The sequence below is a fragment of the Anabas testudineus genome, chromosome 5 (assembly GCF_900324465.2).
Source record: "Anabas testudineus chromosome 5, fAnaTes1.2, whole genome shotgun sequence".
NCBI lineage: Eukaryota > Metazoa > Chordata > Actinopteri > Anabantiformes > Anabantidae > Anabas > Anabas testudineus.
In genome coordinates, this window is record NC_046614.1 from 1,932,652 (window position 1) to 2,076,830 (window position 144,179).

A 144,179-nucleotide genomic window follows, 5' to 3' on the forward strand; every position below is an offset into this window, starting at 1 on the left:
TTGTTAGTAACTAAGCTATGCAATAATCAAAAGTTATGGAAGATACTTTAAACCTTTAAAGAAAAAATTCACCATGTGTCATGCTGGGATGATGTAGTAAAACCATAATGTATTTATATCACAGGGATGTGATATAAATACATTATGGTTTTACTGGTGCTTTGTTAATCATGTGATTAACAAAGCACCAGATGCTCTTTCACTTCCCTGAACAACAGAGCATCTGGAGAAACACGGGTAGTGTACTAATGTCATCAACATAGAAAAAGTCAGCCAGAGCTGAACCTCTGTCTTTTTCCATCTGGTTAACTTTTTGTTACCAAACTAAACTTGTTCAGTGTGAAAACTATAGACCTATTCCTGCAAACTCATAGCTTCATAGTTCACCTGACTTTGTATAGTTTTGGCCATTACTCTTTCCGTTAGATAATTATTTATCTCAACTCATTAAAATAAGACACAAAAGAAGTTTAAGATCTACAGTTTTATCTGCAACATGAATCCAATATTTGATATAGTTTAAATCAATACAGCATCTAACTGGTCTACTGTAATTGAACCCAGCTCCTGCTGCAGCTCAAACTGTTCACTGTACTAAGAAACAGGCCAAATCACTTGACCAAACAACAGTAGCTGATTTCCGGTTGCATAAAACCTGTGGATACCTGTCACTTTTAACCTCATTCCCTATTTTTGTTGCATCTCTCCACACATAGTCTCCTACAACAAACTTGAAAGGAAAGATTCACCTTTCCTAAATCCTATTTTGAGAAACTGTCTCCATGTGCCTATAAATGTGAGGGAATAGCGGAACAAACTGCACATGTAGAAGAAAACTGAATTTTTATCTCCATTTGGAACATTATCTAAACCAGACGTTTCCAACCCTAGTCCTCAAGAACCCCTTGCCCTGCTTGTTCAGACAATGGAACATACCAATTAAATTTGTGTTCCCTTACTCCACCCTCAATTTTTGTCCCTTCATTCACGAGATGGTATCTTCCAGTTCCAGATCCAGGTAATCAGCAGTGATTAGGGCAGGGATAGAAAACAAGCAGGGCGGAAATATCCAAATAGCCCCGTTACCTTTGTATCTAGATATATATATATATATATATATATTTTCTTTTACACTTTTTGAGATCATAGGAAAAATATCAAATACAAATAACTAAAGACAATGCAGAAATGATAGTTTGTTTTTCATTTTATTTGTAAATGCAGCTTGGATAGAACAAAGAAAAAATATATAATATATTCATATGTATTGAAAAGTTATGTACACATTTAGGGTTTACACTAGAAACCTTTACAACCACTGATGTGTTTTAACATACGATATCAGAACAGTCTCTGTTTGTTTCCTGGCTGCAGCAATGCACACTCCTGCATATTTACACACATTCATAGGATGCGATAAAACACCTGTGTTCACACAAGCATTAAAAATTCATAAACTGAATGAAAGGAATGATGTCCAATGTTGCATGCTCTACATACAAGTTACACGTGGACGGCACTGTCACCACTCCCCATCACAGTGGGGCATGGTACTTGTAGCAAACAATGTTTGAGAACAACTACTAGAGCAATAGAAAATGTGTTGTGGCCTCAAAAATGGGATGCTCTGACTACATTTCCCAGAAGCTTATCCTCCTTGTAGTACAGCACCGTGGTCCATGTTCACTGATGTCCCCTCAATGTAAAGTAACTGGCAGCAGTGATCAAAGGCTGTGGGGATGTCTCCAGTAACAGGTAGAGCAGCAGTTGAGTGTGTCAACAAGTTGTTGGCAAAATAACAGTTCAGCCAAACAAGTGGACAATGACACTAAAAGAAACGAGACATTCAGCTCAGTTGCTGTCATATTATGACATGATCTTAATAATGGTCACTTAACACCTGAAACTGAAAAGTCTGATTTGCAAATATCAGGTACAGTAAGGCCAAAACAGATCTGATAAAAACAGAGCAAGACCAGCAAATATGTACATATGATAGCTTAATAAAATAGCACACGTAACACTGATCAGAAGACCGACCGACAATCACTGTGCGCTTCAACTCTCGCTCTGTCATTCAACTCCTTCCTCCATCTCACGTCGTGTACAAAACAGCTGTAAAATGTGAGGGGAGTCCTGGTAGACTGAGATTTTCTATCTAATGAAGTCGGAAGTTCACATCCATGTAGCACAACAGTTGACAACACAAGGTGAACGACATTTGTATTATACATCCTTTGTTGTCAATGAACTGTGTTTCAAGGCAGCAAGAAAAATCCAACTGAGCTGTCAGAGAAAACTTGCAGGTCCCCAGGAAGAGTAACTACTCTGACAGTAGCTAATGGGAATCCCAATGAACTTCAGTCAGACTTCCTGATCGTTGCATAAAATGAGGAATGTCCAATACGCTGGCAGCTTTCAGGAAGCTAGAAGGCATTCGTTTATATCCATGTCTGCATCAGAGTGATCCAAGCGTTTGCAGTATTCCCAGTGATCCCCTGGATTTTTGAAAGGCGTCAGTTGGCAGAGTGAACTGTCCGGCTGCTTCGGGGAAAGCGGTGGACTTTGATGTGTTTTGACAAGTGGTCGCTGCGGGCAAACTTCTTCTCGCATACGGGACACTGGTAGGGCTTGACCCCTGAGTGGGACCTCCGGTGTCGAGAAAGCTCATCCGACCGCGAAAATCTGGGTAAAGGATAAGGAAGAGATGTGTCTTGTTAAGGACTTTTACTTGACTTAGCACTTGACAGACAGCAGCAATGATAAATAATGTTAATTATTCGAAAGCTAATGTACAAACTGTTGTTCACGAGCAACCTTTATGATCTGATGCTAACATTTATCTTGTGTGCTAAGGATATTTCACTGCACTGAACTTCACATGCCTGTGGTGCATGATGCAATCAGAGACACACACCTTGATCTTTTCGCCACCCTCACACTGTCATTTGAAATTCTTCAGTTCTGGCAGCATCCCTGTTTTTTCCCAACATGTACACAAAGCCTGTGGTTTCTGGTTTCTCACCAAGCCCCACCGATTTAACAGCATAATTATGTCTCATGAGCAAGAATGCGTTACATGTTGATGCTACGACTTGCTTGCCTGTAACTCATTTGGACAAGCAAAACATTGCAGTGGAATTAGCATGCAAGGCAAACGCTACTTGGCTGGAGCCACATAGATGACAGCTCCATGTGGCTCCAGCTCCGGGGCGTCTTCCCATCAGCCTAGTTCTCTGAAACTGAGTGTCCCCAGCCACATTCTGCATCGCAGATGTTGCTCTGCTAACCTGACAAGATGATGAATCGATACCATCGCAGCCTGTAATCACGCAGCAACTTTATGGAGCTGCAGTGCAAACTTATTGTGCTCTTTGTCAGATATACATGGAATGAGGCTATGAAGTGCTGCAGTAGAGATCATGCTGCAGACATGATCAAGTTACATCCAACATCAGACAGGAGTTTTTGCAGGGAGACCATAGACCCCATACTTCCTAGTTCTTTAACTGGTGATTAACCACAATGCTGAATGGTATTGAGATGTCATGAGCACCAGCACAAATACCACAGGATCTATTACTCTATATTTACCATATATTGTAATTGTCGGCATCATCAGCACATGTATGAAATTTCATACAAGAAAATAAAAAAGGCTAATGCCCTAACCAGATGTTTCAAATCATCTTTGGCACTTCTTCTTTTTTCTACTAAACTGTGTGCTTCCAAATCTAATTCACAAACTGTTGTACGCAGTTTGTATAGATGTTCTTATTCGGTACACAGCAGTAATAGTATGACTGCTGCTCAGAAGTTTGATGTTCCAACATGTGGTTCGGATCTGTCGCTGTGAGAGATGACAAAAACGATCAGATTGATGTTTTTATCCACTGCATAATTTAAAGGCTGCTTTCTTTCTCTTATAGTAATTTGTTTTCATTTCATGTTAGCTCATCTATTGCATTTACTCTATTTACATTTCTCCAGTTTAAAAAAAGGACACTACAAATTGTTTTTCATTGGAAATCACTGTTGGATGGGGTTGGCAGATCCGTAGAAGCCGACTTAGATTAAAAACAGAGACCACTCCTGAAACTGAAGGACAGCTGTGCACTGCATCCAGCATGAGTTGTAAGAGTAAAAAGTATGCAAGTGTGAGGTTAAACATTCCTCGTGTGTGTAGGCACGTTACTCCCAGAAGCCAGGTTTGATGATAATGTTAAAAATATGCAGCAGAGTAATCAGATATAATAGTTCAGTGAAAGGCTCTGTGCTAGTTTTTTTCGCAGAGGTGTGAACAAACCAAATTGGATTTCCTTAAAACAGATCTGGGCCACATTCACATGTGGCGCTTGATCTAATTCATATCCACTCTGATGATGTGACCGCCTTTACATCAAGATTTATGTGGTTTTTGAGGAAAGCTTTTTGAAGAGCTGGATATGTGTCACTTGCAAACATGAATGTGAACCATCAACATAAAAAGATCAGATGTGACTTAAAAAAAATAGGAATTGAGCACTGAGGCCTGTCATGTGACCATAATGACAGAGCGCACAAGAGATGCAGTTTGCATGGCATTAGCTGAGGATCATGCCCTCGAAAATCTCTTTATTTATTATTAATTATCCTCAACAGGATAACAGCAAATATAATTCTGTAGCTACAGCTGTCACACCATTTCAGTTCATAAAAAAACATCTTATACTTAACTGAGTTAAATAAGTGTAACATGTTTCAGGTATTGTCGGTATTGAAGCATTTGATATTCTACATCTCTGTTCAGAGGTCGTCTCTTTCCCAATATCCTCACATCTGCAACAGGAATTATACAACAGCACCTAAAACCAACTGAGCAGAATGGTCATGTTTCTTTAGGTTTTTGGTCATCTGCAGAGGGGCCCTGGGTCAATGTGTCTGGTTTTAAGACCTTAATTATTTAGTTCATATTGTGATGCACCCATGGTGCACATTCCAAAATGGTCATTAGAGGCCCCACAGCATGTTTTTATCCAGGGCCACTTAGAGGTTAGATTCAGCCACATCTGTTTTAAGTCAATAATAGTTCATTTTCAAAATTTACGAGTCTTCATGCCATATTCTGAAAACACTAAATAAATCACAGTTAAAGTCCCTTCATTCACGAAACTCTGTGTGCTGTAACACTTTGTAGCTGAGACTGGACTGACAGTGTTATACATTTGAAAGTACAGTTCTGAAATCAGTTCATCTTTCCATCTAGCCATTCCCTCCCTCTTCCTCCCAGCCTAAGTGAGGAACCTTGACTGATCCCTCTGTTCCCTTTCATGCAGCGTGGCAGCCTGGACGTTCCTAGCCCACAGTCATGGTTACTATTCAACACTTTGTCTTTGTTCACTCCACTTCCTTGCTGCAGCTCCCTTCAAACGATTGTGTGCAAAACTGAAACAGGCCTCTTTCAACACCCCCATCCCACCAAAATGGAAGGGTTTTTTTTTCTAAATCTCAGTTACTCCCTGCTCCTCACTCCAGTCATTTACTTCTCTCAGACTTTTACAAACCTTTTTTCCTCGAGCCCCCTCATTTATCCTGGCACACACAGTGTGTTACAAACACACAGACACACACACACACTCATTTCCATCCAAACTAGATCCTGCCTTTGTGTACAGACAAGAGCTCTTTGTTATTTGGAACACAGCCTGGATTACCACTGCACACATTTCTGCAGCTCCCCTCATGTTTTAGGACACACTTGTGCATCATTATAAATATATTACATGACCGGTGGCAGGTTGCCAGGTTGGTATTATAGTCAAACGGATCAGTGCAAAATTCTTAAGGGACAATATTAATTGCATGGTTTTCAGAACATGAAAGTTAGAACCATTTTCAACTGCTGAATCTTTTAATAGATTTGTGTCATCTTCATCTTCAGTCCACTATTTGCAGCTGACTAATAACTATGGCGACTGAATGCTTCTGAAGCTCTCCATGGGGGACATATTAATGTAGCCACCAATATTCCTCTTCATTGGGTTTCTTTGGTGAAAACAGTTAAATGGTTTGTTAAATATACTTCACTCAGTTATAATAAGTGATATTATAACTTATTATTATATAAGTCATGCCGTGTATGCTACTGGGGGTGGGGGTCATGCCAAGACACTGCCACTCTGACCAGTTATACCATGTTGTTCAGTGGTGTAAAGCATTAGCACAGGTATAGAGCATATCCACCTCTGGGCAGAGAAATCTTCTATTATTCATCTATTCATTGTTTCATTAGAAAACCGAATATTGAAAAAAAACAAAAAGAAAAGCAGCTTGTATTCTGCTGACGCATAAGTGACCTTCACAGGTCTTAGGGTGCTTTCACACCTACAGTTCATTTAAATCGAACTCAAGTTCGTTTTCCTTCTTGCTGCCGTTCGTTTTGTCTGGTGTGAACACGGCAATTGTATTCGGGTGTGCACCAAAACAACCGCACTGAGACCCCCAAAAAGAGGTGGTCTCAATCCAAATCACTTAGTAAACTCTGGTGCGGTCCTCTTGGTGAGAACGTGTACTGAACCAAAACGGGACCAAACGCTATAATTCACATAATTTGAGGACTTTGGGTAGTGTGTAGATTTTCCTTTCTTTTGTTTTGTTCACCAAAAACATGCTGTCCGATTAATCACAGACAAATGTGGAGACATGAGGATCTGAAGTGCCTCATAGACACCAGGTCTGATGACTCTGCACGTGATGTAACGTAATAAACAATAATGGGCAGGATGTGACAACACTCATTGTGAAATCATCTCTCCCCTCTATCACAAACGTATAGTAGTCCACAACACGTCACCTTCTTCCTGTATTTACTTTTTCCAAACCAAGAGAAAAACGCTGCAAGGTTACAAACTCACACTGATTCGGACCAAAGCAAACGCAAGGTGTGAAAGCAACCTTAAGGTCATACATAGTTAACTTGCCGCGGGTTTGAGTCACAGCCTGTTTTTCAGGTCGTAAGCACTGTCATGGTATGTAAAACAAGTGTTTTTTGTTTGTTTGTTGTTGTTTTTATTTTGAAAAATGAATGAATGAATGATATACCGATTCAGCAAATATACCATATACCTACCTAAAAATACTGCACTACTAAAAAGAGCTACACAGATGTATCAGTGCAAGCCTGTGAGTCTGGGGAGAAGCGCTGCCTTAAAGACCAAATTTAGGGATCAAATAACTTCTCTCAGGATGTTACATAACTCACAGGCACATGGCTTACCCAACAAATCTGAAGTGTGTGTAGTTAAAACTATTTGATAGCGATCACACTGATGACAGGAGAAGCAGTTTCAAAAGGAGCAGACGAAAGTAACATTAAATGACGACGTCGCCTTTGGATTCAGGGCACACAAAGCAGCTTAAGACCCACTTGTTGGTTTGTTTATCTTTTAGTATTTTCCAGATGTTCCCATGTTTTCTGTCTCTAATGTTCTGGATCTGTGTTATGGGCTAAGAAGCTGGGAGTGTGTGCTGTTATTCTTCCCGCAAAAGCTGGAGGTGAGTCTAGTCTAGGGCTAAGGTAACAGCTTTGTTTCCACTGGCCCACAGACCTACTGCAGCCTGTGTGCTGGCACATTAGACAATTCATTCCACATTTCTTTTGGTATATTTATTTTTTTAGTTTTCCCTCTTTAAGAGCTGGAAAACACAAGTCCAATTCATGTCAGTTCAGGTCTGGTCATGTCAGGTTACCAGTCTGTTGTAGGCAGTGTAATTGTCTTTGCTGCTGTCTGCTGGGGCAGCAGCATCAGATCCAGAGACAACAACAAACTGATCCATTTGACATTGACAGTGAGACAGTGGAGAGCTCTGCTCCAACCAAGCCAAACCAGCTCGTGACAGATTCATTAATTCATTACACTGTAATATGTGCACTTCCACATTCCTCTGTATTGCACAATCATCTCAACATACACCTGCACACAATGCTTAATAGTTTTTCTGTTGATTGAACTATGTGCAACTTGTTTTCTGTCTAGTTGTGTTAGATGTGTTTACATGTGTTTTTATTTTCCTGCGTTATTCCTGTTATTATCTGTGTGTGTATGTCTGTTTCTCTCTAACCTCTCTAAGGTCTAAACAGACCTACAGTAATTATCACAGCTAAAGATGTTGGGATGTTAGTCATTCAAATTCATTCTAACAAATGAAGTGCTTATTCTCACACTGCAGATGAGTCAGTCTCGCTGGCTGAGCCGATGTCCTCAGGAACACAGTCAGTTCAACTCAACACACTTTACTTTAATGAGCAAAGAAATTGCCTCACTGATGAAGGCATCTGAGTTCTGTCTCTGCTTTCCTCCATTGCACACAGCAGGCCTCAAATTAGATCTTACAGCTTTTTATACTTGGCATACACAAATACATACACACTTACACACACACACTCATACTGCCCAAGCAATTGCACAGCTGTCGAGTGTCAACAGGAGGTGCCCGTGTGACTCCAGCCCACATGCTCAGTCCTAGATTTAGTTTACATTCACAAAAAAAGACACCCCCCATCTACTCTTGAACATCGCAGACAACTCACTGCCTGACAAGAAGTGAGATTGTGCAAGCGAGTTTATATTACCTCCAACTCACATCATTACAATTAACACTTGGGAGACTGAGTGACAGCCATTAAGAGCTCTTCAGCTCCAGGGCTCACAAAAGGAAACACAAAGGTTGTTTGTGCTTAGATTTTCTATCAGGGATCCTTGAATAACGTGTCTAAGACACAGCATATTGCTGGCCTTCCATAAACAGAAAGCAGTAAAGCTTTGCTTGAATGGTAATAAACCCCATTACAAATAATGACACTGATGTTGTCAAGCTGCATCTCTCTTTTTTTTAGTCCAATGGAGCTTTGGTAGAATATGGGAGGTGTCTGCCAGTGCTGAGTGAGCACCCTCAAAATGACAAGTCAGTTTAAATGCCAATTCAACTTGCTTGAGGCCAGAAAGAAACATGATGCCATGTACAGCATATAGACATGTCCCACTGACATAATTACTGTTGTCAGGTGAATGTTTGATGCTATAAAAAAGAGGACTGCATATTTAAAAGAGACACATTTATTAAGACACTTCACATTTCCCTCCTGAATACCCACCTCCATCCACAGCCCTGCCAGTTGCAGGCAAAAGGCTTTTCCCCTGTGTGCCTCCTGAGGTGGGCCTTCAGATGGCTGCTCTTGGTGTACATCTTGGTGCAGCCAGGAAAAGTGCATTTGTGCATTTTGATAAGATCTGCCACTGGATTCTTCTGGAACTTTTGACCTCCAACAAGAATCCCTGATCCCTGGCTGGCAGAGGTTTCCCCAAGCCCAAGAGGCTTGGCCGCAATGGGCACAGGAGCAATTCGTACAAACTTGGAAGAGATGTTAAGGCTGGGGGAGGGCAGGATGTGGGGCACCAAGGCAAAGGTCTGACCTTGGATGTTTACCAGTAGCTGTGCAATTTTAATGTCTGAGGGTGGGGGAGTTTGTTGGGGTGAGACTGCTGGGGTGAGAGGCACTACTGCGGGCTCCCGTTTGATCTGAACAGGCTGAATCTGTAGGATGACTGGCATTCCACTGCTGTTAGTGCCACTGTCTGCTGATGAAGGTTTGTTGATTGATGTCTTCTTGGCCCCTGTGGGTTTAACTGATGTAGCTTTGGTCTCACTGCAGGCGGCAGTGGCCAAGCCAGCAGTGCTGGCAGTGGGGACAGTTTGGTCTGAGTACTTGGTCTCTGGCTGTGTCTTAGGCTCAGACGATGCCTCCCTGCACCACTCCAGTCCAACTTCTAGACCAAGAGCTTCCTCCAGTTCCACTCCCAACCCCAGGCAATCTGCTTGAATCTCTTGCTTCATCGTCACCACCTCCATATTCTCTTCCAGAAATTCTTCAATCTCTTCCAGGGTGGGCTGGAAAGAATCGCCAAGTTTTTCCGTCTCTTCATTGGACCAGGCAAGGAAATCGAAATTTTCCTCCTTTACAGGCTCACGTTTGGAAGTCTCATCTCTCCGTGAGTCCCAGAGAAAGGTGGATGATTGTGTAGGTGCTGCAGAACCGGCTGGGTCCCTGGAGACACATCCTAAAGAGGCCTGGGACAGCAGGTGGTCCAGGATGCTGTCCTGGCTCTCAGCACTGGAGGTGCTGCTGTAGCTGGAGCTCAGCACCTGGGAGTCTGGGCTGGAGCAGGAACGAGGGCTGGACGACTCGCTCAGGTCATCCTCTGAAAACGGTGATGGCATTACCTGGTACGAACCCAGGTCTGTCACCATGTCAGACAACTGGTAGGCTTGTGAAGAGCCACTGTAGGGACAAAATGTTTCCTCACTCACTGCAGAATTATCTACCATCCCTGGCTAGTGCCAAACCACTGTCTCTTGTTGAACTCAGACTCTGTGTTTAGAGTAAACTGTAAGAGAATTATTCCTTATGCGGCTGGGAAAGTCAAGCCAAACAAACCCAGGTCACCAAGGCCACACTTCCCACTAGGGTGAGATAGTGAAACACCTGGCGTTCTCTCTCAGACTCGTGTCGGGGAAACAATCTTGCAATCCAAGGTCTTCAGCCAGGACACAGTATATCTAAATAGAAATAAACAGAGACAGTAAGTAGTCTGTTCATCTTAATCCCACACGTGCCTATCATTAGGTGATTCTGCATGCATGGTGAGGTGTCATATCCTCTAATTCATCTGTCAGCATTTACTGTATCAGATGCTAGTCACAGTGTGTGGATGCAAATTTTAAATGCTGCAGCAGCATTTCATACTATCACGTTAACAGCTGAATGCAGCATTTAAAAGCAGCCAAATCACAATATAAGTTTCTATTTCATAAGATCACAAGCACAATATATGCAAAAAACACAACTGAGGGTTCATTCTTGACCTTAACAACAGTAGTTTGACAAAAATGTCACCCATTTCCTGATAGAACAACAACATATAGATAAAATAAATCTAGCAAGTGGACCTTGAGTAAAGCTTACTTTTGTTTGCTGTGTCTTCTTGTTTTCTTTCCTGTTAATTATCTTATGGCCACTCAAATCTGTTCAGGTTGGACCAAGTGCAAGGACAGAAAAGCTAAATAAAGCTCATTTTCTCACCTCAACATACGGTGTTATATTGACTGCAAAACGTATTAAATGTTCACTGAATCGTGTAGGTTAATATGGCAACCAGCACTAGTGAAAGCTTCCTGTCTATAGTTTCTGGCCCTGTATCCTCCACCAATGCACATGCTAAGCTCAAATGCATGTTTTTAACTGTCTGGTAAGTGTAAGGAGTGGACACATTTGGATACAAAAATATACACACATCATGTCACACACTAACTGATGAGCCATGATTTTGGAAAGAAAGATTCCAAGAAACAGGTATAATTTTTTAAATGGAAATAATATTGACGTTATTTTCCTCTCTATACGTCATTCCCTAAAAAAGAAACCATGGTAATTAATTAAAATACTGAATTATAAAATGTGGTATTGTTTGTCATTGTTGTGGCATCACTATAAATCATATTTTTAGACTGATTAAAGATATTATGCCTGTAGTGCAACTAATTCTTTTATCTCAGGGTATTATTGTGATTTTAACATAGTCCCCTCACTTTAGTGTATTTTCTTATGTGGTCATATATATATATATATATATATGTGTGTGTGTGTGTACATTTGGATTCAAATATGTACAGACACAATCTCATTAGCTAGTCATACTACTTTGCTGCATAATATCACCAGAACCATCATTATTTTTATAATTTTTCTTATTAAACACACCAATTATATAGTCACTGATTTTTCCCAACAATCAATAATCAATAATCCTAGAAACTAAACTAAACTAAGACTTTCAAACTTACAGTTTGAAGCATCTTTATAACACATATCAATTGGATATGACTATGATATTACTAGAAGCTGAATGAATGACATAAATGAAATTAAATATCATGTCTGTGATGCATTATTTTATCCTGTGATATTACTGCTATTTTTACGCACCTACATGGTCATATTCATATATTTACTTCATGGTACTGGTGATATCTAATGAGCAGTGATTTTATTTCATGACTTACTTTTTATGTATTATTTTAGTTCCTGTAATTCTTTAGGAGCTATTTGATGGTTGTTAATGCATCTTCTAACTTAAATAGGCTACAGCTGCTTCCTGTGTGTTAACCAGGATGACAGTATGATCATATCCTGCTTTAGGCTTCATAGCTTATTTTCCTGGAACACAGAGCGTTGGTCAGGACCTCCAATCCCCCCGCACTCCCACCCCCTCCCACCTCTATCTGCCCTCCCTTTCCATGGGCCCCTGCGAGGTCTGACTGACCGCAAGTAAACCCAGTCAAAAAAAAGAGACACTGTCACAAATATTATCAGAACCCGCCGCTAGGGGCAGCGCAGCACTGCTGTGAGCCCAAGGCTTGTCTGAGCAGAGACAGAGACAGAGGCAGAGACAGAGACAGAGACAGAGACAGAGACAGAGACAGAGGCAGAGACAGAGACAGAGACAGAGACAGAGAGACAGAGGCAGAGACAGAGACAGAGACAGAGGCAGAGACAGAGACAGAGACAGAGACAGAGACAGAGGCAGAGGCAGAGACAGAGACAGAGACAGAGACAGAGGCAGAGACAGAGGCAGAGACAGAGACAGAGACAGAGGCAGAGACAGAGACAGAGACAGAGGCAGAGACAGAGGCAGAGACAGAGACAGAGGCAGAGGCAGAGACAGAGACAGAGACAGAGGCAGAGACAGAGGCAGAGACAGAGACAGAGACAGAGACAGAGACAGAGGCAGAGACAGAGACAGAGGCAGAGACAGAGACAGAGACAGAGACAGAGGCAGAGGCAGAGACAGAGACAGAGGCAGAGGCAGAGACAGAGGCAGAGGCAGAGACAGAGGCAGAGGCAGAGGCAGAGACAGAGGCAGAGACAGAGACAGAGACAGAGACAGAGACAGAGAGACAGAGGCAGAGACAGAGACAGAGACAGAGGCAGAGACAGAGACAGAGACAGAGACAGAGACAGAGGCAGAGGCAGAGACAGAGACAGAGAGACAGAGACAGAGGCAGAGACAGAGGCAGAGACAGAGACAGAGACAGAGACAGAGGCAGAGACAGAGACAGAGACAGAGGCAGAGACAGAGACAGAGGCAGAGACAGAGACAGGGACAGAGACAGAGGCAGAGGCAGGGACAGGGACAGAGACAGAGGCAGGGACAGAGACAGAGACAGAGGCAGAGGCAGAGGCAGAGGCAGAGACAGAGGCAGAGACAGAGACAGGGACAGAGACAGAGACAGAGACAGAGACAGGGGCAGAGACAGAGGCAGAGACAGGGGCAGAGACAGAGGCAGAGACAGAGACAGAGACAGAGACAGAGGCAGAGACAGAGACAGAGACAGAGACAGAGACAGAGACAGAGACAGAGGCAGAGACAGAGACAGAGGCAGAGACAGAGACAGAGACAGAGACAGAGACAGAGGCAGAGACAGAGGCAGAGGCAGAGACAGAGGCAGAGACAGAGACAGAGACAGAGACAGAGACAGAGACAGAGACAGAGACAGGGGCAGAGACAGAGACAGAGACAGAGACAGAGACAGAGACAGGGGCAGAGACAGAGACAGAGGCAGAGACAGAGACAGAGACAGAGACAGAGACAGAGGCAGAGACAGAGGCAGAGGCAGAGACAGAGGCAGAGGCAGAGACAGAGGCAGAGACAGAGGCAGAGACAGAGACAGAGACAGAGACAGAGACAGAGACAGGGGCAGAGACAGAGACAGAGACAGAGGCAGAGACAGAGACAGAGACAGAGGCAGAGACAGAGACAGAGACAGAGACAGAGACAGAGACAGGGGCAGAGACAGAGACAGAGACAGAGACAGAGACAGAGACAGAGACAGAGACAGGGGCAGAGACAGAGGCAGAGGCAGAGACAGAGACAGAGACAGAGGCAGAGACAGAGGCAGAGGCAGAGACAGAGGCAGAGACAGAGACAGAGACAGAGACAGAGGCAGAGACAGAGACAGAGGCAGAGACAGAGGCAGAGACAGAGACAGAGACAGAGACAGAGAGACAGAGGCAGAGACAGAGACAGAGGCAGAGACAGAGGCAGAGACAGAGACAGAGGCAGAGACAGAGGCAGAGACAGAGGCAGAGACAGAGACAGAGGCAGAGGCAGAGGCAGAGACAGAGACAGAGACAGAGACAGAGGCAGAGACAGAGACAGAGGCAGAGACAGAGACAGAGGCAGAGACAGAGACAGAGGCAGAGGCAGAGACAGAGACAGAGACAGAGGCAGAGACAGAGGCAGAGACAGAGACAGAGACAGAGGCAGAGACAGAGACAGAGACAGAGACAGAGACAGAGGCAGAGACAGAGACAGAGACAGAGGCAGAGGCAGAGACAGAGACAGAGACAGAGGCAGAGACAGAGACAGAGGCAGAGGCAGAGAGACAGAGACAGAGACAGAGGCAGAGACAGAGACAGAGACAGAGACAGAGACAGAGACAGAGACAGAGGCAGAGACAGAGACAGAGACAGAGGCAGAGACAGAGACAGAGACAGAGGCAGAGGCAGAGGCAGAGACAGAGACAGAGACAGAGACAGAGACAGAGGCAGAGAGACAGAGACAGAGACAGAGGCAGAGACAGAGACAGAGACAGAGACAGAGACAGAGACAGGGGCAGAGGGAGCGCAGGCTGGTGCCTCATCGTCGCCTTGGACGCCCTCTGCGGGCACAGTTGTATCCACTGCACGTGTTTATGAAGTGTGCACATTTGGAGCCTGACGTTTCCAATCACTGCTACAACTCAACAACAGTTCACATTTCCACATGCATACTATTAAAACCTTCAACTGTTCCGCACAGTCATGTTGTGCAGACAGCGTGGATCCAAGAACTCATAAATCCCATCACATGTGCAGTTCATGTCGAAATCCATTCATTTAGATGTGTGTAGACGCGGACAGCTCAGTGGGAGCTTGTACCCGTCCACACTGTGCGGCTGTGCCGAGCCTCCCTGTGCGTCCTTCGTGCGGCGCTGGACGCGCGTCTCCGCTCTCAACGTAAACATGTTTTCGTGCAGCCTGCAGCATATGGCACCGAGCACAGCCATGCGCAGCCCGCAGCCCTGAATCAGCGACAAAACAAGCTCCACACTCACCTTTTATTCAAATGAATATATCCCCAATGCAAACGGCGCGGAGAGGACCGCTTCTATCCGTTACGCAGCATTTGCCCTTGAGAGTCGCCATCCAGCAGCAACAGCAGCACCGAGTCTGGACCGAGCGCTCTCCGAGTTGTACTATTATGGCCGTCACATGATTTCCAGTGTGCGCTGCTAGTGAGGAACGAGAGGCTGCGGCCGAAGGCTCGTCCCCGCTCGGGAGGCTCATTGGTCGGTCGCGGAAGACGGAGGCGGGCTCTCCCATCTGTCAGTCACGGGTTCCGCTGCGTGGAACAACATGTGGGAGGAAGCGGAGCCGTAACGTGTTGTCATGATAAATAGCAAAGCGCAGTGGGTGGGAGGCTGAAGGATGCAGCAGAGGACGAAGCACCTGACGTGTTTTCATGAACACCTGTTAATGAATTCCAGATCCCAGTAGGCCTGCGTGAGGTCGGATTCATGGATGACAAGGCCACAGTGATATGTTTGGAGCCATCTTTGCCAAGTCCCCCTTGAAGTTGCTGTCCTCAGTTGGACACATGGTTAAATCTTTTTTTTAATTCATGAAAATAAAATAAAACTCTTTCCATTTATTTATTTTTCATCTTAATTTCTGTGCACACTTTAGACCATCAAGCACAGTAGTAAACATCTGGACTGTTAAAGTGTTCTCTTTATTAAAATGATGGTTTCCTGCATTATTGGATAAAAATCCACTGCCGATGTGTTATGCTAGTAGCAGCTAACGTAACTATCACAAAAATGGACGAGCTGTCTACTGGGGTCTGCTAAGTGTACTTCATTCAAACTCTTCACCCTGAGCATGACTCAGGTGACATCACTTAAACAGTGACCCAAACATCTGGATCCACAGCAGATGTCCTCGTGCAGTCTTCGTGGTCTCTACATTTTTCATCCTTTGAACATTGCTTGTCACTTTGTTAGTTTTTTGAAATGTCTTAACTTCCTGGTTTAATGGCACCTGACTGCTTTTTTGCCTTTGTCCTTGGCTTGTCCCCGTGGGTGTAATTAGGGTCATGGTGTGCACATTTATTTGGCACGGGTTTTATGCCCCTTCAGATGCAACATTCCCTGTTTGTCACCAGGCTTGGAACTAGCTTTGCCACCCTGGCTGGTGCAGACTCAGTGGCTGGAGCCTTTGGTCAGCATGGAGGTTCAGTGTCTCGTCCAGGAACAAACCACTAACCCTAGAGTTGCTGAGTGACAACTCTACCAACTGCCACCCCAAGGGCACCTGACTACTACTCAGTAAAGTGGATAGAAGGGTGTTTTGAATTTGAAAATTCCCTGCACATGTGGTTTAAGAGTGTTCTACATAACCATACCAATAAAGCTGTGTGCCTAAATGTTGATGCTACTGGCTCAGCATGATAAAGCATCATGTGATGCTTTCAGATGCGTGGCAGAGGTAGGCGTAGGTTGCTGTGGGTCAGAGGCACGCTGCTGACCAGCAACTGGTCGCAGAGCAGCTTCAACACTTCCTCACACAAAGAGAAACTCACTCAACTATGTGGGCGAACTGGTCGAGCTTGGCAGGGGAGCGCTACAAAAACATCAGGTCGGTCTTTAACGTGCTGTTTGTTTAAGCAGTCACTCCAAGATTCTGAAAGACACACAATTACAAGGAGAGCGAGAGAGAGCGAGTGTGTGTTATTCTGAGAATGGCAGCTGCAATTAGGTGTATCCGCATAATTGGCTACGAGGCCACATTTCCACATTTTATCGCCCGGAGGAAGGAGCTGAAAATAGTCTGAGGCGGCATCGTTTAAAAAAAAAATTCTGTCTGCTCATTGTGTTTGTGATTACATGGAAAGTCTGTCTGTTCCGATGGGCCTTTGTTCTTCCTTTCCCGCTGAGAAAAAGAGAGTGCTGACTGGTGACAGGGTTAAATAAACACTTACAGTACCAACAGCTGTTGAAAGACTTGACTTACTGTACATACAGTAGGAACACATGGACATTCTGAAAGGGATGAAAGTAGTTTTTACAGTGCAGGGCAAGTCTTTAGAGAACAGTAGTGTTACACTGGATGAGTAGAGCCGCCATAGTTACTGATTACTTTGCTGATTCAGATTTTACACACAACACTTATGTGATGATGCATCATTACTGTATATTAAAATACCCAATTGCAATACAAAATAGTTAAACATAGCTCTATTTCTCATCAACATTAAAATGCTACTTATATTCATTATTATGTCTCCCTGTGTCTTTTGCAGATCTTAATAGACATCTGCTCGTTATTTTACACGTGCCTAATTTAAAGGTCTCCTAACCACTTTTTGGACATTTCAGTCTGTTAGAAGTGCTCCTTTTTCCACATTCTGCTGTTTAATCTGATCGTGTCCCAGAACGGTCCGTTCAGAATCCTTCACCCTTCTGACGTCAAGAAGAATTCACTTGATACAAGCCTCGGTCCACTCCCCGCCCCAGACAAACATGGCCCGATTACCACCATTGTGCTCACTAACTGCGATAGCATCAACATGGCACAGCTACCGTTCTCAACAAAAAAGTGCTCAGTTGTTGGATGTTTCAACCCACACAGAAGTCTTTCCATTTACTGTCGGAGCAAGACAGGTTAGGTTAGGTTAGGTTACTTTTATTGTACAAGACAGATGCTAGAAAGACAGTATGTCTGTGGGCACCAATTAACCCTTGACTGGCCTGGAAATGACTGCTGAGGTTGAAGAAGGATCAATTCCGACAGTCCGTGATCCACTCTTCTCCCCTGCAACACTACATCAAGTACATTTTCCTTTTTACATTATTAGGTGTGTGTCTGGCAAAATATAAACATACAACTGACGCTATATTCGGTAGAAAGCCTTGCACAGTTCTAACCAGACAGACATGTAAAAATACAGAACCTACTTAGAGCCGAGCTAATGTTACTTTCTACTACTTATAATTGTGTTATTATGAACAAAAATAGAGACAAAACAGAGTGGAGAAAGTAGCATTAGCCACATCCTTTGTCCCATAATACGGCTAGCTACATTTACCTACCGTTCTTAAACGTCCAGTTCTATCGAAATGTTTGTAAGTCTTTGCAAACATTATTTACAGACCCCAGGTGCAAGTTGGTTATAGCCCCGGTGAAGTGATGCACCCATCATGCCTAGTGTCTACGCTACAAACCTGTGGGGGCAGTGCTATGATCTGGGGTTGCTGCATGGTCAGGTCCAGGTTCAGTCACGTTAGGTGTACAAAGAATGAGGTCAGCTGACTACCTGAATATACTGAATGAACAATCAATGGATTTATTCCTGCCTCATTGCTCGGGCATATTCCAAAATGACAATGCCAGGATTAATCAGGCTCAAATTGTGAAAGAGTGGTTTAGGGAGCAGGATGCATCATTTTCACACATGGATTGGCCACCACAGAGTTCAGACCTTTACCCCATTGAGAATCTTTGGGATGTGCTGGAAAATACTTTATGCAGCAGTTTGACTCTCCCATCATCAATACAAGATCTTGGTGAAAAATCTATTAAAATTAAAGGCAGTGTATGCCAGCTCATAGAAGCAATGTGCATTTTAGGGGGGTGGCACGATGGTGTAGTGGTTAGCACTGTCACCTCACAGTAAGGTGTTCATGGTTTGAATCAGCAGGTTGACATGGTTAGGTTAATTGGTGTGAAAGGTTATCTCTCTCTGTATGTCTGCCCAGCAATGGCACGTCACAGTTAATTTATATGCATTAAACTTTGGTTTGGTTTGGTTTGCATATTTGGTCCCATTGATTGAAACAGGACTTCTCAAATCCCACCAAAAAACTATTGACTTTGTCTTCCCTCACTCCAACATCATCTGAGATGGTATATCCCAGCTTCTGACCGACTGATGCAGGTAATCAGCAGTGGCAGGGCAGTGATGTCACATGAGTCAGCCACATTTTTTTTTTAATATTTTAGTGCCTATAATAAGTGGATGTGATCAGGTCTACTGTGGTGTGAAACAGCCAGAGCAGTGTGTCTCACTGACCCCACTTATCCTTTTAATCCAGCCATCAAACAGCTGGAGCCAAAAGCCATGAGACTGGTCCAGCAGGCTGTGTCTGGCCCACAGATTACAGGCTCAGTATGGACAAAGGGAAATGCTACTGATTCGAGGTTTAGTCGCTTGCCTTCCTGTCTGTCTGCTCATGGGATGGTTTTAGGTAGTCCTGCTCCCTGTCTCACTCAAGAAATGTGTGGGTCTTTGGACATACTAATGTGGCACAGAGTGTGATTTAATTTAATGATGTTCACTGCCAGGATCAAATATCTGTTGTAAACTGCAAACACTGGGCATTTACTCATAGGCCAAAGATTTGTTTCTGAACAGATGACAGAGAGGAAGGGTGTTCAGAGAGCCAGTACCTGCTACACATACCAGTTGTTCTGAAATTACTGTCTACACAATTCACATACTGAGGTGGAAACCGTGACAAAAACTCCAGTAAGACTGAACTTCCACCACCACCAACATGCTGCCACCTGCACCCTCTTCCTCCATATTACCAGCAGCTCACTGAGGTGTAGCTGTCTGTCAGTGTCAGCTCTGGGGAGTTTTCAGGGAAAGCACAAGCGTGTAGGTCATCCGTGTTTCCAAAGTGCTCATAATCCAGTGGCCTTTAGTGTTCCGGGCTGTTGGTCATTTAACTCAATCAAACTCAAAAACTGAGGACAAACCGAGCTGATTTGTAGTAGTTACACCCAGTTGGAGCTAATGACGCTTAACAACTACACAGATGAGCCGGTGAGTCAACACGAACCACAGCACGGTCCTGGAAGTGACACCTAAAAACACGTCCTGACAAACCACAGAAGAAGGCAATTAGTATATAACTAATATAACTAGCTGCAACTGCTAGTCTGACATGGATTTACATAGAGTGGATTAGCTGTGTGTTTAGTATAACTCATTAAAAGTGGTGTGCACCTGTCAGCTCCAGATTAAATGAGAAAGTAACACTTTCACAAACCCTCATCATGTCTGTCACAACAACCGGGTGCTTTCACTTTCATTGTCCTGCTGTAGTACTAGTACATGCTGGCCCACTGTCATATTTTACTGAGGCACTTCAACACCAGGGAGTTATTGTAATGGTAGTAGTAACACCTGCGCTTTTCCTATAGTGGAAATCAAAACGTCTTCTGTGAAAAGAGACAAGTGTGAAGTAGGGCTGCTAACAGTACAGAAACTAATTAAAAGGTTCAACTGCAAGCATGAAATATCTGATGTAGTCAAGTATAAGTATAATAAGTGCCACAGTCATGGAGGGCTAACATGCTTGTGTGTTAAACTACGTGTATGTCACTAAGCATGCAGATCAAACTGTCATGAATATGACACCTAAAATATAAAAATGTCCTTGGTCTGTATAGGTCAGAACCCAGTGAATGCTTACATGTTAACCCTTGTGTTATCTATGTGTGGAAGCCACAAGTTGCCTTATATGACACGCACGCCATCTACTGGTTCAGAAATGTAAAAATGGTAAATGGTCTGCACTTATATAGCACTTTTCTACCTAGCTGGTACTCAAAGCACTTTACACTGCTTCTCATTCACCCATTCACACACCGATGGCTGACCTGACTCACCGGGGGCAACTAGGGGTTCAGTATCTTGCCCAAGGACACTTTGGCAAGTGACATGGCAGCCAGGAATCGAACCACCATTCCTGCGATTGGCAGTCAACTGCTCTACCTATTGAGCCACAGCCACCCCCAAATGTGCTGTGTAAAAACAACCGACCCTTTAACCCGAAGACAAACATATCCCTGTAAGATATGTGGAGGAAGAGCATCACGTTCAAGGGTTTATGGGAAATATGGTTTAAATGTAAAAAATCCCCAGCAGTAACACTGCTGACCAGATTAGTCGTATGTGATAGTCGTATTACTCAAGTTTAAAATGATCTTGATTAAAGTGTAAACTTCAATCAAACTTTATAATGGATTCATTATGTTTACATTGTTTTATTGGCATATGTACATGAACTCTTTTAACAGAGCTGAAACAAACAAGACTCTGTGAATTCAATCATTAGTATACATTTTTCTACAAACACTGCTTAATATCACAACAATCATTAATCTCATCATGATCCTTATATAGTTATAGTTCATGTGCTCCCAGTGAAACACTGTCTCAGATAAGTAAAACTAAGTGAAATGAAGATCTCCACACCAAGTGTTCTGATTGTGCTTTGATTCTTTAATTCATCTCTGTATTCTGGCTCTGCCATTCTGTAAACCCACAGCTAAACAATAAATAATAAGAAGAAGCAGACACAATTTTTACAAGAAGGTAGTAACTCATGACAGTATATAAACACGTAAACAGGCATGTTTTCAACATAAACTGACTGTTGCTGTAAAAAAACAGTAAGAAATCAAAATAACAACAATAAAAAAAGCAGATGAACTGCTGGAGGAGATGTGTGCGGTGTGATGTGTCTGTAAGGCAACTGGAGCGTAGACGGCACAGTGTGTGTGTGCGTGTGTGTAAATGGCACCATGGAATAGACACTTGGTGTTAAGAGAAGGACAAGGAGCCTCTGGTGTCTGACATGAGAATGTTCTCAGGTTTGATTTGGGTAAAAACTGCACTTATAGACAGAAACAAAATAGAAATAATCTCCAGAATAAAGAACGCTCCCGCCTCTTCTCAAGGTGAATTGGTGCATATCTAAAATCACCCACATGCTCAAACATGATGTCCTCAAAAGCTTCTCAGCGATCCTGGGAATAGGTGAGACTACCATCTGATGGACTCATATCAGGGTGTGTGTGGATGTAAACTGTGGACATTAAGGGAATGGCAGAGAGGTGAACTGTCACCTCTGTGGTGCTCACTCCAAGTCCTGAAGGTTGATTGTGCTTCCTGTGAACTGGGAGTTGTCCGAGCCGTTGTCGTCCTCGGCCATAACTGAAGGTTCCTGTGAAAACACAGTCACATTAACAGTAACCAGGAGTGATCACATTAATTAACTTGTATAAAACAAATGGACTGTTCACTTGTTTGTGCTTTTTTTTTTGTTTTTATCTACACTTCACTTTAACATTGTGGAACTTCTGCTTCCCATTACAGCTGCTGACATAAATAAGAGGCATCAGAAATGTCACCTGTAAAATGTTGACAGGCAGGTCGACAGTGAGCTGAGAGTGGGAGCTGGAGGCTTGAGAGCTCAGCTGAAAGGCCAGGTCACCATCACTGGCTGGGTCATCCTGCACGCACAACACAATTTAATGAGTCAAGTGAAGCTGATGTTGTTGCTTCAGTGTTGCTGGTTTTCATTTAGAACATGCTCATCTCATCTCAACTCAGGTTCAACTATCATTTTAATGGGAATACATCAAATCTACATGCAGACTAGTGGTCTCACCTGCAGCAGTTGAATCTGGACATACTGGGTGACAGGATCACGCAGAGCCAGGCCCCCGCTAGCTGATGTGGCTCCTTCGCCATAGCGAGCACCAGAGGGAGCCAGAGGTGCTGGATTGGTGGCTGCCTTTGCTCCTTTACTTTTCCTCTGGCCCAGTCCTGAACTCCCTGGATTGGGGAAATTCAACATCACTCCATAATTTGATCTCTAGTCTTTGTCTGGTCTGAATGAAGAGCATTAAATCACTGTGTGTGTGTGTGTGTGTGTGTGTGTGTTTTACCAGAGGAGGCTGATGGGCCTCTTTGCTTCTTCTTCTTGGCTAGCTGGATGGCTCTGTAGTCTGTCCTGGCTGAGCCTCCACTCTCCTGACACACAGAACCATACACATTACTAATATTTTTAAAAATCTGTCCATTATTTTGTCAATAAAAATATATATATATATATCTATACGGCATTGGTGCACTGGGGGGCCTCTACTGATACATCGAGCTCCTCCTCCCTCCTCTCTTCTCCTATCCTCTCATCTATCCATTCAAATGCTACATTTCATGTCATTAACTTTTCTCTCTCCCGTAGTTGTGTTTCCTCCTCTCCGTTTCCCTCTCTCTGTTCTCCATTGCAGCCATCCTCGGGCTCAGAGCTGTGTATCTCCAGAGTGTAGTTACAAGTCCTATTGACCTGTCCAGTGTGTTTTGCTGTTTGTTGTTTTTTGTAGCCTGCTGTTCTTTTCTCTCTCCTCTTTCCACTCACCCAAATAAAGCCGAGGCAGATGGCCACCCACCTCGAGTCTGGATCCTCTCCACTATCTCCTAGAGCTGCTTGACAGGGGTTGTTGGGTTTTCTATATTGTTCTGTATTTGTTATATTTTATAAGGTCCTAAACCTTAAACACTGTCAAGTGCCTTGAGATGACTTCTGTTGTGATTTGGCTATTTATATTAGTACTAACTGCACTGAAGCTGGTAATGGCAGAAATTTGTACCATGTCCATGTAAAAATCCTGCAGAAGTTATAAATATTTCAGTTCACTCAATAATCTCATTAAACTGACCAGGAAGCTGCTCGGCGACACAGCGCTGAGTTCCGGGTCTTTCTGAGGACTGAAGCTGGTGCTGGGACTGGGGAAAACGAAATGGGTGAGGACCTTCCCCCCTTCTTGAGGCCCGAGCACCTCCACACAGCCCAGCAGAGGGCCTGCTCCAGCCGTTCCCCCCACCTCCACCACCTTAGAGGGTGAGACCAGCAGCTCAGTCACAGGAGCCACAGGAAGTGTGGTTGTGGGCTCCACACTCAGGGAGCTGGAGGAGCTGAGTGGGTGCTGTAGAGTGAGGTCCGCAGAGGCACCAGAACCCTGCATGGTGAGAGCTGTGAGTGTTCCTAGGGCCTCAGGGGTAACCGTCTGCACATCATCCAGGTTGAGGGTGCCCTGTGGGGGTAGGACGTCACCTACTGTTCCCTCCAGATTGTGATGGGGGCCCATGTCAGCACTGGCTGCTAAGATAAGAGGGTCCACAGCCTTGGCCAACGTGGTGCTACTGCCAGTACCGAGTGTGGTGGCAACTGAGGCGGGGTCAATGGTGAGGATGCCTGAGCTGACCAGGGAGAGGTCCACGGTGAAGGTGCCGTTAGAGCTGCTACCCCCAACAGGAATTCCCACTCCAATTCCAGCAGTGGGTGCAGCCCCTCCAGGAACAGCAGAGAAAAGAGAAGTGAGGTCCAAGCTGGTCAGCTGGTCGCCTGTGGTGATGCCCGACCCAGCAACCATTGTGGGCGTGGAGCTGATGAGTTCACTGCTCGGGGTCAGGGCGGGTGTAGTCTCCATCTGGCTCAAAACATCTGGGAAGGAGGAAAAGAAGTGTGGAATTTACAGGACAGTAAACCTTGCATTGAGATAACTTCTGTTGGGAATTGGCGCTATACAACTAAAACTGAATTGAATTTAATTAAACATTTCAATCAAACAGGAAGAACACATCAACAACTGAACACACAAACAGTGGTTGTTTTTATTTTTTCTTCCGAATGTAAAAATTACTGAGCTACTTTCAAGCTCGTCTCTTCTCCTCTAATAAAAGGAGGACTGAGCGGTCAGTCCAAATGTTCATGATCCAGCAGCGACAGCTACTAACCAGGACTGAGGTGATGGTGTTTGAGCATGTGGCTCTTAAGGCTGCTGCGGGAAGAAAAGTGCTTTGAGCAGTTGGTCACAGGACAGCGGGTCCTCAGGGTGCTGGCGTCCTGCTTATGTTTCTTGGAGTGGATGTAGAGACTGCTGCGTGCTGAGAACTTGGCGTTACAGCCTGAAGAAAAAGACCCAGGACACAAATGTCACCAGATCATATTACCAGAGTAGTGGTGAATTTGTGACATTTTGTTTCTGGTACCTGCACCTACCTTCAGCGTGGCACTGGAAGGGCTTGGTGCCCAGATGTGTGATACTGTGACCTTTAAGGTGCTCTGCCCGGGTGAAGGACTTCCCACAACCCTCTTCTGTACAGACAAAGCGACGGTCATCATCATGTTTCCTGATACACACAAAGAAGAGGAGTGTGGTCAGTGAGACATTCTTATACAACTGGTGGACAAACAGATATGACCATGGCTGACTTACCGTTTGTGTCGGAGCAACTTAGACATGCTGGTGAAGGACCAGCCACAGCCCTCTGAGTCACACACAAATGGCCTCTCACCTTGAAACAGGAAATTATTAGTTTACCTCCCAGTAAACAGGATTCAACAGATTAGCTGTTAACACATGAATTTTGGGCCACAAAATTGTCCCAGTCATAAGCACATGACCCTCTGTAGCAGGATTCACACATGGTTCACTACAGACTTTTAACAATAATGTTTTGGAAATCTGCGACATGACATCTTTCACCTGTAATGGGTGAACACTTAGCATCACTAAAAGCATCATGTGTTGAAGGACTACATATCGGCCTCAAACGTTTCTGTATTCTAAATGTTTAATACTATACAACAAAGGAGTTCAATTAGCCTCCTCATGTGTTCACTGAACTGTACCTTTAGGCCCACATAAAGAACACCAAAGCCACTCAAGCCTAGCAACTGCTTACCAGTGTGACTCCTCATGTGGATCTTGAGGCGACAGGCTTTGTCATATGTCTTATCGCAGCCGGGGTAGGTGCATGTGAAGTGGCCCGTTTCTCTGAAGTGAGTGCGATTGTGGGAGAAGAGGGCACTGAAGGTGATGAAGGTTTTCTCACAGCCTGTTGGGAGAGAACAGTAGACTGAACACACAAATACTGACAACAAATACTTGGCTATGTAATATATGGTTTATTAGCCTCAGATGTGCTTCTCATACATTCGAGTCAAAACAATAACCCTCCAGATACCTGTTTTTACAGCACTTAGATGATGACAATCTGTTAAAAATGCCAAAAAATTGTGTGTTTGTGTTACCTGGGAATTCACACTTGTGGGGTCTCTGCGGCTCAAAGTGGACTCTCTGGTGATTAGTGAGTCGTGTAGCGCTGCGAAATCTCTCGCTGCAGATCTCGCAGACGAATGAATTATCCTGCTCATGGACTCTGACGTGAGCCTTAAGGTTGTAGACTGTGGTGAAGCGCCGCCCGCAGCCTTCAAACTGGCAGATGTGTGGCCGCTGCTTGTCATGGGACTGAAGATGCCGCTTCAGCTTGTAAGAGGTGGCAAAAGCCCAGCCACAGCCTTCCACTGTGCACTGGTAGGGACGTGGGTCCTCTGCGTGGTTCAGCAGATGAACCTTGAGTTTCTGGCGTGTGTGGAAAGTACTAGAGCAGCCAGGTTCTGGGCAGGTGAAAGAGGCCACAGTCTCTTTCTTAGACCTGATGAGGGGTACAGACTGGAGGTCCTCATTCTCACAGTCTGCCACAGTGGCTTTGGGCGAGACAGTGACCAAATCAGCCTCTGTTACGGCACACAGCGCCCCTACCTCCTGCTTAATAATGGGACAGGATTCCAGGGAAGTGCCCAGCTCTGACAATGAGCAGTCATCCACCAGGCCCAGCTCTGAGTCACTGACAGACAAACCAGGTCTGGGTTCTTCCTGCTGGCTGGTGCTGGATACTGCAAGCGTGCTGATCTTTCCAATGGATTTAGTCCCGCTGTCATAGTTGAGAAGAACAATGTCCTCATGGTCTTTCATACCCAGATGTTCCTTCAAGCTCACCATGTCGTCCTCTTTGTGTACATATCCCTCTGGCGGGGCAGCGAGAGTCAGTATTCCGTTTTCGATGGTCACTATGATGCTTTGGTTGTTTATCGTGATAGTTCCGGAAAAGGTTTCACTGGAAGGCGGACCTGTGGAGGCCGTGCCCGCGTTAGCACTGTCCTGCAGACCCGACGGGTCCGAAAGAAAACCCGAGGTGTCCATGGCTTCCACGACACCAGAGGTCCCTGAAATCAAGACACTGCTCTCGTCAGTGCGAGACTGCGAAGAAAACTCCCCGACCAGTTTAGCCTCGTCGTTTTCTGTACAAATCTGCCCACAAATCTTCTCGCCATATTTGTTTGTCAGAACAACATCTTCGACCGTGTGGTGGGACACCGTGTGCTCGGCACCGACCACGGCAGGATGCTCGCTCAGTGGCCTGAAATCATGCTCCGTCTTTTTCCCGCAGTTCACGTTGTCACAGTGAACAACATGACTGCAGTGTCTCACCTCCATGGAGCCACAGGGACCGACGCCAGCTCCAGAGCACTCTGCTGCTTGTTTACCTCTTATTTTATGGCCGTCCTCAGGTGCTGTATCCGCCGCTGCTCTGGTCGCCTCCCCGCTGCCATTCTCCTGAACAGCATTCAAAACAACGTAGAGATCCTGAAGGCTTTTGTCCGCCCTGGCCGCCGTGCTGAAGCTCCCCGGCGCTGCAGGGCTCGGGCTCGGGCTCGGGCTCTGTGTCTGGCTGTGGCTGGCTACTGGAGGCTGCTTGAAGGCGCCGTCCTCACGCTGCTGCCGTAAAACTGGAAACGGTAACGTCGGCTGCCGCTGCGGTATCGGTTCCTCTTCCCCTTCGAACAGAGGCAGCGTCATTTGCAGCGCACCAGCCCCGCTTTCCACCCCATACTTCCAGGCAGTCCTGAGAGACTGCGGAGGACCGAGCAGGGCGCTGAGCTCATGCTCTTTGTCAGTGTCCACGTTATGAAGTCCAACACTCGGCCTAACGTTTCCACCGGGAACATCAGTCTCATCGGTTGCTTGTAGCTTGCTAACAGACAAACACGTCCCGCTGCCATTTTCCGCCAGTAGGCGAAACGACGATGTCCTCGGCCTGGTGGTGTTGTTGTTGTTGTCACTTTGTGGTTCAGACGAATCCAGTTGTCCTTCCACTCCATTTTCGGTGCAAATAAAACGGGGTATCGACCCTGTCGCCGATCGAAGTGGCGACGAAATGGTTCTGTGTAGGGCGCCATGTTGAGAATGAATGTTTTGGGCATCAGAAAGCCCCTGGATTTCCATCTTGGTATCCCTGTAGCAGCGACTCCGAGAAGCCCCGCCCTGGGAGGTGGAGACGCGCGGAGAGCCGAGGCGTTCAGGGGCAGCACGGAGAGCGCGGCTCCACCGGTCACCGTGCGTCCGGACTTTTTTACTTTATTAATCCCAGAAATTGTTTTAATTTAGTTTGACACGTTCAGAGTATGAAAGCCCATTACTGCCACTAGAAAGAAAGGAAAAACAAAGAACAAACAGAAAACTAAGTTAGTTTGAGTCTAAAGTAGGACATGAAAATGTCCCTAGTCATAATTAACAATCTAAATTATGATTTAGTAAGTCATAATTGCCAGATCTTAAAATATGTCTTTATTTCGTGAAGTCAAACCTACAAAGTCAAAACGAAGACTTTTTCTTTCCCAATTTTGACTAGTACTGCTCTTAGTTTACATCATGACAAACTTTTCTTCATCGTTTTTCTTATAGTGGAGAAAAGTGGCTTCATAAAATATCAAACATCATAAAATAGTAAATATAGGCACAGATAAAATTATAGTAAAAATTATGAATAAATTAATAGATTTTTCAGTTCACCATTTAACATTTGTATCACACCATTTGTATTATTTGAATGAAATATTAATAATACAATGTTTTGTAAGAGAGGTTAAGTCTTGTAATTGGATCATACACAGATCTAGAAAAGGGGCACCCAAAGGCAGCAAAGTTGTGCTTTAGTCAAACTGTGAAATGGGTTTTATAGCAGTGGATCCAAGTGGGATTAGTTGAATTATGATCTATTGATACCCACTGTATGTGTGAAATATTACCCTCATAAGATTTTAACTTGAATTTCAATGTGAAGCCAAAACTATATTCATATCGTTAGAATTCAACATTTCCCAGGCAGGCCCAGCCAGTGGTTTTAATACTGTTTCCACTGAGTGGCAGTGTAGTACTATAAAACATAAAACATGTCCTCCCTAAGAAACATCACTCATTATGTGCGTGATTGAACCAATGATAAAAAAACACGCCGCTACTTTGATTTTAATTACTTTAATTATTCTACAGACCAACTTTAGAGGACACTTCTGATATGATCTGGGTTACAGTAAAAATAAAGCCAACAAACAAAGGCTAAATATAAATTAGGTTACCTGAAATTTTAATAAAAAAAATGAAAAGCCAGTCTTTGCCCAGGTTATCATCCCTTCAATGAAAAACAAACAAACAAACAAAAAATTCTAGACACATACTAGAGATGGACCTTGAATAATACTCTTTATTTGCCTCCACAGCGAAATATAGGCTACTGTAAAAAAAACAGTGAAAAACTGAAGTTCTAATCAATCACACAAATGGAGACAAAAATAACAGAGCATCAGATAGGAAGAAAATGTAAGGAAGACTGCTCACAAAATTCTGTACATCACTTTAAATGTATTTACATTTGTCCTACATTGACCAAGTCCATATAGAACACACTAGACTGTGGAGAAATAGTAAACATACTGTATATTGATTGTAGGTGTAATTAACTAGTAATGTTCACACTGTATCGAAAGCTTAACATGCTTCATACAAAAATAGCCAATAGGTTATGTTTGTGACTTTTAGTTTTTGTTGACTTGTTGACCATAACACATGCATGCATGTTTTAAACACTGTGTGATACAAATTTACACCTACTATTCTCATATCTCTATATGTTTTGGACTATTATGCTGGCAGTTCCTTGTAAGAGTACTGTACACAATAACAGTAGAAATAGAAAGAATGCTCCTGCACAGTACACAAGTCAACACATGTAGGAATGTGGAAGTCATATTCTGGTCTGAATAAAGATACTGAACAAGTACAATCATTGGCAGCATATCAGCCAAATAAGCATGCAAAATAACATAGATCTCCTGTGTTGTCATATAAAAATAGAGTGTTCCCTCGCGCATACTTGTAGGATTATGACAGAAATAAGGCCACATATCCATTTTCTTTCTGATACAATATAACACATGTTTAGTAATCCAGGCCGATCCAGATGAATCAGTCCTTTATAGTTATTGTTAGCCTAAAACCTGTTCAGCTCTCTCTCTCCACATATATCTCTCTCTCTCTCTCTCTCTCTCTCTCTCTCTCTCTCTCTCTCTCTCTCTCTATATATATATATATATATATATATATATATAGATAGATAGATAGATAGATAGATAGCGTGCTATATATATTTAATTTTGTTTTGCTGTCAACTTGAACCAGGCCTCTTAAGTCATTTGCTAAGCCTACAACAAGTATCAAAGGTCAGCGACACAAAGTTTGAATCAAAATGCACAGTATTTTTTAGGAGTGCATGTAAGAAAAAAAAGAAGAAAAAAAACTGTTGTAGCAAAATCACATATTGCTCATTTATATGCAACATAGGCAGAACATATAAAATCAGAAGTACACAGTGGAGCTTAGAAGTTTGTGGACCCTTTGGGATTTTCTCTATTTTTGCATAAATATGACCCTAAAACATAAAGTCCTTAAACACTACACTTTTTATTGTGCATAAGCATTTGTGTGCCTCCAGGTATGCTGTGGCACCATATAGCAACATTAGCTAAAATTTTTTGGTAACAGTTCTTCAACCCAAAACATCAGCTTGGAGAGATTTTAGCCCATTCCTCCCTAAAAACCAGCTTCAGATCAGGAATGCGGGTTGACTTCCTGCATGAACTTCCTGCTTCAGACTGCTTCCGTAGCATTTCTATAGCATTAAGGGCAGGACTTTGAGTCAGTCATTCCAACACATTACATTTCATCTGGGTAACAACGGAGTTGAAAGTCTGTGAATATTCAGAATCATTCAAGCTCTTTGATATTGAAAGCCCAGATTTCTCTTGTGTAAATACTGCACGACCTCCCAGACTCATATATGATTATCATTCCATTGACTGAAACACTAACAACCAAGCCAGCCACAACAAACAAGCAAAGAAGAAACAAAAAGACTGTATCATTGTTCGAAGTGAGAAGACTATAGGAATTTGGAGTTATGACTTTGTCACAGAGCCCACTGAACTTCTTCGAGTTCTACCAGAGCTCTGATTTACCTATACACACTACAACTCTAAAATGGCTTTCTCAGATTTACGCACTCCAGAGGCCGGTCTGGTTTAAGTTGAAATTATTGCTAGAGAAGATTGGATAATTTAACAAATTTATGACTTGTGTGAGTCTGATCAAGTTGTAGATCTTATTTATGCAGAAATAGGAAACAATTCCAAAAAGTTCACCAACTTTCAAGCATCATTGTAAGTTTAACATTCACTGCAAATCAGCATGTTTATACCGTAGCTGTTGACAGTCAGAATATATCAGAATTATAGCAGAATTGATGAGGGAAAAGTGTGCATACATTACCAAAAGTAGTCAGTAGCACAACACAACTCCCTGACACAACACTACGCATATACCCACCCTCACTTTACCTTACTATCTTACTTTTCCTTCTTTCTGGTAAAAGAAGAAGGAAAAGTAGAGGTGAGCATGACATTTTCACACATTCTCTGCTACATATGAACTATTACTGAGTGTAAAATGCACACTGACCAGCTCTCTTGTTTTTAAACAGTTGCATTCACCAGACAGCTTTGAGAAGCAGAGGCACCCACCCTCATGAAAGATTCATCCCAAATGACAGCCTCAGCTCACAGAGTTACAATTTAGAGGGAGTGGAGGGGGACGGCAGAGTGCACAGACATGTTCAGCTTTGCAACCGGGGCTGAAATAATCAGCACCGCCTGATATTGTTAAAATGTAGGGTGCCTGGAGGAAGTGGAGGTTCTGGAGTGGAGGATATTTCAGTCTGTTCTCCATCTCGAGCCAATTTCATGGCTTTATATATTTCCTGCTTTCAGGAGGTGCTTGCAAGAGCCTCGCTTCATTCCCAAGTGGGATTAGTTTAGAGCCAGCACTCTGTCTCTGAATGTCGACCTTGAAATGTAGAGCATTCACCACCCCTTTAGATAGCAACATATTTGAATTTCATGTTGAGCATAGAGTAATACACAGCATACATTTTGATAAAGCAATAAAAAAGAACTGGTGTCCACTGGCGCTCCGATGTCACAGGATTTATTTTCTCTCTCTCTCAAGCCTTTAATATGCCCTGAGAATAAACAAACAAGGAAAGGACATCACTCTTCACTGCTGTCTTTCTTTACAGCTGATAGAAATCTAATTACTGCTACTTCAGGATTTATTACTATATTACAGCAGATGCTGAACAAGAACAGTGTCAGAGAAACTGACTGATGTCGGGCAGATGGAACCAAAGACTTGAAATCAGCAGGTGAAACGAGGATGTAAATAAAACATCTGCAGCGGCTTTTGTCTCTCATTTAAAATGTTAGAACTGATGAAGTGCCAAAGTCCATTTGAAACCTTTGATTTAAATGCAGTTTGTGTGCCATTGCAGAGTTGAGCGATGCACCTGCAGACGCTGTTCAGTGACAGGGGCTGACACAAGCCAGAACCAGAAACATAAGTGCATTTTTCTACACTTCTAATCCAGATTTAGAGGAATGCTCACCATTAACACTGTGAATTAAAAGTATTTTCTTCTTGTAGGTGTCCCTTTAAGTTTACTGTGAAAACAAGCCTGACCCCGAACCATGCAACACTCAGGTACACACACACAGACACAAACATAGATCCTCCTTTGCTTAGAATATTGCAGACTACAGTGCTGCTCTGCTCTGTGCCTTCATTTTCAGGCGTGCATGTTGGGGGCAGGAGCAGTGGTTGTAGTAGTGGACACTGAGGGGGAGTCGGAGGTGGCTGGCACAGGAGGGCGGGGCTCAATCCCCCGACTCTTCATAAAAGACAGCAGCTGGTCAGGGATCTCTGCCAGGACGTCTTTGGCCAGACGGGCCATGCTCAGCACCTGGTTCCCTGAGCGATCGATGTAGTCTCGGAAAGGAACAAACTGGACGAGAAAAGGAACAATGGATGATGAAGTTTGGGATTTGTGAAGATGTGTGCATAGTAACAACAGTTGCTGCTGGAGTAAAAACGAGTAGAACAGCAAACAGTGAATTTGTGCAATTTTGATCAAAAAGAACTAACTATAGCATTACTGCATTGTGTTGTGTACCTCCACCACCCAAATAGTAGTTTATATTTAGCTGTGCAGACTCACGTTCTAAAGACATTTGTGGGGCTGAAGTGAGGAAATTCCCCCCAGGCTTTTCTGAGATACAGCTGTGATGAGAAATGATAAATGGTCTGCACTTATATAGCGTTTTTCTACCTAGCTGGTACTCTGCGCCTCATTCATCCAGTCACACGCTCAAGCACTCACACACTCATCGGGGGCAACTTGGGGTTCAGTATCTTGCCCAAGGACACTTTGTCCAAGTGACATTTCCTTATGGTTTTCTGATGAAAGCTTCTCCAATTTTCTATAGAAACTTAGTAATTTACAGCGAGTCAGTGTCATCAGCAAATATCCCAATTTTGCCACTGTTGCCTCATTCAGTATATTTACAAGTTACTTTGAGAAATCAGGTTAAATGGGAAGCCTGTCTATATGGACATAGTATGGCCCAACATGCTTTGTGCACAGATCCACATGTAGCCCCCTGTAAACCTCATCAGTGTGGGCATTGTTGTTAAGGCACTTTACATGATTCACACATACATTTTAGTCCTGCGGTTTGTGAGCCCATCATCAGCTGCATGGACTAAGCAGAGCACAAACCTTGAGACACTGAGACCAGCTGAAATTAGTAGCTGTAGTTGAACTTGAGCTATTATAACATTTTGAAAATAGAATAAAAATAGAAAGTGGTAAAGTGCTGACATTTTCTGAAAAATCGTCTTCACTTTTTTCTTTTGATTCTGTCTTGTAACTTTTTATAATGTAATATGCTGCTGCAGCACCTTCAAACTGTGAGGGGGCAGACTAGAGCATGATCATCTATGACCAACAACAGAATTTCTTCCAGGTGAACTTGCTGACATCACTATTGGTGACTGTTGTGGAGAGTGAAAGGTGTTGCTGAGTTTGTTTGATATTGCCCCACTGGTTATACTGGGGATTGTATCTTGTGTACATGTAGCTTTAATTTCTTGTTAACATTTCATGTTATATAAGTGACCACCAGTAAGGATATCCTCAGGCTAAAAATAGAAAAATGGGCAAGGGATATTGAGGGAGACCTTTAATTATTTGTGAAAGGACATGGGCTTGAGCCCTCAGAGACACCCGTTTTGAATGTGCCTGATTTCATGCAATGAGACAAGATATCTTGTTCAAAGTTTAGATAATGCCCAATTTCCACCTACAGTCCCGGGGCTGGTACACAGTCTGTCGGAAGACCAGAACATTCAGTTTTTCAAAGAGCCTACATTTGCTACTGTCACCGTCTGAGTTGCTGATGTTAGATTTTTCTTGACTGTGTAAGTATAATACCTATTATTAACACACAGTAAGTGAATGCACATACGGATTTGATTTTATGTAGCCAACAGCTTAATTTTCCTGGGAGGAGAATAATGCATATTGTGGATTTTAACTCAGTGCTGACAGGTCACATCATGCACAGTCCCCAATACTCAAAATGTTGTACTGTCTGCAGTCTTGTATCCTGCACATGCAAAAAAAAGCCAATTAGGATTCTGGTCACGTGTATACAAAATCAGTGTCACCCAGGAGAAGTCTACCAGGGGAAATCAGGTTTCTCTAATCCCCTATCCTGATTATGGTCACCAGGTTTCCAAAGAAATCAGTTTACTCCAGGAAGCCAATGTGTCTCAAATGCATGTAAATGCAGTGATTCTAATCCTACATATAATATACTCAGGGTAGAAATTGAACAGAAATCTACTCCATGCAGATATTTGCACATCACAGTGATAAACATCCCATCTGTCAGTCATGAAGTTGCACAGCAGTGTGGGTGTAGGTTAGAATATACTGCACCTGGACAATGTCTCTCTCAGCAAGTCGTCCCCTGGAGGACACTCTGACTTCATCTCCATCTAGCTCCTCCATAGCTGCAGACAACAAGTACAACATTTATTGTTAGACAGAGGTATAATATACTGTAGAGTTTAGAAGTTCTGTGTTATCATGTTAGAGAGGCTCCTTTTGTTGTTTCCAGCATTTCTGACTTTTATGTTGGTTATGTAAAGTAATCTTGGGCGGGTCAGCTAGTGTGCTTCATTAGTCGATTTTCTATATTCACAACTGTTTATGGAAATAGGAAGTTTTTATCATTAATGGAAATCACTATAAATTAGCGCAGAAAGTGTCGCTGACTGGAGAGTTCAACCTAACTCACTTCCTGTGTAAAAGACATAAATGGCACACAAGTAAAACTTGCCATTAAGTGTGCCAACTTAATTATTGTTGTTCCTCTTTTTCCAGTACTCTAAAGAAGTCAGAATGTCTCTAATTTCCGTTCATTTGCACAGTAACGTGCACGTGTGAGAAACGCGTCTGTGATGCGTTGTCATGTGATAAGCTCTGAACTTAACTAAGGATGTTAAAAATATACTGTCAGCTTAGTAAGGCATTATAGATAAAGACAGGTGTATAAGTCACAGTGATGAGTTTGAGAACTGGCTGCAATAATGCATCAAATAAATGGTTCTGCCACGTGTAGTAGCAGCATCAGCATATCTCCAGGATATCTCCATAATCCAGAGTAGACAGCATTTTGAATTGTTTTAGTTTTGCAGGACATGCTACTGTCTTGCCTAATTCCTGTATTTCCAGAATTGCAGAATGTCTTCTCAGTGCTGAGTCTCTGGATAGGAATGGGAACAGCAGTACTCATCTTTTTTTAGTTTAAAACAATATTTAGATTAAATGGGAAAGTCAGCAGGTCATCAAACATGGACTGTGATGTGATGGATAATTGTGAGTTTATGTGGGTTTAGCAGGATAGCTTCAGTTTCATTCCCTTACTCTGCTTATCAGCTGAGTATAATTCATGGAGACATCTTTTAGATTCTCTGCTTTGCTAGATAACTAGTCAACGTTAAGGAGGTCTCCAATCATAAGTAACTCAGTCAATGCATTAGTGGGTCTAGAAATTGTATTAAGTGGTCTTTGAATAAGTGATCAGAAGTTGTGGGAGGTGACCAAAGGAGCAAACATTACAAATCATCATTTACATCCTCAAAATGATGCTGTCATTATGACCGGAGGCAAATGCAGACGCAACTGATGACGAGCTAGGACACAGTCCTCAGAGACTCAGGGAACAACAAGTTCACACCAAAGACAGTTTGGTGGTACTTCTAAATGACTGAAGACACAATAAATTAGTTGATGAACCAACCTCATTAGTGCTTTTATAGGCCACATGAAATAAGGTAAGGTAAAGTCTTCAAGGAAAACAACCAGTGGCATTCTCTAGAGGAACTGTTTCTATATATGAATTTAAAGGAAAGGATGTTGAGGGAGGGATGTTTCGACATGGCAAACGACATGTGGCAGATGGTCAGGAGCAGCAGGCAAATAAGGATAAAACAGAGGGAAGAAAGAAAATGACGGTCTGTATAAGCTAGGAGATGGTCAAACAGAGGAAACAGAGAGTCAAGGACAGGATGAACAGAGACATGAAAAATAACAGAAATGAATTCAGGCAGAAGTAGCAGTGGAGGAGGGTTCAGGTGTGTGGGTAAACCTTGGCATGTAGAGGAAAGCCCACAGAGACACAGGCGCTGATAGAAAACCTTCTGTTGCCCTAAATAACACATGACAAGTGTCTATGGACTCAAATATGCCTCGCTGGAGGAGTTTCACGCTCAAACACAGACACGTGTGAACAGTACATATTTTGGAGAGGATATGGAATGATGTGAGAGGATCCTCTCAAAGGAAAACCTTTGATCATTTCTAAACAGCCTGTAATGGCCACATCAGCAGTGATAGTTCAGTGATAAGAGCATCAGTACCCATTGTGTAATCTACTGTCTCCACATCTCCATAAACCATGTTGTTCTGTTCTTTTGATTCTCTCCTTCACTGACCCCTCTGCGCTGCAAGGGTCACAGAAGCCCATTAGAGTTCTCAGATCATTCAGATCTTAGATCGACATAAAACTTATCAAGGGATTCCCTTAATGGGAGATGTTGATGAGTAGTCAGTAATGGGTTGTTCAACTACAGCTGGAAGACAAAAATGTATATTAGCACATTTATCCACCCATCTGCAAACAAAAAGTCATTTGTTGTGAAAATGATACCTAACATACTTATTACATACTTACATGCATACTTAAACATACATCTAACCAGTTCATCTTTAAATGGAAGTGGATGCTTGTGCCAAAAGAAATTCTCTCAAGGTCGTCCTTAAATATCACACTCACGAGAATGTGAATCCATACAGAAGACGAATGTCCAAACAACCTACAGCCAACATGGAGGCATACAAACAAAATACCTCAGGTAAGCTGTACATCCCACAGATGAACGAGGCCATTTATGTTAAATTGGTAACAACATATTGAACATTTTGAAACCCTTTTTTCAAATATATCCTGAAATACATGTGATGTGTAAGGAGAAAGCAGATGAGCTTGAGGGAACAGAAAGAATAACAAATGCAAGAGGGGATGAAAAGAGTGAGAATAGAAAGGGTTATTATACATTTTGAGTTCAAAAGGCTGATCCCCACAGCGCGGTTCAAACCGAGGGTCAGTGATGTGTGGAGGTCTACTCAGCTCAGAGGAGTGCTGGATTTATCCTCTTCTGCGAGCTTTTGAAATGTCACTGAGTGTTAATCAGGTACACATTAAAATTATTTGAATGTTGATTAACAGATTCTGCTAAATGGTTTGTCAAGCCCAGACAGGCACTGATGGAAAATGGTTTGTCAATGGCGTGTGTGTGAATCTTTGATAAGCATTGACTGTATGTACATTACAGGGTGAATTCTACCCCACAAGTAGAGAAACACTAGCTGTTTGGCAGAAATAGACTTTGATTTGTAAAGAGAGGTGTAAAGTCGGGCCAGTAGGTTCCTGCAGTGCAGTTCCATTATCTCCACTCTAACTTCTCTCTGTCACATACGTTGATCCTTGGCTCCAGCCCTAGCCCTGCAGAGTGAATAATATGTCCCAGTGAGGGCTGTCCATTTGTTCAGCTACAATAATTTACCACTGTACCTTTTGGTATCTGGTAATTTAATTCCAATCATTTAACCATCAGCAAGTGGGTGCATGATAATGACTTTTTTATACACTGCCCATCCAAGAAAAGTCACCACCTTGATTTAACTAAGCAAATAGGTAAGAGCCACCCATTGGATAATTACTGCATGGATGATTATTGTTAAGCCGGTAATAAGCTATTTAACTCTAACTGATGCAGTGAGTAGCTTCTCATTTCTTAAAAAAACATCCTGGTTGCTGAAAAGATGTTAATCTGTTTCAGAAGGGTCAAATTATTGAAGTGAATCAATAAAGAAAACATCTAATGAGATTGATAAAACTACTTAAACTGGGTTAAAGCGGTCGGACCCTCCCATCATAAATACAGGATCTTGGCGAAAAATGAGTGTAACTCTGGATGGGAATAAATGTTGAGACACTGCAGATGCTTATCGAAACGATGCCACAGTAAATGCATGCTGTAATCAAAGCTAATGGTGGTCCAATGAAAGAGCGTGTGACTTTTTTTGGACGGGATGTGTACATTCCTCTTTAGAGCAGACTGAGCGTTACAAATCAACACACAGATCACACTGTCCTACTGGGAGGATCAAAAGATGGATTCATCAGCTGCTCATTTAAAAAGCCATGTCTCTGAAACATAGTTGTGAGTATAGCCTGCAGCTGCTAATCTGAAATGGAACATGACATTTAGCAGGATGATGTCCAGTGTTCAGACATATGATTCTATGATCTCTTTTTCTTCCAAAGGTTGAACCAAGTGACTAAATGTAGTGTCCCAATCTGATAAAGTGAGCATCACAAAAGATGACTAGACTGAAGTTTATCTGTCTGTCCAGACTAGTTCCTTTCTATTTCTGTCCATTACTGGTCAGTGAAATGAAAACACACTGATCCATTGTTTAAACTTTTTTACAGTAGGGTTTTAGGGCTGTCACTGGAAACAGAGACAGCAAAACTATCATGGCTAACAAAACCACTGAATACAAGTAGAAATGAAAACAAAATGCAATTTCATTCAACAATGTGAAAGTAAAAAATAGCATCATTTTATTAAAGACATGAAGTTTGTGAAAATGTCTGAGGAGAGAAATTCCTGTGTTGGTGGTCGAAAGGAGAGGTCTGAAAACACCAGTAATGTCACCTGGGTCTTTGGGGGGATGTAAAGGAAAAAGTCCCAGGACTCTTGGAATCAGTGCAAATGTGAATGTTGGCAAATATTTAATCACTTTATTAGTATTTTGTTTTCAAGACTGTGGAGCTGTGCAGAGACATCCAAAACTAGTTTAACTACATCTGCCAAACCTCTTAACTTTGTGTGGCAGCTCATTATGACCCTGCAGTGTGATTTAAAGCAGTTTAATTTCAAGTTAAATGTCACAGGACGTGTTTAACACTACCATCTGAGAATCAGTATTCTTTTCACATCACAGTTTCTTCTCCATCTGACAATGTTGTGTGCAGGAAAGGAGAAATACAGCAGATCTATTAGAGCAGTTTAGATGGTTTCAGAACAGTAGTTTAAATAACAAACACTGAAGATTAGTGTGTGAGAGGACACACCACTGTATTTGTTCTCCGGCAACAGGAGGAAGTCAGACGTCCTCTTTGAAAGGCAAAGACTTTCTCGTCTCCATGGCAACTGATTTACTAAATAGGTCTAAGTGTCTGATAGACACAGCGTGTGCACATGTGAAAAGTCTTCATAATACTTGTGGATTACTAAATGTAGGATCACTAAAGCAGTAGCAGTCAATGAATGGTTTTCAATTTCAATTTCATGGTTTAAAACAACTTTTCTTTATCCATATTCCTCATTTCCACAGTTCTGAACCGTTTGAGGTTGTGTAACATGACCTCTCCCACCATGTTGAGGTGAACCCCTGAACTTTTCACTCATCAAAATAGACACATTTGGTTGTGTGGGAAGTTTTCATGTACCAAAAAAACCAAACAAAAAGAAAACGGTCACGGCATATAGGCCGGAGGTCATCTGATAAAAAAGATGCGTTTGTGAAGAGGAGGCGATACTTAAAATGGGATTTCACATCTGAGAAGGCACCACTCATTCTTGACCAAATTTACTTCAAGTCAATTCAATTCAATTTTATTTGTTTAGTGCCAAATCACAACAGAAGTCATCTTAAGGCATTTTACAGTGTAAGGTTCAGGACCTAGTTGACATTTTCTGTCTGTGCGTGGCGTACCACAGGTCCCTGCTAAATTATTAAACAGTGTGGCTGACTAATACTACAGCCAAGTAATGGGAGATAAATACAGGATTTACCAGAGTGGGCCATAAGAGCCGTGAGAGGCATTACATGTTATATTACAAGTATTTTCACAACGACAGTCAGGAAATGGTTGCTCAACTAAACATCTGGTGACATCTCTGAAATGTTTCTGTCAGCTGTAAAGTGACCGATACACCACACAGACCGACAAACACTTACCATCAAACTCAGCGGGGCCCACTCCTACTATGATGATAGACATGGGCAGGGCAGCTGCCTGTGGAGAAAACACAGGACTGGCATAAGCTGGACCTGAAAATATATAATGTTCATAACATGCTTGAATGTACAGTGTACTTTCTGTCTGGGTTCATCTCAGGGTAGGGAATCACTCCTAACTAGCCAACAATTCTCAGAGTGGGCCAATTTCACTCCTACTTTTAGGACTAGAAGGTAGAGCAATTTATCAACATTAGACTTAGGAAATCACTCCTGCATCCACCAAAATGTAGGAGAGCTCCTGAGGCGTCTTAACTGGTTAAGAGTTGTCAGGAGTGCAACCAGCACATTCTGTGCGAGAAGAGCTGTTTCTAACATTTAATGACACAGCTCGTTAAACGACACTGTTTAGGCTGAAATAGAATGGAGTTTTTGTGCAGTATTGCTCCATCACGATAAAAGGACACATGCGGTTCTCATAGAAACCACGGCCATTGCAACTTGTCAATTGTACTTTTGTCAACGTGACTGCACTGAATCCAAACCTCCAAAATACACAGAGAAAGGATTTGTGAAGTAGTAGCATGTCCATCAGATAAGGGTTTACAAACAAACAACAATACTGCTCCAAGATTCAGAATTTCAGGTCAGTGTCATTTTATTGAAATAGTTTTATGTGGACAAAACACTAATTGTAATACACATTCCATGTGGTTATGTTCTGTTTGCAGTATTGTGTCTACTCACATTGACCACAGCCTCTTTGGTCTGAGCCATGTCTGAGATGACGCCATCTGTGATCATCAGCAGCACAAAGTACTGGGAGCCATCAGTTATTTCTGCAGCACATCTGAGATCATCACACACACACACACCCACACACACACACACACCCACACACACACACACACACACACACACACACACACACACACACACATTTTTAAATGATCTGTGTGGAGACATAAAGTTGAGAATAACACCATATGTCTAATGTGATGGTTTAACAGAATGGGCTCAGGTTGATTGTTCGTTTGATGGATTTTGAGTATTCTGAAGGAACAACTGATGCCAGTCCCGCAAGGATGTGTTTTTATTTTGTAGGAATTAACCAGCATGTGTATTAAGTTCTTTAAAAAAAAGTGTGTGCACTTGAAGAATTACATTGTTTTTTCTGGACTTGTAACAGTGGATCTGAATCGGGTAGTTTTATGCAACTGATGCAATTCAAAGTGATGACTGCTAGTTATGTGATTTCACTCTGAATCACATCTCCACACAATTTGTTCAGCAATTCCACAAGAATGAAGAGAAATAAAATGGTAATTTTACAATAAAATGATTACTGGGCCATCAGATAACAGCTATCATTTCTATGTGACACACTGTGAAAAACAGCGCTGTATAATGGAGTGCTTTTGTTCTCTACTGGCTTGTGTATGTGTGTGTTGCAGGTAATGCTAGGATCCCAGCAGGGAGGAGGAAGACCTGCTGTCTGACTCACTGTTTGATTGGCTCACACTCTCAGTCTGGCCTAAGGCTGAGAACAGGCAAAATGGCAAACCGTCTATCTGTCTGTCTAACTGTCTTCCTGTCTGCTGGATTCCTCTCAGCCTCTCCTCCTGCTTGTCTCTACATTCACCCTTCCTGTTTTCTCCATCTATTTTCCTGCCTCACCTTCCATCTCCCCTGCTGGCTCTCGCTCTGTCTCTGCAGAATAATAGGAAAGTGTACCAACAAGTGAAACAGTAGAACGAGGAAACAAATTCTGCTGTGACAGATTTGTCTCAAACTAAAAGTCTGCAGAAGCTCATTTTCCCTGTCACTTACATTTTCTCGTGCTTGTGATGCAAATGCAAATAAGGAAAATATGAATATTTGTAACAAATGACCTTTATACCCAGATTTATCTAAAGATCTATATAAAATCAATAATCTGATGTTTTGTCAGTTCCGTTCTGATGCCTCTGCCTCAGTTAGATTCAGTTAGATTCAGTTAGATTCAGGCCAGGTAATTGACTGCCAAGTGCAAAAAACTTGACTTTAAAATTTCTTTGTTTCTTTGATGTGCAACACGCCTTGTATTTGTTGCATTTGGTTGAGTCTTAGCAGATAATATGTCGTTTACATCCATATTTACCCAGGTAAAATCCTGCTGTGGCTGTTGAATTTGCCACAGATACGCCAAACCTACTTGTACTCCTGGACAAAAGTTGGTCTAGATCTGACCAACTTCCACTGTTGTTTTCTGTGCTTGTATTGGTGACATAAAGAACTCAAATGTTCTCATACACATTTTTGCTCAAGCAAAGGTTTGTTTTTTACAACCTTCTTTATCGTCTAACATCTCAGAGCATGCAGCTGCCAGAGATTGGTGAAAACATAATGATGCGTGAAATTCCCAGAAGGTCTTTTACAGGATCTGCACAAAATTTGCACAAAAGACTATTAAGTAAATATTTCTTGTTCTAATAAGTTAGTGGGAACTACGTGAGTAGCTGCACGTGGTCATGTGTATTTCTGTACATATGGTTTATACCATGCATCTTCTTCCTCCTCCTCCTCCTACTCTCCTCTTGTCTTTAGCAGTACTGTAAACCTCCCACATGGATGACAACAACAAAGTAGAGGCAGATGAAGAGGCAGAGGAGGATGAGGAGGAGGAGGATGAGCACAAGGAAGAGATGACACAGTATGAAAAAGTGCCTGATGAAGAGGAGGAAGCAGAGAAGACTGGGGAGTTTAATTAAGAAAAAAGAAATAAAGAAAGAAGAGAAAGAACCAGAATAAGAATAAGAACAGCAGCGAGAGCAGATGGGAGACAACAAGAAATGGGACAATGAGAAAGTTAAGAAGACTGTGGGGGAGGACGTGCGGTATAATTGGTGGAGGTATGGAGGCAGAAAGTCAAAAAGAAAAAACAAGAGAACAGTAGCGTATCTGATAATCACAAAGCAAAAAATATCTGGAGACATGAACAAAACAAAAAAGGAAAGAGCGCGAGGGCAGGGAGTGAGGAAATCACCTTTTATGTTTTCTCTCCATCTGAGCGACGGCAGTGTATTTTGAAGCTCTTGAGCCCACAGCTGAACAACATAGCACTGCTACACTTCATTCGATTACGCAACCACGATCACACTCAACTGGGACAGGATATCATGGCTTCTCATGGGGGCTAAAAATACAATAGCAGGTAATAACCAGCCAAAAACCTATTAAAAGCTTAACACCGGCTCTACTCCAGAAAAACTAAAGTTTTATTGGTGACATTTAATTTGCTTTTAAAAAGAGCTTGTAGGATGATATGTGCAGCGGGAAAATGAGCTTTCATACCTCTTATTGTGGGAACATAGTTGTTAAGAAAATAGCAATCAGAAAACAATAAAATGCACTGTGATGATTTAAATATTTTATGAGGCAACTGTCTATAGGAGGAAAAAGTTAAGCGTCACTTGTCGTTTACATTGATTGTGAACATACAGTCATTATGTCAGTAGAAGACGGAATTAGGATACAGTTCTGTTCCCCACAAAAACATATTTATGTTATGGTTTCATTAAACTTGATGGTGACACTGAGGTGCTCTATGAGGACCAACCTGAATGCCTTGATATTTGGTAGCAGCAATGTTTGTGATGGTCTGTGCTGGCAGGCATTAATGAGAAGTCATCTGTGCACCATTAACAGCTCAGTGTTTTTCATATGCTTTATATGCAGGGCTATTTGTATCTGCATCTGTTCATCAGGTGACAGGTCAGAGTAAGACATTTACACCCCTGAGGCTTAACCAGAGGAGAAGAACTTTTATGAGTACTCTCCAGCACAAAACTACCATCTATTAAACCTGCATTATACTTATTAGACACAGAGACACAGACAGGGCTATACACATCCTGTCTTGAAATGACCCCAAGGTCTAAGTCAGTCCTGAGACCATTGTGTCCTCTCATTAATGCATGGGCAGTATGAGCCGACTGCCTGTAATGGTCTCACTAAGCCAGTTATTATGAGCTTTGCAACTCTAGGGAAACCTTGCTGAAAAAGTAAATAGGCCTCACATAGAAAAGGGATGTGAGTGTGTATGTGTGTGTAACCGAAATGCATGTCATGGTAACAAGATGGTACATTTCAGCTAGCTTACTCTCACTTACTCTCTCATTCCCTCACTTAATGAATGCAACGCACATTTTAAACTGTGAAAATGCTTTTATGCTGATATACTGACGATCTTGCTTCTTGCCTCTGACATGTTCTGTTTGTACTGATGATATGCACACATAAACAGCAGGCTTCCTATGGCTGAACTTGAAATACATGCACATGCATATGGAAATTTGCACAAATGGGAATTTGCAGATTGATGTATGAGGGATATCATTTATATGTATATGAATATATATACAAACCTGTATTAGTGTCTCTATAGAGTGCACTCTATAGACTCTCTTAAAACACTGTATTATGTGACATTTGATCATATGTACAATTACAACAGGATAGATAGAACATTGGCCCTGAAGGTTGCAACAAACGTTACTGTTGAGGTGAAGAAAGAGCCGTGTTACCAATAACAGAAGGTGCAGTGTGCCATAAATCACAAAATGGCACAAAGCTTCCAGACTAAAGTCTGCCAAAGAACATTGGCAGAACACTGTTTGGTCAAATAAACTAAAATAAATTACTTTGGATCACATGGACTCCAGCATGTCTGGCCAAGACTACCTCAGCAACTGCACAGTGCTGACTGTGAAACGTGGAGGTGGGACTGTGCTCACATGTGGCCGCAAGTGCAAAACGTCTCAAAAAATATGCACATCTGTAATACTGAATAAAAGGATGACTCCCAGTGCCAAGAAGCTGAGAAGAAGATACATGATCCCACAGAAGAATGGTCCCTCCAAAAATGAAGAAACAATCAATCCTGGACAGTGTGTGTGTGTGTGTGTGTGTGTGTGTGTGTGTGTGTGTGTGTGTGTGTGTGTGTGTGTGTGTGTGTGTGTGTGTGTGTGTGTGTGTGTGTGACTGTCTGTTTCTCACCGGGCCACCTGGTTGATGACAGGAGCAAAGTTGGTCGGGCCGTACAGCTGAACAGTCCGCAGGCTCTGGAAATACGCTTCCAGCACACCTTCGATCCCCACACAGTTTGGGTTTTCTGTATTTGAGTTCTGCAAAAAAAAACTCAGTTTGTAAAAACACTGAACGACCAACAATCAGATTTTTTATAATGTCCATATCAGTCTTTTTTCTGACCCATTACATGGACTTTGTGCTGGTCTGGACCTACTCATTTAGATATCTGTGATCTAAGTAAGGTGAAGGCTGTGTGTGTGTGTGAAAAGTCGAAAGTCTGAAAACAGTTTGCTACTTAGGACAAAGAGCAGAGACACGCCTAAGACATTGTGGTTGACACCTCACTTTATCTACTACCTTAATGCTATCCTGCACAGATGCTTACTGGCCTGTAAAATGACTGAATAGCTAACAGCAATGCATCAGGCATAACTTGCACCAGAAAGTTAGTGTAAGTGTTGCTTTGTCTGTTTTTACTCAAATCCGCATACATAAGGATAACAACATGTGACCAGTGGGTCAACATTTTCATTACCTTCATTCTTCCCAGAATGTGAAAACTCACACTTCTTCAGACTTTGTCTCACAACGTCTTCTACTTTGTAGAAAGTAGATCCTTTTCTTCTACTTTAGTATATATCACTCAGCAGCAGTTTCCAATCTGAGAGAAGGGCTGTGCACATTTTATCTACTGGCACAGCAAAAGTATTACTTTAATAATTGTTGTATCTATGCTAAAATGTAGGATCTCTTTTCCCCATATCATTTGTACAAAAGCCCATTGCGTTAAATTCTCACAGGCTGCGTGAATAACGTGCATTTTCACATGAAACGCCTTGGATTGGAGAGATTGCACTCGTATGAATCACTCCCATCACTTCTTTATCCTGCCTAAACTAGTCAGCTCTCCTGAATGTATCATTTCGACAAGCATGTGTCAGCCCCTTTCACTGCTTTCTTCAGTGAAAATCACAATGAACAAAGATCCGGTTTGTGAAGAGTAATTGACATTAACCCCGTTACTGCCACTGCCAACACACAATAGTACCTATTTTTTCAAACCAGGAGAGATCAATTATCCTGAAACACACTTTAGTTTGTCTTTCTAAAGAACACATAAATGTCCCTGATCAGAAACATATTAATGTTTTCTTGCTTTTATGTTTTATGTCTTATATTCATTCACTTAATATAATGAACTGAAAAGCCACAAAAATGTCGGTGGTACTTCTTACAAACACTGAATTCAATAAAAATAATTGACCAGGTTTCCCATTAATCTGCAGAGCACTCAGTACCTTTCATATAAAAAGAAAACCCAAAACCTGCCAGTGTGATTTTGCATCTAATCATACAGTGCCCATCCAAAAAAGTCACCACCTGGATTTAACTAACCAAATAGGTAAGAGCCTCCCATTGGATAATTACTGCATAGATGATTATGTTTCAGCTGTTTAAGTTATCTAACCCCAATTGATGCAATGAGTAGCTTCTCAAACAACCATGTCGGAGGACACATCCTCTGGTCGTGAAAAAGATGTTAAATTATTGGCATGAATCAAGCAAAGAAAATATCTAAGAAGATTTCTGAACCTACTTAAATACCACAGTTAAGAACTGTCCAAAGCATTATTAAAAACTGAAATGATAGTGGGGAACTATCAACTTCGAGGAAGAAATGTGATTGGAAAAAAATAATGAGTGATCATAACTCGTGATCACTTAAACATTTGGTGAAACTAAATCGTAAAAACTGTAGAACTCATGGCTATGTTTAATAGTGAAAGTGAGAGTATTTAAGAAACTGGGACTAAACAGCTGTGTAACCTTAATAAACACTAGTCAGTGAGGCTAATCTAAAAAAAAACTCTTCAATTTGCGAGGGAGCATAAAGATTGGACTCTGGGGCAATGGAAGAAGGTCATGTGGTCTGATGAGTCCAGATTTACCCTGTTCCAAAGTGATGGAAGAAGAAGAGAGGTAGGTGAAGTGATGCACTCATCATGCCTAGTGCCTACCGTACAAGCCTGTGGGGGCAGTGCTATGATCTGGGGTTGCTGCTGTTGGTCAGGTCTAGGTTCAGCAACATTATGTGCCCAAAGTATGAGGTCAGTTGACTACCTGAATATACTGAACGACCAGGTTATTCCAATAATGTTTTTTTTCCTCCCTGATGGTACGGGCATATTCCAAGATGATAATGTCAGGATTCATCAGGATCAAATTGTGAAAGGCACATCATTTTCACATATATCAACCTGTCCAGTTAGGAAGCAACACTGGTTGTGAATCAATTTCACCTGCTGTTGTGCAAATAGAACAGACAACAGGTGGAAATTAGAGACAATTAGTAAGCAACACTTTGCCAGTTACCTCACCACTAGAGGTAGCATTTGGTGGTGTCTGAAACCCAGAGAGGTTGCTCAGGCAGTGCAGATCATCCAAGATGGCACATCAATGTGCACTGTGGCAAGAAGGTCAAGAGCATGGAGGAGATGCCAGGAGACGTGGAGGATGCTGTAGGAGGACAACAACCGAGCAGCAGGACTGCTATCTGCTCCGTTGTGCAAGGAGAACTGGAGGAGCACTTCCGGAGCCCCACAAAATGGCCTCCAACAGGTCACTAAGCTCTGCTCAAAGTGTCAGAAACAGACTCCATGAGGGTGGTATGAGGGCCCGATGTCCACAAGTGGGGCCTGTGCTCACAGCCCAACACCATGCAGGCCGATTGGCATTTGCCAGAGAGCACCAACATTGACAGACTTACCATAAATATAGATTTTCAACTGGATGTGTTTAAGCGTTCCCTTTAGTTTTTTGGGCACTGTATATGTACACATCTATACATATGTGTACTTTCTGCTAACTGTGATCTATTCTAACAGTTACTCTTCAAGACATTCTGTTTCCAAAAACTATCAAATAGCAAGAAATGAATGATGGCATTTTAAAATATGCAACTTTTCCCACAGCATGCACTTCAGAGGGAAGACCTAAATAAAATTAGCATATAGTATGAAATAAAGACAGCTTATGTTTTTGTTTACCACAGTGAAGGTCCCTGTGCCTCCTCTGATGTGTTAAAGGCAGAATTATGTTTTCACACTATACCTCATATTGAGGTGGTAAAGAAAACATCTGTACTGAATAGAGCCAAGGTGAATACAGACCATGAAGAAGATGGGAACCATTCCCCGCGGCATGCCACCAGATTTGAACCACACTGTCCATTTGAATAGTACCACCATATGATGCTGACACTATTAAAACACATTTCTGTGCTTCCTGCACACTAACTTGATACAGTAGCTGTTCTTGGCTAATCAGCTCCTCTTTTTCAAAGGCTTTGAGACTTTCAGCTGTCTCTCTCCAAGATCACTGTTTAATTATTACCTCTGAGACTGAGCTTGTTGTCTAATAGTATGGATTTCTTTAAAGTATCAGAACAGATTCAGAAGGCAGTGTTAATTAAGCAGTAACACAGAGGATCTCTACAAGTTAGTCAGTGTCAAATAAACCACATGAAAGACAAATATTTTGTCTAACGTCCTTGTGGAGGAGAGGCCGCTTCACTGTACACTGGCCTAATTTATTGTACTGTGAGCTATTTGAAGTTACAGCATGTAACTTTTGGTCTTATATTTTTGTGCTAGTAACATGCTCCATAACTTATCCTAATGTGGAAAGGTTCTGCTAAAGGCTTCTGTGAGTGCAGAGATATTCACTTCTAAAAGTTTTTTAAGAGGCTTGCCCTTCTAGCTTGGTTGCAGCTTTAAAATGGCATATTTTACTATGCTCCTCAATACGAGCTAATATATTCAAGCGCTCCTGGATAATTCATTCATCTGACACATTTGTGAAGGTTGTTATTTTACTTTACTCCTGATCTGTCCAACTTAAGACATATATTATGAGACCAAAGACTAAAACATGTAATGAACTCCAGGTTGCTCAATGTGCTTTAAAGATTTTCCAATGAATAGATTCCTAATTTGAGTTGCCTCAGTATGATGCAGCTGTGGGATTTTCACGCAGAGGAACTGTAATCGAGAGGGACTGAGCGGCTGGAAATGAGCAAAGGTATCAAAAGTGATAAATCTAGACAAGGCAGATGCTGATGCGCTTGTCCACCACTGACTTCTGACTGCGAGGCAGCCAGGAGGATCATGGATTCGACAAAGCTGATTGAAAACGACAGTTTCAGGTCAGAAAAAACTTGGGTAAGAAATTCTCCAGCCCACCAATAAAAGACCTGAAGCATGGCGTTAAGATGTTTACACCCATATGAAAAGCTTGGGCCACATTATCATCTTTTTAAAAACCTTCTGCAGCCCTGGAATAGCACCAACACCCCCAGTCTGCACTTATTCATTTTCTTCTCTTACCCGCTTTTCTTCTAATTTCTTCTATACTACTGTAACTGTCCAGGGAGACAGGGAGAGACAGGCAGAGAGTTCGAATCCAAGGATAAGTCATTATTTCTGAACTGAAGTGATTCTTCTCAATTGCCATTGTTGTCATCCTGTTAGCTGACAATGCTAAGCTAAGGAGTGCATCATCAAATTGTTCCAGTGTGCTGCTGCCTGTATATCTGTCTTACCATCAAACAGATAAACTTCTTTTCTCTTGAAGTGCATTGTGACTCACAGTGTTTTCTTCCTCCCACCTTTTGTTCCTTTCCTCTGCCTCAGTCATCCACTTCACAACACTACTCCACTATGCCTACAGCTTGTGGGATTATGCAACCTTTCCTTTCATTGACTTGTCCTGAGCTGAAATACTGTGTATTGTTCAGAAGGGTGCAAGGAATCATTTGGTTTATCAAGATACAGAAGATTATCTTTCTTATTTGAATATACATTTAAATCACTATTAACTAAAGACTTTTAATAACTGTGAAATATCCCCCTGATGTCATTATAGAGACTGTAGCATTGATCAGAACCAGCAGGTCAACTTGAAAAGTTCGAGTGGTTTTTGTCAAAGTAGCTCTAGTCCACACCTACAAACTCATTCTCTCCAGGTATTGTAGCACCTGACTCCAGTTAGCTTTTTTGAGGTCATTATTCCATTAACACTATGAGGTTTTTATGGTTGTTCTTAATTAAGACATGCCATTGTTATTTTTTGTATTTGTTAATCATATTTGTTAATACTTTTTACTTAGGTGAAGATCAGATAATGTTTTATAACAAATTAATACAGAAAACTACAAAATTCTAAAAGGTTCGCATACTTTTTTTTGCCATTGTATAATGTTTTTATACTAGTACTAATAAAACCATGTCACTAGAAACTGAAGAACTGCACATTTTGTCATCCATGAGAATTGAGCTCAAGATCTAAACACGGACCTATAAATGATTAGAATTACCACATTGTGGTTGTATGCCTCTGCAAACCAGTTAGGAGGCAGTTCATATGCATGTTTGTCCAGACTCATGGTCTAATCAGTTCATCCACGAGTCCAAGTGGACGCATGCGCGAGATATAATAAAAATCCCTCCAGCTATTCCTGAGATATTGTGTTGAGAAGAATGGGACAGACATGAGGTGATGGAAACTTTGACCTTTGCCCATGAAAAATTAATTAGTTCAAGCGGATGCAAGCATATTCACAGTTTTATTGGTGTCTCTAATGCTAGTGGATGATGTCACTGTTGGAGACTAATCATTATCTGTGCTTGACAGAGGGTGTGATTGTAATTTTATTTTCAGACCTTATTGACTGTATGTACACATAATATACATTTGTATCCAGTCTCTATCTGAGTGTATCTTACCAGTGGGAAGGCATGAGAGATCTTGCCATCTGGGGGAAGTTTAGCTCCAAAGCCATATGCTGGGAAGAGTTTATCACTGTCGTAGTCTTGGATGATCTCTCCTACAGCTTTTAGAGCCATGGCATATGCATTCATCTGGTATGGACTCATGTAGTGCAGTGAGGTGGGCTGGGATGGGTTACCTGGGAAAAAGCAACCCCCCCCGCCCAATAAATACTGTAAACTTAAAGGGTTCTATAAAAAACCAGGGTCAAGTAGTAGAAAAAAATATATGGATAATAAATATATATATATATATTTATTATCTGGATTTATGTGTGAGACAAAAAATAGATGACAGTCTGTGCACCTGTATTAAATAGGATTATACGTCTCTCACTTTAGACCTGGAGGACAATGGCCAGTAAATACTACTTTAAAGGAAACTTTGAAGTATCAATATATTTTTTCTACCACGTTATCTAAATTTCACTTAAACATTTTTATCTACTACGTGACCACCACAGAGCTCTGTGTGACAGTATAAAAATACTTTCTTTTTTCGATCCCAAATTGAAGCAGAAACTGACAATTACAGATATTTTAAGTGAAACATTCTAACTGAACATCACATGAGTTTCCTGCATGCACAAACATAAATGCTGTCCTACCATTAGATGCTGTGAAGTCTATGGCCACAGTGAAATTGAGTTGTGTCCTGGTGGGAAATTGGGCACAGTATGAGTATCATTCAAAACAGAGATGATAAGACTGTGCCAGTATCTCCAGATGGGAGCCTATTTACAGCTGTTCAGGCTAGACAGAGAATGTCATCAACAGCTCACTGCTCACTTAGAAAACACAGGGCAGGGGGTCTGCACTGTGCTTCAAATTAAGCTGGTTTACAACAGTATTTTTTAATTTAAGTACAAATATACAACATCTTTACAAAGACTTTCTATTTTTCTCAAAGTTCTGTATATTTCATAAATTTCTATAATTAATTTATTCTGTAATTGTTTTGAAAAAACAGTAGTAAAATATCATCTCTAATTTAATTATAATTTTTTTAACCCCCCAAATACTATTGAGTGGAGTCTTTGCTGCTTTTTCCATCTTATCTGATTGAGTTCTATGCTAACTGCTGAAAATGCTTGAACCTACTGTCTACAGAATCAAATTTGATGTCAACTCTGCCCACTACATGCTATGGCAGTCTATCCTCATTCCCATAACAAAGCCTTGTTAAGTTGGTTGGAGTGTCGTGCCGGTCGAAGCGGTACTCTTTGCATTAGTATGACATGAATGAAAAAGATCATTACAACAATAAGCAGTCTTTTTAATGACTGATGGCTAGAGCAGTAAAGTAGTAGATGTGGTTGGAAAGGTCAATAACATGCAGGACTATTACACAAGAGACGGACAAGTCCTGAGAAACTGTGTGTGTGGCGAGCTACATGTATCATTTGCATGACGTCAAATAGTGCCACTCCTGGTGAGTCAAATACGGCAAACGGAGCCTTTAATATTGGTATGAGATGCAAACACGTCTTCTGAACAAACTGTATGACTACATCACAAAGACTCTAAATCTTTTAAGATGCACAGATGATATTTTCATGCTGTTTTCTTGGGTAATTGACCTTAAAACAAGAAAAAACAGCTCAGTCCTTTAATGGTTTCCTGTAGACTATCTTACTTTGTAAGTGAAATCCATCAATCAGCCACAACATTAAATCCACCTGGAGGTTTTAATGTGATGTGCAAAGGGGTCAGCATGAGCAGCCTGCAGGCTGTGATGCACTCTGTGACTGATTGGTGTATGCTACACCATCTAATCAGCAACATTTCACGAGGTGGCATCTGCTGTACTTGTGTATACACATTGTGTATGTTTATATTTGTTTCACTGCGACTTCAAGGTCCCAGTCTACACTGCAAAACATTACAGACTGAGCTCTTACCCTCCTCTGATGAAATCAACAAATGTGCATTCTGACTCCACTTTGAAAGACAGCAGAGTCACCTTGAAAGTGGAGAAAGAGACAAAAGAGCAAAGGAGAGGAAAAAAGGGCAATGAGGAGAGGAGGGAGGACAGAAATAAATAATTAAACTCCACCTGTTTACTGCGCGGACTGCTGCCATGACACCTCTGCTGATGACGCACACACACACACACACACACACACACACACACACACACACTCCACACGTCTTACCGTCCCTGAATTGACGTATTTCTTCTTCTTGCCTTTCTTTTTAGGATTCAAAACCTTGACCGCAAGACAGGAAACTAGATTTTGTTATTTGAACATTAAATTTTTGAGCAATGTGAAGTCATTCAGTGTGTGTCTGAACTGTGTGTGGATGTCAATAATATATTGTACTGTAGACGTTTGCCGAAATTCATAATGTAAAACATAGCCTATTCTTTAAATAGATATTTAAATGGCAGTGTAACACAGTAAAGGAACCTGTTCCCATTTTGTTATCCTTGAGAAAATGAATGATACTTCAAAAACTGCTTGATCAAGATTCTTTGCGAGGGCTGTATTTTACCTCGTAGACATTGAACTGACTTTGGCCTCTTGACAATTCTCTGTAGCTGGTGGTGAACTCTCCAATAAAGTCGTGGCTGGAAGGCACCAACAAAAAACAAAAACAATTTGTGTCTACATCTGCAGCACATCATCATGTCTATGAGCTTCTACACAGACTGGAACGTCTGTAGTGTTGGGTTTACTGTAGCACCTTACAGGATCAGGAATGTCAAGTTGATTCTTGATATATCTACTTTATTCTTGACATTGTAACTTTACAGACAAAATGCAAAATAACAGAAATCCTTATTACCCATATTACTTGTATAAAGCATCGTCTTAATTAGCATGTAATATCACTTCTCAGGTGAAGGGTCACTTCATTTACAAGCTGGAATTAAAATCTCTTCAAAGGATCCCTCAGATGTTTTTATGAGGTCCACAAATTTTTCATCTCAACATAACTCTCCAGCATCTTCACATTGGTAAATTTCACTTCACTGCAAGTCCTCTAATCATCTTTGCATCTCAATATATCACAAGCTGAAGCTGTGTATGACACCAGCGCTGCTTCTGTAATACTGCCATTTAGAGTGAAATTCTTCTCCCATTAGAGAGAAGGAGGCTAAAATAGAACCAGGAGAGAGGATACTGTAACAAAGGAGAGGTTTGTGTACAGACAACTGTCGTTTAAAGAGACAGAGAATTCAGATAGAGAACTCAGGTGATGTTCACTTTACTGTATACATGAAATACAGTTGTTATGTTGTGTTTTCAACAGGGTTTGGAAATCTAGGACCAGGGAAGACTGAAATTTCTGGAATGCGAGGGCAAGCAGCCTGAAAACCTCATATGACCATGTCAAATGAAGCCCACATATCTGTGAGAGGAGCTCCTGCAGTAACCCACAGTCAGTGGGAGAGAAAAGCAATGTCAGAAGTGCAGTGCTCAGTGCTCATAAACCCTGACCTCCTGTCCACTCAGCTGCTGCCTCTCACCTGCAAGTTGTTTTCTGATTTGTCACCCAGCATGGGCCCAGTGGGTGGAGTCCTCCATCTGTTCTAATACCTAATCATAAGACTGCAAAAGCCTGTTTAGGCCATCTCAGAGCAAACAGAGCACAGTTTGACATTTGAGGAATTCAGTGTGAAGGTGAAAATAAAAAACATGAGAGATAGCAAATGAAACAAGTTACCTCCCATCTCGGTCCCAGTCATAAACGTCCACCTTGACTGTCCTGAGAGGTGAAATGTGGGAGTGGAAGTGAGACAGCCAGAGTTGAGATTCACAGAGCAAGAAAGTGTGAGGGTGAGAAAGAGAAAGAGAAACAGCAGAGATGTTGACAGAGGGGAGGTTAAGGTAGACTTTTCCTGGACTTTACAGACAAGTATGCTTCACAGGTTTTTAATTTGAACATCATTAGTTACTAGTTTTTTTTTTTTTGTAGGATTAGATTCTTATAAAAATCATTCTATTTTAATAAAATACCGACGTATCATTTATGCATTAACCTCCTGTCACTATATAAGGTGGTTTAAATCAGCCCCACCTTTACCGACTGTTTGTGTTTTAGAGTCTGTCTGTAACAGCACACCTTTGTGAATTTTACATTACACACCTTTGATCACATTACACATGGCTAATAATAATGCATGACATGAAAATGATTTGCAAATGTTTGTGTGACTGTTGCTGCATTGACTCCACATTGGTCTCAATAACACCAGCACTGGCCTGAGACCAACAGCGCGGCCGACTGCTGGCATTATTCTGATCACCACAGAGTCCAGTCTCTGCCAGGACATGTCCATCATCCATCAGCCGCAAAAATTCAATTGTGCTTGACAGAAATTGTGATATGAATTTGAGATCTAAAAATAGATAAGAGGAAACCAATAAATAAATGAGACAGAAAATACACATATTTAAAATGGATGTATTGTGAAAATTGATCCAAACCTTAATGTGTGACAGAATAATACTAATAATAATGATGTGGGGTGTCGGTGTCTTGTCTAAGGACAGCTTGGTATATAGCAAAGAGGAATCAAACCACTAGCCTTGGGGTTTATAGACAACTGCTCTACCAACTGAACCAAATGCCACTCTATGAAATTATGTAAATGACTAGAATTATTAACTAATTTCAAGATGAAATTCAAGTGAGGTGAATTAGAGGAATGACATCAGGTGTGAGTCTGGGAGACACTGCCTTAGTTAAAGAAGAGACATGTGGGTCTTTCCTATCAAAGTGTGATCTTGACAGTGTTGTGTATACTTGTGGTCCTATATCTGTCATGGTTTCGGCCTGGCATCAGGCCAAGCTGAGGATTTCCCTCACTGCTCCACCTCACTCTCCCTCTGGACTCCGCCCACCAGCCAGTTCTCTCCCTCTGCTCTTGCCAATCAGCGGCAGATTGGACTTACCTGTGTTCCCCTCACACTACATAAGCTCTCCTCAGACCTTCCTCCCCTGTCAGATCGTCGTCATTCCCCCCTCTTGTTTCCAGCGTCGTTTGCCCCAACCTGTCTCCAGCCTGTGGTTCCTTGCCTGTGTTCCTGCCTGTTGCTTTCCCTGACTGTTGCCCAACCTTGCCTGCTCCTGCTCACTCCTCCTCAGCCCTGTCTGCCTCCCCCCCTGGACTCTGGATTTTGGACTCTCTAGACTTGTTTTCCCCTCCTGAATCTTTGGACTTTGTTACCCTGTTTCAGTGAGTGTTTTCCTGCCATCGTGCAGTGGGTTTTCTTTGATACTTTGGAGTCTTGTTTTGTTACTTTGTTCCCAGTCTCTCTGATGGTTTTACGTTGTTACTTTGTCCTCGTGTTTTTGCAGTGTCTGTTGACACCACCCTTAGTTTCCCTGTTTTTTTGTAAGTCTTGCTAATAAATCCTGTTAAGTTCATTCCTGCCTCGTCCCCCCCCTTAATTTGTGACAATATCTTCTTCTGCTTTCACTTTTTGAAAGAGGACTGCAGACTAGTGCCACCTACTGCTAAAGTGAGCTATTTCTTATTTCCTTTTTGTAGTGATATGAGGTGATGCACCAAACACTGAAGAAAGCACTGACTTGACTCTCAACCCATCACAGCGCTTTCTGCTCTCACACTCATCATTCACCTGCAGTGACAGGTCCTGTTAGTTCCACTGTCCACTTTAGGGCTCTATCTGGTTTCCTGATTTTTGTTGCATGTCTTACCATGAAAACTGTACAGTCAAAGAGATCTTTACCCCAGTTTGCTCTTGAGCAGCCCTGGAGGGGCTGGAATACAATCAACATCACGCAAAACAGGCAGCTCCCGATACCACTCATGACATGAGAGTGAATTGAATTACCAGCATGATTTGTTCACTGCTAAAGAAACATATTTCTCATGATGTCACTATCAACAAGCACAGCGTTTGACCTTTTTATATTTGGTGTTGTCTCAACCTGATTTAAAAACATCTGTGTCTTAGCTGTTTACCACTCATTATTTTAGAGAAAATAGATGCAAAAAGATGCTAAAGAGCTGGTTGATGTGTGTGACATGTTGAATTCAGATAGTCTCATTTGTTCCAGATCTCTAGTCACTGTGTGGACAAACAGTTCTGAATATTGATCTTTTACCTAGCACTTTGCCCACTACCTTTAAGACCGCTGTGGTTAAATCGAACCTTCATCCGAGGTTCAGTCTGTAACTTTCCATTGTTTTCTTTCTTTTTTAAATAGTTGAGTCTTTATTTGATAGTTTGACAATAGAGAGTCAGACAGGAAGCACAGGGACAGAGAGAGGGAATGACATGCAACAAATGTCCCCAATCTGGGACACTGCAGTTACGTGGCGTGCTCACTAAACGTTGGGTTACCAGTCTGCTCCAACTTCCCATTATTTTCACTACTATTTGATGCCCTCCAAAGCGTAAAACTTCTGGAGGCTAAATTGGGATTTTGGGCTGTGTAAATAATTCCGACTGACTCCATGCTGTGCAGTCCCCTCACCTGTCGTAGTCTCCATTACAAAGTGCTCGAACAGGGATGGTAAACGGCTGCCAAACAGGGTTCAGATTGTTTTTGATCACCTCAGTCTTGTGGCAGATGGTGAACCTAGAAACACAAAAAGGCAACACGGCAATACGGTGAAGACACTTTGGGTGAAAACAATTACAGTTGATGGAGGATATTTGGATATCTCTCAAATGATTCCTTAGCACTTTGATAATCACTTTCACAGTAATATAGAAATGCAGTCTAGGTCAAAGACATCTGTCTGGGTGGGTTTTCCTAATAAGCCTCAAACATTCTGAAAATCAATTGAAGAAAATGTTCAGCATGAGACAGAAGAAAGAGCGAGGGCTCACAAGTGTGCTTGTGTCAGAAATACTGGCTACAGTAAGTAAAAATCTATTAGCCCTGTTTCCAACTGACAGGCAAGAGGCTTTCAGGCTCCTCATGGGACTGGATCCAACAGAGACATCTGCTGGCAGATCTGAAGTTGCTGTCATTAACAAGGGATGAGCAGTGTCAGAGGAGCAGCACATTAGCCTCAACTGAAAAAAATCCCAGATGGATTATTGGAGGGGCCTACTACGCACATACCCGGGCCCCAGAGGTCAAGGGGTCAGGCGAAAGGGCCAGAGCCTCTTAAATGAGCGTTAATATGAATATGTTACCATAATCTAATAAGTCGCACAACCTTCCTAAACATCAAGAACACACAAAGAGACACAAAAAGATTTGAAAGAGAGACAACGTGATGTCAACAGATGACAAAGACACGAAACAACCAGAACAGAAAACTACACCAAGACACAAACTGTGATCTAAATGACACAAAATGACTCAACGTGATCACAAAATGACAGAGACTCAACTTTACTACAGAGACAAACTGACTGCAAAGACACAAAACGACTACTGAAAGAAATGAAACAACCACAAAAACATGCAACACTACCACATGTTTGTAATGTGCAGGTCCTAATGGGAGGGAGGGGGGTATGGGGGGGCAGGAGACTATTTTTCACAGTCACCTTTTAGACCAACCTAAAAAGCACTCCTAATAGAAATGCACACTTACGTCCCGTCCTCGTTACTCCGGTAGAAGACAAGGAAAGGGTCTGATTTTCCAAAGAAATCTTTTTTGTCCAGCTTGTTGGCACAGAACTGCATGGTGGCAATATCCTGGGACAATGACAACAGTTCATTTTTACATCTTTTGGTACTGACTCCAAGTCTGCAGTGAGCAAACAGCTTCTTTAATATTCACTTCATTACCAACATTGCATGTGTTTGCATGCAGAAATGCAGAAACATACTATGAAACCTCACATTGTTTCATGTGTGTACTGCACAAGCTTCTCACTGTATGTTTAATTATTTACCCACCATGGCAAGAAAAGAAGAAAATGGAACTATGAGGCTGGTTAAATAATTCACGAGTGATTCTCATCATCACTTTGAGGGAAAGGTGCAAATTTACTTTCCCTCCATTTGATGCAGATGGAAAAATTATTGTTGAACCTGTGCAGTGATTTAAATTCAGCCTGCAAAATTAGAAACGGAAACACTGAACGTGACTGAATGACTAAATTCAGACTGGAATGCTTAACGTTTTGACCCCGTCTATGACTGTTTATGACACACCGTGTGTGTGTGTGTGTGTGTGTGTGTGTGTGTGTGTGTGTGGGGGGGGTGTGTGTGTGTGTGTGTGTGTGTGTGCGTGTGTGTGTGTGTGTGTGTGCGTGTGTGTGTGTGCGTGTGTGTGTGTGTGTGGGTGTGTGTGTGTGTGTGTGTGTGTGTGTGTGTGTGTGTGTGTGTGTGTGTGTGTGTGTGTGTAAGCCTGATATGATGTGATACTAACCCTGCAGTTACTAAGCTCCTCAGCTGTGAAGATGATGGTTCCACACTTCTTCCCGGGGATTCCACTGAGAGGGAGGGAAACACAGAGAGACAGTGGGGAGCTGAGGAACAGTGGAGGACTAGAAAAGACACTCACAATGCAGAGATATTTTTAGCTGAACCTGTGTTTGTGCAAAAAACATGTTGCACGGTAGCTGTGGTTCAACTGACAGGTAATTAACTGACTGGTGCGAGGCTTTAATGTTTCTGATGCTTTTATAATTTAACTCGTGACTTTCTGCTTTCTTAAGGTTTGCTATCTTGATCTGCTCTTCATCCCAGCCCCCCTTGCGCCACCATCTTCTCCTCACTGGAGAACTGGACCACAACCTCAACTCTACTCAGCTGAGAGCATTTGCTCCACACATCCACTAACTCAATGCACACCTACCTGCTGCTCTGTTCTTCTTTCTATTTGCCAGGAATCAGTTCCTTCCCTCTCCACTGGGGGAATCTCCTTCAGGCGAAAGGACTACAATGCTCAGCAGACTCCATGTACCTGTGGTCTCTTTGCCTCTTTGAGTCCAGTTCTTCTGCTTTTCTATTCTAACTACAGATGTGTATATTCAAGTTCTCAGATGTCACAAAGGCATAACTCATTATCAGCATTATTAGTATTATTAGCCTTTTCATCAGCTGCATTTTAAAGTCAACGACAGGCAGAGACATGGCTACTATGTGATTTAGATAAATATATACATGGCAAGCACAGTTCAATTATACAGTACAATCCCTCGTTTGATCAGCATGCAAATTTAATAGTAGTTTATCTTGTAGTACATCCTGCTAGAAGCACCATAAATACTGTAATACAGTCCAAAGGAGCTGCACTGACTGAGGGTGAAGGCCTATGGTGCCCTTCATATGAAAGTGTGTCATCTGTCATGTGCTAATTGGATTGAACAAGCGCCTGTGACCAACACCCTGGCTCTATAACAATGTCAGAGACTTATGTCAGTGGACAATAGTAGAGGGTTTTAAATGTTGTATGTCATTTGGAAGATTTTTGAAACATAAAATTCCAAAAGAGGTGCTGTGCAAAATCTACATAAAAAACAAAATCCATATAATATTTTTTCACAATAGAACATAGAGAACAGTTTAAAATGAGAAAATAAGAATATTTATTCATTCACAGTCGCCCATTTTGATTTTGATAGCAGCACGTCCCAAATCCTGGTGATTCATCAAACCTGTTGTGACATACTGAACCTAGATTCGGGATTCTCACCAATCTCCTGTCTAATCCTGCCTCCTAATTTCTTTTAATTTCTCTTGTGTTAAATTGACAAATGGGTTTTTCTTCTAAATTAAATTGTCTCTAAGGTGTGACAAAACATAAAGCAGATTTTGAAACAGGGCTCAGTTGTACAAAGTGAACAGTAGAAACAATACACAAGTTCATATTGGGTTATGTGAATGAGGGTGAGAAGACGTCCACACGTTAAATGTTCTAATGTGAGCAAAAACACTAAGCTCACACATCATCCTGTGTGTGAACAACAACCACAATCTTAAGTTTCCAAATGATCCGTTCAGTTCCCTGTATCTGTGTATGACACTGTCTCAAGCACTCAGTGTTAGCTAAAGCTCACGTTAGTACTGAAGCTATTGGTCGTCACAAACTGTGACTGCAAGTGCTCCAATGTTCCCATTTAGATTCACCCAAACCACTTATTTCCCTCTCAAAGTGCCTCAGCACTGTGGCCATAGTAGCCCCCTTCATTTTCATCCACGTATTGTATGTGCTGATGTCCTCTTCAACAAACACCTGAGACACCTGAATGCTGGTAAACCATACTGATGCTCTTTAATATAGCTTTCTTTGATCGAAATCCTTCCAGGCAGCCAGGACCACATTAGACTATGTCTGTCAAGGGTTCATGGTCTGGAATATATTGAGTTGTGTATGTGAGGGGATTACACACTAACTGAAAAGCTACATAATTAAAAGTTTTCAAGTCAAGTGAAAACACAAAAAGAAGTTGAAAAACACATCTAATCCGCATGATAATTCCCCATGGCTGCGAGTCACACTCCAACCCACAAGACGTCACCACGATTCGTTCCATCCACTTCAACCTGTGCTTCTGCGAGCAGCCCGATGCTGCTCTGAGATTAAAATGGCTCTGATTCAAGGATGTGACTGTAAACATCCGTGACACATAGACAAGCCCAACAAATCCCAACAAATCCCATATGTTTAGCAAAAGGGAAACACAGATGATAATAATGCACACACACAGAATATTTCCTGTCTTTAAACTGCTGTTTCACTCAGTCAACTCTCCACTCTGCTGCTATTGTTGTGACCACAGTCACGTAACCTGAGGTGCATGAAGGCAGGTAAGTCTCAACTACCTTCACCTGAAGTCATTCCTACAGCGTTCAGTATGGTTTTGCTTTTAATCGATCTCTCCTGCCCCTCCCCTTTGACAAAGACAGCTAACAGTGATATATGGACATCAGCAGGCAGCAGTCTCTCTGTTAATGAAAGACTTTTACATGGACAGTTTTAATAAATGCAGCATTGCAAATAGATGCGCGCACACAAACACACACACACACACACACACACACACACACACACACACACATTCACACACATGCACACATCTATTGTCACTTGTCAGAGGGTGATATTCACATTTCTGTAACACTCCTACTGAAAGCTCAGTGGCGTTAAAGCTGCAGTAGAAGCACAAGAGGAAGGAGGAAATCAATAGAGTATAACTTAAAGCTGGAAGTCAAAGTACGGTAAGACTTTGTGACTTTGTGTGTGTAGTAAGAGAAAGAGACAAGTGTGAAAGAGTGTTAAGCCTCAGCAGGAGCTTTTTCCCACCATTGTTTTCCTCCTGCCACATCTTCCTCTGCCTGATGTGGGTCCCCACTCCCACACACACACACACACACACAAACACACACACAACTCTAAACAGATAAAAGCCCTCTCTTCTTTTATTCTTTTTGAATGACTTTTTTAAGAGAGAGAACTTGAGCTATGCGTCAGCACAGTGGTGCAACTCTTCACACCAAGATGGTCCTGGTCCTAAACCTGGAGCCTCTTCTGTCTGGAGTTTGCCTGTTCTAGACAGGCCTCCTACATTTCATAGGCATGCCACAGAAGGTGAAAAAAGAGCCACAGTGGTTCATGGTTTGGGGGGATACACACACGCACACACCAGCTACAATGAAGCAGCAGTTAGGGGCCTCTGAATGGCAGGCTGGTCAGGACTGTCAGATGGTGAAGGCAATGCCAACAGGTTGCTTAAAATAAAAGAGATGAGTCACTTCTGCTGATTAATGGTGACTGGAAAAAACAATCACTGTCTTCAAACAGGTTCTTTAATCACCAAACAGCAAAAGGTGGCTCAAAACTGAAATAACATCACAATGTCCTTCTCTGACACTTCAGGAACACAAGATCCTTTCTATGTAACTGTAGTCATCACTCGTTCCCTCTGGTTTGTCTGGTTATATAAATGAATATTTGTAGCTCAGTGCCAATCTGCATCACACAGGAAATGAAATAATGTAAACACTGTTAGTGTGGGAAATAAAAAGCATTATATAATACATTGCATTGCAGAGGTGATATCATCATCAAGTCTTATGTCCAACTATAATTCAAAACTTTCACCACAGGTACCTACTGTGGGACCTGCAATGACTACAAATCCAGCTGTCAGGGTGCAGAAGTGTAGAGACAGTAGTGCATGTGTGCATCACAGTGGAGTATTTATTATTTGTTATGAAATATTTAAAACAGTCTCATGTACGTTTTAAAAACTCCGGTATTTTCACCAGCCCAGCTGTCTGCACTGACTGTAATATGTTTCCCTAATGCCTCCTGTGGAGGGACAGTGTTACTTGAACATTGGCTTTCTTCTTGTGTGGGTATTTACAATAAATAACGTGCAGTAATAAAAATGACAGAAAGAAATGAATTGGATACTTAAATGAAAGTCACCCAACCTAAAAGCTTTAAACAATAAATCAACTAGAATCCAAAACAAAAGTCAAGAATTTGTTTGGGTTGTGTGACAGAACAATAGATACTTTCCCCATGACGCAGACCCTGAGGTAAATCCCCCAAGTTTGTACAGCAGCTCCTAAAAATATGTAGGGAGGAATTCTTAGACTCGGCAAAGATCTTCCAGAGCCACAGTCTTAGATATAACATATAGATATTTATGGTAAAATCTTATTAGTGTTTACAGTAACATTTTATAACTATAGATAGACAACATCAACCTCACAAATTAGATAGTTGCATAGCAAGTATATTTAAGTATAAGCAACAGCACTGACATGTTGGCTTCCTTCTTTTACACTTTTTTTTCTGTTCCTCCAATTGCCAGCACTGACAAGATGGTTTGAAACTGACTAACATCACAAATGTGTGTGTCAAACACAAGGTTAAACAAGGAACACATGTCTGTTCAACAAACTTACTACATCAACCTGCAGCACATGGACTGAAATGAACAGTATTTTGTAGATGCTGGTATGAAGCCTGAAGAAAAAGCCGATACTGTACATGTAAGAATCATATTAAATAGGGGTTGTGGTGAGTAGTGGCTTAGGCTTCCTGTGTTAGTATACACAGATTATTTTGAAGTGAAACTGAAGAAATACAGCAAGGCCCGAGATCCTGTGGTCTTCACTAAAGCTTCTTCATTTTCAACGGGGAAATTTCCACAGTGTATATAACACTTTTCTACCTTCTCAGTAGTCAAGGGACTGTGCACAGTGCTGCTTCTCATTTATCCATTTACACACGGAACTGACATACAAGGCCTTTGCCACTGTTCAATTGTTGACACTCTGGCTACATGAAGAAACAGGGATCAAACCACTTTCACCTTAACCACAGCTACCCAATTGAAAGCAAAAGAAAAAGTATGTGAACCTTTTGGAATTTCATGGTTTCCTGCATTTATTTGTCATAAAATATGATCTGATCTTAATCTACAGATGTGTGTTCGAAATTGTCGGAACCCTTCCCTTAAAGAAAAAAAAGCCACAAAGGTCACTGAAATAACTTGAAACTGACACAAGAAATAATAAATAAAAATGTACTAAAAATGAACTCGTGAAAATCAGACAATATTTTTGAATTGTGGATGAAAAAAAGGTTTTAAAAAGCAAATTAATGGAACTGGCCTGGACAAAAATGATTGAATGATTGAAGGGTGCCTTCTCCAGATTGCATGTTTCAGCTCTTTCCACGTATGTTCAATATGACTTAGATCAGGACCCATAGAAGTCCACTTCAGAATAGTCCAAAGATTAGTTCTTAGCCATTATTAGGTTTTGGGTTATTGTCCTGTTGAAGGACCATAACCTGTGACAAAGACCAAGCTTTCTGAAGCAGGGCAGCATGTTTTGCTACAGAATGCCTTGATAGTCTTGAGATTTCATTGTACCGTGCACAGATTTAAGACACCCTGTGCCAGATGGAGCAAAGCAGCCCCTGAACATAACAGAGCCTCCTCCATGTTTCACAGCAGGTACAGTGTTGTTTTCTTTGTATGCTTCATTTTTGCATCTGTAAACATAGAGCTGATGGGACTTGCCAAAACGTTTCAGTTTTGTCTCATCTGTCCAAAGGACATTCTTCCATAATCATTGTGGCTTGTCAATATGCATTATCTAATTTATTTTTTAGGATTTTTTTTTTTCTTTCTCAGTTGTCTTTCACTAAGTCCAATTTGGCTCAAACAGTGACTGATGGTGTGATCCTCTGTTCAGGGAGGTCAGCTACAGTCCTGTGGACCTTAAACTTCTGAGTGAGTATGAAACTGTTCTCACAGGAACCAGCTGCTTGGAGATGGTCTTAAAGCCTTTACCTTTAACATGTTTGTCTATCATTTTTTTTCTAATCACCAGTCAAATACAATGTGATATACTATGATGAAATCATCCCAGTCATAAAGTATGGTCGAGGAAACACCATGATTTGTGCCTACTTTGCTGCATCAGGGCCTGACCAGCTTGCAGTAATTGAGGGGAAGATGAATTCTCAAATGTATCAAACAATTCTATAGTGTGGCTTGCACCCTCCAGGTTGGGGGGGAGATCCTCCCTCAAGTGGAGGAGTTTAAGTATCTTGGGGTCTTGTTCACGAGTGAGGGAAATAGGGAGCGTGAGATTGACAGACGGATTGGTGCATCGGCAGCAGTAATGCGGTCGGTGTACCGGTCCGTCGTGGTGAAAAAGGAGCTGAGCCGAAAGGCAAAGCTCTCGATTTACCGGTCAGTCTACGTCCCTACCCTCACCTATGGTCATGAGCTTTGGGTCATGACCGAAAGGACAAGGTCGCGGATACAAGCGGCCGAAATGAGTTTCCTCCGCAGAGTGGCTGGGCGCACCCTTAGAGATAGGGTGAGGAGCTCAGTCACCCGGGAGGAGCTCGGAGTAGAGCCGCTGCTCCTCTGCATCGAGAGGGGCCAGTTGAGGTGGCTTGGGCATCTGTTTCGGATGCCCCCGGGACGCCTCGTAGGGGAGGTTTTCCGGTCCTGTCCCACCGGGAGGAGGCCCCGGGGAAGACCCAGGACACGTTGGAGGGACTATGTCTCTCGGCTGGCCTGGGAACGCCTCGGTGTCCCCCCGGAAGAGCTGGAGGAGGTGTCTAGGGAGAGGGAAGTCTGGGCATCTCTGCTAAAGCTGCTCCCCCCGCGACCCGGCCCCGGATAAGCGGAAGAAAATGGATGGATGGATGGAATTCTATAGTGTAATGTGAGAATGTATGTCAGCTGAAACTTTGTAGAAGCTGGGTGATGCTACAAGACAATGACCCAAAACACAAAAGCAAGTCCACAACACAATGAATAGAGAAAGACAAAATCATTTTGGAGTGGCCGAGTCAGAGCCCATACCCAATGGAGATGCTATGGAACAACTTTAAGAAAGCTATACACAAGACATCTAAAGAGTATGACACAGCTAAAGCAGTTTTGCAGGAAGAAGAAGGAATTTGCCTAAAATAATAACGTATACATAATATTTACACTTTTGACTCGGATAAAGATCAGATCACATTTTATTACAAATTAACGCAGAAAACCATGGAAAATCCCAACCTATTGTTTAATAAAAACTTTTTTTTCTTTTTTACACTTTTCTCAATAAACCCGGCCCACAATCTTTCCCTGACCTTAAACCAGTGCCGTCAGTGCCTGAAGCCATCAGAAAAATCTTCAATAACACTGCTGTACTGCAAACATAAATATTTTGGAAAAAAAATCTAGACATTTACGGGAATAGTAAATATATCCCCATTATGTTGATAGAAAATAATCTGGTTACAAATATGTTCAACACAAAAATAGATTTGGGAATTCAGTTTAGTTGTATAGAAATTAAATTTTTTGTGTTCAGAAGAGAAAACCATCCTTATCAGCCTCCTGACTGTGTGCAGAGCAGGAAATCCTTGTCAAAACTATCAATACGTGGAAAGGAATGTACATTCAAAGCTTTTAAAGAACAGTGAACCAGTGCAGCTACTGGATGGAATCTCTGCTAGATGATAGTGTACAGTGTCTTTGATGTCCTGATCAAAGTGTGACTGCTGTGTGAGATGAATATAATTAATTAATCACTGATCTTTTTTTTTTTTTTATCTCCATAGCAGTATTGGCAAAATGTTTTGTGGGCTGCTTTGCTGATGAATTGGGATGAACTCCCAAGTGAATCAAAACATTCTTCAGGATAATGTGAGAATGTCTGTACATCAGCTGAAACTCTGTAGAAGCTGGGTGATACTACAGGACAATGACCCAATGACCGCCATCTTGGAATTGTACTGATCGGACGCACGCGAAACTTGGGTTCGTAACTCCTCTGCTCTAAACTTTGTTAATCTCTTTGTACTACTCTCGTTGTATTTCTCACTTTCTCATATCTCCATATAAACTCGATCTACTTTTAAACGGTGTTTTCTAACTGGTTATTTTACACATTTTTGTGGTTATTTCACAACTAACAAACATTTCTCTTGTCTGAGCTCAACATGGCGGCCGCTGTTCCAGCACCAACTTCGCCCAGAGAGGACAACGTGCTGCTTCTGAGAGCCTACAAGAAGATCGCTGACCTGAAGGAAGACATCCGTCACCTGTCTGATGAACTTCGACAGAAGGAGTCCTTGTTGACCAGCGTCGTCGATGTGGCCTCGGAGCAGTCCAAGCGGATTTTCTCACTCACCACGGCCCTCCAGGATACGGCTCCGTGGGATCCCTCCAGCTGTCCGCGACCTTCCCTCTGCTCGACTCCGAACCATCAGCCGTCGTGGGCCGAAGTTGTGACGCTTGGGAAGAAGAGGAACCGGGACCAGGAGCCTTCAAGTCTCCAGATAAACATTTCCAACCGCTACGCGGCCTTGACCTCCGACGCCCCGAACCACCCAGCTGACGGAGTTTCGGCCCCGGCTCCCGCGGATCTTGAACTCCAACCAGCATCGACGCCCGCCGACTGTAACGACTGCCCGGCCCGGAACGCCACCAGCACTCGGCTGGCGCAACACTCACGGACTTCGACAAGGTCTGCTCGCCGGAGGATCCTGAAGGAGGCCGTGCTCAGACGCTCCGGAGGACTCCCGAGCTCTGAGTCGGTGGAGCCGGCTGCTCCTCATCGCCCCCCCTCTCCCGTGTCTGTAGCCGCGGCTACAGCTCGGCGCTCGTCTCAGGTGCACGGCGTGCGCTCTGAATATGGACACAACTTCAACGGCTCCAGCTCGCAACGCTCTCCTCAGCCCCTCTTCTCTCCGACCACTTTAATTGTTGGAGACTCCATAACCAGACACATCCGGTTCTTCAATGCAGCTACTCACTGCTTCCCTGGTGCCACAGTCCCGGTAATTCTGGATAAACTCCCGAGTCTGTTAGACTCACTTCCGTCTTCCATTGTCCGGGTCATCGTCCACGTTGGATCATGTGACACCACTCGCCAGCACTCTGAACTGACTAAGAAGGACTTTAATGCCCTTTTTAGCTTCTTAAAGTCCTGTGGCAAGTCTGTCTTTATTTCTGGCCCCATTCCCACTCTAGGCAGAGGTATAGGACGTTTCAGCAGAATCCTTAGTCTTCATACCTGGCTCCAGTCTGCCTGCATGTCTCAGCATCTAGGATTTATTGACAACTTTAACCTCTTCTGGGATAGACCCTCATTTTTCAGGAATGATGGTTTGCATCCCAGCCGTCATGGCAACCGCATGCTCGCTGCTAATATAGAGCACGCCATTCAGTGTACTCCTCATGACTGACGGTCCCTCCTTTTACCACCTGGAGATCCTCATCTCCTACCTTCATCTCAGGGATCTGCTCCCCTCACTTCCCCTCTCTGTTCTGTGATCCCCACTAACCTAAGTTCTCTCTCCTCTAGCTGTATTGTCCACTCTGTACCACCTCTGGACAACACACCTGTCACAGGTTATCATCAAGGGGGGAGCAGGTGTTACTCCTCATCAGTGAGGCATTTCACCAGCTCCCTCAAAGGTCCAATCAGTGTCAATATTATTCCAGTTATCATCAATGGCAGACAGCAAACAGGTCACAGAGCAGCACAAAGAAACTATTCTAATCTTGTTAGGCCTCTGACCAACCCTAGTACTAATATTAGTTCTCCTACTACAAGACTTGGTCTTCTAAATGTTAGATCCCTCTCTAACAAAACATCTCTCTTAAACGACTTTATCCTCTCTCAGAATCTAGACTTCTTTTTCTTAAATGAAACCTGGCTGAGGATAGGTGAATCTATCCAGTTGCAGGAGCTCTGTCCCCCTAATTTCATTTATTTCACCTCCCCTAGATTAAGTGGTCGGGGTGGTGGTGTTGCTGTGGTCTTTAAAAATCAATTCAAATGCTCAATGCTATCACTTAAACAGGTTCACAGCTTTGAAGCTCTGTCGTTTCTTATCCACTGCTCTGTTCCTGTATGTTGTACTGTCATCTACCGCCCACCAAAAGCTAATGGTAACTTTTTGTCAGAGTTTTCCCAGTTTGTTGCTGACATTGTTGTGAGGTATGATAAGGTCATTATCGCTGGAGACTTTAACCTTCATATTGACAATAATACTAATACTCTAGCAAATGATTTTATCAATCTTACTGAATCTTTCAACCTGGTTCAACATGTCAAAGGTCCGACCCATAACCAGGGCCACACCCTTGACTTGATATTCACTTTAGGTTTGACTCTAATTTCTATTGAGTTAAAGGACTCCATCTCTGATCATAAATGTGTCCTATTTGATACTTGTCTTCATCCAATCACTGTACCTCAGAAATCTACTGTTAAACGCCATCTATTTAACAGCCAGTCAGCAGCTAAATTCACTAGCACCTTCTCTGTGTTGAAGCAGGGTATTTCTTGCACATCACATGTTGATGATATCGTCCGCCTTTTCAACAATAATTGTGCCTCTGCGCTAGAGGCTGCTGCTCCCTTAAAAACTTCAAATGTGTCTCGTAAAGACACCAACAAACAGCCTTGGATAGATGTCAGCATTCGTAGTTGTAAAGCTGAGTGTAGGAAAGCTGAGCGGAGATGGAAGAAAACCGGACTTCAAGTGCATTATGAAGCTATGAAAGAAGCATTACTCCACTACAATACGATGGTAAAGAATGCCAGATCTAAATACTTCTCAGACCTGATCACTGCTCACTGCCATAATCCTAAATTTTTATTTCATACTGTTGACAAGTTAGTAAACCCAACCCCTCCTAGCATCCCAGCTGAAAGTGATGCAGATTGTGAGAAGTTCTTAACCTATTTTAATGATAAAATAGAATCAATCAGAGCTTCTGTCATCCCCAACTCCTCACTAGTCATAGTTGCACACCCTTTTAGAGAATGCACTTTAAGCCAGTTTCCTCCCATGTCCGTATTTGAGCTACTACAAACTGTCTCTAAAATGAAACCATCTTCCAGCCCAGTTGATGTCATCCCAACTAAGTTCTTAATCTCGATCATTGATTCACTTGCTCCCTCTCTCCTGAATATTTTCAATACTTCTCTGTCCACTGGGATTGTGCCAGATTATTTTAAAATTGCATCTGTGCAACCTCTTTTGAAAAAACCTGGTCTAGATCCCTCATCCCCCGAAAACTACAGACCAATCTCCAAACTACCCTTCATATCAAAGATTTTAGAAAAGTACGTGTCTAAACACTTATTTCTAGCCGCAGAAAACTATAACATCTTTGACGAATTGCAATCTGGTTTTCGCAAACACCACAGCACAGAGACCGCCCTACTGAAGGTAACCAATGACATTCTGTTGGCTTCTGATGCTGGTTTGTGCTCTATTCTTGTCCTCCTCGATCTTAGTGCTGCTTTTGATACAGTAGACCACCAAATTTTGTTAGACCGGCTAAAGCACTGGGCTGGAATAGAAGGCACTGCACTGGACTGGTTCTCCTCATACCTGTCCAACAGATCGTTTTGTGTTACAGTTAATAACTACAAGTCGTCTTTTTCTCCTGTAAAGTACGGAGTCCCACAAGGTTCAGTGCTGGGGCCAATCTTGTTCTCTTTGTATATGCTCCCTTTGGGACATATTATTCGCAAACATGGTGTTTCTTTTCATTGCTATGCTGATGACACTCAGCTGTACTGTCCCTTTAAGATATCAGACCACGGGGGACTGAGTTCCTTACATGAGTGTATAAATGAGATAAAAAACTGGATGGCTCAAAATTTCCTGCAGCTGAATTCTGACAAAACAGAAATAGTTGTCATCAGTCCACAGCGTGTAGCCAGACACATTCTGCCCTGCACAGATTCTCTCTTAGCTAATTCTAAGCCCACTGCAAAAAGTCTTGGTGTTTGGTTTGATAGTAAACTTAACTTCGAGCATCATGTCAAAAAGCTTGTCCAGGCATGTTTTTATCATCTTAGAAATATCTCCAAAATACGTTCAATTCTTTCTTTTCATGACACTGAAGTAATCTTACACGCATTTATTTCCTCACGCCTTGACTATTGCAACAGTCTGTTCACCTGTCTCAGCCAGAAATCTATTAATCGGCTCCAGATTGTTCAGAATTCAGCTGCAAGACTCTTAACTAGAAAAAGAAAATATGATCACATCACTCCTGTATTAGCTTCCTTACACTGGCTGCCAGTATTTTTTAGGATTGATTTTAAGATTTTATTAATAACTTTTAAAGCTCTGCATGGCCTTTCCCCCAGCTATTTATCCCAGCTTTTAAAGCCTTATGAGCCTGCACGTAGCCTGAGATCCTCTGGTAGAAATCTTCTGTATGTCCCCAATGTCAGAATGACTACTAGAGGTGACAGAGCCTTTTCAGTTAGAGCCCCTAAACTCTGGAACAGCTTACCCGAGGAAATAAGATCAGCTGACTCAGTATCATCTTTTAAAACTCTCCTTAAAACATACCTCTACCGGCGAGCCTTTTGCGATCTTCTGTAAGCTAAAACAAATCGGTCCTTGGGAAGACTCTCCATTAGATTACAATGTCTTTACGTTGGAACTGGTCTCCCCAAGGACCGATGTGGTAGTTGTTTGTATTATTGTTTTGTTTGTATAGCTGTTTCCTGCTCCCCATCCGGTCGAGGCAGATGGCCGTTTAACTTGAGCCTGGTTCTGCTGGAGGTTTCTTCCCCCAGGGGGAGTTTTTCCTCTCCACTGTTTGCCTAGTGCTTGCTCAAGTTGATCTTGTTGGGCTACATGTGTTTCTTGTCTGTCTTGTGAAGCACTTTGTAACATATGTTTAGAAAAGTGCTCTATAAATAAATTTATTTATTATTATTTAAAACACCAAATCAAGTCCACAACAGAATGCCAATTCCGAGCCCAGACCTCAACCAAATAGAGATGTTATGGAACGACTTTAAGAGTGTTGCTCACTTTATCTTATGTGAATGTTAAAAACAGCTTAACAATACCATTAACTACTGTCGAAGTGACTGTTAGCGAGAAGGGTCCAGTGATGCCTGGCTGAAGGACAGTTGTTTCTCTATCATAGAAAAGAGCTAGACCCAACTGAGTTTGATTTTGCAATCAGGGACTGAAAGAGACAGTCACAGTTTATACATCATTTTCTGACAGTGTGGGAAGCTAATGCAGAAATGAATCAATTTCACCTGCTCCCTGTGCAAACAGAGCTCAGTGGCTTACTGTGTCATGTCATCACAGCAGCTATTTTTAAAGGAAATAAAACCCAATCCCAGTTATTGATTGTCTACCTCAAAACGTTTTTTTTATTCCAACTTCCAGCCTGTGCAGCACACCTACAGTATTTTGCCAATATTTAACATGGAAATTGAATCTCAAAGCAATTAATGCAATTAGGGATCATGCAGCTTAAATCAATTAGTCAGTAATGTTTCGTGTTCAACCTTACAGGTCAGCAGTATATGTGGAATATAGAGCAGTGCAAGGCTTTTCTGAATCTTTAATGATGCACACCACAGCAGTACAGAAAGACCTGATGACCTTCTGCTCCCTGGTGATACTACAATGCTTCATTATGCAGATGACCTTCTGGTCATGTTCTGCTCTTGAAATGTTTGACTGAACAAGGTCACACAGCATCAGTGGTCAAGCTGGAATTTTGTCAGCTTCAGGTTAACAAACACAAAGGCTGTGCTTATATATTTCTTTTTTTAAAATGACCATTGGCACTGGATTCACAATTACACTGACTATGTGCTACTACTGAAAGCATGGCTGCATAGAGAGGCTGGAAAGTTGGTCTTACATCTGAACCAGCTTTGAGAGTTTGCTAGTCTACATCCTGCCTTTTTTTTCTATGGGTACCTCCCAATTCCTTAATTGCCTTCATGTTTCTCTTAATTGTGTATTTTTGTTGCATCATAATCCCTCCCAAATAGGGCGTATGTAGAGGTGTGTGGAAAAGATATGAGGAGAAGGGAACCGAAGAAATGGGGTTTTTGTGGCTCTTATTTGCGACAGTTCCTGTTTCTGATGACAGGGTTTCTGACTGACGACCAATTGAGTTTCCAAATGTAAAGCACTAGCTGATACTGTTGCCAAATTAGCTGACCTTACATATGCTATATTATCCCAAGTCCCAATTTTGCAACCTCCTCCCCTTTGTCTCACTTGATAATCTTGCAGATAAGCAGGTCAATGCTGACAGTTGGTGAACTGCCTCTAGACGTTGGCTTGCCAAACAGAACCCTGGGAAAGACTCAATATGTTGCCAATGATAGTGAGGATGGAAGGAGCTCATTGAAGGCTTATATTCCCATGAGGAGGGTTGAGTACAGAAGAACAGATCCTTTACTTTCCTCCAGTTTATATGTGGTAGCCCTAACCAAACCCTTTTATTTGCTTTCAAATGGTCTGCTCAGTTTTTTAGGTCATTTAAATCTCTCTGAAATGCAACTGTTCTTGAACCCCACATTTTGTTTGGTACTGGAACTCAAGCCACTGGGAATAGCATTCATCAACCCCATCACCCACTGATGGTGGACAACAGAATGAAGGGCAACTGACTGAACTGAATAAGCAGCTCTTTTAACTACACGGCTTTTAGGTACTCTGGAAAGAGCGCATATGCTCTACAGCAAGCAATGCAAAAGTACTCGTTACCTGTTCCAATGTCGTAGTGTGTTTTTTAGAATGTTTGATAACTAACCACAGAATATTTACTATCGCTGCAAGTGAGAACACAAATGTCTGAGTCAATCAGCTAGGAAATTGTCCAGAACTTATCCTGCGAGAAAGTCAGTTTAATGTCCCTGTGGTATTCCCAGTGAGCAAGCGGACATTTCCCTTTAGTCGATCTGACTCTAAGACTTTGATGTGCTGTAAACAAAACACTGTGATTTCTGCTGTGTACTTTCTGTGTCACGTCGTTCCCACTGCACACTCAGTGACCAGCGATCACCCCCCCCAACCAAAAATCAAACGGACAGTTTGTGTTGCATGTGTTAATACACACCTCGCAAAATGAAGGGACCTTATCCTGCAGACATAGTCCCGAATATATAGGTGAAAATGGTTTATGACACAGCCAATTGCTTTCATCTTGACTACAGAGGAGTCTGTTTTCAAATCCCAGCTGTGGTCTACCTCCAATAGGGTCCTTAGGCAAGAGCTACCCTTGTACCCTACTTGTGAGTTGCTTTTTTTAATATAATACAATATTTTTTTACTTGAGAACTGTACCCAGTTTAGCGGAAGGAGGAAGAAGAAGATGTGTGTGGATCTCTCCATAAGATGTCTTGGTGAGGCAGAGCTTCAGTGTGCCTCCGTTCCTCTTGTGGTGAGTCAGCGACAACCCCCCTCCCCAATCTGCCCCCACCCCGACATGTGCCGCTAACGACCGTCTTGACATAATAAAAGCAGCTGTCCACAGGGGGCCAGGTTGTCATTTGACCACACTGCTGGGCTCCTAGGTATATTGTTATTTGACCTGTCTGTCGTACTTCTAGTGTTAAACAAAACAGAGAAAATGCTGATCACCATGCTCTGACACCTTTGGAAAGTAACTTACTGAAACAGATTACTGTTTGTGTAGACCTCACAAAGGAATGCAGATGGAAGAATGCAAATAAGTTAGCAAATTATTGTGCCAAATGAATCTCTGCACAGATTTCTCATGCCACTTGAGGGAGACAGCTGAGGATCCAGATACGATGCACAATGTTGAAAAGAGAGTTAAGCTAACTGTGACTGCAGGCGTACAAGAGATGTTGCAAGAGATCGTCAAACTGTTTTTCAACTTACTATTGCTCCAGTCTGTCATAATGATTACTTAGACTTAGGTGAAGCCCAGCAACAGTAACACAGTGAAAAAGCTGGAGTGGGCAAATGCAGTGTGGCAGGTAGCAGGTAAATGAGAGATTAACTTAATAAGACAAAAATCCAATTGCATTCATTCCCAAGATACGTAAGTATTGAAAAAAAAAACCTATAGTAGCTGACAATGCAACAAAAATAGGGTAGCATTTCACAAGCACACAGCTCAGTCTACTAGAGGCTCTGTAACCATACTCTGAAGTGAATATGAGGAATTCCCATTCTTTCAGCAATTCTTTGTTCATAAATGTGGTCGTTAACCATGGTCATGACCACTGACTACCATTATTCAGGCACCTTGGAGAGGTATGAGGTGGAGTTAGGGTTATGTTGGCTTTCTTGGCACAAAGGTTAGCCTCTGCCTTCGTTGTGCCTTGTCACCAATTCTTTGGCCTTGGGAAGTGTGAGAAGTGAATGTGGTTCTGCTGGCTTCATCGAGCCTGGCAGCCTTCAACCCAGTGTAAAGCAGCAGGGATGAGGATTGCTCTCCATATGCAGGGACTGAATCGATTCCCCAAATGAGGAACTGAATGCGGTCTCAAGAGCTACCTCTCTAAATTCATTATCAGGCTGTTTGTGGTAGTTGGATAATTCCACAAGCCAAAACAAACCAAGTAAACTGACCCAGTCATGCATTAGATGGGAGAGCCTCTAAAATACAAATGTAATCAGAAAACATGCTGCATAAAGGGAGAGATTGGAAATAATTGTTAATATTTCTTTCTTTATTTTTTTAAATACATAATTTAAGGAAGAGTGTGTCAGACTCACAGTGTAACTCAATAGCACAGAAAGAGGATGTGTACTCTTCTCCAGCACTCCCTGGACCAGATATCCATTGGCTTTTATCAGAAAAAGGAGGACAATTCATTATGCATGTCTGTGTTCTATGCTTCGCACTCACCCTCCTGTGTAATGTGATGAAAAATTTCATGCAGCATGCAGAAAAGAGCTTTTTAATTGGTGTACTGTCATTGAGGGTACATTTCTTTTCAGTGGTGCTGAAGTTAAAGGATGAGTTTTAGAGCAAAAAGCATCAGGAATTGGATGACAGGAGATTTTCTCTTTGTAGATTCTTTGCAATTTTGTACTGTTTTGGCCTAAATAAGAACAAATACTGAGCATTCCATGAGAAGAAACCCTCTAAAGAATACACAGGAAAAAAATCCTGTATATGAAATCAGGTCAGAGTCAGGCACTTCCACTTCTGGATGCTGACGGACAGTCAAATTAGGGGTGCCCGTAACTCATTTGGTAAAGCAGTCATTTACAAACCCCAGCATCAGTGGTTTGATTCCTGGTTTCTTCTGCCTACTTCTTGAGGTATTGTTGGACAAGACACCAAAATCCAAATTGTAGTTGTAGGGCCAATATGTAATGTCTGGCAGCTGCCACAATTTTATAATTTTATAATATGTCATTAGAATTCTTTATTAATAAATTGTTGCCCAAAAAAATTTAATAAAAAGTGATACTGAACTGTCAGTCTAGCAGTCCGACTGTTAACACTGGATGAATTGCCATGAAATTTGGTCTAGACATTCATGGTCCTCAGAGGAAGAATCTAATCACCTTAGATTGTTATAAGAGCTAGCTCTCTGTGGATCAGTTTCCAGGTAATCCCAGGCTGGATAGTATAGTGGCAAGATTGCTTTCCTCCATACAGGAAAGTTGCGTTCAAATCCCAGCCGTGGCCTATCTCCAGTATAGGTCCTGAGGCTTGTTTATCTCTTGTAAGTTGCTATGAATAAAAGCATCTGCCAAATTACTTTACGTAATCCAGTTAAAATGAAGACTGCTTCTGACACAGTGGTATTGACTTGGGTTAATCTCCCTAATTAGCAAATGTCATCATACTAACTTTAAACAAAGACAGTAAAAATGTTAGACGTCATCTACTGAACACCAGCAATGTCATTATTGGAATCTTTTTCCCTTCCCTTTCAGGGGGTCACCACAGCGAATTATCTGCCTCCAATTAAGCCTGTCCTCTGCATACTCCTCTCTTACACCAACTAACTTAATGTCTTGTCTAACTAAATCCATAGATCTTCTCTTTGGTCTTCTGAACATGTCCAAACCACGTCAATCTGGCCTCTCTGACTTTATCTCCAAAACATCTGACATCGACCTCTGCTCTTATATGTCCTCTTCTGGAGGAAAGTATTATATAGAGCCATTTCCATCCTTTTTGCGTCAAACATCTGTCCTTCTGCGTTCCTGTCCTGAAGACCAAATCTGCCCATCAAAATCTCATCAGCTCATGTCAACCAACTCTCTGGACTTGTCATAGTCCCAGCATTCAAAGTCCCTACTGTCAATCCTACAGTCCACCAGCCCCCTTTAGGTCAACAGAGGTTGTTGTTAAACCAGGCCACAACTGATCCAGTATAGAAGTTGTGGCAAATATTTTACATCAGATGCCCTTCCTAACACAACCCTCTGCATTTATCCAGACTTAGACGTAAAGGTCAAGAGAAATCTATAGAGGTAGTTAAAATGGGTTGTGCTCACTACTAGCATTTCCCCCCTGTCTGTGCATCACTTTCACACTACTTTCACACCCCACCTGTCCTGAAAGTTGTGATGCATGCAAATCATACACAATATCAATACTAGCCAGGCATAAAATACCTCAGGCTTGATGGGGCTTTGAGGTTGGTGGTGAAGCTACAATGCAGCATATAGCATTTTTCCACTACATGGTTTCAACTCAACCAGTGAAACTATAGAACCTTCTCAGTGTACCTGGCTGTAGTGGTACTGCATAAAACTCCTGTGAATTTCTATGAAACTGACACACACAGTTACAATGGTGGATAACACAGGAATGCTGTTCTTGTTTCTCTGTATGCAGCTTTTGGTCACAGTCAGGAGACAAATTTTGTTTGAGAAGAGACTAAAGCATAATAGCAAAAAAAAAGAGTTTGGGAAATGTTCTGATGAGATAATACAGAAGAAAAGGCTTCTCTCTGATCGGTGTGTTGTATGACGAGTGTTCCTGGTTAAACTTACCCTAAAATATATATTAGTTGCAGGTGTTATTACATCTGAATTTCTCATTCCAGTTTACAGTATAACCAAAACTAGCACACCTCCACACTGCTTTTATCTTATATGCATGATGTGATCTCAGACCCAAAGTGAGCCATCTGGACAGTCCAGTGAGCAGCTATTAGGATGGTTTTAATAATAAATGTCTGAGGTTCAGCATCTAGGAGGGACAGAGAAACACAGAGGGCACCATTCATCAGTGAGTGGTGCAATCCCTGCTATGGATATTATGCTCATTAAAACCAATCTAATAGTTAATAGCAACATGGGCAAGCATCAAGGGTGGGGTGGAAATAAGAAGTAAGGAGCTGTAATTTATGTCCAACTGTGGGATGCTGATTTTGAATCTGAAGTCTCCTTATTCTTCTTTCTATTTAGACTGATTCGCTGATTGATTAATTGTATAGTGCTCATACTAACTGAAGGGTTAGAGGGGTGCTGGCCAGGAGCTGTTGGCAGGAGACAGAAAGAAGTAATGGGAGACACTCTGACCTCCTTTTGCTGCTCCTGTGAAATACAGGGGGTTGTGTTGATGGAAAGAGTGATAGTGGGAGATACAGGAGAGGGTTTCCCAGCTAATTAAGCCCTCCAGGCCAGGCTCACACAGAGTTATGTCAGAGTTGTTGTCCCCCCATCTCTGTCTGTCTGTACTACCTAGTTTGTGTGCTGTAGTACCATACCTTCTGGGAAAAGTTAGTAAAGAACTGTGTTTTGGATGTATACAATTTAAATATATAGCATCAGAGGCAAGGTTATAATAGTTTTACATTGTCAAATAAAAATTATTTTTAACATATATATATATACAGAATAATAATGAGAATTGGTTCTTAATTTATTTATTTTAGTTTTTTAGCAGCCAGTATAAGTTTTGTTGTAGTTTTTCATTTACGTTGGTTAAATTATATTATTTCAAAACCAGTAGTTTTCCGCTTTTCCTTTTAGAATACGATAACAAACAGTGTTTAATCAACTCAAGAGTTTCTTTACCACACAGTTGGATATTTGAACACTCCAAAAACCCAAAACACTGCACATGTCAAAGGTCACAATCCGAATCTGAAAACTGAAACAGTAACACAACAAAGTGGCTTTAAAATAATATACAAAACACAACTACAAAAAATCAACTGATTAGCAGTTCAATTTGGAGGCACACATTACAGTAAAAGCAAGTAAAGCTAATACATCCACCATTTTGTGGTATAATTTCAAGAGAAACCTTCCTCTGTACATGGGGAAAAACCTAAATACTTGTGTGTTGTATGAAAGGATAGAGACAAACAGCCATTATCATGTCATGTTCTCCTTTGGTTCTGGTAAGGTACTGTATCAGGTGGAAATTCACCTGATTAGATGTTTGGCAAACACACCAGTCAAATAGAATGCTATACTGTCCAGACTAAATTCTAATCCCATTTTTAAGATGAATAATGCTTTTTAATAATGAGCAGAAAGTGAAAATTAAAATATAAAATAAAATTAACTGAGCAATGGTACGAAAGTATGAATGGGCCTTTATACGGGTGTAATTGAAGAAAAGCAAGAGCAATGAAAATGCAGTGTTTGTGCAGGTCCTATATGTTGCATATGTTGTCTCCTAAAGTTATCACTTTTATGTGCAAGTAGGTCATCCACACACACACACGAAAAAGATATTTCATGAGAATGGCCTTAGGGCAACATCAAATCCAAAGTCCCAGTATTTACTAATTTTCAGTGGTAATGTACTTTGATCTGACCCTATGTTATTAATCATATTGATATATTTTGGAGCATAACTTTTTAGACTGTTGTAGGATATGTTGATAAATACACAAAGTATCTCATTATCCTATCTATACCTGTCCATGAATCCACTGAAAGTGATTCATACATAAATGTGCAATGTCCGGTTTTTTAACTGCCATCCCGACTTTTATGGAAAATTGACCAGGCTGACACGTTCAGATGCTGTGAGATTAATAGAAATGAGTGCATGTCTCCAGCTCCAGTACAGTGCATTGTGTTGTCTAGTTTTCATGTATACAGGAGAACGGCTAAAAAAAAGGTGATGTAGGAGATGTCACTTGCAGCATGTTCATTTACAGAACTGAAAATGTTCTCTTTCCAGCAGAACGAGACATAACGAGACATCCATAACGAGAGGCTGCAGTGATGGTATTACTCTCCCTCACATCAAACACGTTTTTACTGACTCATAATGGTCACCTGTTTGGTAGAGTTATAGATGAGAAATTGTGTTTTGCCCCTTACAGCCACCTTTAGAGATGACCAGATTGAAGATAAAAGCAGACACAAGAGCTGAGTCCAAAACCACGTCTATGTGATCAGAAAAAACTGCTCATCTCCAAGGATTTTCTTACTTGGCATGGTGTGTTTTGTTCTGATGTAGGTAAAAAAAAGAAAGAAATAAAGAGCCTGGGGGAGAATTTTACATTACTTAGCAAAGCAGACTCTTGAAGGCATTTCCAAAAAAAAAAAATGTATTCCCTTTCCCAAAACTTTCTTTGATCCTTCTGTCTTTCTTGATTAATCTAAACTTTGCTCTTGCTGTGCTGTTCCTCTCTGATAACCAATCTCTCTTTCAGGGACAAAGGTGTCATTTCCGCAGGAGCTCGGGAACACAGGCATAAACACACAAATACTCCACACCAGAGAATCTCAGTGTATACTTACACTTGCTGCAGTTGTAGTCATAAGAGCATGGCAGGAGCCTGGCATATAGACAACATGGAAACTGGCCTGGGGCCAGAATACAAAATAACTGATAGGAGAAAAAACTCTGAATGGAAGGAAGCTATAAGACTGGCACGGTGAGAACATAATGAATTTTTAACCACAGTAAGATACTGCCACCATTTACCACATCCAAGCTCATTAATTCTGGTCATATTCTGTATTTTTTTATTTATTTGATACATATATTTAAAGCCCTATATACCTTCTCTCTCTTACTGTTCTGCCTGGACACTTCATGTGAAAAAGACCCTCTGGGAGACCCAGAACATGTTGGAGTGATTACATACTGTATTTCCTGCCCAAAGTGCTCTCAGGAGGATGATATTTTCATTTCAACATTTATATTTAGTTTCCAAAAAGAATAGGAGATATCTGCACATGTATGTCTCTGGTTTAGGAATTAAAGGAGGATGTTAGCAGGCACAGAGGTGAAGATAGTTTGTTTGTCTGTTAGTTTGTGTTCTACTTGTTCCACAACTGTTGGATACATTGTTCGTACTGTCTCCACTGGTGTATTTTGTTGCATACATGGTTAATGAGTATTGTGGTTGAATCAAATAAAATAGTTCCTCTCTATTCCTTTGCACTGTGTGCCTGTGAGCAGCTCCCAGGGGTGCTCCAAAAGAGAGGGTAGAGAGAAGAAGAACCCCAGGCAGAGAACTGCAGCAGTAGGGTAAAAGTAAATACTGGCATGAGCCACTGTTCCCTATGGTAATTATGTTCTTTATCTGCTGGGTAAATTGTGCTATAAATAATCAGAGCCTTTAAAAAGCCCGCCAACGAAAAGCACTCCAGAGCCCCTCAAGATCCCTCCTGTCACCGATGACAGGCAGAGAGGGACCCATCAGTAGAAATGGATCTGTTTACTCTGCCAGCATTTCCTCCCAGCATGGGGGTGACAGAGAGACAGTGGGTGGCGTGCTATGGTATCTTCAGCTAATTATCGATTTAGACAAACCCACTGTGGAAATGATTTTGAATGTTTATGCAAAGCTGAGCATTCGATGTGCCAAGTAGTCTGCTTCCAGGGAGAAGAAAGACCCGGTGGAAGAGAACTGAATTGAGGCATTGACAGGGTGTAGAAATACTCTCAGATTAGCACACAACCCAGTACAGTACAAATATTTTCAATGACTCTATAACTGCCTTGTTCTCAATAAATGCTGTAGACACTAACTTTTTTTTGTATATTTTAGCTGGAAGTTGAGTCATGGCAACTGGACTTCCTTCTTGTTAGGTTGAAACATTTCACTACTCATCCAAGTAGTAGTTCTTCAGTCTGAAGATAGTCAGATTGTCTTCCAGGTTGGTTTCAGTCCACCCCTTGGACTGAATAGGCTCAGATGTGAAGGATGTAATAGTCACACCTCTGACAACCCCTCTTAACACCTAAAATGGGTCGTTAAGTGTGTCCAACCTGGTGCAGGTGTGATCTTTCTAGGGATAGATGAACAGGCAGCATGATAAATAGAAGACAGGTTGTGTCTAAGTCCTCCACCTCTGTTGAGTGAGGGGGTGTTGATTTGCACACGCAAGGCTTCCCTCACCCGTCTCTCAAACCACTTGTCCTCTTTGTCCAATATTTGAATGTCAAATAGTCTTCAAACGCGTCCTTAAGATGAAGGTACGCAGCTGATTCAGGTCCTGAGGTGTTCCTTGTCCTGTGCTGTGCCATTCTCCTGTGTAGCAGCTTTTTGGTTTCTCCAGCTCCAAGCATTCTGCACTGAAGAAGGAAGTCCAGTTGGCATGACTCAACTTCCAGATAACTTCACCTGGACGACTATGAATCTTCTTCTTCTGTATATTTAGTTTTTAGCAGCAAAAGATTAACATTACATTCTACCCTCAACAAAACCAAAGATAAGAACAAGAGGGTCACTCTTAGTGTCAGATCCAGAAATAATAATCACTCATCCTCTCTACCTCTCAGCTCTGTGGATTAGTTTATCTTATCTTATCTTTTAAATCACTCTTTATGTTTTACAGCCCACTATTTTACCTTTGTGGTTTACTCTCACTGCTTTCATCCAGGCCACACCAGGCAATGTCATGTTTTAGCTCTATAAGCTGCCTGCCAAAAGCCAGCTCACACATGAAGTTACTGACTAGCTGGTAAATACAGAGATAACAAACAGGGTTTTTTTCCTCAGGAGTTGGCAGAGACCAAGAACCGATATAGAGATTGAGAGAGAGAATATCAGATATTCTCAAAGCTACAATATGCAGCTGTTGGGAATCAAATTAGCTGCAGCATGACACACAAAACCAATCCAGATCCAATCCAGTGCATCAAAACCACATATCCATGGTGGGGTCTCACACATATGTGCGTGGTAAAGGTCCCAATCCTGAAACAAATAAGAGGAAAACAAACTCCAATCCAATGGGCAATACACATTTTCAAAAAACAGAGGAAAACTGGGCCTGAAAAGACCCGAGGATAATTAGACTGATAAATATGATATTTAGTAACTTAGATCATGAAAGTAACAGGTTTTCTTAAAATAAGTGTAACTTCAAACGTTGGACAGAACAAAACTTCTGTGACTTGCTCAAGTCCATTTAGATCCACTTGGATATTGGAAATAAGGGCACATAGACCAGACCCAAGATCTGTGGCAGTAAAAACAGACCCAATCCAACTCAAATGAGCAGGATTTGAACCTGATCTGAATCAGGTCCAGGCTGGTTCTCTATCAACAACTGTTATTTTTCTTTCCTGAATAAAGGTTTATCAAAGCAGACTCTGGCGCTTACTTTAACTACCCTGAGGCACACTGCAGTAATGACCTGACAGGTATTACTGTGTATGCTGAAATAACTTTACATTTTAATCTTAATCATAGTGTTGAAGTTCAACTGATAATTCTCTACCCATCACATTTGATTCATTGTTATTTCAATGAATAGGTAGGTCTATCATATGAGCACTATGCCTATATGACCCTGTCAATCAGACACAGCGTTGACCCCATGTACACTTAGTTCATGTCTCTAAAGTGAATCAGAACTAGACTCTGTGTAAATGCATCTAAGCAGCACTCAACAAAGCTGACTGGCATTCATTCTAACCATGTTAGAAAAGTGTAAATGCATCCATCTCTAAGAAACATATGTAATATTAACTTCTCCCATAGTACATGGTCAGGGCTGCCTGGATATATCCTTAACTGTGGGCCGTCTGTGACCATGGTTTTTGATTTTACACTGAAATGCTTTTATTATTCTTCAGTGCAGCAAGAAGCAATGAAAACTGAAACTGAAGTAAAACAACTTCTACAGCTTTTTTGTGGCAATTTTCATACAGCTTCAGGTAAATTACCACCTTCTTCTGGCATGATGATTCAATTCAATTCAATTCAATTCAATTTTATTTGTATAGCGCCAATTTACAACAGAAGTTATCTCAAGGCACTTTACAGTGTAGGTTTAAGACCTTACAGAAAATATTTATACAAAATATTAGAGAAAACCCAACAATCCCATTTGAGCAAGCTTTAGGCAACAGTGGAGAGGAAAAACTCCCTTTAGAGGAAGAAACCTCCAGCAGAACCAGGCTCATAGTGGGCGGCCATCTGCCTCGACCGGTTGGGGTGAGTGGAAAGAGAAGAGAGAAAAGAACAGCAGGCAATAAAGACAACAACAAGCAATAAAGACAACAACAAGCATCAAGAACATTGGGCAGATGAACTGGATTCTGGAGATGTACAGCTCCAGGCCGAGGATACCTGCAGAAAAGTACAGAGAGAGGGAGACAGAGAGGAGGAAACACAACTAAAAGAGAGAGAAGACACAAAGTTAATGACATGCAATGGTGGCATTTGCATTGATACAGGAGAAAGGAGAGAGGAGAGGAGCTCAGTTTATCAGTAGAGGTCCCCCAGCAGAATAACCTATATCAGCATAACTAAGAGATGGTTCAGAGTCACCTGATCCATCTCTAACTATAAGCTTTATAAAAAAGGAAAGTTTTAAGTCTAGTCTTAAATGTAGAGAGGGTGTCTGCCTCCCGAACCTGAACTGTGAGCTGGTTCCACAGGAGAGGGGCTTGGTAGCTAAAGGCTCTGCCTCCCATTCTACATTTGGAAACTCTGGGAACCACAAGTAAACCTGCAGTCTGAGAACGGAGAGTTCTGCTTGGAAGATAAGGAACTATGAGGTCTTTAAGATAAGATGGAGCCTGATTATTAAGGGATTTATAAGTTAGGAGAAGAATTTTAAATTCAATTCTGGATTTAACAGGGAGCCAATGGAGAGAAGCTAACGTTGGAGAAATATGATCTCTCTTGCTAATTCCAGTCAGAACTCTGGCTGCAGCATTTTGGATTAACTGGAGGCTTTTTAATGAGTTATTGGGACATCCTATTAATAATGAATTACAATAGTCCAGTCTGGAAGTAACAAATGCATGGACTAGTTTTTCAGCATCACTTTGGGACAGGATGCTCCTAATTTTAACTTGAATGTTTCTCAGGTGACAAAAGGCAGTTCTAGAGATTTCTTTGATGTATGAAGTGAAGGAGATATTCTGATCAAAGATAACTCCGAGGTTTCTTACAGTATTACTTGAGGCCAGAACTAAGTCATCAATGGTGAGAATGTGTTTAGACATAGTGTCTCTGAGATTTTTAGGCCCAAACAGTATAACCTCTGTCTTGTCCGGATTTAAGAGAAGGAAATTGGAGGTCATCCAGGCCTTTATGTCTTTTAAGCATTCCTGAAGTTTGACTAATTGATTAGTTTCTCCTGGTTTCATAGATAAGTATAGCTGGGTATCATCTGCATAACAATGGACATTTATAGAGTGTTTCCTAATAATATTGCCTAAAGGGGACATATATAACGTGAAAAGAATCGGTCCAAGCACAGATCCCTGTGGAACTCCATAGCTGACTTTGCTGTGCATGGAAGACTCATCATTAACGTGTACAAACTGAAATCTATCCGATAGATACGATTTAAACCACTCTAGTGCTGTTCCTTTGATTCCAATGACATGTTCCAGTCTGTGTAATAAAATGTTGTGATCTATAGTGTCGAATGCAGCACTAAGATCTAACAAGACGAGTATAGAGAGTAGACCATTGTCTGATGCTAATAGAAGATCATTAGTGACCTTTACCAGTGCTGTTTCTGTACTATGATGTACTCTAAATCCTGACTGGAAATCTTCATACAAGTTATTGCTACGTAGGTGGTCGTACAATTGCTTAGAAACTATCTTTTCAAGGATTTTAGAGATAAAGGGCAGATTGGATATTGGTCTATAATTCGCTAAGACCCCTGAGTCCAGAGTAGGCTTTTTGAGTAGGGGCTTGACTACAGCAACCTTAAAAGCCTGTGGTACGTAGCCTATTTGTAAAGACAGATTGATCTGATCTAATATGGACGTGCTGATCAAAGGTAAGACATCCTTGAGGAGTCTAGTTGGGATGGGATCTAAGACACATGTTGATGGTTTAGAGGAATTAATTACTGAAATTAATTCAGAATGATCTACAGGGAGGAAGCAGTCTAAGTACGAGCGTGGATCTAGAGTTGTTGTACAATCCATGCTATATGCAGGGATGATCTGATCAATTTTTTCTCTAATAGTTATGATTTTATTTGTAAAGAAATTCATGAAGTCATTGCTGCTGAGAGTTGAGGGAATACTAGGGTCAACCGAGCTATGACTCTTTGTCAGCCTGGCTACAGTGCTGAAAAGAAACCTAGGGTTGTTCTTATTTGCCTCTATTAATGAGGAGTAATATGAAGTTCTAGCTTTACGCAGGGCTTTTTTATATATTATTAAACTATCTTTCCAGGCTAGGCAATATTCATCTAAATTGGTGGAACGCCACCTCCTTTCCAGCTTACGTGATTTCTGCTTTAAGCTACGGATTTGTGAATTGTACCAAGGAACTAACTTCCTCTGACTCACTAGTTTCTTTTTCAGAGGAGCAACAGTATCAAGTATTGTTCCAAGTGAAGCAGCAGTACTATTAACAAGATAGTCCAATTGTGCTGGAGTAACATTGAAATAACTGCCTTCCTCTGTGTTGGTACATGGCTCTGAAATAAAAGATGGAATCAGTTCCTTAAATTTGTCAACAGCATTTTCACATAAACATCTACTGTAGTGAATCTTATCTGTAGGTTTAGTAAAGTCTGGTACTGTAAATTCAAATGTAATTAAGAAATGGTCAGATAAAAGAGGGTTTTGGGGAAAAACTATTAACTGATTAACTTCCACACCGTATGTCAGAATAAGATCAAGGGTGTGATTAAAACAGTGAGTGGGTTTATTTACATTTTGGGTAAAACCAATGGAGTCTAATAGTGAATTAAATGCAGTGTTGAGGCAGTTATCATCAACATCTACATGGATATTAAAGTCACCCACTATAATGACTTTATCTGCACTAAGAACTAAATCAGATAGAAACTCTGAGAATTCAGTTAAAAACTCAGAGTAAGGGACAGGAGGACGGTACACAATAACAAACAGGACTGGTTTTTGATTTTTCCAGTTAGGATCAGAGAGGCTAAGAGTGAGGCTCTCAAATGAATTAAAACTATGTTTAGGTCTGGGGTTGATTAACAAACTTGAGTGGAAGATTGCTGCTACTCCTCCACCCCGACCTGTGCTTCTAGGAACATGATAATTAACATGACTTGAGGGGGTCGACTCATTCAGAGAGACATATTCATCCTGCTGCAGCCAGGTTTCAGTAAGACAGAATAAGTCTATTTGATGGTCAGTTATCAAATCATTTACTAACAGGGATTTAGACGAGAGAGATCTGATATTTAACAGTCCACATTTGATTGTTTTCTTGTTATTTTGTTCTAAGAGAGGAGTCGTCTTTATTTTTATTAGGTTTTTATGAATTACTCCTCTTGTGTTAGTTTTAGATATAAATTTTAGTATCTGGGAGCAGCACTGTTCTATACAAGTTTTTGGGGGGTGACGTAGGAAGCTGCAGTGGAACTGCGTCTCTGCGTCTGGGCCCACCTGTGGCTTTGGTCTCTAATAAGATTGATTAATACAATATACAGTGTGAATTCTGTGGTTTTCTGCAACTTCTGATCATCATCTAAGTCAAGAGTATAAACAAATTCGTTTGGTGGAATTATTTTAGGAACATTACATTTGTGAATACTGTTCAGTAAGATTACAGATCAGATAATGTTAGAAAACCAAAAAATGTCAAAGGGGTCACATAATTTTTCTTGCCACTGTATGTGGCTATGTGTAAATTATAGTTTATTAAATCCCATCTTTTATGTTGTCTAGATATTAAATGCTTTAAATGTCAAGTAATTGTTTTAATACTAATCTCTCTGCATATTTACACATACGCTGCCAGTTTGACAGTCTCCCCCAGTGGCTAACTGTGGCAGTGCAACTACAGTAAAATGACTGACTAGAACTGCTCAACAATTCATTGTCACTGATTGTGTGAGTGGTTCAATTCCCGGTTCCTCCTGGCTACCAGCTGAGGTTTCCTTGGACAAGACAACGAAACCCTGTAGTAGCGCCGACTCAGTCTGGCAGCTGTCCAAAACGAATTTCCCCAAGGGGATCAATAAAGTATACATTATTATTATTAAAATTGTTCCAGGATTACTTAAGAAACATAATGTAAAGAGAAATTCCCACCCTTGGTTTTGACATACTTAGATTTTACAGTATTATGTAATGTAGATGGTGAGAGACCTAACCTTGTGGTGATAAATATTGTTTTGAACTGACAAATCTCTTACAAAGTTAAGTGGTCAGAAAGACTAAGCTTTTGATGGACTCTCTTTTTATACCCAGTCATGATCTCCTCACATTACCAATTAACCTGCTGATTTTTAAGGTTCAAGGTAATTATCAAAACATATTCAAAATATTATGAATTTTGGACCCATGCACATTTTTATAAACCTTTGCCAGAGCCAAGATAAATTAGAGTATGCATTTGTTATTAAATTATAAGAAAAAAGAAGGAAGGTTTTGTGGTGTATGCTTGGTGAGTGATTTTCATTCAGATGAGTGGGTGCTGTGTCTTAGACACGTTTCCAGGTCTCAAACTAAAATCAGTGCATGTACTTCATAGAAATGTTGTTGGAGGTTGTTGAATCATTGCTAAGTAGTGATTGAAGTACTTAGTAGACAGAGAATGTGCTTCAGATCTGTCAGTTCTCTTTCAACGCTACATGAGCTGTATTCTTTTCATTTAAGGTTGTCCTTATCTCACCTTCACAGTTTTATTCACTTTTCTCTTCTGCTTTCTTTGTTTCAATATTTATGCCAAAAGACATCATTCAACATTAAAATGTGTCCTAAAAGGCATACACCACAGTTGGTTGTCATCGTCTGAGGGATGTACGGTATTATGTTTTACTGCACGACATTCAGCACTACCAAAACTGCTTAGCGTTAAACATTGCTTTTAATGTTCAGCAGCTATTTATTCAAACTGATATATCAAACTCTTAATTGCAGAGAAGGTGCGGTTTAATTTGTAGGTTTAAAACTAAAGGTAAGTGATGAGATGTAGAAAACACTCAGAGTGAAGGAGATGTGATGAGCAGAGTAGTGGAACCCATCACCACATTTTTCCTTTGAATCCTAATTTTATCTAGGCTAAGGGGCTCTGACAATGTGGAATGTAATTACAGGAATTTAAGAAGCTGGATGCTACTCTGCACATGTACAGTATGAGGCTGAAGGCTGAGAACAGAGCGACCAAGGACAAAGCAGCTAATAAAAATACCTGTCGGCAATGAACATTCCAGACATTTGAATCAGACTATTGTGCTCCAAAGTGATTTAACTGTCTGTCAGCGTGAGTCACCCTAATAACTTTCTGAATGGTTTCAGTGCAGTGGTGCATCATGTGATTTTTAACCACATTCTACATGAAATGGCTGAATAGGACAAAAAGGACAGATTTTTTCAGTCACTGTCAGTCAGTGTTAAACAATGAGTATGGAAATGTAAAAAGAAAAGCAGCTAGGAACAAAATGCTGCTATTTGAGGCAGGTAGGTGGTTTCGGGTGGTGGTGGTATTAAAACCCTCCAGCTCATGCATTACAATGAAAAACAACTTGTTCCTCCTGTAAATTGATGTTTGCTTGGGTTTAATTAATTTTGGTAAAGTGAGTCTCCTTTGGCCTGGATGGGATTTAACTATGCGCATATAAAATAAATAGGTGGGAGGTGGTAGCAAATTATTGTGGCACAGTGACATGTGGTTCAGAGTTATTATGGCAGATGTAGAGCAAAAGAAAGAAAAGAAGGAAGAATGAAAATGATTATAGTAAACTATTTTTCATCACTGACGTAATAACTTCTGCTAAAAGTCTGTTTCTGTTGTCAGTCCACTGCTAGACTTGAGCATTCCAAGTATACCTGTCAGGAGCTGAAAATGAATGCATTTAAAAAAAAGTGGCAAGATACAACTCTCTAGTTTTTTATTTTAATGTTAGAGAACTGGTGAGCAAGGTATTGTGCAATGACTGTGAGTGAGAAACATGTTATTTTATGAAAATGAGGGTGAAGTTTGATTGGAAACATTACCTGCCAAGAACATGGCAACAAAACAATGATAAAGTGGAGGGCCAGAGTTTGGTTTTTGGAGAAAGATGTGTGGTATGCTCACATACTGTAGTTTCTGTGATCTTATAAACTGCTCAAAAAATAAAAGAAAACTTTAAAGATCTCAAGATCAGAGATTTCAATAGAGAAATTAATTATGCTGGACATTTATACTGTCATGGTTTCGGCCTGGCCCCAGCCGGCCTTGGTTTTCCTCCCTCACTCTCCCTCTGGACTCCGCCCACCATTGCTCACAGCAATCAGCTGAACATTGGACTCACCAGTGTTCCCTTCTGGCTCCATAAACTCTCCTCAGTCCTTTTCCCCCAGTCAGATTGTCTTCATGTCCCAGCCTGTCCCTAGCCGTCGTTCCCCAACCTGTCTCCCATGCCTGCTCAACCCTGCCTGCTCCTGCTCATCCTCCTCAGCCCTGTCTGCTTTCCTCCTGGAATCTCTGGACTTTGTTCCCCTCTGAACTCTTGGACCCTGTTACCTGTTTTTTCCCGTAAGTGTTTTCCTGCCTCTGAGCAGTGGTTTTTGTTTTGTACTTTGATTCCTGATTTGTTACTTTGTTTTCAGCCATTTTGGTAGTTTTACGTTGTCACTTTGTCCTCGTGTTTCCCGCCTGTTTTGTAGTGTCGGTTGACACCCCCCTTAGTTTCCCTGGTTTTTGTAGCATTACCTAATAAATCCTGTTTCAGTTCATTCCTGCCTTGTCCCGCTCCTTAACCGTGACATATGCTGATATGAACTGTGTAACATGTTTGGAATGATAGAAATGAAAATGATCAACCCACAGAGGTTAGGTTTCTATTATGGATTTGTACAGTTGTTGTTGTAATAGGACTAATTCTGTACCCATCCTCCATCTGCTCAAGAAACCTGATGGTCTAACGCACACAAATAAACTCTTGAAGGCAGTATGGGAACTGAAAACCATTCCAGGTGACCACCTCATCAATCTGAACTTAGAGATAGAAAGTGTCTACTGTGGGTCTGTGGAGTCCCAGAACCTTAGAAATAGCTTTGTAACCCTTCCCAAACTGGCTTGTGCCATTTGGCAGATTTGCTGGGAATTTATTTTAGTTCTGAATTTAAAAAATAATGTTTATTTAAAATTTTTATTTCATGTTTGTAGTAGTAGTAGCAGCAGTAGTAACAATAGTGTACAGTACTACACTTAGGTTAATCCAGCCCTGATCATTTAACTCTTCTTTTTAGACCTTTCCAGGAGTTTTACTCCCTTCATTTGTACAATTGTACAAAGCAGCAGGAAACTTCAGAAGCTTCAGACTGTGATGGACAGCTGGGAAACCTGGAATAACATGTTGAGGAGATCCATTAAGGTTCAGCACCAGCCTTAATTATTTCCCACACATGCTGCCCTCTTGAGTCCCCAAGGGCTTAATTCAAAGCTCATATCATTTCCACAGGCCTGTGGAGTTGCTCCATCACAAAGTACAGCCCTGTGTAAAAGCTTAGCCACAGCCTCACCACCCACAGTCTCCTGCACAAGAACTCGAGTCTTCTTTCCTAGCAACCTCATCTTCAAACACCTCAAAATAAATACTCTGACAGACATAAAGACTAACAAACAACAATCAGATCAGAACACAACCACCCTACGCTGTCAAAATTCACCCAACATATCAAAGGCAAAACTACACACTGTGATGTTACTTTCAGATCAGTATCAGAGGCTTTTCAAGAGCCGGGAATTGTCAGGTTCACGTCAAATGAACAGAGCTGCTGTTAATCACCAGGTAGGGAGAAAAAGACAATAACTGTTAACAGACAGGAGTGATGGAGATTGACCTGTGCTCAGACCAGTTTGCTGTTTCAGTGGCATGGGAAAAACATGAAGTACACATATTTATTCAGGCCGACTGCCAGTAGAAAGACATCTGGCAGCCAAAGCCCTCATTAAGCACAGAAGGTAATATATTATGCCTGAAAATATGTCAAACCTCAGATTTAAGTGTTTTTGCTTAGATTAACAGCACAAAGGCTCTGTTAAAACCAAAGTGGATTCAAGCAAAGGCTCCGTGTACCAGCTGACATAGAGCCAAACATATTTCAGGAGGGCAGAGAGCAAATCAGCTCTCTACCCTCTGTATTCACCCCTTCACATCTAAAAGCTGAACTGAACCTGAGACTCACTGTGCTGTATTGTAAATAGGCTCATCTTGCTTCGTCTTCTTATACTTATTTATTTGAATTTATAATGTGTGAAGCAGCCAAAGAAAACCATTGGACTGAGGACATTTTAGTCGGTCCTCACAAAGTTAGAATTAGGTTTTGGTTAGGGTTAAGGTCAAGTTTAGGGTGAGGCACTTAGTTGTGATGGTTAGAGTAATGCAGCACATGTGATGAATTCAAAATTGAAACAGAGCAGATTAGCATATGTAACAGTGGGGGGCCAGGGCATGAATTATGTCAATGTGTATTCTCAAACAAAGTGTGTGTGCGTGTGTGCGTGTGTGTGTCACTAAAATGAAAGAAGAAATCATTTAAGGAGCAAAAATGCTGCTTTTTTTTTTCTGTATGGGAAAAGGTTGATAGCAGTAGCGTACTCGGTAATGCAATAGCAATGTCAATCCATTGACCCTGTATATGTCTACTCAGAATAAAAAAGTTCACCCCCCAACAAAGGGTGAATATTTTTTATTTAAAGAAAGCAAAATTTCTTAAATTGATTATCATCTGAATTTGAGATAATATTAAATCTTGTTGTAACTTTTGTTTCCATCTGCAATGGGACAAAGATTAGTAAACAACATCTTTGTGACAGTGACAACTCAGAAAATACATTATCTAAAAATACAAGGCAATAGTAATTCCAAAAAAACTATGCATGAGTATGTAATGCGTTACACAAGTTTAATCTCACTTTTTATTACTGCGATCACTGCTATTTTTACTAAACCGTCTGCCAACACTGAGCGATGTCTCAGAGAGCCATGACCTGCAATGATTGAACCGTATCCATAGCAACAAGCATCATGAGGTCCATCATCAAAGTAACGTAAGTGAACAAGGAAATAGGCCACTCAGTGTCACCATCTTTTCTATTTTACTGACTGGATGGAATTGGGGGGAAAACTTAATCACACTTATTTTGTGTTTTATATTTTAATTAATTTACTTGTCAAAAAAGCCAGATGAATGATTTAATGTCAGAACTTTACTTCTCTTCTATGTTTGAACATGTCTCTTGTTTATCTCATATTGTATATTGACAGTTCAGTTTATGACATGTATACTTTAAAAAGAAAAATCAGAAAACGTGAGCACAGAAAAGTCTTAAAATTAGGATCCAAATTATATGAGCCATTTCAAACATCATCGTGTTTGGAAATAGGGTTAGGGTTAGCCTGTTCACTTTTTTTTACTGAGCTTGGGTCACAGCAGCCACACTACTTTATGCAGAATGTAATTGCGGGGGACCAAAGCCTGAGGGGAGGTGATATAGTTTAGGTCACCAGGCTGGGTTGCTATTACAGATGCATCCCTCAGCCTGCAAGTGCTTAAGCTGACTAAACAGAAGACGATGCATCGTGACTTGATGCTCGAGGTGGGTTTCCCTCCTAATCCTGTCCTCAATGCGCTAAATGCCACAGGGCTCTCTTCCTCTCCCCACCCGACATCTGAAAATAGATCCTCGCTGTGGCTCTGATGTCATCTTAAGCACAGGAGAATAGAGCAGGGTGGAGGAAACAACTCACCGCCCAGCTGGATTTTACTAAAGTACAGAGAATAAAGTACACTTCCTCTTCATGCTCTCAGTTGCCTAGGATACATGTCTGTCATTAAAAGAGGATCCAGATACTTCTTGTATACTTTAACTTAAAGTTCCTATATACTACTTGTAAATACGCATGTACATCCAAATGAAGATGAAGCAGTCATACAATCTGTACATATTGCATCCAATACACCACAGGACAAGAATGTATTTGGCTAAGTGGGCACATGAAACAGGCTCACATGGTCTCTTCCAAAGTAAGATTTTAAGATGTCATATGTACATGTTAGACTTTGTTTGCTACCAAGCTAATCACACAGAGTCCAAGACGTTTGCTTGTCTTGACTTGACTCAGAACTCCCCAGCTAATGATCTATGCTGGACATTTTTGATCTTAAAAAAGCCTACATATTTTAAAGTCTCATCCTGGTATCAGTCACTGACTTTGACATATTCCAAAGAGGAAATTAATTGAATTAAATCATGTAGTTCCATTATAGCTCTCATCCAACAATGACTAGTAACCATGGTTACCTTTCCTCATCATTGCAACATCTTGAAAATGCAAAAGCCGTATCTCATAATTTTGAGCAGCAGTATATTTCACACCTGCGTCAAAGTTGCTGATAATATGTACAGTTAGGTCCATAAATGAAATGAAGACAAGATTTTTGGCATTTTGTCCTCAGTACACACACCAAATTTACATAAAACAACACTGAAGTAAGCAAAGTCAATACTTTCAGCTTTAATATTTTTTTATTACATTTTACCAGTTTCTTCCAATTTGTCTTTTCTGCTGTCTATAATTTACACATATGTTTCATTTCATTTTTTTAATCAGATTTCATTTGTTTATTAATTTTTAAGTGTTATAGATGAAGCTTTTGAAAAATGTTTAGCACTTTGGTCAACCCTGGTTGAGCTATACAAATAAAGTTGATTTGATTTGATTTGATTTGAGTAAAGGGCAACGTTGTGGGATTGTCCATTTAGGAATTGCAGCCTTTTTTAAATATCCATCCCAATCTAGGGGTAACATAAATAATGGAAAAAATGGCGGTAAAGCATTTGCATAGCCATGAACGGCCTTTATTTATTTATAGGGTCATTTTTAACATTTACCATGTCCAGGGTGATTTATACTGTATGCAGTGCTGTGTGTAGACTGAGAGGTAGCCATGGGCAAGCTACAGTAACAGTCAAGAGACAGATTTGACAACAGGGCATGTCAGAAAGCTACTGCAGGACTGGTCAAGGACGCCTTGACATGTAGCCAGGAGAACCCCCCCACTCCCCACAAAATAAGGTATGTATAGGCGCATCGACTATAGGCTCAGTCTGTGCCAGCAAAGATGGGTCTTGACTCAACACTTTGTGTCAAACTTTGTGCGAGATTTGACAGTCAGTTCAGAAAGAATATTTCTCACAGCAAGATTACATATTATAGTTTACAATAGTGTGAAAAGAGTAGTGGGCTCTGGGGAAATCTGATCTTTTTTTCTGCTTCCACAAAAGTAATCTGAAACACAAGGAGGAAGCTGTACATCAGTTCTGATATGCTGAGTTTTCTGAGCCCAAGTTAGATGTCAGATGGACTGAAAGACAGCAGAAACAAAGAAAAACAGACGTCACACTCTCCACACAAATGATGAAAACTACCATCCATACATTCCATAACAAAGGTGGAAAAGCCAGCATCTATACATTAAGTGACACATCCACATCAATTGGACAGACAAATGACAACATCAAGACAACATCTTACCCAGGAAGTCAGTGAATATTTCAGTAGGACGATGTCAGGTCATGGCTTTGTAGACACAGAGTGTGTGTGCTTGACAGTAACCACAACCTGCTGACTAGCAGGAAAAGGTGAATATTCCAATTACAAATCTGCAACAATTAGTTCCCAGTTCAACAAAAAGTTTACACAGCAGTAAACAGGACTCTGTCCCAACACTTTTATACACTTCCCGTTCAAAAAAAAAGTCACACACTTTAATATTTCGTTGGACCACCTTTAGCTTTGATTACGGCATGCATTCACTGTGGCATCGTTTCAATTAGCTTCTGCAATGTCACAACATTTATTCCCGCCCAGAGTTGCAACAATTTTTCGCCAACCGTCGATCTTGTATTAATGATGGGAGAGTCGGACCACTGCACAAAGTTTTCTCTACCACATCCCAAAGATTCTCAATGGGGTTAACGTCTGGACTCTGTGGTGGCCAATCCATGGTGAAAATGACGTGTCTCATGCTCCCTGAACCACTCTTTCACAATTTGAGCCTGATGAATCCTCCGCAGATTGAATAACCTGGTCATTCAGTATCACTCTGCACCCTTCTTTCATGGCTCCAAAGTCCATATTTATTCTCCCTAGCAAATTGAAGCTTTTTTCCCAATTAGCCTCACTGACAAGTGGTTTTCTTAAGGCTCCACAGCTGTTTAGTCCCAATCCCTTGAGTTCCCTTCGCATTGTGATTGTGGAAATGTTCTTACTTTCACTATTAAACATAGACATGAGTCCACAATCATCCATGCAGTAATTGTCCAATCGGAGGCTCTTACCTATTTGCTTAGTTAAAGCCAGGCTGTAACTGTTTTTTTAGGCAGCCAGTGTATATTTTCTTTGGCTGTTTTCCCAGTGAGTGTGACTCCTATCCAGGTGGCAGTCTCCAGCAATCAATAACCACTATCTGTTCCTGAACGCATGCTGCCTCTTGCTAACACAACCCATGCGGCTTCCCTTGATGGGATCCAGCCAACACTCCTCACACACACACACACAAACAAACAGCACTGGCATCCAAGGGCATCAGAGCCTCTCCCTCTCACTGACAAGCTGCTAGAATTAAGAATTGCTCCCTCAGGCTTCAACAAAGATAAATGACCATGTGTGAGTAGCAGTTCAACGGGTTTTGACAAACACAAGAGGGTCTCATACTGGGAATACGATTTATAGGAATATGATCATTAAGTGTGTACTTTAAGACTGTGCAGAGGAGTTCTCCTTTCACTAGTGGTTGTTTATGTTTTTGATTTTAAGGTAGGCTTTCACCAATGAGTTACGGCATATTAATAGTCAGAGAGCTCGCACTATGAAAACAGTTCAATTCCGCTTTGGTTATTATTTATATCCCTAATAGCACAAAATAAGGAGAAGATCTATTTACCTTCTACTCTTATACCTCAATATCATCATGCTTCAAACACACACACTCATACACACATGCTGCTGCTCCACCTATTATGATGACCGTCTAATTACAGACAGAACATGTGGATGCTCTCCAGGCTCTTGAAACACATAAATAAAATGGCTGATAAAATAGTAGCTTTGTCTTGTTTTACCTTGTCACCCACAGGCAATCACACCACTGGTCTGCTCCTCTGCTCTCGCCTTGTGGGAAATGACTGTCACTTTATCATACCTGCAGGCAGCAGCCAAGGTGATAGTGACAGATCGATCAAAGGCCAACAGCTGACACTCGACACTGACAGTAGTGTAGTGAAGCACAACATCATATCAAATTTTGAACCTCTACTGTGTCCAGAATTATTGATACTGTATTTACTACACTGCTGCTGTGTGTAGACTAACAGGTAGTCGACATCAAAGAAGAAAAGAAGATTTAAGAACTAAAAGAAGCTTTCATCAGTATGACTGACAGGTTCACTGCTATCTGCAAAAAAATCCTGATTTACTGCATTTAGTTCAAAATAAGACACTACACAATAAATGTAGCCACATCAGGTTTGATTAGATTATCTATTCAGAGTTCGTCTGAATAATTGACTGACTTTCTATTCACTGACTAAAGGTGAGCCATCATCCACAAGTGGTTGGATTTGCAGCCATACAAGAGTCATTTAAGGTGAAATGGTGAATGCTTATGTCTTTGAACATAAGCATTGTACAGAATATCTCTGGGACATCCTGACGCTGTGTAACAAGCCCAAGACAAAACAATATGTGTAATAATATGTAAAAATGACTGCTTCAAACTTTGACTGTCATCCAGGTTTGGGTCACAGACAGCATCAGTCCATCTTTAAGTGAATTCACTTTCCATGGTGGTGTGTTGTACTTACGAGAGCGTCCTCTCCAGCCTGCTGCCAGTTGAGCCAATGATCTCCCCCAACGTACAGAACATCTGACCCAAGAAGTCCTTCACAGACATACATACATACATATGCAGTGCATTAGTACCATCACTGAAAAACAATGCACGTCATTACTGGCCATCACCATTTCTACATTACGGGTAATAGCAGAGTAGGAGACTAAACCTGGGCAGTTTACTATTTGAATTATTTTCAGACATGTCCTGCAGGTAACAAGAAGTAATGCAATAAAGAAATGCAACACATTAGAATACCTTCTGCTCATCCAGGTGTGCAGGCAGTAAACAAAAGCAACACAAGTTAGAAGAAAACCTGGAAAATCATGATGAAAACACTTGAAAATAGTTGATTATAAGCAATGCATGGATCACTCAACATAACAAAACTAGGGATAAAAACAGCTTTAAGTTTTGTTATTCAGTACAGTAAGCTGTTCTGATATTATATGATTAGTGTATTAAGCCACTGTATGATTGAAATAAATTCAATGATTAAATTAAGAGTAGGGTTAATCCAGTTTATTAAGTCCCACAACTGACAAAAGTACAGAGCACAGGAGGAGCCATGGGGTAGAAAAACAACTAAAATTAAATCATCTCTGATGACTTAATTTGGTCTCAATTTAGTAATCTGTGAGCACAGATTCATGATCTTTTCCTCCTTCATGGCACGTACATTTAGTTATAAATATAACACAGTTCAAATAAACAGAGTTGAGGAAGACATATAGCACAGTCAAAGGTTTTCTCCATGTAATATTTCCTGTTGCCATCACTACATTACTAATTTGACTAATGTTAATGTCTTTGGCAAGGCCTGTCAAAATAACATGTTAATTTTGGCAAATTAATCATAGAAAAATAATATATTAAAATTTTTTTTATCACATTGACCTAATGCATCACTGAAACAGCTCTAGCCAGAAGCCAGCCTCGTCGAGCCACATAATGACAGACTGTCATTCAATCATGTGTTCTACTATTGTTCTTGCTGAGGCACTTTTAAATGTATATTAGTAGACAGTATATTACATCATATTTTGTTATTGTTATAACCATTGGATATGGACAGTAAAAATGTTCTGATTCTAAAATAAAAGAGACATTAAACTTTAAAGTCTACTATAAGAAGTAAGTATATTCACTTATCAGCCAAAATTCAATTGAACTGAAATATTTTGAAATACTTTCACAACGAAAACTCACAACTCCCAGAGCATGTAAATGTAATTAGATAACTGACAGCCCTAAAAACATACACACAGCACTTTTTAAAAACCTGGACTATACACTGCTTCAAAAAGTAATTATTGTTCTGGTGTGGTTTTATGACAAAAAAAGAAAAGAAAAAGATAAAGAGGAAGGTGAAACTCATTTCATCAACAATGGCTCAGATGAATGAAATGTCCTGCACTGTAAATTCTCAAGACTAAAGAATTTTGTAGAAATTGCAAGCATTTTTTATTCATTTAACCTAAATATCTAAGATAACTCAAGTTAAATAGTATAGATAGTTAAGTGCTTGAGTACTTGTAAGGAATAATTGTTCAGACTTAAAGTCTCAAGTCATCATTTAAATTGAAATTGTTAAATTAAGTACATAAAATACAAAGCAAATTTGCATATTAGTAGACTTTCCAGCATACATCAAGTTAATGCTCTTAGAATATTGTTAGTCATGGTGGAAACTTGCTATGTGTCTTTAATACACACGTTTATTAGATCACAGTTATTTTCACACCAGTATAAACTATGTGAACCATGATAGAGGTGGGTGTTGAATTTACTCCTTACCCCATTACACTTATTTCTTTCAAAACAACTTAGTGCAGCTAAGCATAATTGTTATGTACTAATTGTTGTACATTTTGGCTCAAGCAGAAGCCAGTATATTATGTTAGATGCAGTACCATAGTTGTTTTACCCAGTTTGGAGAGTTTATTCTTCAAAGTAACTGAGAAAAGTTTAGATGTTGTGCAAGTTAACAAAACTGATTTGACTGACTAGACTAGACTAACTAGTAGTAGTAGAAAACTAACTACCTAACTTGTTCAATGAACTGATAAATCTAAATCAATCATCAATAAGATTACACAGCATACAATACTAGAACAAATTGCATTTGTTGACTTGTCATAAAATATTAAGGCAGCCCTTTGACTTGAGTCAAACAACAGGTTCAATTTTACAGTATGTTAAGACATGACCAGCATGAACTGTATTCAGACATAACTGCATAGTGAAAACCCATCTGCATGTGCACTAGATGTGCACTAATAAAACAAAAGAAGGAAAGAAAAATCTGAAAAATAAAATGAGCTAAAATTGTAAAGATACTAATAGTAAAATACATTGAAATTTAATATATCAACTGATTAAACTAAATTCAGAAACACATTCATTTTGAACTGGTTGGACATTAAGGAAAACCTATGAAGTTTTGTTTCAAGTTTCAATCATGTTTAAATTAATCAGGAGGACACTCTACACTACTACATTTTAGATTCATGGTGAGCTGTATTTGGACTAGTTCTTATCTGTTTCAGGCCTCCATGCATACTTTAATTAAATGTCTAAGACTGCTTACATGCTTTGAAAGGTTGGAGCTCCTGGTATCCACATTGTACCTGCAATTCAACAAAAACAGCAGACTTTAGAACACACACTTCTGTCATCTAAAGAGAAAGAGAGAGAGAATTCCTCCTGTGTCCTCTTGTATACTCGACTTGACAAGCGAGACAGACATATCAGACAGCTCTCCTGTGAGTACAAAGATGAAAATCCTATACGCCAGTTAAATAATTAGATTTGGTGTCTATAGTAATGTTGAGTCACAATTTAAATAAAAATAAATGTATGTATCTAGAGAAGCACTGAAATATAATGAAGCCTGGGATCAATGTGCAGACTGAAATCTGACAGACGTGTTGGGTTTCTCTCATTCTACTACAGGTACAGTCTCTCAAGATTTCCACGTAAGAGACGTCATCAGGGACTTCTTTGAAAATGATTGTGTTCATGTTTGACAAAGGAATCCAATCTTGTGTCTAACAACATTACTCAGACATCATGTATTCTTCAACTCTTCATCTCTGTCTTACTTTGTGGCCCACTTGTTTGCTGTCAGCTTCTTTCTGACATCTACACAGAGGTTGCAGGATGACTCTAAGCCAGCTACAGTCTTTTCACCTGTTTCCTTATACCTGTCTGTGATTCAGTTACTCATCCACATACAGGTAAAGTAAATCATAGATATTAGTTATGGGGAGGCAGGCAGCCTTGAAGAAGGTGCTTATAGTGTTTGTGCTTAAGCATTGTGGACCAGCTGTTCCCCTGTTAGCCAGGGTGAAAGCAAAGCAAAGGCCACTGTCATTTCCAACATTCAAACTGCACAGACTCGTCAGTAGTTGACACAGAACTAGTAACACAGTAATGTGTAGGGGTTAAGGTTTAGACACAAAGCAAACATTGTTGTATTTAGTAAAAATCACCATCATCAAATCATTGTTCCACTCAAAATAACTGCTTTCTTAACATTATGGGATGTAAAGACACATACGCAACATCCAACAGAAAGTTGTTTCACATTTGGGTGGAATTCCAGTCTCCTGTGAGAAAATCTAAAACGTCTTGTTGACCCAGTGACTGACCACAGTGTCCTCACAAACAATGTCTGTGCAAATTGATTCTACATGAATGGGTCACGTTTACTACAGCTGCTAGAAGATTGAATGGATTGATATTGACATTTTTACGTGCCTGACAGGATGAACTTAAATTACTTTGCTTATGCTTTAAATATTTCCCTCTGGCTCTATCATCTGGTCATGCAGTTTGTCCAGCAGGTTGATGGGCAAACCTCTGCATCAGCCTCAGATGCACTTATGTAATGCTAATGAGCAAATGCCCAAAGCATTAACATCAGCCTTTAGTTCTAATTACAGCTGTGCTTAAGTATAGCCTTTCTGTGCTACATTTGTACATAAATACAATATAAACCCTGTTTTGATTTTTCTACTGAATTATAGTAAATTTAATTCAGCAAATCTAGTGAATTGAATTTCAGTTCTATGTACTGTACATGCTCTGCAGCCACTGTGTATTGATTTGAAATGGGATGAATTCCCAAGTTGGGTGTATGTTTGTTTAATGGGTTTAATGTGTTCAATAAAGACATGAAAGATTATTACTGTTTGTGTTTTATCAGCTTCGAAACATAGTTTGTTGACTTTGGTGAAGATCACATCACATTCCGTGACCAGTTCATGCAGAAAACCAGGAGACTGCAGGTTCAGTTCCTTTTTTTTGTCACCTATTTTTTCTCTCCTCTACTTTGATCTTTCCCTCATCCTTCCCTCCTGTTCTCAGTGTTTTATGACCTTTTCTCTCGTCAGTATTTCACCCCTCGGTTTTGTAGTGCTCTGATGGACTGGAGAGGATTCTTCGTGGTCAGAAAAGAGAACTAAATGGCAGCATCAACATATTTTGTTTCACTTGTGGTCATGTTGATCGAGATGGCATAAAATGATGAAATTATTTTTAAAATGATTACATCTACACTATTCACTAAAATCACTTCAATTGCCTGCTGCTTTGTGGTTTTCATTTTTTTCAGGTTTGGCACAGGCTATGTGTTGCGTTATAGGGTTTTGAAGAGGGAAATAAAAGCAGCAGACTAATGGAAGAAGTGGAATTGAGAGGGAATCACATTCTACATATACCACTGTGAAAAATGGCAGAAGTACCAAATGCAGTGCTCTCTACCAAAAAAGTTACTCCACAAGCCCGCCAACACGCACACACACATTCATTGTACATCCTCAATGTACCAGCACTTCTCTTCACTCTCTCTGCTCACTCATTTCAGCAGAAATCTCTCTTAACATCCTCCTCAATTCACACACACACTTACTCACACACACACACACACACACACACACACACACACACACACACACACTTACTCACACACACACACACACACACACACACACACACTCTCACACACACACACCCCTGCGTTGTCAAAATCTCCTTCTCCAGTTAAATTGAATTTTGTGCAGAGCCCGGGTGGGATCAGATGAAATTACCACACAGTAGGTAAGCCTATGAGCAATGTCCAAATGAGATTTGAGTGCAGAAGAGCAATAGAGTTGCTAAAAATCTAATGACCTTCATTTACATGGCAGGCGGCAGGGGACCTGGAGAGCTTCGTATCAGAAATGAACAATGAAAACAGTTTGTGTTTTGATACAGTCACCTTCATATTTCCTCATATCCCGATCTCCCTTCATTTCTTTGTATTTCTTTCTGCAAGCCACACAGAGAGATTCATATTAGACAGTGTAAAACTACTTGGGTCTTCTGTGGATTGGGAGCCACACTTTTGAGCTGCATCTAATCAGAATCAGTGCTTGGGGACTGAGGGTGTGTCACTGTTTGAGACTTCTGAGATTCTGCTTTATTAAAAAACTTTCTTCTCTTTGTGGCGTTATACTCAAACACACAAAAGTATGGAAGCGTAATGGATCAAAGGAAGACTAAAATCAGGCTAGAACAACTTTATACGCCTGAAATTTAAACCATTAACCTTTTTATTTACACTGTATATTGAACGTGTTGAAGGGATATCATGGTAAAATATAATGGTTCAGACATTCTAATGTATGTCTTCTTATTATTATTTCCTGCATGATATGATGACTTGTACAGTTTCAGATGTTTGCTTGTAAAAAACAGTTAAGGTTACTATGAGCTTTGATAATTTAATTTTGCCTTCAGTATCTCTTTTGATAATTTTTTGCTTAGTTTACTGATCTGCCCTCTCATTTCCTGGAGTCCCCCTCCTTAACTTAAATGGACTTCTTAAAGATGTGGACAATGGTATTTGCTGGTACCTAACTGAATACTTTTAAGTGCAGGTAGTGAATCACATAATCAGGATCATGTTATTTGATGCATTCAAAGCTTCTAGTACTACACACAGCTCTAAAGCTGATACACTCAGGAATGTTGAGGTCCTGACTGAAATCTCTGTCTAGCGACTAGGTGTTGACCCTATCAAATCTGTTTGTGGGTATTTTGAGGTGGTAAGTTCCAGATCTGCTTATGTAGATACTGGCATGGAGAAAATGGAGTATGCAGCCAAGGACTGAAAATTAAGACAAAGCAACAGACCAAATGGAATACCATGGCCTGGTTGTAATGATGCAATTCTGTTCATGGTGGGATTATTGTGTGCTTTGTGCAACACTGTGTTCTGTATGAAAGGTGCAAAACCACCATGGGGGATCATTGTGGTCCCTTGTTTATGCTTCACATTTAGCTAGATTGTTCCCACCTCGCCTTCTGTGTAAAAGAGGACATGTGAATTTGGGGGGGGAAGGTTGCTCAGTGTGAAGGTTACTGTCAGGACACGCAACAGCAAATGATAAAAATGAACATGCACTGATAATTAATGCACAGGCAGAAACATTCTTCATAATTTGAGTGACTTGTTTTTCCCTTTGTTCAGCTGATCAGTTTTCTTTCCCTAAGTTTATTCTCTCAGCTCCCAGCTCTATTATAGTAATGTTGTTTCTCATCATTTGTTATACTAAACGTTCATTTGTAGGTTATCCTGTCTTGTTCAAATTAGTTTAGGTCAGTGATTGACCTGTTGGTGCACACATGATGATAGAAGCTCCATCACGAACTAGCAGGTGTTCAAATGATAAAGAAAGTCTTGCATTAATGGGATTAATAACAAGACACAGTTAAAACTAAAACTATAGCTGACACTGTACACATCTCATTACCCTTTTCAAATAAAACACATTAGATATGCAGCATATCCAATGTCAGACATGATGCGAAGATCAGATAGATTTCCAAAAGCATCAGAGACACACTGGTGTTAAAACATTGGCATGTTTGTTACCTAAGTAAAGACCTGATGTCATCCATGACCTCCATCCTTATCTAATGTTAAGTTCTTAGTGTGTGTCACAGAAACATCTATTTTTGTAGGTGTTTGCTAAATCGTATCTACTTTGGAAAATGTACAACTTTGGCATTGTTTAACGGAGCAGTTTGATGTGGAAATACACACCCCCTCAAGGATGAAGGCAATATCTGCATACCCATATCCAACACCTGGACACATCTGCAGCCAATACAGACATAAACGCACCTACAGATTATTATTTGATTATACTTCAGTGATCTTATGAGTTCATCGAAGCTGCACTAGGCTGCAACACGGATCGAATACCTTTTAAAGTATTAAGACTGTTCCGCGATAACACCTACTGAATCGTAGGCTACTACTCAAGTCAATATACATAAGAGTTGACTGTGAACCACTTTCATAGCCACAACCATAGATATTGCAATGTTTATCTTTTGTTTAGGGCAGCCCAAAATCACCCAGAGAATACCTGCTTTAAGGCACGTGCAAAGAGTGTGAAATTAACAGAAGTGACGAAGCTTATGAATAGAATTTAATACTAAAGAGTTTCAAAATACTGTTCAACTATTCTTTCGGATTAGATAAGGAAGAAAATAACTAAGAATAGACAACAAATTTCTTTTTCCTTCTGCAGACTTTACCTTTGAAGGAGGAATCCACACTCGTGTAAATATATTGTACATGTAAAACTAATTACATGCCACTGCCTTTGTGAAGCTAAGGCATGATCAGTTCCCTTAGGGTGCAGAAAAAATAATAATAATTGCAACACCTGTGTTCTCCTTACATTGGGAATTATGTCCACTATTAGCACTCCTTTATGTTCTTTTTAGTTCTCCTACAGGCCTGGACTGATGAATCCTCGATAAGTTCACACTCCACACTCTATTCTTATGAATGCGATATCATCAAAACGCCTTGTACAAATGTCTACTTGGACTGAAGGATGAACTGATAAGATTCTCCTTCCATTCTTTTGAGCATGACATCTTAGGAAAACCTGAGGGACTTTGGGTCAAATGTCAACTTGGACTTAAAAATGAAGGAATTTGAGGATCAAGGTAATTGGAACCTCCTGAATGTCGATACGTCTTCCACAAATCTCCACTGATTAGAATATAAGTCGGGACATGCCTGTAAAGTGGCAGATGCATAGAATCGCAATGCAGTCATTCTACATAATGCTGTAAATATAGTTTATTGTGTCTAGTTAAGAACTTATTACTTAGAATATACCACAAATCACTATGGTTCTAACTGACTAAATAAATTTTTTTAAATAACCTTTGATAATAAAACCAAGTCACATCTGTCATGTTTTAATTAAAATCTTAATCCAGAGACACTGAGAGACTGTACACAATAAAATGAGTAGGCTCCTACTCAGTGTAAGTTGAAATGTTAAGTAATTAACATGAGTTTGTCCACTTAATAGCATTTTGTCAGAAAAGAATGAAGCAAGTTTATTTGAAAATCACAAATATTACAACTAAAGTCACTTTATATCCCAAAGTGATGCTGAAAAACTAGTCCATGCATTTGTTACTTCCAGACTGGACTATTGTAATACCTTATTAATAGGATGTCCCAATAACTCATTAAAGAGCCTCCAGTTAATCCAAAATGCTGCAGCCAGAGTTCTGACAGGGCTTAGTAAGAGAGATCATATTTCTCGTTAGTTTCTCTTTATTGGCTCCCTGTAAAATCCAGAATTGAATTTAAAATTCTTCTCCTCACTTATAAATCCTTTAATAATCAGGCTCCATCTTATCTTAAAGACCTCATAGTTCCATATTTTCCCAGCAGAACTCTCCGTTCTCAGACTGCAGGTTTACTTGTGGTTCCTAGAGTTTCCAAATGTAGAATGGGAGGCAGAGCCTTTAGCTATCAAGCCCCTCTCCTGTGGAACCAGCTCCCAGTTCAGGCTCTGGAAGCAGACACCCTCTCTACATTTAAGACTAGACTTATATTTTCCTTTTTTATAAAGCTTATAGTTAGAGATGGATCAGGTGACTCTGAACCATCTCTTAGTTATGCTGATATAGATTTGTCTGCTAGGGGAACTCTATTGATAAACTAAGCTCCTCTCTCCTTTCTCCTCTATCCATTTAAATGTCATCCTTGCATGTCATTAATTTTGTGTCTTCTCTCTCCTGTAGTTGTGTTTCCTCCTCTCTGTCTCCCTCTCTCTGTACTTTTCTGCAGGTATCGTCGGCCTGGAGCTGTTATCTCCAGAATCCAGTTCATCTGCCCAATGTTTTTACTGCTTGTTGTTGTTTTTGTTGTCTGCTGTTCTTTTCTCTCCTCTCTTTCCACTCATCCCAACCGGTCGAGACAGATGGCCGCCCACTATGAGCCGGGTTCTGCTGGAGGTTTCTTCCTCTAAAGGGAGTTTTTCCTCTCCACTGTTTCCTAAAGCTTGCTCAAATGGGATTGTTGGGTTTTCTATGCAATTTTCTATACAATTATACTCTGTAAGGTCTTAAACCTTACACTGTAAAGTGCCTTGAGATGACTTCTGTTGTAATTTGGTGCTATACAAATAAAACTGAATTGAATTTAATCGAATCTTTTGCTTGTGGACACTTCCATTATTCACTCATGATTCTTTTCAGATGCTCTTTGCCAGAGGGGTCTTGTTTGCATTTAATAGTTCAAAGGTGTTCAAGTCAGTGGACATGTTTGGTCAGCTCATAGTTTACACTTCTCATCTTACTTAAAAACTCTCAGTGATCAAGATGGCTCAGATGAAGGATGCCTGGATTAATGCCCCCAGCCAACTATACAGCTTTTGGCTAATTTACTTAAGTCTTTGTACCATAACCTCAGAGGATATCTGATATGTTACACTTGTGACCTACTTCTGGAGATGCAACATATGGATGCAACATATATGGAATATCTATACTGGGACCCACAGCTCACATGAATTGAGAATGGCCCTCTGAAAGGAGGAACTCTAGTGCCAATAGGCCACAAGGAAGACAGAGGAAAGCCGGAATACAAGGATGTATTTTATTCCTCTGTGTCAGAACATAATCGTTGTCCAAGAACAAGCCATTGTTTCATACAGGGTGACATGTTTTTCACCTTTATTATCATAAACACACAATGTAGTTTATTTTATTTTCAGTTCTGCTACTAGAAATATTCACAAGTAAAAGAAAAAAGTGTAGTAATCCAATGCTGTCCATAAATGCACTGTTTTCCCCCGTTTGAGTAACATTTGAGAAAAACTATAGTGTCAAGCTGTCGTGAGAAATTGCTGAGTCTGATCTGATATATAATAGTATGGCATCCCCGCCACTAGAGTCAGACAGTGGTAAATACTTGTCTTATGACTCTAGAAGCCTCAGCACAAAGAGAACTGATCAAATTTGAGGCTGAAAAAAAATCACTATTTTTATAAATAATAATGAATAATCCATAGTTATTCATTATTCTTCATGCTATGAAGATAGTGAACCAGGCCGTTTGTTATCTCAGCACTATTTTTACTAATATTCCAAATTTGTTCACCTTTCTTTTCATGTCTGCCCTAATTTGAACAACTCTTCCAGCAAAATCTCAGATGATGTCCTGCTTTGTTGTCACGGTTTCCCATTCCTCTTGAAAATAATGCTCCTCTTCTATTTATTGTTTTTATTCAGTGGACTAAAAATAACTTGCGTGGAGAGGTGGGAGCTTAATAATTGATTCCCTCTACTGGGAAGCTCCCTTTCACTGGAACACTCTCTTATGACCCCATATAAGGGAGACCGCAGTCTCCTCCTGAGATTCGCTACAGACTGTATCTGGAAATTGCTGGAAACAGACTCAACACCCATTTAGTCCTTTTACTGACGCAATGTTGTCAGCAGTCCTGTCTGGAAATGAAAAACATTCAGTATCAGTGTCATAAGATGGGAAGAGACCAATCAGCAAGAACATGCTTTACAGTACATGAGATATTTCATGTCTTGGTGATGTTAAAAAAAAAAAAAAAAAACATGAAGCTGTTTCCATGAATAAACAGTGATTAAATGTGATCAATTATACTTACTGATATAAATAAATAATGTATAGAGTCAAGCTTCTTTTTGTACTAGTATATTATCTGCCTTGATCTGATCACCACTTAAATATTAAAATCTAGTCATTTGGCAGCTTTTATCCAAAGCAACTTACAAAGCAAAAGCAGGGTAGGCATAAGGAGGACTTGCCTAAGGACCCCTACTGTAGGTAGGCATGTGGACCTTACCACTACACTATCCAACCGTTTACAACCACATCACAAATTTTTTGTCAGTAATGGAAAGTGAAACCTAGGTGAAACCCCTACATTAATAACATGCCAAGTGACTTCCATGTATCCTACTGACTAGTTTGTTTGTGCAGGAATTCACTAAGATCATCAGCCAATCTCGGTGGTCTAGGCCACCAGAGCAGAACACACTGCATAAAATAGTCCTACACATGCTCCCTGATAGCACAGCAATCCAGTTAGACAACAATTACTGTAGGTTTCATTTTTTTCTGAGTAGAGGTTTGACTATAGCAACCTTAAAAGCTTGTGATACGCAGCCTGTTAGTAAAGATTGATCTAGTCTAATATAGACGTGCTGATTGAAGGAAAAAGATCCTTGAGCAGTCTAGTCGGGATGGGGATGTAGACATGTTGATGGTTTAGATTAATTAATTATTAAAATTAACTCATGATAATGTACAGGGAAGAAGCAGTGTTAAGTACAAGGCAGGTCTGACAAATGAATCTGTGTCAGAGAATTTTAATAATCTAATAATGCAGTCCTGAAAACCTGTGTTGTCAAGATCTGACTTTGATAGTGAAGATCTCCACAAAAAATTCATGACTCAGTGTGATAATAGTGTGATATTTTTATGCCCTACTCGGTAAAGCAGAACAAAAATATTTTCAGTATTAACTTACAGCAACACAGTTAATTGTCAAAGTAATATTAGACGCAGTTTAAACAAAGTGGACAAACTATCCACTAGCCTGGGACACTGGCAAACACCTGTGCAGATGTGTTCATCCACATCAGCAATGCACTCATTTACTGTGCATGTGCATCAGTGATGCTGTAATTTAGGCAGACTGAGTTTAGTTGCCATTGATGAACGTCATCAACATCACATATCACAGTTTACCTGGAGAAACAGAACAGACAAAAACCCTGCTCGTGAGGCGTGCACTGCTGTTGAGTTCACTATTGAAGGAGGAGTTCAGTAACCAAAACTGCTGTAACAAATGAAACGTCTGTCAGCTTGATCAAAAGGTATTAGATTTACTTAACAAGAACTGTGAAAAATGCACATAATTGTTTATAAACAGGAAAAACACATTTTGTATTGTCAATTAAAGTAGTATAATGATTCATAAGTGATCATAAGTGACCCATCCCAGGGACATTGCTAATTACTTAAGTCCACTAGTTTCAGAAAAATGTGCATAATCAACAGTCAGTGTTGATTTGATGAATTCTTTCCTCATTCCTGAAGTGAAACACTGAATAGCAATTTGTTCTGAGGGAGGTTTCCACAACAACACTGAGATCTGCTGTCGTGTGAAGGACGGTGATTCAGGCTGCATCTACATGTACTGTAGCTACAAAAATCAATGATGCGCAACACTTAAAGACAGTGCAGAGAGGGAGGTGGTGTGTGTGTGTGTGTGTGTGTGTGTGTGTGTGTGTGTGTGTGTGTGTGTGTGTGTGTGTGTGTGTGTGTGTGTGTGTGTGTTTTATTTTGCATTACTGAATAATTCAGCATTAATGATTTACTTTGTCAGAAGATTAAGGCTCCTCACTAAGCAGGGCAGCTGCTGTCCCAGGGGAGGAAGCTTCAAACTCAACACTCAATGTCATCAAAAAGTCTTGTGCTGCCAGAATAACAATGAAATAAATTTTCTGATTTCCTCAATCAATTATAATAGCTCTGGGAATCATTCAATTTCACAGTACAGAATGATTGGAAATGAAATTTTACAGCTTTATTAGCCACTTTCTAAATCCAACTTTGTCTTTGTATCACTGCCGCTCAAAACCGGATAGTGAAACATTAACAAGTGTGGGTCAGGATGTAGAAGGCACACCACTACACATATCAACGTGTCCTTGGGCAAGACACTGAACCCCAAGTTGCTTGCGGTCTTCGTTATTTACTTATAAGATGCTTTGCTTAAAATGGCTAGGGAGAGAGAGTGAGAGAGAGAGAGAGATTCAGTTCATTATTTGATTATTTGCCGTTGTTGGGTTAGTGATTTCCAAAATTTTTATTGATTGTGCTTAAGATGGGATCTGTTTTATAAAATACCTCATTGGAAGCATAAAGATTTCTGAAATTCATACAGTTTTTTTCACAAGCAATAGGATATCTTGGGATATCTCAAGTGTTCGAGAAGTTCGAGTCCCACATGAGGTTAGTTTAGGTTCAGGCAGAAAAAGTGCTTTGGTTAGTGTTAGAGAAAGCTTGTGTGTGCGAAGTGAAGGATTTTTGCCTAATCCAGTGCTGTGATGCCTGAACCTAACCATAAAAACCTTTATTAATGCTGGAGTCATATATTTCGACTTAAGTTATATTCAACTTTAAATTGTCTTATATCTTTCATACTTCTCCCATGGAGGTATAATATAGGCCTTCAACTGCATTCAAAGTGAACTGAAACATTTGACTTGTTGAAACATGCAGAAACCCTAAAAGACATCCTAACTGATATATCAGTTCAGACGGCAGTCTGTTTCTGTAATGGGTGAGGACTGGGATAATTTCAATCAATGTCACAGTATAGATGATGTTCATGGTTAATGACCACATGGTGATGTTCAATGGATCAATGGGAAGGATGTGATATGTGCTTTGCCCTCTTCTTCTACCTGACCCCATATTGACTCACTTCTCAGAAGCCCCCTGTAGAGGCATCAATCCACTGTGCAGACAGAATGGAGTTGGTAAAAGTTTCTTTGTACAAGGACAGTGTGACCCTGAGAGAGGGAGACTGACCTGACCAGACCTTTAACAAAAGCACAAAATAATTTAACTATCATGTGAAGGAATAAAACGAGATTTTAGGGATTGATGCTAATATAAGATGACAGCTGATTGTTCATGGCGAGTCTGTTATGAAGGCTGCACATGTAGCAAGCTTCCATAATGTCTGAACAAATTTCCTTTGAAAGCAGTGAGGGAGTTGGAGACACTCAGTTCTCTGAGAAAGTTCACCGCCATGAACCAAAATTAACAACAAATTAATATATGCTGCTGAGGTGAACTAGTGCCACGGCTGCTGAAATACCTGCAGGCTTGTTAGAGCTGTGCAAAGGTTGCAGAGACATCAAATACAGTGACTCACAGAAAACATATGAAATTATTTGAAAAAATCAGTTTTTAAAAACTGAGTAGTCATAGGCAGTACTATTAGACTTAGGCCAGGTGAACAAAACAATAAGGGAATTATTTTTCTCAAAGTTTTGTGAATCACTTTACTTTGTTGACCATTTCCTGTATGCAGTGGTATAACACAGATTGTTTTACTGAATGACAGACAGAGAGAGAAAGGCCCAATGATAAAGCCAGACACAATTAAAAGGAAGAAAAGGAGTTTGTTACAAAGGCAGTAAATGAAGCAATAGAATAGAAAAATGACCAAAGAAGCAGGGGAACAGCAGTCAGCGGAACACAAAATGGCGGTTGCCAAGATGGCGATCCCCACATGACTGAGTGCTGGGTACTGAAGCTAGTGACTGGGCACTAAAATACAAAGTGACAACAAAAAGTTGGCAAGAGACAAGGTACAAAGACTCAAAGTAGCAACAACATAACTAGGGCTAAGTCCAAAAGGACAAACAAAAAGTAACAAGCAAAACTTGAGTGTCAAAAAACTAGAACCATGGGGTGACGGTGAAAACCAGAAAGTATCAAGAGGAAATCACTGCAGAATTAGCTGGAAAAGACTCACTAAGGCAAGGTACAAAATCTGTAGTCCAGGGGTCAGTGAAAAGAAGCAAAAGTCCAAAACACCAGTCAGGCAAAATTCTCACAAGGCCGGGGATAGACAAATCAAGCTCTGAAGATAAACAAGGTCCAAAAAGAAAGGCTAGAGACAAGGCTGGGTTAAAGGCTGGAGAGTAGGGTGAACACTAACAATCTGGCCGGTGAGGCTGGTTTATAAAGGGAAGATAAAAAGGTGCAGGTGGAAACAATAAGGGGTGATTAGGGTTAGGGAAAACTAGACACCATGGACAGAGAAGAGAACAGAACGAGTACCAACATAAAGGAACAAAACAGGAAACAGGGACAGGATCATGACAGATTGATCTTTACACGACTGCTTAATACTGTTTCTCCTCCTGAGTGCAGCACGATTACAAGCAACAGGTAAAAGCACATAGATTTGCTTTTATGCTGATGTGAAGCACCTTAATTGCCAATGCATGTGAAGCATGCTACATAAATAACATTTACTTGAAAGTGGTTTGTTTGTGAAGATGGAAGAATAATATTTTCATTCTGTTCCAAGTAAAACTAACCCCAAATAATATTTCAGTCAACATTACATTAGAAATACTGATGAGTACTGCTGCTGGATAGTGTAGTGGTTGCTGTGGCCCACCTCCTTAGGCAAGACCCACTTAAGCTTACCCTGCCTTTGCCTTGTACCTTGTACCTCACTTGTAAGTTGCTTTGGATAAAAGCGTTTGCTAAATTACTTTGAAATCTTTGATTTCACTATCTTTGAAGATGACCTAGGCTTTCAGTGTTACATGAAGAGACTGTAACACAGAGAAGACAGCTGTCATCGTATAGAACTTAAACACATAACAACATAGCACAAGACCTATTTCTGGTTCTCAGTGAGATTATTGGAAATCTGTTCAAATGTAAAACTGTCTTTTGTGTTGAATCTAGGGCTGTAAAATAACATGTTAATCAAAGAAAAATAATAAGTTAAAAAATTAAAGTACGTTGATCCTGTTCTACTGTGCCTTTTGAACTGGTTCATTGAAAATAAGAAACCAGATAAAAGCAGCCGGTGCTGTGCAAATTTTAGCACCAGGGAGGCAAAGAGAGCAGTGAAAGTACAGAGAACTAATGCGCCCCAAAACCAAACATCACATTATACAGTCAACTAAAGCAGGGCTCAGTATCCCCTGCAGAGTCATGTGGGCCAACTTTATTATCTAGTTTATGGACACAAATAAGATGGGTCAAGTAAATGACAAAACAGTCTTTAATTGCAAGAAAAAGTAAGTGAACTATCTGCCATTTCCTGGTTTTCTGCATAAAACGGTCATAAAATGTGATCTGATCTTCACCAAAGTCACAAATATCAACAAACACACACATATTGTTAAGCTGATAAAACAGTCATGATCTTTAATGTCTTTTTTTTAAACACATCCATCATGGTCATCAATGGTGGAAAAACTAAGTGAAACACTGGCCTTCTGATGTCATTAAATTCCAACTGGAGCCAGTTCTTGGCAAACATGGAGTCCAATCAATAAAAAAAAAAATGCCATTATAAAAAAACCCAACAATGTTATAGTACTATTAGTACTACAGGCAACATCATCTGATGCGAGCCATCCCTCTCAAAAAAGAGATCTCAGAACATCTACCAGTTGTTGATTTGCATGTAGCTGGAAAGGCTTACAAAGTCATCTCAAACTGTTTAGGTATTCATCAGTAACAGTTCCTTCCTGTCCTGTGCCTGTACGTTTTTGTTACGTTTTTTCAACTTCCTGTTTGTTCCCTGTCTTTCCTGTGTCCATCTTGTCATAATCACCTTAATTAAATCCACCTGTGCCCTCGTTGTCCCTTTATATGCTCCACATAATGACTCCCCTGCCAGACTGTGTTGTTGTTGTCTTTATTCCGGCAATCCCTGTACCTTTTGTTATCTTACTCTCTCTGTCAAGCTCACAGCCCTTGTGTTTTTTTGTGTTACTGTGTGAGCATCAGGTTGGTATACAGAAGTCCATGGGTTTGCATCCCACGCCCCGGTGCCAATCCCAGTTCAGATAAAAAATGGGAGCGTTGCAGCAGGAAGGGCATCCGGCATAAAAATACACGTCAAATGAACGTGCAGAACATGTTCCATTGTGGTGACCTCAAAAGGACAAGCCGAAAGCTGTTGACTTATAAGTGAACCATGGTGTACAAAGAGAGCCGTATATCAACATGAAAACATCATCCCCGCAGTGAAGTATTGTTTAAGGAACATCATGATTTGCAGCTGCTTCGCTGTCTCAGGACCTGCAAAGCTTGCCATTATGTAGGGGTAATTGAATTTAAGTTATCCAACAGGATAATGTCAGGGTGGCTCAGATGGAACTTGTCTGTTTTGACACTTCTTCACCATTAGTGACTAACAAATGTCTTGAACACAGACCACATCAGATGCTGGCTTAGAAACGTCTGCAGGGATGCTCTGTTAGGCCTTGGCTTAAGATGTCTTCACATGTTGTGCCTTAATTTTCTTATGCATGCTCAGCTGAATGTTCAGATTATAGTGAGCGGCAAGTCTGTAAATGCGCACAAACAGACCCTGGTTTTAGCGTTACTGTGCATATAATGTGGCTACTTTTAACAAGATTTAATTCAATCAGCGTTACAGCTATTATCAGAGCTTCTTTAAATGAACTAATGAGGGAATATACCTAGGCATGCAGTTGAAAAATGATAAAAACTGAAACAATCCAAATACTTGTGGACTGACTATAGCCCTCCTCATTTGATTCCTGGTATGATCTGCAATGGTACCCATCCAATCTGTGAGATTTATGTAGCCATGCCTTACCTCTCTCTACACAACTGCAAAAGTGTTTAAAATACATTACATAGCTGCACAGTGTAACACATTTTTAGCTGAAATGGTTGAGTTAATGTTGTGTTTTTATGGTAATCAGCTTTGACTGGAGGTTTCTAAACCTTGTGGCTTTGAACCAGCAGGCCAAAATAAGGGATCAGATCAGACTTATTGCTTGGTGTACAAAGGTAAGAGCTAGTGGTGCTGTAGAGGGAAAGGGTATCAGTATTCCTACTTACACATCAAAGCGAAGGTTCTGTTTCTCTTCAAAGAAGAAATCAAGGACAAATTTCCTCACAAAGTCAGGGTTCAGTGTGTTATCGATAACTTCTGTCCGACCAAACTGGAAGAAAGATAGGAAGACAGAGAGGGAGACAGTCAACACCATGCAAATCAATCTGTATACTCAGTAAGTGGCAAATGCAATTTGCTTAATTTTAGACTCTGGTCATTTACAAAATTGATTTAATCATCTCATTATCCCAAGAAAGATGAAATTGGAATTCAGTGTTGACACCAAGTAGAGAAGAACATGCCCCTTCAGCTAAACAGATTTGTCGCCCACACCATGCTTCCCTACTATATTGGCAACTTTAAGCGGGCTGTCATATGCCTTTTACTCAAAGCCGTTTCCCTATAACCACTCTAGTATAAAGGCCTGATTAATGGAGACTTCAGAAGTCCTGTCACTTCAGGCATTTGAACTGGAAATGTGGATTTGTTAAGTTGTGAACACTTGTGGCACAACTCAGTAGATCTGGCTCTTTTGGACAAGACTCGGCAGTCCATCAGCCTCTGAAATACAATGGTAGATCCTCTGAACAACAATGTTCATATTCTGAACAGAAAGGTCTAATAGTTTGAACCAGGGGTAAAGGAGAACATCTATATCAAACTGGAATGTCGATCTCTCTACAGAGGAGGACAACAACAATGTGTAGTAGATACTTATAATGCAGTTTTATTATCACTCCTGGGGTGTTTCCATGTTTTAGTGGACACTAACAACACAAATTAATGTCAGGTGGAACAACAACCCACAGTAAAATGGCTGCCACTCCAAACTATAATCAGAAGCGAAATCAATGTTTTATGCATATGCTAGAGGGGTTCTTAGTACTTGTCATCCTGTTCTTGTAATCCAGCTAGACATTGTCCAAATGCTATGCAGATAAGACATACTTGCCAGGTGGAAAGAGGCTCAAACCCCCACATACTGTACAATCTACAAACATACAAAGTACAGTACAGACCCATAGAAAGCTTCTTTCCCCTACAGTGTAGCAGATCTGGGCCAAGCTGAAGCAGCATGTTGCTACAGTGGACATCAAATTCAAGTTCAGTGCTCTACTGACAGCTGCCAAAACACTCAACAGTGGCACCCCCAGCCTCAGTGATCCTTAGAGTAGAGCTCTTTTATTCATATTCACTGGTTAAGTGTTCTCCCTGGCTTCACTGTTGAAGCCAGGGACATGCCTCGAGGGACAGAACAGACAGGCTTATCTTATTCCCACTGGATTTAAGATGTGTGCTTCCCCACTAAAGAGCTTCCAGTTTAGCAGTGACAGTTATACACAGGCAGACCATTTGAATAACATATAATAATAATAATAATAATAATAATAATAGAAATAATAATAAAAAACAGACAAACCTATTTTTTGGTTTGTTTTTGTCAATTTGTTGAGACAAAGATGGAAACAGTGATAAAGGATGTAATTAATACCAAACGTGGCTAAATACTAAAACACCTATTCCATGATCAGTATACAAGTTGCAAGAAAAATGTGTACGGTTCACATGTGTATGTGAACCGTATGGGATTACGTGGAGTTTTGCATAAATTGGTCATAAAATGTGCTCCAATCTTCATCTAACTCACAACAATACAAAAACACAGTCATGAAAATAATAGTACACAAACATTATATGTTTTCATGTTTTTATTGAACATAACATGTAAACATTCACAGTGCAGGGTGGAAAATGTATGTGAACCCCTAGCCTAATGACTTCTCCAAGAGCTAATTGGAGCCAGGAGTGAACCAACCTTGAGTCCAATCACTATGATGATATTGGACGTGTTGCTGAAAGCTGTCCTGCCCCAGTGTCCTGCCCACTGTTGCTACTCTCGTACTGTAAAGATGACTGCAAGAGCACAGCGCAGAATGCTGAATGAGGTAAAGAAGAATCCTAGAGTGTCAGCTAAAGACTTACAGAAATCTCTGGCACATGCTAACATTTTTGTTGACACATCTACAATAAGGAAAGCATCAAACAAGAATGGAGTACATGGGAGGACACCACAGAGGAAGCCATTGCTGTCCAAAAAAAATATTGCAGCACGTTTGAAGTTTGCAAAAGAGCACCTGGATGTTCCACAACACTACTGGCAAAATATTCTGTGGACAGATGAAACCAAAATTGAGTTGTTTGGAAAAAACACACAACACTATGTGTGGAGGAGAAAAGGCACAGAACACAAACATCAAAACCTCATCCCCACTGTAAAACATGGCAGAGGGAGCATCATGGTTTGGGGCTGCTTTGCTGTCTCAGGGCCTGGACGGATTGTTGTCATTGATGGAAAAATGAATTCCAGAGTTTATCAAGACATTTTGCAGGAAATTGTAAGATCATCTGTCCGCCAACTGAAGCACCACAGAGGATGGGTGATGCAACAGGACAACGATCCAAAGCAACAAGTAATTCAACAAAAGAATAACTTCAACAGAACAAAATACACCTTCTGGAGTGGCCCAGTCAGAGTCCTGACCTCAACCTGATTGAAATGCTGTGGCATGACCTCAAGAGAACCATTCACACCAGACATCCCAAGAATATTGCTACACTGAAACAGTTTTGTGAAGAGGAGTGGTCCAAAATTACTCCAGATGGTTGTGCAGGTCTGATCTGCAACTACAGGAAACAACTGTATTGTTCATACTGGCACACTGTCATGATGCATAGGCCATTGTAAAACTTAACAGCATTTGTGCTCAAGTATATTTATATATAGTGTATATATGTGTGTGTGTGTATATATATATATATATATATATATATATATATATATATATATACACACACACACACATATACAGTGAGGGAAAAAATTATTTGAACCCCAGCTGATTTTGTAAGTTTGCCCACTAACAAAGAAATGATCAGTCTATAATTTCAATGGTAGGTGTATTTGAACAGTGAGACACAACAATGACAAAAAAAATCCAGAAAAATGCGTTTCAAAAAGAGTTATAAATTAATTTGCATTTCCAGGAAGGAAAGAAGTATTTGATCCCTTCGAAAAACGTGCTTTAGTACTTGGTGGCAAAATCTTTGTTGGCAATCACAGAGGTCAGCCGTTTCTTGTAGTTGGCCACAAGGTTTGCACACATCTCAGGGGGGATTTTGGCCCACTCCTCTTTGCAGATCCTCTCCAATGTTTGGCAACTCGAACCTTCAGCTCCCTCCACAGATTTTCTATGGGATTAAGGTCTGGAGACTGACTAGGCCACTCCATGACCTTAATATGCTTCTTCTTGAGCCAGTGATTTGTTGCCTTAGCCGTGTGTTTTGGATCATTGTCATGCTGGAGTACCCAACCACGACCCTTTTCAATGCCCTGACTGAGGGAAGGAGGTTCTCACCCAACATTTGACGGTACATGGCCCCATCCATCCTCCCTTTGATGCGGTGCAATTGTCCTGTCCCCTTGGCAGAAAAACACCCCCAAAGCATAATGTTTCCACCTCCATATTTGACAGTGGGGATGGTGTTTTTGGAGTCATAGGCAGCCTTCCTCCTCCTCCAAACACAGCGAGTTGAGTTGATGCCAAAGTGCTCGATTTTGGTCTTATCTGACCACAACACTTTCACCCAGTCTTCTTCTGAATCAGTCAGATGTTCAGTGGCAAACTTCAAACGGGCCTGTAGATGGGCTTTCTTGAGCAGGGGGACCTTGCGGGCACAGCAGGATTTCAGTCCTTCACGGCGTAGTGTGTTACCAACTGTTTTTTTGGTGACTATGGTCCCAGCTGCCTTGAGATCATTGACAAGTTCCTCCCGAGTGGTTCTTGGCTGATTCCTCACCGTTCTCATTATCATTGAAACTCCACGAGGTGAGATCTTGCATGGAGCTCCAGACCAAGGGAGATTGGCAGTTAATTTATGTTTCTTCCATTTGCGAATAATTGCACCAACTGTTGTCACCTTCTCACCCAGCTGCTTGGCGATGGTCTTGTAGCCCATTCCAGCCTTGTGTAGGTCCACAATCTTGTCCCTGACATCCTTGGAAAGCTCTTTGGTCTTGGCCATGGTGAAGAGTTTGGAATCTGGATTGATTGATTGCTTCTGTGGACAGGTCTCTTTTATACAGGTAACGAGCTGAGAGGGCTGCCAATGTCAGCTCGTTACCTGTATAAGATCCACCTGGGAGCTAGAGATCTTGCTGACGGATAGGGGATCAAATACTTATTTCCTTCATGGAAATGCAAATTAATTTATAACTCTTTTTGAAACGCATTTTTCTGGATTTTTTTTGTCATTGTTGTGTCTCACTGTTCAAATACACCTACCATTGAAATTATAACCTGATCATTTCTTTGTTAGTGGGCAAACTTACAAAATCAGCTGGGGTTCAAATAATTTTTTCCCTCACTGTATATATATATATATCTGTCTTATGTATACAGTGCCCATCAAAAAAACTAAGCAAATAGGTAAGATCCTCCCATTTGATAATTATTGCATGGAGGATTTTTCAGCTGGCAACAAGTGATGTAACTCTAACTGATGCACCGAGTAGCTTCTAATTTCTTAAACAACCATGTCGGAAGACACATCCTGTGGTCGTGGAAAATATGTTAATCTGTTTCAGAAGAGTCAAATTATTGACATGAATCAAGCAAAAAAAAACATCTAAGGATCATCTAATGACACAGTGCTCTCCATCATCAATAGAAAACCTTAGAGATTTTAGTAGAAAGTTGCAAGGGTTGAGTGTCACCTTTATATATGTTTTTTTGTTTGTTTGTTTTCGTCTATTCTGTAATAATGTTACTTTCATTACAGTATTTATGTGATGTGTATGAAAACAGCTGTAATTCCTAAATGGTTTATTCCGTTCTTTTGTCAAATCCCTTGAATTAAAGCTGAAAGTCATGACGTCCCTTACTTTATGAATATTTCATTTTAAATTAATTGTGATGGTGTACAGAGGCCCGATGCCAAAAAAACATCATCATTCCATTATTTATGGACCTGACTGTAGTTACATTTTTCCATCCACACCACAGAAACAAATTCAGCCACTGAGACAGCGATATATGTGTTAAAATTAAGCTATGCTGAAGATAGAATCCTCTTTTTAGGTCAGTGTGTTTGCATACTGTCAGTTTTGATCTTTGGAAGGCAAGCAGGGCAGGCTCAACCACTAGAGAGATGTACACTGAGCGCACGTTGCATCAGCAGAGCAGAAGGCTTTGATCAGAAGCAGCCCATGCAGAGGCTAAAGAGCAGGCCTTTGTTGAATGTAGAACAATGGAACAGCAAGACCTCTGGGGAATCATTCCTTAAACAGGAGTAGCAAAACTGCAGAAGGATTTTCTCTTCTACTATTTTCATTTATTCTTCTTCAGAACAGTGCGGAATTCTTAATCTAGTTTCAATCACAGAGTTGGATTCACAATATTTAACTTAGAACATGAACTTGTATTTGATGCACATAGTACTGTAGGTTAGGATCGTTTCTACAACATCACATTTGTTTGGAGGACATTACTATTGGTGGTGTTTTTCGAGCAATATCTAATTAGCTGATCATTAAAGTGTTAAAACTCTCTCTCTTTGGGTTGACTGCATTTTGGATCTGTAGATTGGGTCTCTTTTTTCAGAAGTTTATGCACATCAGGATCAAGTAGTAGATTCATGTTTTGAATTGTGTCAAAAGATTTGCTGGTTGGTGTAGTGGTAAGATTGCCACCTTGCATGTGGGCGACTGTGGTTTGAATCCCAGCTGTGGCCTACCTCCCCTAGGGGCCCTTAGGCAAGACCTCCTTACACTTACCCTGCCTACCCTTGTAAGATGCTTTGGAAAAAAGCACCTGCCAAATGACTAAATGTAAATTTGGACCTGTGACAGCATTGGTGATAGACAAACCAAAATTTTTAAGTTTTGTTTTAAGTATGAAAACTCGTTAGTTTATAAAAATGGCAACTATAGGTCATCAGACATTGATTGAACATGCTAAGTTGAACTATCAGCTTCTCCAACAAGAAAGCTACGGCCTGTAAATTCTCTTTCAAAATGTTCGTTCTGGGTCAGGACTTCTGTTTTTGTTTGGATGTGTGTGATATACCCACTGCACATTTGACCAGTAACACAGAACAGCCCGAGCTGACTGCACCTTCTTGCTGTACTTACAGCCACTGGGGCACCAAGAGGTAATATATCATCCACCAGAGCTGAAATTCCAAACAACTCGTACAACTCGTCTTCGCTCTGTCCTGCCTTATCAGATTTTTCTACCCTAGTGCAGAATGATAATTAAAGCGGAACCCTACCCACACAAAGGTTTGTAACAATGTAGACACACAAAAGCACTAAAATAGAAATATAAGCAGTCTGGTGTTGCTTATGCAGGAATCTTAGGGTGTGTGCATATGTTAAGAGGGAGAAGAGCGAGGTCACAGCAGCAAAGTGAATGTAGCAGGTTTTTATGGTGAATAAGCAGCTCCTCAAGAACACGTTGGCTGTCAGTCTTGTTTCCATTTCTGCTGTAGAGAAGAGGGGGTTAACCCCCAAAGTAGCAATAAATTCAGCCCTGGAGCTGATGAGCCTCCCCTGTGCTTCCTACCACAGCCTAGAGGCTGGAGCAGGAACGGTTAACACTTAAATTATTATATGAAATTTACATTTAAAATGGAATAAATCGTAAAATAATTCCACAAAAATGTGTAACATTTCAACACTGGCAGTTGCATGACAACTAAAGTGCACAGCGAAACAGGGGTAGGACAGACTGATGGGTAGGATGGACTTTAAAGACACGCCTCTCTACAACAGCCCTAGCTTCGGGCACTCTGTAAGCAACAGCTGAATTCATACCCGTGAAAACTCTTCATTAACCATGCTTCAGAAATGAATTTGAAATGGTTTATAGTTATCTGTTACATTGAACGATAACATTGAACGTTGGTGAATTGGAAAGTAATACCTTCAGTATTTTCTCAGCAGTGTGTGTTTTAGGCTTTGGCTGCAGTAGGCTACTTCTAATCAGCCATGCATCAAGCTAACACTGACAGAATAATAAAACATTCACATGAGCTGGTTTCCAATTGTGTCAGCGTAATCTGCCAGCTGCATTTGACACTGTAAATCATCAGTTCCTCTTGTCCTTTCTTTAAAGATTGGCCATCTCAGGCTCTGCACCCTCTCTTGTTTGAATCTATCCTGACTCCTACCACCTGACAGTGTCTGAGCCACAGAGCCTTCCACAGAGCTCCATCTTGTCCCCTCTCCCCTTTTTGCCTCTACTCAAGGATGCTTGGTGCTGTCATATACTTGCATTGCTCATGACTATTCCATTATTCAACCCATCTGACACTGATGTTGAGGCAGACATTGCTGCTCACCTGTCTGACATATTATATATAAAGGCAAGCCTCAGCCTGGGCTAAGCTTCTGCTCAACTAGGCAAAAAGGTCCAACGACCAACTTCTATTCTCATTGGCAGTCAATAATTTAAATTTAATTTGTAATGTACCATTTATGACAGTGAGAGTGTCCTTGAACTATTATCTCTGACTACTAAAATACAGTTCATCTAGAGTTCATCTTAGAGTAAAAGTGGAGATTTGTACCCAATGTGAAAAAATTCCCTGAAGTTGTTCCTGAGTTATTGTGTTTACTAGAATCGGCACGACAGACACGGCTGTTGCTGGTACCGAGGCTTAAAAAAGATGCTCCATTATGCACAGAGATCTACGGTAGGTACCAGATCGTAAGGATCCCTAACACAAGTCTGCACAGAAAAACTAAACAAAGGTACTTAGTGCCACTGAATATGTCCCTGTTGTCCTTACATGGTGCAGAGTTGCATCACTTTTAGTCAAACATGACACAACACAGTAGCAGTGGAGTTTGTACTGAACTGTTCTCTCTACGGCTGATGAGTGAAACATGGGGGCAAGCGATTCATGAAATTGCGTGTTTGTGTGCACGCGCTCACGTGCATGCACCTCCCAGCAGCATCATCGTGTGAGCAGAAAAACAGCCTGAAAGCACTGAGGCAATCAGGGCAGATTTTCTCTCTATTCAAGTGTGCTGCATCTGTAATGAACTGTTTACAAGTGGAGGAGATAGTAGACAGAGAAAAATGAGGACAGAGAGACAGACAGAGAGCGAGAGAGAATTTGTCCCAGTGGATTAGAAATCCAGACATTCATGTATCACCCACAACGTGGACACAAAATGTCAGATGAAATGGGGATAAGATTATCGTTATTGTTATTCCCCAGAAGTTGGTGAAAAAGTAGGTTAGCATAGCTGCGTGTCTCCTGAGGGAGCAGGTTAGGGTAGCTATCAGACACTGTCAGAAATGGGCTAATAAAGCGAGAGAGTGTGTGTGGAAACTCATATCTAAGTAACATGTTACAGTAAAACAACATAGGTTCCAGGGGCCGGACCACGCTGCTTGGATATACAACACCATAATTAACTACACTGGCTAATTACAAACTCCTTGTTGATATGTTTTATAAACTGCAAATTTGCATGCAATTTTATGGTAAATCCATTTTCTGAATACAAATATATCTGAATAAGTTTTTCATTAGTCACATTAATTCTACTGATAATTGCAATTTTGTACTAATTGGATGGATCAAAATAGAAACCTGCCAAAATCAGGCTGGAATGTGACACCAGTGTAGTATTGTGATTCAGGACTCACAATTCTGTATACTGTGTCTGATCATTTGTGCTGTTTAAATCACAATACAGGTTTCCCCTGGCAGATCCTTTATCTGGACACCGGACCTCAGCACTGCTCTGTAACAAATACTCAGTACAGTTTTATCTTATCTCTATCATCACACTGTGTGTGAAAATGTATGCAGTAACAGTTTGTCATGTTAGAGGAGTCTGACAGTACCGTGACATCAGTGCATTGTAGTCTGTCCTTGGTACCTTAATTAGACTTTTTTCAAAGAGGGATTCGTTGAGATGACAGTTGTCACGATATGTGTAGGACTTCTTTGATCAGATTGTAGATTCATGTACAATGCATGAATTTCCCTTCAGGTATTAATAAAGTTAAATCTTATCTTATGAGATACAACTAGGCAAGAATGCTGCTTTTGCTTTAGCACAGGATGAAATTTGCCTTCAGCCTTTCTTCTTTATCTTCTCATTCATCCTGACACAAGATAAGCAGTTCTAAACTTAATGAAGCAGGATTAAAAACAACCCTAATAAAGGGACCAAGGACGGCTGATATTTGTTGCTATTATAGCCCAATGTTATGTTCTGTTTTAAAATGTAGTTATCCTTTAACAATTTATTTTGCATCATGCCAATTGATGGTAATTCTATTTCAGAAATCTCACTGATCAGAGAATGTGGGATAAGCTGCTCCTTCTAGTGAGAGTAAAATATTATCTGTGTCCTCATTTTAAAAATGCTCCTTTTTATTGAACTCCTGTCTTAAAAATAGATTTTAACATCTGTTGCTTTTGGACATACTTTGCTAAGACTTGTGCTGTTGAGCCAGTTTTCCAAATTTCCTTCCCTGTTCCTCCTTTCTAATAATAACCTATCTACATGTATCTGCTACATGTACAGTACATGAAAGCAGAAGTCAATGATTTGTAAATCCCATAAACCCATATCTTATACACAATAGAAGATAAAAACATATGTAATGTTTTAAATGAGCCTTGCTTGTGTCACGGATGGTGCCCTCTCCATGGACGGTATGTACTGTGATATTAGGTATCCAGTGTTTTGACTGGTCGTCTATCATGTTACACTGATCAAGTCTGATAGACGGTCCACTTCAGTTCAATTCAGAAGCTACATGTACCTAACTGGATTAGCTGCTGTCCAGGAGCATCTCATTAACCTACAAAATGCTAGGGAGGTACAGCAGACATTTCACACACTGGTCATCATGTGAAGTGTCAGTGGGTCCAGCTTCTGCTTCCTTTCTCCTCCTAACCCTCTCACTGAGCAGCCCCAATTTCTTCATTTAGTCAGAGTACCAAAACTGGCCTAAGGTCAGTTCATGCTTTCTGTGTCTGTCGATTCACCAGGGTAAATGTTGTCACCCGCAAGGTCAGAAAAGAAAGAACTCGTGGCCCTGTGGCCTGTACACACACGTACTGGACTCATTATACGAGCATCCAGTACATATTTCAACATCTTTGCCATTATTGTTATGAACAACATCAGTGGGGTACAGTAGTTGTGGTGTTGAGGCTCTTACAGAGAGTTCCCTGTGAGTCAATACATGAGCAGTCATTTTATCCACAGTATCTAAATATTGATTACTGGAGCTTAAAATATTTTAATCTTCATTTTATGCAGAGGCCCCTGGTGACTGTGAAGCCCTATGCCCTGGGCCAGCTGTGCTTTTTAAATAAACATGTAGCACATAGGATTACTCTTTCCAGACCACAGTCTCTTCATCCAGTCTGACTTCGCCTCGTTTCCTTGTCAGGAAACTGACTGCTTGTTGTTGTTTTTTTAGTTTTGTTTTGTTTTGTTTTTTTTTTTGGAGAGAGAACATTTGAAACTGCCAATATTGGAGATGAAAGAGAACAACTTCTAAGACACTAAGCCACCAACTACTGAGTAATTATATCTGAGAAGAACTGGGAAAAGAAGTTAATATATTTTCAGGTTACAGGACCAACCCTAACCAAGTGAAGTGATAGAGTAGGAGTTTGATTTCATATATTAGAATATGAGCTGCCCACATTGCTCTCTCTTTCTCTCTCTCTCTCATACACACACACACACACACACACAAAGACTTGACAAAAAGTACCTTTTAATAAGTTCTGTTTTCAACAGCTTCATCTTTGTTTAATAAGTTTCTCTGTGCTGTTTCATCTCTGTCAGACACTAAAAGAAACCTACATCGTTTGTGGCAGAGCTGTAATTATTTTTTTTCCCCTTTTAGTGTGAGAATTAGATTCCTGCTAATTGCATCAAAAAGTGCCTCGAGCCAAATCTGCCAATGTGTTCAGACTGCCCACACACTACAAGATGGTGACAACACAAGTGTCGCATGGAGGCTGTTTGTTTCCTTTTGCTCACTGACAGACAGGAACAGTACTGTCCAAGGAGACTGTAAGAGAAGGAAGTGGGCAGCTGAGTGGGACCTGGAAGCATATGCAAGATCTCAACTATGGCTACACTCCAACCTGGCAACCCACACCCAAAGAAAGCTCCTCTGCTTTTCAATCATCACAGCTTTATAAAAATAAAGAGCAGCAGTCAACACATTCACAGCCAAACCATGTGCCTCCTGCTGTAATCAATGGCAAAAGCCTTGGAAATTCCATTGGCTTCCTGCTGAGATAAGGACTCAATGAGGAAATAAAGTTTAGGATGCTCCCAGATAAACTCTTATCTTTTTAAGATCCAAGAGGCATATTATGATATTTTCAAACGGCCTCTGGAGGCTTGAGACTTTCTCCTGCACAGTTTCTAAATCAATCACAGGATTACTGCTCTATCACTCCGAGCAACCTTACATGTTCCCAGCAACTCACTCTGAAGTTTAAAAAGGCTTATTGCCTCTGAGCACAACACAAATCCGTTTTATTCAGTCAGCATCAGCCAAGCTGTAAACTGTGAACCCTTAGATGTAGAATGAAAAGCTAAGAGAGAGTGATATGAAGGGGATTTAATTAAAAAAAACAAGTTAAAATATCTTCATGGCAAGGTATACAGTGTACCTACAAAATCCTACAGAGACATGAATCGCTTCATTTGAAATAATGATTAACCATGATTTTATGTTACAAACTTCAGAAGCAGTAAACCAGTAGGACTGTCTGCGTGAGCACATAAAAGCTTTTAGAAGTTTTTGGGGTGTTTTTTGTTACACTTTTGCCTACTAGTCTCACCAGCTGCGCTAGTCCCAAATACAGATCCCAACTGTAACTGGGAGAAAGGCAGGGTACACCCTGGACAGGTTGTCAGTCTATCTCAGGGCTGACACATAAACCCCATTTACACTGCATATTCAAATTGGGTTTACGGCCACACTTGCTCTCGTTTAAGCAGCCTCAGGAGGTAGTGTCTAAACAGCATGCATTAATTTCTTCTTACACCTACTTCAGAGCTGCATGTAATATTACGCCACTAAAGAGCACTTTTAGGGCAGCTTTTTAGTCTACTGAGTGCATTTACATGCTCTCAAGTAACTAGGTTACACAGAGAAACCAGGTTTCTCTGGTAATCGGGGTAACAAGTTTACATGCACTCAACAAACCTGGTTGCTGGAAATGTGCGTATACACGCAGAGGATGAGTAGTGGCATTTCTCCTCTACCTCTGGCTGATGTTGGAAGCATGGTTTACAAATTTTAGCTGTATAGAGACAGAAAAGACCGCTTCCTGCAAGTGACTGACAGCACTGTGAGAGAAACACACAGACAGTCACATCACTCCTTTTTACAGCGCAAACTGTCTGAATTAAAGAAATGCAACATAAATGTTACTTATTTAAACCTCTACAGGACTTAGCAAGGGATATTTTTACTTTTCCCCGTAGCACCAGTTATACAACACAGTACACCATTCACAGAGGTTTTATATTTTCTTTATAGTGCATCATGTTTGTCAAGGTGAGATTTGGTGGCTGAGACTGAAGAAGGCTATTAAGAATTTCTTCACAAAGATAAAAAATAATTTTAATAAGATAAGATAATTTTTTTAACTGTCTGTGTATTTGATTATTCCTTTCAACACTTACTTCGTGCTGTCCAATTCATCAGATGCAACAGTGCAGTAAAAAGAACCCACGCTGATCGGGCGTCAGCAGGTAAACAGCTACTTCAATTTTTGTAATGAACAGAATTAGTTATTTTTAATGCTCAGACCCAAAGATGTTGTGCAGATGGTGCAGAGGTTTGAGTAAGGCCCATTAAAGAGTGAACAGCTTGGAAGGGGTGAGACACTAAGTGAAATTTGTAATGTGAATGCAAACTCTGTGGTGTCAACTACTAATTGGGTGAAAAACTATGAAACAGAGCAAACTGGTATGTTTGTGTGTATTAAAACAAATATGGAAATTCCAGTTTTCAGAAAGATCAGCAATATTATTATAAAGGATAAGATTTCATTTTGACTTGCCAAGCTGACACTTTTCATGAACACTTTAATGCCTACTGTACTGAGGAGAGAAGTGATTCATTTACTGTTATTGGAATTGATGACTTAATTTATTACTAGCTGTATGACAAACTTTTTTCTAATGAGATTGGTGAAAAAACATAAATAGTACCACATATAGTAGTCATATTGAGTGACCTGTGTCTTTTAGGATTGATTCTGCTGTTAGAATATGTGCTTGTAAAGGCAACGTTGTTTTAATATGAGGTGTACTTTTTCTAAATAAAAGTTCACTTAAACGACAGATGTTGTTGTATTGGTGTCTATTTTTGGTTAAATTTAAATGGTATGTAATCGGGTGGGGGTGTAGTGGTGGGGGGGACTGGACTTTCAAAAGTGTAGTTTTAACGCTATGTGTGGACCAATATAGACACTTTCAATGTGTTGAATTAACAATGCTGATTTTACTTTGGCATGGGGAGAACATGCAAAATCCACCTCCCAGGACCAAATTAAAATGTCATCTTTTAACTGCAGTTTAGGGTAGAAAAGCTTCTGAAAGTGTATTTTCAGAGCTGTGTAAAACCAAAATATTTCCATTTAAAAATGAGTTTAAACTGTTAAATGCACACCTCCCTGCAGGTTGAGCATGACCACAACAGTTCAGTGTTACTATTTCTGTGTGATGCCGTTTGCTGCACACATCGCTGTAATTACAGTGATAAATGGTGCTAATCCATATTGCTCTGTGGGTACTGCCCTCCAGTTTGTGTATATGTGAAGGTCCCTGTCTGTGAGTAGAGTATAGTGCTCTGCTCAAAGTGTCCTCTCCCTGTGAGACTGATTGAGTGTGTGTGTGTGTGTGTGTGTGTGTGTGTGTGTGTGTGTGTGTGTGTGTGTGTGTGTGTGTGTGTGTGTGTGTGTGGATTCCCACTGAGGTGAGACTGATTTTCTTTGATGGCACAAAACACAAATTACTGCAATACAGAGAGGGAGAGAGAGACATTAGAGGTTTTCTCAATGTTTATAAAGCCACAGAGTTCCAGGGACAAACTCCCAAAGCATCTCGGATGATTTTGCAATTTAAGAATTCCTATATTTGGCTTCTCCGGCGTCGCAGAAGGGCTTAGCTTTTATTGCATTCTGTTTGCCATAAAATACTCATTATGACCGTCAGAGGAGAGGTGCTCCACACCAGTTTAGGCTCTCTTTAGTCCTGACCTTAGTGCAGGAAACCACAGTTTGTTTTTGTTATCACGAATGTCAACGTGTTTAGAAGGATAAATGCTTCAGTGATTTTCAACCTTGGCTGTGTTTTCTAAGATTTCCTTTGCCAGTTTGCTGATTGTGTTACATATTTCATCAGTAAATGTCAGTGTTTATGTTCCTCCCCAGCCCACCATCACACACTCAATGAGTTGAGCCCCAAAAGACAATAAAAGACTGCTATGTGAATTTAAAACCACCCCTTAATTAAGTACAAAACACATCTCTTACTTCTAAGTATTGCTGTGAATATAAGTGGTGTTTCAACATTCAACACTTCACACTGTAAGCACTGCTGGATTAGTTGCTTTGTTTACTGCTTATGGCAGTTCTGATGGCAGGTGGGAGATATTGTCACAGCCTAAAAAAATGTGTCCTCTTGTGATTATACCCACCAGAGGGTGAGACAAGTTTCTCCCAAAGATGCTCTATTATATTATATAAGATCTCATATGAATGAATGTATTTTTATCTTATGAAAGACCTACTGTAAGTGCTGAACTGTGTTAATTAAAATAATATCTGACAACATTTAATGACACTAATTTTGAATATGTGGCAGGTTTTAACACATCAGTGGATTTGTATCTAAGCTACACTATGTAAAATTGAACACAATAATGCTGAATAACATCAATATCAATTGTCAGGATGGTTAAAGCTTTTGAGTTTAGCATAAAACTTAACTCAAGCTTTCACCAAAGAGAAAAACTGAAAATTATTTAGATCATATACAAACTGGAAATACTGCGTTGGGGCTGTATGCCTCCGTTGTGCGTGTCTCGGCTTTTTTTTCCCCCTCCAGGTATTTGTGAGACTTAGCATTGATCAAAGGAAAGAGGTTAACAGATGAGGACTTCATACTTGAAGTCACGGTGACCTCTGACCGCCGAATTCAAATCAGTTTCTCCTTCAGTATAAGTGGAAATTTGGGCCAAATAAAAGCGAATTCCCTCAAGGTATTCTTGAGACATCAGTCACAAGAATGGGACCAATGTACAGATATGTCAAAAACATAATGCCTCAGGCCCTATGTAGTGGTAGTACTACTTATAGTAAAGTTATAGTACAGATAGTGTAGTGGTATGATCGGCGTCCTCCATGTACCTCACTGTAACTCCCTTTGGATAAAAGTGTCTGCCAAATGCCTAAATGTAAATGTAATACTGTAGCTACTACAACTGCTTAAAGCATGACCACTGTTACCACCACATACATACCTTAAAGGATAAGTTCACAGTTTATTCAAGTCTAGCCTAAAACAGTCACATGCCCTTATGAAATATATAAGAGGTTTAACTTGCTGTAATCATCCCTGTTTTGCTACTGACCATAAAGATTTGGCTACATGAAGCATTTTCATTGCAAGTGATGGTGCTAACATCCACACATTCAAATGTGATTTAAAGCTAATATGAGATTAAAGCAGTGTGAGTTCATCATATCAAGAGGTTGACTTGGTAAGAAAAAGAAGGAATTTTGTCATTTGAGGAGAAGCTGTGCTGTTGTCATAGATGCAGTATGTGTTTTAACATTGTCCTGCCGTAATGTTCCCTTGAAAAGACGCCGTCTGGAGAGGAGCATGTGTTGCTCTAAAACCAGGATCTATCATTCAGCTCTAATCAAAGAGATGTAGGCTTTTGAGCTGAGCGTCGATAACAAGGTGGAAGGTTCCTCTCCTCGTCTGGATCCTGTTCATATGTGGCTTCTTTTTCTTGCAGGATAGAACTTGAACTTGAACAGGGCATGTGCATACAGTGATTTCCGTCATAGCATTATGTCCGTTTTAATGCACTGCTGTCTTAGGTGACTTTGGTGATGTGATATATTGTAGATTATGATGTAGTCAAAGTCGTACAATTTTACGAAGAGGAGCATAATTCTGAAATTATTTGACAATTTGTAGACACAGCTTTTCACAGATTGGTGAACTTTTGCCCATTCTAACTTTAGGAGGATTCTGACTATGTAAGATACTCTGACCTGTTGCCAGTTATCTAATTACTTGCAAAATGTTCTTCCTTGTTAGTACCACTTACTTTTCCAGCCTTTTGTTGTCCCTGTCCCAACTTTTTAGAGATGTATTGCTGCCATCTATTTCAAAATGTTCTTATTCTCTTCTAAAAATGGTCCAGTTACTCTGTTCAAACATCTGATATGCTTTCTGTGTTCTACTGTGAATAAAATATGGGTTTATGAGACTTGTTTTTATGTAGATTTTACACAGCATCTCAATATTGGGTGTACCTCAAAGGCTGCAACATTGGAAGCTCTGTACTTAATGTGAAAGTCTCACTGTATGTTGTCTTCAGATAAACCGTTCAATACATGTATACACAGATTAAAGACTGTAGCTCTATTAACTTACTACAGTAATAAAATAAAAAACTGTTATCGTTCATATTGGCCCCTGAGTCTTGTTTTAAGACAGGCTTGGCAAACCTGTGAACTTGTTCTTGTCTTGCATGCAGACCAACAGGTGATTGACGTAATGTAGTTATATCTATTAGAAGACAGCATTGACTTCCAGAGGCATCTACAGCTGAGGATCATGTCAGTTGTTGTTAGTGGACTTTGAACTGTACTTTGAACATATTTGTTCATTTACTTTAAGGATTCAAAGCATTAACTCATTTGCATTTGACAACTATAAATGTAGCATATATACTCAGCCTTGCATTTCTCTTACCTCTCTCCACTCTTTGGTCCCCAGGCCTTGAATGTACAACACCACCACTGGGATAACAAACACAACACAACATGTGTTAGGGTTATTCTTGCAATTAAAATGTCTTTAAAAATTGAAATTCAAAGCATAAATGTTCATAAAATGTACACCTATATTTGTGAAGGGAGAGCTGAATCCGAGAGTAAATAAAAGATTAAGCTGTGATTGTGCCTCAAGTCAACTAGTTCTGGTCTGATGAGCTGAAGTCACAGGTGTCTTGGTGGCCTCCCCCATTTATCACATTCCTGCACCATAATTCAGGTTTTTAGAACAACTGCTGTAGACAGATTGCTCCCATTTCTTAATAATGGATTTCACTGTGCTCTAGAATTGTCTTATATCCATCCCAACCTATGTTTTTCACCAGTAAGGTTGCAAATATACTTCCCGTTTGTTGCTATATATCTGGAGCGTAACGACAGCATCATCAGCATCATTGTTTACACACTTTCCTTATGTACTTTGTGTGTGTCTAGAGAAAAGAGCCCTGATAAACGGTATTTCTTCCTCATGAAGTTTCACCTTTGCACAACGTAAATAAAATGCAGCAGGAGCGACATAATGGCCTGATATAATGACATAATGTAAATCAGACATAACCCCCCAATTAAATCAATGATATTGTAAAAATATATAAAAGGTAAAACCTTCCAAGTCAGTGTATTTAAACATATACTGTTTCTGAGTGACATTGCTGAGAATCTTCTGCTTCACTGAATTTGTTTCATCACATTACTTGCTCTTCTATCTTGTTGGTTGCTCCATGTATTTAGTGCCTCGTTTGGATCCTTTGAGAAACCACTGGCAGTGCAACACTATCGCAAGAGAAAAATTGTGACATTTACAAATGCTGTCAGATCCTGGATTATCTTCCCTGACATTTTATTTTTTTTCATTTAATGCTGTCAAGGATAAAGACAGTTTGGGTTCCAGGAGAAAGAAAATACAGCAAACATTTTTAAAATTTTGAGAAAAGTAACAAAGAAAAGAAACAAAGAAATGAAGTTAGTAAGTAAGTTAGGAAATGTATACAGTCGCTTCAAAAAGCATTAGAATGCCGAAGTCAATTCATGTTGCATCCTATGAAAAGATGGATATGAGATGAAAGGTATTGGAATAAGTACTTTAAAAAGTTTTAAAGTCAACAAAACGTTTCCCTGTAAATCCTTTGTTTGCAATAACTGCACGTGTGTGTGATTTACTGACATCCCAAAACTTTGATTTGGGATGTCAATTTTACTGCAGCCTCCTTCATTTGTTGTTTCTTCTGGTGGGTTGTCACTTAAATCTCCTGTTGTGCAGGTGAAATGCAGGTTTTAAAGTCTGGTTATTGACACTTTTCCTTCTGATGGAGTCCTATGTTGAGTTCGCAGTGTGTTTGAAATCATCTTGCTGTCATCAATAAACATTAATGACAGCTGTTCCTAAAGCAGTCATACTTTCACTGTGCTTCACAGTTGAGCTTGTATGATTTGGATTATGTGCATTATGTGTGATCCTTTTCCTCCACACCTTGGCTTTTCTAACACTCATCTATGTCTTATTAGCACATAAAAATGTTATTTCAGAGCATTTGTGGATCATCTCTGAATTTTTCTCCAAATTCCAACCTGTCTTTCTTTTCTGATTCTTTTTACTGACGAGGGGTTTGCATCTTGTGGTACTGTCTCTGTATTTCTGTTCAGGAAGCCTTCTCTGTGGAGGTTGGTGATGTGGGGGGGGGGCGTGATATCGCCTCAGAATTCTATCGCAAAGTTTAAGGAAATTTGTAACAATGATATGTATGAAGACATAGAACAGAAATACAGATTTTATTTACCTGTGACTAATAAATGCTGCTTGCAGGGAGCAGCATTTATTAGTGTAGAAAATAAAGGCATTTTCCATCGTTACTTTTCCAGTGAGCTACCATCTTTGACTGTGTTTATATGCATACAAGTAGCATTAGGTTATTCATAGAAAGCATCCATCTCAAGTAGTCAGGGAATTAAGTATACAAACTTTGGTGTTTGGATGCATGTACACGTGCAATATGATTTCTCCTCCATCTTGAATTATTTTGGAAGCATGCCTCAAAAATCTTTACTGTATAGCACAGAAACACTGTTGTCTAAAGTGGGACTTTAGGCAGTAATCCCTCCCTCATTCAGCTGTCTGTAGCCATTTGTTATGGACATAATGAATCTAACTGGGTTGAACTTCAATACTATTAAAGCAGCTTCCTTTTCAGGTGCCAAAGTGTCATTGTAGGCTGACTCTGGGCTTGTGTCATTGTGCGCACTGGTGTAAATCCACCAGCACTGGTGTAAATCCATCATAGAGCCCCTAAACTCTGGAACAGCTTACCCGAGGATATAAGATCAGCTGACTCAGTAACATCTTTTAAAACTCTCCTTAAAACATACCTCTACCGGCGAGCCTTTTGCGATCTTCTGTAAGCTAAAACAAATCTGTCCTTGGGAAGACTCTCCATTAGATTACAATGTCTTTACGTTGGAACTGGTCTCCCCAAGGACCGAAGTGGTGGTTGTTTGTATTATTGTTTTGTTTGTATAACTGTTTCCTGCTCCCCAACCGGTCGAGGCAGATGGCCGTTTAACTTGAGCCTGGTTCTGATGGAGGTTTCTTCCCCTAGGGGGAGTTTTTCCTCTCCACTGTTTGCCTAGTGCTGCTCAAGTTGATCTTGTTGGGCTACATGTGTTTCTTGTCTGTCTTGTGAAGCACTTTGTAACATATGTTTAGAAAAGTGCTCTATAAATAAATGTATTATTATTATTATTATTATTATTATTATTATTATTATTATTATTATTATATGTTATATTGCTAAACTGCACTGCATCACGTATAAATGTATACTACTCATTTAGAGCTAGTTATCTGAAAATCAATCTCACAGGACACACGAGGGTAACAAACAACTAAAAGCCAAAATTCTGTAAAGTTAGGCTCATTCATCTTTTGTCTTCAGTGTGCAGCAAACACAAATTAATAGGCTTTGCCATTCCAATCCCTTTAGAGGGGACTGTAGAGTACAAACTGAATAAAAATGATACAGAAATTCAAATTGCATTAGTAGAAAATATACACTCGCAGCCTGGCAGGGTATTTTTGGCAGCTCTGTATCATAACACCTCAAGAATGAGGTCTAGAAGATTAAATTCACAAAACAGGGATTACAGCTTTATACAGAGAGGTTATAAAGCAGGAACAGCATATGGGCCTCAAACTATGCCAGCTTACACACACACAGACACACACACACACACACGTCAGTGAAGCTTTCAGCATCATGCTACTTGTGTTTCTGCAGAGAGCTAAGTTGACTGGCCAGACACACGGGGACTCCCCAGATCTCCTTAACAGCAGCTTCTACTAAAACATCCTCCTCTTTCTCCAGTCACTCACCTACTGCTCTCTGTCTGAAATTACTTTTAGGTGTGTGTGTGTGTGTGTGTGAGAATATTGTGCTGTTTGCAAATTATGAATCTATTTTTTGTTTTCAGATCTGACTGGAATAAACATGAAGTTGGTTTGGTGTAGTTCCTCTCTCCTTTTGTCTCCCATTCTCCCCCACCCTCCTCTCTTTCCTCCTCATCGTTTTCTCTTCTCCCACATCACCTTCTCTTCTTTAATTTAACTCCTGCCTGTGCCTCACTTCTTTCTCAATTCCCGCATGGTTCTCATACTTAGTCTTTTTACATTTCTTTCTTTCTTTTCCTCATCCTTTCCTTTCTCCCTCCTTTTCATCCACTACATGTTCTCTTCTCATACTGCCATGACCCCCCTCCAACCATTTGTCCTCCTCATCTGTTAACCTCTTTCCTTGTCCTCTTCTCTCATCCCCTACTCTCTTCCTCTTCTCTCCTCTTGTCCTCACACAACCCCTTTCCTTTCCTCCACATCAAAGCAGAGCATGGTAATGTGGTAATGGCAGGCAGTGTAGAGAATGTTTCTGCTGCAGTGGGAGAAGAGGCCGGTCAACCACATCCAGCTAGCCATTACTGGGACACGCAGATCCCTATTCTCGAAAAAGAGGAAGGAATAAAGAGGATCAAAAGACAAGGTCAAACTAAATGAATAAATACTAAAACAGAGAGAAAGGGGCAAGTGGCTGAGAGATTAGGGATGCTTGGGTAACTAATTCCATTTAGTAGAAAGAGAGTGTGTGTTGTATGTATGTATGCACTACATACAATGACTTATCTTCTTATCATCTTAAGAATGCTTTTTCTCTCTAGTTGTTGTCCATGAATAAGGATAAACCAGCTAGAAGCACAGGCTGATCTGCACAAGGGCAACTGTATCTGGAAGCTCCAGCTACTGGTAAATCAGTAGCCTACACCATGTCTTTACAGAACATTCTTACCTGCACAAAAGTTATTGAAACACACAAGTTACAGAATAACCCTTGAAGTAGAGTTGAATCTCAGAAATGAATGATATAATAACTGAAGATATAAGAAAACATGACTGTTAACAAACTGGTTCAAAGTAGTTACTGTGGCTAGACAGACCCCAAAATTTTAATCTATTTGAGAACAGTTCTTCTCTATATTCATAAACAATCATCAGTTCGTTTTATGTTTCAATAAGCTTCTGCAATGTCACAACATTTATTCGCCAAGATCTTGTATTGATGATGAGTCTGATCACTGTGCAAATTCATCTCTAGCATATCCTAAAGTTTCTCAGTGGGTTTAAAATGTGGATTTTCCGTGTGTGAAAATGATGTATCATGCTCCTAACTTAGCTGAACCTAGACCTGACCAACTGCAGCAATCCCAGATCGTAGCACTGCCCCCACAGGCTTGTACAGTAGACACTAGACATGATGGGTGCACCACTTCACCTACCTCTCTTCTTAACGTGATGCTCCCATCACTCGCTTGATTCATTCAATAATTTGACTCCTCTGAAACAGATTAACATTTTTCCACGACCACAGGATGTGTCTTGTTGTTTAAGAAATGAGAAGCTCCTCACTGCATCAGTTAGAGTTAAATAACTTCTTGACAAACATAATCATCTATGCAGTAATTATACACTGGGAGCTCTTATCTATTTGCTAGGTTTAGTTAAATCCAGGTGGTGAATCCAGGTAGCGACTTTTTTCTGGATGGGCAGTGTAAACCACAACCACCTCCTTGAAATTAAATTTCCATAAAAAAAAATACTGTACGTTGCAGCAGAACATAACTTTTCCACAACTGCTGCTTCGGTCTTCGTAGGCTTTGAATATATAAAACTATTAATTGGACAGGATTTGTCATCACATTTTAATCATACCAAAGGTGTACTCAATTGTGCTGTAAATCCTTATATTTAATGACAACATTAAAATCTTAAAATCAGAATTTTGTGTTTGTCTCATCATATATAAAGGCACATCTTTGCTGCTAATGCATTGGATGTAATACAATGACATGGTCACCCACCATATTAGCACTAACTTACAGCTCTAAACTGAGTCTGTTATCTACAGGCATGGGTCTTTCTTCTATCATTTATCAGTGGCTGTCAATGCTGCGTGACATTATCAGTGTGTATCGACCCCGTCCTGCGGTGGCTGAACACCTGGGTCACTAAGAGAGCTCTAACCAGGGACATGAAAGAACTGAGGGGGCATTGTGGCCACAGTGAGTCCAGCTTCCCTCTTTGCCCTGGTGGGGTGGAAGAGTTTGAAGTTCAGGTCCTTTCTGGCACAATCATTACCCTCAATCATGGCTCTCCACCTCTGCCTAGTCCAGAAGGAAAGTCTATTCTATGTCAATAAGGACCCCTGGTCTGCCGGTGGAGTGCGTGGACCGTGTGCATGTGTTTCTGTTTCTTACCCAACCCTAACAGTATTTTTGGACATATTCTGTCCAATATCTACATGCAATCTACAGTGCATTTGCTTCTGATCCTTCCATCAGTTTCTATCAATACAATTGGTTATATCATGTGAAAATTCTGATTATTAAACATGGTCTGTAGTACTACACATAAACTGCTACATTAATGTCTAGGTAGAATCCACAACACTGGATAAATTATATTCAAAGATGATGAAAGGCTGAGTTGAGTCATAAACTACATAATGAGCAGAATCTTTCATTTAATAGTGACTAAAATGTATTCATGCTGTGTTCATGAGTGAACCTCAGCATATTATGATGTCCTTAACCCTCAGTGACAGCCAAACACCTTTCTGCCTGCATGTCACAAAGTGTAATTCTATTTTTAAAAAAACTGTTTTTTTTGTTTGTTTGTTTTTTTCCTTAATATGCAACATTTCACAACTGAGGAACATGTAGTGGTCCTAGTTTTGGGCTTCATGGACGCTTTATAATAATTACTGGTTTCCATTAAACAGATCCGTATATACAGACAGTCAGTAGATAGTTGGGCTTAAAAAGGTGTACTGTGAGAGTCTGTTAAGGGGGTTTGAGACTGAGGTTCACACCAGAGAAATGTGAACTTAGATGCTACATCTGAACTTCTACCCAAGTTCATAGCAGAGAATGTCTGCTCACACATATACCATATGTGGAACCAAACAAACTCAGCATGTTCTTTGCAAATGTTTGAATCTCTGCTGCCGATAAAAGTCCACAAGGGAATGCTGTTGGTGTTGGCTTTGCCACTTGCTGTTGATGTGCAGTTGATGTAGAACATCATCGAGTCCATAGAGAAGGGAGAAAGCTGTTAAATCCTGAAAGCCAAAGATGCAATGTCTGTTGCATACTCCTTCCTTTGCACACTGATATTGTCCCGTGGAAAGCTGTTCATATCCTCCTGCAGTGCTGGCAGTTTTGGGCTCCGTTTGTGACAAGTGTTTTTGGAAAAGTTGCAGCTTGGTTCCAAAGACTTTGATGTGTGAATAAAACTGGCTCACCACTGCACCCTTGAAGATTCCTGTTCAGTGCATTCAGATGCTAAAATCTGCCAGTCATACAGGATCTGATAGTTGTGGTATTCACTGACCCTTTTTTGCCAAGAAGTGACAAATGATCACCCTTAGTGAAAAGAAGCGAGAAAAGCAGTGTAGACCCCCGACTTAGCCACCGCACATCACTGTTATATACTATAGCTCCAAATTCAGCCTGGATTTCGAGCAGGAACTGTTGAAACTGATGGTGGCACAGATTTTAGAGCAAATAAAACGAATTAGTTTCATAACATGATCACATTTGAGATCTTTTGCACAAAAAACGTGCTGGTAAATTATACAATGTTTAATTTAGAGAGTTTTATGGCATTGCCTCCTTCTCTGACTTTTTTCCAGATTAGTGTGGATAACCCACTTTGTTCACCAGCAGGTGTACCTTCCATAATGATCCCACTGACTTTATTCCAGTATAGTTTCATATCATCAACAGCTGAACAAATAAACAAATAAATCAGTTTCTTTTGTTTGGTCCTTGAGGCTCTGGAGGTAGTAGCTCCTCAGTTAGTACCTGTGCAGTGTCAGATGTGTCTGTGCTTTTATCGCAGGCTAAAAAATCGAAGGCAAACATTAGCAAACTCTGATCAAATGTTCTCTGACATTTTCATGACACAGTCTTTAATATACTCACCCTCGGTAAAATGTTTGCCATATTTACCTTTTAGCATTGCCACCTTGTAACTCGCCTTTGTGGCACTTTCATCTGACTCACGGGCTTGTGTGCTCCTGTGAAGCTAAGACAGCTTCCAATTGCTTCACCTTTTCCACCTGGTTGCTACTAGATAGCCTGTCATAATTGTTAGTGTATTTTGACTGATGGTGTCTCTTCACGTTGAATACACGGCAACAGTTCCTTAGCAAATTAAGCATTTTTTGTATTTCAGTCAAGAAATATTCCAATTTCCACCTGTCCTGAAATTGCATGGGATGGGTCATAGCGGGATCACATAGTCAGATAGTCTGTCACATTCAGTGAAACAGGAAATGTATTGGCAGTGCTGGCAGGCCATACCTTCTATATTTTATGACAGAGGCTGAGGGCCGCAATTGGGCCCTGGGAAAGACTTTAGACATGCCTGTGCTACATTATCCAAATATCATTTGGTTTTAAAAGATAGACAGTCAAATAAAAAGGACCTTCCACTAATCAGATGGTTTGAGGTTTCAGGTGACATGTTCCTGGGGGACCATCCATTTCTTTCTGCTTTATCCACTTCGTTATGCTAATACCTGTGTTTAGCCAATCAAACAGAAAGACACAGTGAAGATACTGCATTGTGAACGGGCTGCCCCTTTAAGGTGTCAAGGGTTCAGGTTTCAGTGTCTTGCCCACGGACACTTCGACATGTGGCCAGGGATGGGGAGGAAATGGAAATCAAACAACCAACCCTTAAGGTTCGTAGACGACTGTCCCTACCAACTGACCACAGTCGTCCCCAAAAACATAGCTGTGTTGGCCAGGAATCAAATCTGTGTCAACTGCTTGGAAATCAGCTAACCACTATACCACCAAAACTACAAAAAAAAAAAAAAAGCAGTGTTTGCTCAAACAGGGACATGAACCCTGGACACTCAGATTAAAAGACTGATGCTCTCCTGACCAAGCTATATTTAGACTAGCGTTTACTTAGCAAGTTTCAGTCAGTATAATTCTTTTTTTTTTTTTTGGCATGGTTAACAAGAATAATAATTCATTGTAATTTATTACTCGCTTTAGAGAAATTCATTGAGGACAGACAACTGCATTTTAGACGCCAGGGGTTCAGAGTTAAGTGTCTTGTCCAGGGACACTTTGACATGTGGCCAGGAATCAGGGGGAACTGAGAATCAAACCACCAACCCTCAGGTTCATAGACTGCCCTTTCAACTGAGACACACTGGCCCTGTAAAAAAGATGAGTTTCCAGCATGAGTTCAGATTCAATTTGTCCTGACTGGGCAGGAAACCAAACAAAGTGTGAGAGGGAGCAGGACGGGAGTGGCCAGGTCACTGTATGTTTCTCCCACCAGTTCAAAGCGTTGTCTGAGGGTTACGGCTTGGTTTTAGAGTAAAGGTTTAGGGAAATGTATTTAATTGTGATGAATAGGGTTGAGGTAGCTATACATACCTCATTATCAAATATCTTCACTGGACATGGAGAAGAGCACCAGTAGTCAGCCATGTCCGGCCTGTGGAGTCATCAAGTCATTTCATGTCAAACAACAACCCCACAGGTGACCATTAAACCTGGATGACTGAGAATCTTGACAGGCCAAGTGGGGGTTTTCATAACCATTTGCATTTACAATTACACCGCCCATTAACCTGCATGTCTTTGGACATATGAAAACATGCTAAATTCACACAAAAAGGCTGCATGTTACAAACCCAGAATCCTCTTGCTGTGAGGCGATACTGTAGAGGATCACGTTTGTTTTGCACCTCACAACAAAGAAACTATTTCTTCACTGTGATTAAACTGTAACAGCAACAATAGCTGTTTTCACTGCAGCTGGTATTGTCACTAAGTGTGTTGTGGTTTGTGGTTCATTTTTAACAGGTCTGTCCTGCATTTACTCAAATACTATAAATGTATACTGTAACTTTTATTCATCACACTGTGAACTGTGAAATCAGTACCCTTTAGCAGGAAACATTGTATATTTGACTCCACTATGTGAGAGCTATAGTTGCCTGTTATATTGCAAATTAAAGATTTTTTATGCACAGCATATCAAGAGCATATAAATGTGATGCCTTGTTAACAGAGAACTGATTGAAGACCATTATGATAATTTCCCATTTGAAATGTTTAACACTGTATGGTTTCAGATTCACAAATGTGGGAATTTGCTGCTTTTTAATGAGGTTGGGATTTTGTTAGTTAGACCTACATGTGTGAGAGAGTGGTTACTTGAAGTGTAAATAGTGAGAGAGGGACATATCCATAGGTAATCATGCATGGCAAGAAACTGAACCACAAGTTGCTCCTGATGGGTTAGGAACCTTCCATTACATGTGAATGGGAAGCAACATTGTAAAGTGGTACTTGAGTGCCAATAAGGCAGAAAGGTGCTATTGTGCAGACCATTTAACATAATTCAAAACCAAAAGTAAAATGTCTGACAAACAGTATTCAGCAGAGGCTGTGAATCATGGGATCAGTGGTTTGATTCTCCGCTCCTTCTGTCACATGTCGAAGTGTCTTTGGGCAAGATAC

At 40.7% G+C, this 144,179-nt stretch overlaps 3 protein-coding genes across 4 annotated transcripts; all 3 read right to left on the reverse strand.

The window, feature by feature from the left end:
* Positions 1 to 1,189: 1,189 nt before the first annotated feature.
* On the reverse strand, positions 1,190 to 15,376 carry klf15 (Kruppel-like factor 15). 2 transcript variants are annotated; one of them, XM_026344624.2, is made up of 3 exons: positions 15,193 to 15,376; positions 9,134 to 10,596; positions 2,517 to 2,685 (listed from the first exon to the last, which is right to left on the reverse strand). In XM_026344624.2, the coding sequence occupies exons 2-3, from the start codon at positions 10,363 to 10,365 to the stop codon at positions 2,517 to 2,519; spliced, it is 1,401 nt and encodes a 466-aa protein (XP_026200409.1). In that variant the 5' UTR covers positions 10,366 to 10,596; positions 15,193 to 15,376. The 2 variants fall into 2 exon arrangements, with proteins under 2 accessions (XP_026200410.1, XP_026200409.1); XM_026344625.2 differs by lacking the exon at positions 15,193 to 15,376 and having other exon boundaries at positions 1,190 to 2,685; positions 9,134 to 10,365.
* Positions 15,377 to 21,407: 6,031 nt separating this feature from the next.
* On the reverse strand, positions 21,408 to 28,148 carry si:dkey-156n14.3 (zinc finger protein ZXDC). Its single transcript, XM_026344607.2, has 10 exons — positions 26,032 to 28,148; positions 25,683 to 25,835; positions 25,214 to 25,292; positions 24,997 to 25,127; positions 24,732 to 24,902; positions 23,654 to 24,438; positions 22,880 to 22,964; positions 22,600 to 22,766; positions 22,340 to 22,441; positions 21,408 to 22,152 (listed from the first exon to the last, which is right to left on the reverse strand). Exons 1-10 carry the CDS (start codon positions 28,064 to 28,066, stop codon positions 22,066 to 22,068), a joined length of 3,795 nt encoding a protein of 1,264 aa, XP_026200392.1. The 5' UTR covers positions 28,067 to 28,148; the 3' UTR covers positions 21,408 to 22,065.
* Positions 28,149 to 32,704: 4,556 nt separating this feature from the next.
* LOC113151735 (copine-9) lies at positions 32,705 to 98,997 on the reverse strand. Its single transcript, XM_026344641.1, has 15 exons — positions 98,921 to 98,997; positions 59,880 to 59,943; positions 59,097 to 59,200; positions 58,019 to 58,123; positions 55,235 to 55,276; positions 54,059 to 54,134; positions 53,719 to 53,772; positions 53,464 to 53,525; positions 52,171 to 52,217; positions 51,521 to 51,702; positions 45,705 to 45,832; positions 41,415 to 41,517; positions 40,668 to 40,725; positions 35,010 to 35,083; positions 32,705 to 33,011 (listed from the first exon to the last, which is right to left on the reverse strand). The coding sequence occupies exons 1-15, from the start codon at positions 98,980 to 98,982 to the stop codon at positions 32,796 to 32,798; spliced, it is 1,377 nt and encodes a 458-aa protein (XP_026200426.1). The 5' UTR covers positions 98,983 to 98,997; the 3' UTR covers positions 32,705 to 32,795.
* Between the last annotated feature and the right edge of the window lie 45,182 nt (positions 98,998 to 144,179).

Bases quoted from the DNA above. Each gene is read 5' to 3' on its own strand.
- LOC113151735 (XM_026344641.1), bottom strand. From the start codon at position 98,982: ATGTTCTGTACGTTGGGGGAGATCATTGGCTCAACTGGCAGCAGGCTG. The intron at 55,277-58,018 runs GTGAGGGGACTG...TTCACCTCTCAG, and splicing joins TGTAATGGAGACTACGACAG to GACAGTCAAGGTGGACGTTT. The intron at 52,218-53,463 runs GTAAGAGCTCAG...ATTTCCCACCAG, and splicing joins GTTGATTTCATCAGAGGAGG to GACACAACTCAATTTCACTG.
- si:dkey-156n14.3 (XM_026344607.2), bottom strand. From the start codon at position 28,066: ATGGAAATCCAGGGGCTTTCTGATGCCCAAAACATTCATTCTCAACAT. The intron at 25,128-25,213 runs GTAAGTCAGCCA...TGTGTGTATCAG, and splicing joins AAGTTGCTCCGACACAAACG to GAAACATGATGATGACCGTC. The intron at 22,767-22,879 runs GTAAAACACACA...TCCCCAATCCAG, and splicing joins AGGCCCATCAGCCTCCTCTG to GGAGTTCAGGACTGGGCCAG.
- klf15 (XM_026344625.2), bottom strand. From the start codon at position 10,365: ATGGTAGATAATTCTGCAGTGAGTGAGGAAACATTTTGTCCCTACAGT. The intron at 2,686-9,133 runs GTGGGTATTCAG...TCCTTTACCCAG, and splicing joins TGGCAGGGCTGTGGATGGAG to ATTTTCGCGGTCGGATGAGC.